Source organism: Ursus maritimus, unplaced genomic scaffold (assembly GCF_017311325.1).
Source record: "Ursus maritimus isolate PB19 unplaced genomic scaffold, ASM1731132v1 scaffold_10, whole genome shotgun sequence".
NCBI lineage: Eukaryota > Metazoa > Chordata > Mammalia > Carnivora > Ursidae > Ursus > Ursus maritimus.
This window is the reverse complement of record NW_024423344.1, coordinates 37,665,380-37,809,558: the sequence shown is the minus strand read 5'-3', so window position 1 is coordinate 37,809,558 and position 144,179 is coordinate 37,665,380. Positions and strand designations below refer to the sequence as shown.

Sequence of the window (144,179 nt, the reverse complement as noted above, 5' to 3'; positions counted from 1 at the left end):
AGAGGGAAAAGCAATATAATTGAGAAGAGACTTCATAGAGGCAATAATGCTTGAATTGTTTTTTAAGGGGCAGGAGGGAATAGCAGCGGCTAAAAGCTAAACCTTGATTTACGTCAGAAGTACTATCATACTGTAGAACATAACTATTTTATGCTCTCTGAATCTTAGTTTCCTCACCAGTAAATGTGGATAATAAGAGCTGCCTCAATGGGTTTTTGAGCATTAAAAACACTGTATGGAAAGTATCTAATACAACATTAGCAAATTGTATGAGGTTTAAGAAGTAGGTATTTTATTAGTAAGGGATTACTTCATGTATAAAATGAAAGAAAAAAAAAAGGAAGAAAGAAAAGAAATAGTTTGCTTGTCATGCCCAAATGCCCTGGTTGTTGCAATGCTGAAATGAGATAGCTGTTACGAAAGACCTTCATAGAATACAAAGTACTATAAATACTAGGTAGAACATATAGTTATAAAATGTTTATGCAAACCTGGTGGTAGTTTAACTCAATTTTTGCAAGCTTTTCTCTTTTCTATGTATATTTTAATATTTATCTTGCAATAAACGTTTTGTACATTTGTATGGCAAAGGCAGACTTGGCAACTTTTTATAAGATTTTGAAATATTTTGTTTTCCATGATAGAATTAATACTTACCCACAGGACCAAATTAATCGTGAATTACTGCTGACTTTGAAAACAAAAAAAAGTTAGATGCTGTTTTAAAATGAATCAACTCAATTCTGTTCTGAAACTGCAGGTTTTTCCAAGTTAACTATCCTGTTTCATAAAACACATCTGTTGAAATATTAATGCTGAACTTCTAAGTTCATTCGTGTTGACAAATAGCAAAGCACAATTCCATTTCACCTAGGAATTTCAGTTAATGAAACACCAGTTGATCTATTTTATGTTTCTATGATGTTTCATAGTCATAAAAATGTAAGAAACATTATATGGCAAATGTTGGATGTTACATATTAGAAAAAAAGTTGAAACTTTTTGTTCTACTTTAGGAAATTAGGTGTTAGATAAAAGCTTTTAAGCAAATACTTTAACCAATGATTTCTATTTAAACAGTTAATAGTCGTACAGGAACAAAATGTACTGTCACAAAAGCATATTTATAAAAAGGCAATACAAGGAGCCATACAAAAGCATTTACTTTTGGATCTTTCTGGCTCACTAGAACTATCAGAGGACCAGAAAGCTGTAGATATTTTTCTATTATCAGATTTATCATGTATACAATGTGAGACACTCTCAGTTAATTTCCTCTCTCCATGCTTCAAATTTTTCCTCTGCAAGAATGATATAATTGAACTGGATGATGTTTATGATTACTTCTTGTTCCAAAAATATACATGTTTGTGAAACATGATATTCAGTTTTGGTTATACTGAAAGACTGTCTACTACTATTTTGGTTTAGAAAACTATCCCTATATTTTTAATAACATAAAAATATAAATGGAATTATAAAATAATAAAAAAGTATAATATCTTACATACCTCTGAATAAAAACAAAAAATAATAAAAACATCTTTTTTAAGAAAAAAAGACTATATGGCAGAGTAATAAATATATTACCAAATCTAGAAAAATACATGTACAAAATCTGAAAACAAATTTGTTTTTCAATTTTATTAGTTTCCTTTCAATAGTGAAAAATAAATAACATCACTATACATTTATATTCTACTGTACTTTACAGTACTAAAGGAAAGATAACTTGAGTATAATGTGAATTTTCACTGTCTTTATCCATTAATGGGATGAAGAGCAAAAATTTGTCAATGGCTCATTAGGAACAGAGATACCTATATCTCATCATGTGGCAGAATAAAGACCTTTCATTTGTTGAGAAAAACTCTTCTAAGTGATTCATGTATCAGTAAATAGAGGGGGGGGGACTTCTACTTCAAAATTTAACTATATCCTCAAACCTGAGGAAAATTTGGTGCATCTAATGAAGAGGTACCCAAATTGTCATTCCTCTATTACCTGCCACCATATATCTACTGTTCATATAAGGGGATACAAATATTTTGAGGAGATTCTTTAAGAAAATCATAGATGTATAAAACAGTAATTTTCTTTCCATCATGGAAGGGATTGTGTACTTCCCCTCACCCTTTTTTTGAACCTAAGCTAGGTAGTCTTAGGAAGCAACTCACAGACAGTGAAGTCGCTGTATGAGAGAAGATTTCATTGCACATCCCCCTAGATACAGCAGAACTGTGACAGTCCACATACGCATTTGATGGGTGCGGAGACCTGGAACTGGAACTTATTTCTCACCTGAGAAAGCGTGACATCTGGAGACCGCTCATGATAGCAAGGCAATACAAGGAGCATAAGCAGTTAGCCAACATGCATCTCTACTATTTAGTAGGTGTAAGGTTCCATCGTAGTTATATAGGAAAAACAATGAATACTGAAGAAGAGGGCCACATTGAAGTCATTATAAAGGCATCTAGGCAGCTGGGGTGGGGGAATACCACCTGAAAGGGGCTATGGTGGAAATTTCAGTGGCGGGAATGAAGAGATGGGTTTTAAGAGGTCTTCTGGAGATTATATCACCTGTCACATTGGTCAAGTAAAAAGAAATTATACTTGTACTTTTCTTCCTTCTCCCTTCTCTAGTCCTGGAGGAGGTGTTTCCTTGGGGAGAGAAGTGGACCAAGGAAATGGAAAGAAGAGATCACGCTACCTCCTGCACCCGCCCTCACAACTGCTAGTCTTCATGCCACTGGCCAGGCTTCAGATCAGCAAATGCGCGGAGCTCGTAGGAGGACCTAAGTAAAGTTCTGATGTAAGGTGTTCGTAGATAAGTCTATTTTTATAGTGCCAGGTACTAAGAAGTTATTGAATTTGCTTGAGACATTATTGAGTCAAAGATTATTGATACAATAAAGTATGTTTAATGTAGTGATAGGGGAAAATACTGCTGTTCCCTGATTATAATCTACCAAATGCAGTATCTAAAATATATATTTAATCATCAAAACAAACCTATCAGAGAAGCATTGCTGTCCTCATTTTCAAATAGTAAAACTCATAGCTACTAACTGTTGGAGCTTCACCCAAACTTAAAATCCATGTTTGCAAATTGTCAAACTCCTTGCCATATTCTACCACTCATTTATTAGTTCCTGTCATCATTTCATCTCATCATTTTAGTTTTGTTTATATATTTTTGACCACATCAAGTGGAAACTCAGAGAACTAACTTTCCACATGTGTTCATTAATGTCAAATCATGTTATTCCAAATGCATTTGAAAGTAATTTCTAACATTCATTCTTGCTTTCCAGCAAGATCACTCTTCTCACTGACTCATACATATGCTTCTATTATTCCTGTCTTTGACTTTGTTTGGCTGTTTCCTTTCCTTTTTTTTTTTTTTTTAAGATTTTATTTATTTATTTGACACAGAAAGAGACAGCCAGCGAGAGAGGGAACACAAGCAGGGAGAGTGGGAGAGGAAGAAGCAGGCTCCCAGCGGAGGAGCCTGATGTGGGGCTCGATCCCAGAATGCTGGGATCACGCCCTGAGCCAAAGGCAGATGCTTAATGACTGCGCCACCCAGGTGCCCCTGCTGTTTCCTTTTCTGATAAGGATTTCACTCTTCCTGTTCTAAGGGTACACAGTTTTAAGAACCAAGTCAGGTCAAGTTTTCCAACCCAACTGGGCTTAGCTTGACCTATTTTTGTCCGTGTTCTAGGTACATTAAGAAGCTAATTTTTGAAAGAAATGTGAAAGAAATATCTAAACCATTATTAAAACATGATCGCATAATCACACATACCCATTTATATCAATTCATTTACTAGACAAACATATTTTATTATTGTTATGTTGTTTTATAGCATAAATTTAGGGTATCTAAGTACAGCAAGAAAGAGAGTTGATCTTGGAAAGATCAAAATGAAAAGATGCTTCATGATTTAAAAATAGAAATATAATTTAAAGCATTAAAAATATTATAAGATACATTGTGTGAAAATTCTAGAAATAGAAATAGGAAACAAAAAAGTATTAGTATTCTTAGAGATAAATAAAAATCGCTAATTATCAGATGGCCACAACAATCATGGAACAATTTTTTACATAAATTTTATTTTATCCAGATCTATAAAATAGAGTACTTTCAGATTATATACATGCATATATATGTGTGTGTATATATATGTATATATATATATATATATAGTAATTCAGAGATAGTGATTAATGAATAATGAGTGCTAATTACTTATTAATAACTGAAAAATGTGGACTATTCACGTGAAAAACACAAAAGTATATACCAAAATAATATTGTGAGAAAAATAGCCTAATTAATGCTGGCAAGTCTTTAGATAGTGGATTGCTTTAACCTTAAATATGCTAGATTTGAAATAAAAACTTTCTCATTAGTTGCTATATATATCTCAGACTTTTAAAAAAACTCAACAAAGTGACTACAGTAATAGATGCATTTATCTCTTAATTTGATTACATGATATTACTAATAAAAGAATGTTCAAGGTAGTCATTATATTATCTTGGTTGTGGATTTAATCTTCAAAAACACTTTATCTAGGTTTCTTTAATTTACTCACCAATAGCACAAAATCCCTGCCCTGAATCTACCACATTATGTTGTTTTCTTGATTTTCCTTGTGCTTTTGGAGGCACGCAGAAACTCCTGCTAAGGTACTAATAAAAGTGCAAAGACAAAAAGAGAGACAGAGACACAGAGAGAGTGCGATCCCAAAAGAAATTAACAGCCCTCTCATTGCTAATTAAAAGCTTTTTGCTTTCTCTCCACATGGCCAGTGCATCTGCTTCACATCCTATCACTGCAAAGGAAACACATAAATTCGAAGACAATATTGAGAGCAGCACCTGGTTCTGGGTGCACCTGCCGTGATGAGAGTATATTTCATACTGTCAGTAAATTAACATTTTCAGGGGCCCCAAAAGATACCTTTTTCCCCCTCATTCAACTTCTTCCACTGTCCCCAGTGGTAAAGAATCAGTAGTTTTGCTTCCATTTTCGATACTAAATATATCATATTGTTGTTTGCTTCACTGATGCAGACACCTGCCTCCTGCAGTAAATGCTGTGTTCCAGCTCTAAAAGATTTCCCCAGGGCTTCCCATTCAAGTATTGGCTTGTAACTATGGCCTAATATCATGTCAAAATCTCTTAAGGAAGATACAGCCTGTCAAGTCATTTCAAGACTGAACCTTCATCTACTGAGATTCTGAAAACGTCCTTTGAGTGTTTGAAGCATGAGCAGACAAATAAAAGGCTAACAAGTCATTTGTAAAGATAATAGCGAACAGCATGTATTCTCCTTTCCCTCCCCCTTTCCATTAAATGTTGATAAAGAAAAAGGGAGCAGACTGCAGGGCCCCAGTCTTCGTTACTTATAAACAGGTCAGAGGAAACTTAAAACTCTAGTGTTTTAGACAAGGAAGGCAAAAAATATCTCCAAAACTCTGTGAGGGTTCAAGCATCTCTGAAACATGGATGAGATGTCAGTTTTCTAAAGGAAATACTTCTACAGGCTCAAGATAAAGGTGTTTCTGCTAAAATGTTTACTTTCTAAAAAAATATTCATTACATCACATGCCCTGAGCACTGGGTGTTATACATAACTGATAAATTATTGAATGCTACATCTGAAACTAATGATATACTATAAGTTGGCTAACTGAATTTCAGTTAAAAGAAAAAATACTCATTATATTAGAAAAAATAAACTACATCTGCTTCTAATTCCATTGTTGACTTGGGGGTAGTTTGGTTTGAGGAGTAGTAGGAAATTCTTTACAAGTGGGGAAGAGTATCACCAAATCTTATGGATTTTGGTAGAAAGAAAGTTCTATATATTTATATACAGGTTCTTCAGTTATACATATTTGAGTTAATTCAGTTTAAAGAAATCACATTAGTGGCAGGGGAGTAATTTTAACCTTTGTCTTTTTTGAAATTCAAAATTTTCAAAATAGAGAATAAAAATCTGGTGCCTATTAATTCAATCATCTCTCATTGCATTGAATCAAAATGTGAAGAACATTTTCAAAATATTTTCGGTGCATACTCAGAAAGGCATTTTAAAAACTGACCTTGCTATTATTTTAAGATTAATCTTCTTCCTCATAAGATACCACCTCACACCTGTCAGGATGGCTAAAATTAACAACACAGGAAACAACAGATGTTGGTGAGGATGCAGAGAAAGGGGAACCCTCTTGCACTGTTGGTGGAAATGCAAACTGGTGCAACCACTCTGGAAAACAGTATGGAGGTTCTTCAAAAAATTGAAAATGTAACTACTCAAGGGTCCAGCAATTGCACTACTACATATTTACCTAAAGAATACAAAAATACTAATTCAAAGGGATACATCCATCCACCCTGAAGTTTATAGCAGCATTATCTACAGCGGCCAAATTATGGAAGCAGCCCAAATGTGTGTGTGTGTGTGTGTGTGTGTGTGTATAGTGTGTATATATACACACACACACATATACATATATATGGATAAAGATGTGGTACATGTATACAACGATATTTGGCCATCAAAAAGAATTAAATCTTGCCATTTTTAATGACATGGGTGGAGCTAGAGAGTATTACTATGCTAAGTGAAATAATTTCAGTCAGAGAAAGATAAATACCATATTATTTCACTTATATGTGGAATTTAGGAAATAAAACAGATGAACATAGGGGAAGGAAGGAAAAATAAAATAATATAAAAACAGAGAGGGAGACAAACCATAAGAGATTCTTAACTGTAGGAAAAAAAACTGAGGGTTTCTGGAGGGGAGGTTGGTGGGGGAATGGGCATACAGAGGGCATACATTGATGTAATGAGCACTGGGTGCTATATGCAACTGATGAATCACTAAATTCTACCCTTGAAACAACTAAATTGAATTTAAATGAAAAAAAAAAGAAGTCCTTGCCAAGCCAATATCCTTCAATTTTCATTTTAAAACTTAATGTGATATCACTTAGATGTGGATTCTAAAAAACAAAACAAATGAACAAACAAAACAAAACAGACTCATAGATACAGGAAACAAACTGTCGGTTACCAGAGGGGGGAGGATTTGTGGGGCAAGCAAAGTAGGTAAAGGGGATTAAGAGGTACAATCTTCCATTTATAAATATATCATGGAGATGTAATGTACAGCATGGGGGGATACAGTCAATAATACTGCAACAACTTTGAATGGTGACAGATGGTAACTAGATTTATCATGGGGATCTTTTAGTAAAGTATAAGAATATTGAATCACTATGATGTACGCCTAAAACTAATGGGACACTGTATGTCAATTATACTTCAATTAAAAAAAAAAACTTAACAGGAATTTCTTCAGTCTTAGATTTGTGAAAGTTGTTTTGAGAGCAATCTCTGCAATCTCCTCTCCCCTCATCTGCTTGCCAGGAGACAGCTACCCGAACCAAAATAAGCACATTGGGTAATTTTGCTCTTGACTGACCAGCAGCAATTTCTCATGGGTTTGTCCACTAATAAACATTTGCCACTTTCTGGAAGAACTCTTGCTTCTATATTATTATTGTTTATTATTATTATTATTATTAATTATGGTGGTGTTTATCTTTCCAAATGGCCTTAACTTTGGACAGTTTCAAATTGCAGTAGCTACTTTGGGGGAACTTTTGACAAGATTGTTCATTTGACAGGTAGATACCTTAGAACAAAAAAGAAACACAGAGAAATTCTATTTCTTACCCAAGTGAAAGTTAGATACTTTAACCTAGTAGACACCCCTCTATTTCCATATTCAGGCAATAATAAGAACCAACATTCTAATACTACACTCTTGAATGAATTGTCAAAGACAAGGTACTTGCTTAAACTATCTCTGTCTTTTGAAATGTTTAAGACCTTTACACATTAAAGCTTTCTCCCCTCATTGCTAAGGGAAGATAATTAGCCTTTTTACAGTGGTAATTACATGTATATTTATATTTATGCAATTGGCTTCCTCTAATTTCTCTTTTTTTCTTTCTCTCACTCTTCTCTGGGAAACTTTAATAATTAATACAAATAAAATTCCTCCCGATATGCTATTTGAAAGTCACATTTTAAAGTGCTCAAGCTAGCTCAATATTGACGAATCCTGAAATTTGTTTAAGCTAATTCATAGAATACAATAGTATATGGTTATCATTAATACACAACATACCCTCTGAATACCTTTGATCTGATTATTGAGTTTGCACATTTTACCTGTTATCGTTTGTTTCATTCCCTTTGGAGGTGATATAAAACTGACAGCCAAGAGGAAGAACCACTGGAATGCCTCGCATTTACTACAAAGACATATGATTTATTTCCAACTTAACTGGTCCTAGATGCATTATCTTAAGCAGAATTCTTATAATGGTTTTAAAATACCCGGGTCTAAGCATGCTACTCTCAGTAGCCTTCAAAATGAGAATTAGATTCATGACAGAAAAGTCTATCAGCTACAACTCACAGAGCAACAGAGCAAGGTTTTCTTATATCGGGAAGTGACGTCTGTCATCAGTACAGTCCCTGAAAAGACCCAGGGTACATTTAGATCAGTCAATTTCCCCTCTCAGGAGAGTAGAGATTTAATAACTTAATCCAAGAATAAAAAATCCTAAGCCTCAATTTGAGGCTCCCTTTTTATAAGGGAAGCATGACACATGAAACTCAATTAAACTGCCCAAGATCAAAGGCTATGCAGTAGGTACTCAACAAATAAATGCTAACGTTCCATAAATATCCTCGGTAAAGTTTCTAAAATTTAAACCTACATTTTCTAAGTTCCAGTCTGTTCCTTGCCCACTACACTTTGTTCAGTTTTAGTTCCAATTTTTGACACTTGCCTGAATGTTCCTTGGTTGAATGGTCACTGAGCAAGAAGAGGCCAAATCCAGTTACAGATCTTAAATTTGATGCTATCTGATACAGGCAACAAAATGTACAAACCCTGTTTCTCTACTGCCTGATTCTATAACTAGTATAGTGTGTATTTGTAACTTAGATTCTATTAGCATATTATTCTTTGCCTGAATGAGTACGGGAAGATAGTGTTTTCTGGGTGTGTGTGTGTGTGTGTGTGTATGTATATTTATCTACTTTTTATTTATATTCACTTTCCTTCTGGAATGAATATATATATAAAAGTTATATTTATGTATACATATTCATATATTATGTATCTATGAATATATACATGTATAAATATATACATATATGTGAAATGCAGATGTATATACATATAGATTATATATACATGTAAAATATATATTTATGTATAAATATATAGTTATCTAAATATATATATTTACATATAAATAAGATGTAGATCCTTAAACAATGCATATTTGATTTAATTGGGTGAAAATTATATAAGGCATGCATTTTAAAATTCACCAAACAGTAGCAGATTATAATACAAACAATAAAGCCTTGATTTGATGTGGTAGTAAATCTTCTCAAGGAAGCTGCATTATCTTAAGCAGACTTCTTATAATGGTTTTAGAATATCCAGGTCTAAACATGGTACTTTGGAGAGAGAACTATGGAATTTGATAAGGCCCCATCTGGTTTTTAATATTTTGGATATTATTTGTCATTGAAGTCAACTTTTGTCTTTTTCATATGTGCTACAAGAGAGGCAGAGAAACAGCATCCTGAGAAAAATTCAGAAAACTAACAGTTATGGGCAAGGAGAAAATACAGAAGAAATGAGATGGAAATGTAACAAATCAAGTTGGTAAGAGACACTCCTGACTTTATTGATTCCTAGATTCTATTCTAGATTGAAAAATATCATTTTCTTTTCTGTAGATCATATTTTATTTAATAAGAGCCTATTGCTTCTTTCCTTCCAATTTTTGCTCACAAGATCTTTTGAAATTTATTATTTCAAAAGAATGTATCTCTTCTCTTCCTTTCCCTCCCTCTAGACAGTGCCTCACATTCCTTTGTAATATTATAGTTTTTGTAAAAGGGAACATAATTATTTTTATCATCCTCCAGCTTCCCTAGTCAATAATGGGGAACTCATAATCCAGTCTGAAATATTCATTCCAGTACTATACATATATGTATGTATGATATTGATATATATATACACACACACACACAAATATATATATATGAGCAATACTGAAATATTCATTCCAGTACTATACATATATGTATGTATGATATATATATATCAAATATGTATATGTATATATATGAACAATACCATAATATTACTGAAGTGAGTATTGAGATAGCGTTTAGTTATCTAATTTATATTTATTTTACTGACAAGGAGGATTCCGTTTTACTTATGACCTACCAGTTAGTGCAAATATCTAAAAATACTGAGATTATTCTCATACTTGATATATCCCCACAGGGATAGGATTTCTGAGTTCTCAAAATCACTATTAGTACATTTCTATTCATATAAATACTGTTTTTAATTATTTTCCCCCAATGAATTCTGTCAACAGAACCTACTTATATTGTAGTTTAGGGCAGAAATCCAATAATCATTGTGTGTACATGGTATTTAGTAGCACTGAGTGTCCATTTACATTCTGTAAAGAAAAATAAAAGGAAACTATATATGTTAGAGCTACATACTATATATAACTTTATATACTTTATATACTATATATACTATATATGTATATACATATATATGTATATATAAATAATCTTTTTATTGGGAACTTTTATATTTCATTCAGATTTTACATTTTAGTTATTATTTATGTTATTTTTTTCTCCTCTAAAATTCCACTTTTAGTTCTATTGACACAACAAAGTTTTGATTATTACTGGCTTTCAGTCACATTATTATTGCTGAAACACTTATCATTTATCACTTAAAATAGTTTATTCTTCAGGGCAGCTGGGTGGCTCAGATGGTTAAGCGGCTGCCTTTGGCTCAGGTCATGATCTCCAGGTCCTGGGATCCAGCCGGAATTAGGCTCCCTGCTCAGCAAGGGAGTCTGCTTCTCCCTCCCCTTCTGCCTTTCCCACCTCAAGCTTGCTTGGTCTCAAATGAATAAATAAGATCTTTTAAAAAATAGTTTATTTTTCATTGAGGTACTTCTAGTAATATTCATAAAGGTTATTTTAAGGAACCTCAGGTGACTGTTGACTTCCCTGGATTTTATTTCTGGAATTAAATAGCTACTTTAATTATAACAGTTCAGGTAGGAAACATTTATCAAAGTACTGCTTGTTGAGATGTAAAGGACAGTTAACAAAGAGCTCAGAACAATTTAAAGGGATTGTCAGTTCACTGTATTCATACCATCTACACTCATCACTCACTCTCCCAATCTACCAGCACACAACTCCACTGGTTTGGGGATGTGGATAATATAGACCCACAACTCTGTACTACCCCAAAATATCTTTTCCTTTAGGTTACCAGTGGTTACTTTTTCTCTGATAAGCTATCACAGTAACCTGTACGATTTTCTCAAAAGTTAGAACTATAAATACAGAACACAAAGTGCTGATTGCCTGAGGGGAGGAGGGTGAAGGGTTAAGCAAAATGGGAGAAGGGGAGTGGGAGATACAGGCATCCAGTTGTAGAATGAGTAAGTCACAGAAATAAAAAGCAGAGCATAAGGAATATAGTCAATGATATTGTTAATAGCAATGTAATAGGACAGATGGTAGCTATACTTGCGGTGAACATAGCCTAATATACAAACTTGTCAAGTCACTAAGTTGTACATTTGAAACTAACGTAACATTGTGTGTCAACTATGCTAATATAAATATAAAGAAAGAAAATAATAAGAAAAAAGACACATAGACCAATGGAACATAATCAAGAGTTCAAAAAAAAAACACACCCATACATGTGTGGCCAACTAATATTTGACTAGACAGTCAAGAATTCTCAGTGGGGAAAGGGCGGTCTCTCCAATAAATGGTGCTGGGAAAACTAGATATACATACGCAAAAGAATGAAATTCCCTACCTTACACAACTCACAAACATTAACTCGAAATGAATAAAAGACTTAAAGGTAACACCCAAAATCATAAAGCTCCTAGAAAAAAACAGGGAAAATGCTTGCTGACATTGGTCTTGGCAATGATTTTTGTGGATATGATACCAAAAATACAAGCATGAAAATAAAAAATTAGTAAGTGGGACTACATCAAACTAACAAGCTTCTGCACAGCGAAAGAAACAATCAACAAAATGAAAAGGCAACATACAGGATGGGAGAAAATATTTGCAAACCATATATCTGATAAAGAGTTAACATACAAAATATTTAAGGAACTTATACAACTCAATAGCAAAAAAATTATCTGACTAAAAACTGGGCAGAGGACTTGAATAGATGTTTTTCCAGAGATGACATACAAATGGCCAAGAAGTAGGTGCTCAACATCACTCATCATCAGGAAAATGCAAATCAAAACCACAATGAGATATCATCTTACACCTGGTAGGACCACTATCATCAAACAGATGAGAGATAACAAATACTGACAAGGATGTAGACAAAAGGGAACCCTGGTACACTGTTGATGGGAATGTAAATTGGTACAGCCACCCTGGAAAAGAGTAAAAAGTTCTTCAAAATATAAACTCGTTCTCCAAAAATAAAACTAGATATCTATACTCCCATGTTCACTGAAGCATTGTTCACAACAGCAAAGACATGGAAACAATTGATGTGGTCATCAATGGATGGATGTATAAAGAAAAGATGATACATGTAAATATATATTATATATATATAAGTCAAGAAGCATGTTTGTGTATGTTTGGGATGGGAAAGGATAACAGAGCTAAAGTCTTGTCGTCCACTGAACAAAGTGAATACATAAGAATAAACTGGAGGGGTACCTAGATGGCTCAGTTGGTTAAGCGTCTGGCTCTTGGATTTGGCTCAGTTATGATCTCAGGGTCGTAGGATCAAGCCCCAGTTAGGCTCTGGGCTCAGCAGGGAGTCTGCTTGAGGATTATCTGTCTCTCTCCCTCTGCCCCTCCCCCACTCACATTCTTGTTCACTCTCTAAAAGAAATCTTTTAAAAAAGGAATAAAATGGAAAAAATTAAAAACAAAAACAGATTTTCTGGTAACATAAAATCTTAATTAGATTTACATGCATACACACATGTGCACACACCTCTCTCTTCATAGGGGGTTCCTATGAGTTCAACAACAGTACCATATTATTGAGAACATACAATTAAAATTGCTAACAGCCACCTAAAAGATTATTAATCATAAATTCTTGTCTGTACTTTCTTTATATTTAAGAAGGCAGAATTGAAAGCACACTGGAAAATTTAACCCCAGGTTTTATAGTTTACCCAAATATTGTGTTTACCAAGAGTCTGTCTTAGTATAAGTTAAACCAGGAGCCATAAGAGTTAGTATTTAAATCCTTATAGAAGACATATATATAAATATAAAGAGGTATGCATACATGTGTTCCATTGTTAAGAAAAATAAGCATATTACATTAACTAGATAGTTTACATTACATATAAAATCCCTTATTTTATTGATACTTTTCTGTAAATAGCCTGGTTTGTATTCAAGCACCTGCCTGCCTGTTAAGGTTAGCATCTCAGTGTCTCTGTGATTCTCTCTGCAACTTTAGTTGTAAAACAAGGTAGGCAATGACTTAGATTCACATGCATATACACATGTGCATGTGACAGTAATGACTAGATAATGACTATGTAAACTTTAACTCTAATATTCTGTTATTTGTGATAAGGTTACATTATTTTGTAAGTTTACATTTTTGTTTATGTTTTTGGCAGCTTCATTAATGTCATGCTGTACTGTTTATGCTATATTTGTTCTTCACGAGCGTATATTTTGTATTCAAAAATAAATAAGAAATTTGAATGTAAGTGCTAATTCCACAGATATTAGATGAAGTTGTTAAACAGAACGCCTCTTTATCTATCTATCTATCTATCTATCTATCTATCTATCATCTATCATAGGCAAATATAAATCTTTTTCTGTTTGTAGCTGAATATAAGCACAAAACATTTCAATTAGAAAATGTATTATGTAAGTTCTTGGTTCATTTTTGTTTTCTTTTCCCTTTATTCTTAGTCATTCTATTATCACTTTTTCTTTGCAAATATTGTTTTAAATATCTGTTCTGACCATATGTGTGGCTTAGCTCCTTCCTGATTGCTAAGCAGAGCGATTCTGCCTTTCTTAAAAATAGCCACTAAAAATGAAACTTTCTAAGTAATTGCCTAATGGTAGTTGTGTTGGTAAAGTTGAAAATGTTATGATAACTTTAAAAGAAAAGTCAGGAAGCTTATACAACAGAGTATATTTTACAGTTGAACTGCTTTCTTGCAAAATCTATTATAAATCCTTAGAGTAAAGGCCAAACTGCCTCTACTTGAATTCAAATGTATTTGAGGTAAAAATGCAAAAAATCCCTCAACAGACAAATATAAAAGTGATTAAAAAATGCCTCACAGAAAAATAAAGTATTTTTATTTTTTTATACTTTATTTACTCAGGTGATTAGAATTTGACACATTTATATATAAGCAAATACTTATTGCCTATGTATCCTTTTAAATAGGCTTTTGGTCATGTTTAACACTACATAACTGGATGCTACCAGCCATGGCAACTAAAGTTGTATAAATTATCCAAATACAGTGTTTTGTTTTGTGTTTTTTTTTTTTTTGCCAATTTAAGGCAAAATGTAAAACACATTCCTGTTGTCTTCAATATTAAATCTACATTCCCCTATCTAATTTTCCAGAAAACTCCAAATCGGTTTACTTTGTCTTTATACCATACTCTGCCTCAATACTGCAACTCAGATCAATCTTGTGTTGTGACCCCTTAAAACTGATATGCTTATTTCAACCTTTTATTCTTGATGAAGAGTTATAGAGAAGATTTCCACTATTGTGGAATTTATAATCTAATAGGGTTGTTCAACCACTACACAAACACATAGGCAGGATAATTTTAGATAATGACAACTTCTGTGAACAAAACTAAGTCAGTGATGTGGTGACGAATTAAATGGGGGGAGGGGTGGTGAGGATTCTTTTTGATAATGGTCTGAACTATCCTTTTAGAAAAGATGCTGAAATGGTATCTACATGATTTCAAGAAGGTGCTCGTATTAAGATCTGAAAGAAAAGCTTTCAAGAGCACAGAAGAGCTCGTCTTATATCTTGTTCAAACTATACTTCCCACGTCGTCAGTGGAAATCTACTGTGATTAAACACAGGAGGTCAGGGGACCCCTATATAAAATGAAGTCAGAGCGCATGAAGGGGCTGGCTCACGTGGAGCCTTCTACCGCATGGTGAAGGCAGCTCACTTTGACGTCCAGAATAAAGAAAAGTCTTAGAGAGTGACCTAATCTGACTTAAGTTTTTATAAAGATTATTCTAGCACCAAAAAAAGAAACAGGGAGGCAGAGAGGAGGGAAGAAATAGAGGATTATAGCAAGTTATGAATGCAAGTAGAAAGAGGAGCAAAAATCTATTAGAGTTTTCCAAGTGGGAAACAACAGTGGCTTGAATTAGATGACAGCAGGGGAGAGAGTGAGGAAGTGAACATGTTATAGATATTCATGTTTAGATGTACGGTTAGAAGAAATTGCTTTAGGACTGCAAGTGATAGAAAAATGGATGGGAGAAAGCCAAGATTTTTGGCTTGAAATATTGGATCAGTGGTTGTACGATTTGCTCACATTTAGAAACATAACTAGAGGTGTTAAAGTTTGAGTATGGGGTTTAACTAGACCCTGGAGATCACTCCATTTTGGAAAATAATATTTGAGAAACCACATACCTGGCATTTATATCCATAGCTCTTTATTAGTTAAGCTAGGAAAGGATTACAGTTAAAGACAGGAACTCAAAGATCAAACTGTGCAGTCCCTTGAGCATCACGTGGCTTTGCTGGAAAGGAGCCAGCAGCTGACACGGAGTTGGGAGGTAAGCCAAAAGAACACGTGAACTAGTTAAAAAAAAATTAAGAAGAATGAAGTGGTGAATTGTAGTAAATGCTTTCATGGAAGCCAGTAAAAGAAAGACTAAAAAGGAATTAATGATTTGAGGCTGCCTTCTTTCTTGGAATAACCCTCTTCTCTATTTTATATCAATTTAAATGATTCATCCTTCAAAACATTGTAAGGTGCACACTGCCTTCATTGACCACTTTGGCTTAATGCAAGGAAAAAGTACTGGAGCTTGTTAAAGAACATCTCACAATCCTTTACCTCATAAATTTGTTGAAGAAAAACTTTTCCTTAGGTTAGAAGTGAATAGGCAAATTTTATTTTTTTACATAAGTATGTAGACAAAAAACCAAGATAGAATTTCTCAATTTATCTGCTTAAAATATGAAGTTGGGCCATTTATATAAGATTCAGTTACCAAAAAAACAAACAAAAAAAAACAAACCAAAACAAAAAAACCGATTAATGAAGTCTTAAGTAGTAAGTTAATTATCACTATACCAGTTTGTTTATTGAAACTTTGGTAATTAATTGAATTGCCTACAAAAAACAATCTAACAAACTGAACTTTTATTAACAATCATACTGTGAGTAAATTCAATTACCAGTAACAATTACATAAAGGAAGCTTTTCAGTAGTTAGAGCCTCAGGACTAAGATTATATGCCATATATGATAAAACAAAACTTTAATAGCTTAAAGGAAAAAATTATTTTTGGCAATATTGCATATATACAGTGTTGAAAATCTTTCAGTAGTCACACCAAGAACAACTGTATAAACTAAAAAACATTTTTTTTAAAGATTTTATTTATTTATTCAACAGAGATAGAGACAGCTAGCGAGAGAGGGAACACAAGCAGGGGGAGTGGGAGAGGAAGAAGCAGGCTCATAGCAGAGGAGCCTGATGTGGGGCTCGATCCCATAACGCCGGGATCATGCCCTGAGCCGAAGGCAGACGCTTAACCGCTGTGCCACCCAGGCACCCCACTAAAAAACATTTTTAATGCACAGTTGAGATTGAAATAATTATTTTTTTATAGTCCAAGAGCTAGGGAGGGGGGGAAGTAGAGAAAGAGGGAGAGAGAGAATGAAACAGAGTAACAATGTTCAGATGATGCCGACTGCATGGCCCTTCATGAAAATGTTTGCTGATTTCAACAGCTAAGAGGCTGAAATTTTATAGTCAAGATGAAAGGAGATCAAGCTTTAGGCGAATGGCAGAGTGTGAGACCTGAGACTATCTGAAGCAAGAACCTGGATCTCTGAAAAACTGTACTTCAGAAAATTATGCAGAAGAAAATATCTCACTAAATGGCAAAAAGAGACAAACATCAAGTTCTTCTGTCTTTCTCAGGGCTTTATTTAAAGAAAAATAAAGACTTTCATGAATTTATACATATATAGTTACACCACCCCACATACCACACACGCAGACACGCAGTCCTGAAACTGACATAGGTTTGTAATTTAAGCTATTCTATCTGCATAGTCTGAAATATTTCAACTTGAGAACTTAATATGATGGGTTTCTGGAATGGAAGAGAGCAAGATACTAAGTTGAAATACCAATATTCTGGGGTGCCTGCCTGGCTAAGTTGCTTAAGTGTTAGACTCTTGGCTTCAGTCAGGTCATGATTTCAGGGGTCACAGGATGGAGCCCATGTCGTGCTCCACACTCAGCCGGGAGTCTGCTTGAAGATTCAATTCCTCTGCCTCTCCCCCTAACTCATGCTTGTTCTCACACACAGTCTCTCTCTCAAATAAATAAATAAGTAAATAAATAAGTAAATAAGTAAATAAATAAATAAATAAATAAATAAATAAATAAATAAATCTTTTAACAAAGAAGAGAGATACCAATATTCCTTGATGGCAAGAACTTAGATTAAAACGCAAGAACTCCTGTAGGTAAAAACTCAGAAAACACTAACTCAAAATCCCAAATTACTGCATACATGAGGAAACAAAAAGTCATCACAAGACGACCTACCAAAACAAGAAAAGAAATATCGGATACTCATATAGATAAAATTAACATGTTAACATAAAATAAACTCATCAGAGTTATAGAGTTTGAAGGTACAGTATTAGTTGGGAAGGGAGTACAAATATTAATTAACTTTAAAGATTAATCTGTAGGCGTACTAGCATTTTAAAGACAACCATTTAAGAATTATTGAATATATAGATACAGATGGATATAGACATTCCCAACAGAAGGATATGAAATTGTATTTAAAAATAAAATTGAACCAAACCAAAACAAGACAATATAGATGAAAATCATTGAAAAATAAGGTAATGAGAATGTAAAAATTACTAGGAAATAAAAATCTAAGCACGTCAGTATCACAGTATAAGAAAATGATATAAACATGCTAAAAATGCGAAACATACCAACAGAAAACATGACCTAGGGCCTATACTTTGGCCATGTTAGACTGCACACTCTTAAAATACAATGAGATCCTTCACTTTTGTTTTTACCCCCAAACTAAGGGAAATTTCTGAAAGTGACTCAGGGAAAGGTACAATGACCTAAAATTAGAACAGAGAACAAAATATTTTTTTAAAGACTTTATTTATTCATTTGACAGAGAGAGAGAGAGAGAGCACAAGTAGGAAGAAACAGGCAGAGGGAGAGGGAGAAGCAGGCTCCCCGCTGAGCAGACAGCCCAACGCAGGGCTCTATCCCAGAACCCTGGGGTCATGACCTGAGCTGAAGGCAGACGCTTAACCGACAGAGCCACTCAGGCGCCCCAGAACAGAAAACAATAAATAGTATATAATGCAAAAGTAGGATAGACTGAAAAGCAAATGATAGTACAAGCACTGACATCTCAAGTCTGGAGTTCAATCTGCTACAAAGTGGAGGGATATGGATCTTAGCACCTAACTTAAATCTTGGATGTTTGGATGGGAATAAGATGGTCTTAGGTCAGCAACAGCCCTTGGTAACCAGCAGAATCCAGTGGAAAATCACCCTGGAGGAAAGCTTCCCCAACTGAAGTCTTCCAAATATTGAAAGAATAAAATATAAAAATATGGCGTTTTAATAAAATATTACAAAACAAGAAACAATACAAGAAATACAAGAAAATAAGCCACATCAGTTGAATTCACAAAGTCAAAATCAACAACAGAAACCAAATAACTCTGACACTGGAAATAAAAGATCCAGAAAACAACTGTTTGAAATGTTTAAAGTAATAAAATGTAGGGAAAAATGAGCAAGAAAAATGAAACTTACCAAAATTGCCAAGCTGACTCAGATCTAAATAGAAATGTTTTAAATGAAGAATAAATTTGTTAAAATTATTAATAGGTAGTCTAAACAGCAGACCCAACACTGCTGAAAGGATATTAGTAAAACAGAAAGCAGATCTGAAGAAATTATCCTACAGGAAGATTTGGTACAAAGGTCAAAACCCTGAAGATCATAATAACATACAGCACAGTTTTAGTCAGTCTCCCAGACCTAGACCTAAAGAAACTGTAGAAAAGGCAATATTTGCAGAAAAATGACTGAAAATGTTCCGTAACTGATGAAGACATGAATTCATAAATACAAAAGGCACAATATATCAAACATGAAATATAAAGAAATCTGCAAATAGATTATTATAGTAAAGTTTGGACGCCTTACAGACAAAAATAAGCTCTTACCACAAGTCAAAGATTTAAAAAAAAGATCTACAAAGTAGTAATATTTTATTCTATAAACAGAATTCTCAAAAGTAACAATGGAAGCTATAAAAGAGAATAATAATACCCTCATGTTTGCTGAAAGGAAACAGACAATCTGGAATCCAAAATTTTCTGTTTACTTAGAAAAACAAACATTTGTGTGTGAAATAAGGACATTTATGTACAAATAGAAACATAAATGATCATTAAGAGGCATTTACTAAGTGAATGTCTAAAAGATGTGCTTACTGAAGAAAAAAATGAACCTACAAATAGTTTTGACTTAAAAGAAAAATTCTGAGCAAAGAAATGAATAAACATGTAAGCAATTCCAAAAGATAAGTGTGCAAAAAAAATCTGTGTACATAAACACCTTATCAATTTATTAGGTTAAAAGAGATATGATATATAAATTGGACAAAAACAATATGCAAATTAATATGTAAATTTAAAGGCATACATTTTCTTAAGACTGCATTTGATTTTGAAATGCTTTTATACTTTTAAAAAGTATTTTACTGGCATATATTTCCTTATTCCTTCTACTTTCAGTAAGTCTGAAAGTAGATATGTAAATTAGGATACAGTTTTTACAGTTCTCCCTTCTTGCATATTCAGGAAAGCATTAAAATATTAATTGATTTCAGACTTTGTTAAAACTACAACATAAAATAAAAAAGTGAATCATTAAAAATAAAATGTGAGAATAACTGGAAATCAGTAGAGAAACAGAATATTAAAAATGAATATAATAAAAAATAATTGAAATAACAGAAACAGAAGGCACAAATTAAGAGACTACAAATAAGTGGAAATTTATTAATTATAATTATTTCTAAAGTGAAAAAAGTCACTCTTCAAAGACAGAGGCAAATAACAACAAAAACTCCATCTGGCTGCAGTTTAAAAGAGACAGAATTAAAGAAAAAGGACCCAGCCAGACTTATTAAAAGTAGGAATGAGGAAATTTATGTGAGTAAAATATACATAAAAAAAATAACAGTGACTTAAAAAAAAAAGGTATTGTTAGGAAAATCATGCTCTTTAAAACATCAAAAGTTTCAATACAACAAAAATAATAGTTATTCTGAATTTGTATGTACTTAGTATGATAATCTCAAAATGTATAAATGTAAATCTACTGGAACCACAGGAAGAAATAGTTAATTCCACCATAATGTAGGAGATTCCAATACACCATTCAAAATTATCAACAGGTAAAATATAAAAATTTACCTTGCATTAAAAAATACACATTCTTATTAATTTCTCTCTCTTTTTTTTTTTTTAAAGTTTTACTTCTTCCTTGCCAAACTGAATGCCCTTTATTTCTTTTTGTTGTTTGATTGCTATGGCTCGGACTTCCACTACCATGTTGAAAAAAAATGAAAGTGGTGAGAGTGGACATCCCTGTCTGGTTCCTGATTGTACAGAAAAAGCTCTCAGTTTTTCCCCACGGAGGATGATCTTAGCTGTGTGTTTTTCATATACGGCTTCTATTATGTTGAGGTATGTTCCTGTAAACCTACTTTTTTGAAGGCTGTTATCATGAATGGATGATGTACTTTATCATTTCCTGCATCTATTGAAATGATCGTATACCACCACCTTATTAATGTGGTGTATCCTGTTGATCGATTTGTGAATATTGAATCACCCTTGCAACCAAGGAATAAATTCCACTTGATTGTGGTGAATGATTTTGTTAATGTGTTGTTGGGTTCAGTTTGCTAGTATTTTATTGAGAATTTTTATATCTATGTTCATTAGAGATATTCACCTATAATTCTCTTTTTTAATGGTATCTTTATCTAGTTTTGGCAGGAGGGTAATCCTGGCATCATAGAATGAAGTTTTCCTTTCTTTTCTATTTCTTGGAATAGTTTGAGGAGAATGGGTACTAACTCTTCTTTAAAATGTTTGGTAGAATTCGCCCGGGCATCAGGGAAATACAAATCAAAACCACAATGAGATACCATCTCACACCAGTTAGAATGGCTAAAATTAACAAAACAGGAAACAACAAGTGTTGGCGAGGATGTACAGAAAAGGGAACCCTCTTAAGGGAATGCAAGCTGGTACAGCCACTCTGGAAAATAGTATGGAGGTTCCTCAAGATGTTAAAAATAGAGCTACCCTACAACCCAGCAATTGCACTACTAGGTATTTACCACAAAGATACAGATGTAGTGAAAAGAAGGGGCACATGTACCCCAATGTTCATAACAGCAATGTCCACAATGGCCAAACTGTGGAAGGAGCAAGATGCCCTTCAACAGATGAATGGATAAAGAAGATGTGGTACATATATACAATGGAATATCTATTCAGCCATCAGAAAGGATGAATACCCACCATTTGCATCGACATGGATGGAATGGAGGGGATTAGGGTAAGGGGGATAAGTAGAGCAGAGAAAGACAATTATCATATGGTTTCACACATAGGTGGAACATAAGGAATAGCACGGAGGACCATAGGTGAAGGGAGAGAAAACTGAGGGGGAGAAATCAGAGAGGGAGATAAATCATGAGAGACTATGGACTCTGGGAAACAAATAGAGGGTTTCAGAGGGGAGGGGGGTGGGGGGATGGAGTAGCCGGGTGATGGGTATTGAGGAGAGCATGTGTTGTGATGAGCCCTGGGGTTAAACACAACTAATGAATCACTGAACATTATCTTAAAAATTAATTCTGTACTTTACAGGACCAAACTGCACATTAAAAAAAAAAGAATTCGCCTGTGAAGCCATCTGGTCCTGGACTTTTGTTTGTTGAGAGTTTTTTGATACTGATTCAATTTTTTTTTTGCTGGTTATTGATATGTTCAAGTTTTCTATTTCTTCTTGTTTCAGTTTTGGTAGTTTATATGTTTCCAGGAATTTATCCACTTCCTCTGGATTGTCCAGTTTGTTGGCATATAGTTTTTCATAATATTCTCTTATCATTGTTTATATTGTCGTGGTATTGTTTCTTATTTGTCCTCTCTTCCATGTGTGATTTTATTTATTTGGGTCCTTTCTCTTTTCTTTTTGATAAGTCTGACTAGAGGTTTATCCATTTCATTAATTGCTTCAAAGAACGAGCTCCTTGTTTCATTAATCTGTTCTATTGTTTTTTTGTGTTTTTTGTTTTGTTTCTTTTTTTAGTTTCAATTTCATTTATTTCTGCTCAATGTTTATTATTTCTGTCTTTCTGCTGGTTTAGGCTTTGTTTTTGTTCTTTTTCTAGCTTCTTTAGGTACAAGATTAGGTTATTTGAGATTTTTCTTTCTTCCTAAGATAGGCCTGTATTGCTATATACTTCCCTCTTAGGACTGCTTTTGCTGAATCCCAAAGGTTTTGGACTGAGTGTTTTCATTCTCATTTGTTTCCATGTATTTTTTTTTTATTTCTTCTTGGATTTCTTAGTTGACCCACTCATTGTTTAATAGCATGTTTTTTAACCTCCATGTATTTGTTGTCTTTCCAGACTTTTTCTTGTGGTTGATTTCTAGTTTCATAGAATTGTGGTCAGAAAGAGTGGAAAGCAAACTGGTGCAGCCACTGTGGAAAACAGTACAGTGTTTACTCCAAAAGTTAAAAATAGAATTAGTGTATAATCCAGTAATTCCACTATTGAATATTTATACAAAGAATACAAAAACACTAATTAAAAAAGATATATGGACCCCTATGTTTACGGCAGCATTGTTACGATATACACACACACACACACACACACACACACACACACACATCTCACCTCTTTATCCATTCATCTATCCATGGACATTACAACTGCTTCCATAATTTGCCTATATATATATATATATATATATATCACACATACATACACACACACAATGGAATATTACTTAGCCATGAAAAAGAATGAAATCTTGCCATTCGCAACAACATGGGTGGATCTAGAGATGCTAAGCAAAATAAGTCAGTCAGAGAAAGATAAATACTACATGATTTCACTCACATGTGGAATTTAAGAAATAAAACAAATGAACAAAGGAAAAAAGAGACAAATCGAAAAACAGATCCTTAACTATAAAGAACAAACTTTCGATTACCAAAGAGGGGGTAGTTGGTGAAATACGTGAAGGGGATTAAAAGTACACTGATCATGATGAGCACTGAGTAATGTATAGAATTACTGAATCACTATATTATATACCTAAAACTAATATAACACTGTATGTTAATTGTAATGTAATCAAAATTTTAAAAAGAAATGCAAAAAGGAGTCATTAAGCAAGGCAAATCCCCACAGCATGAAGACCAATTTGTAACATGAACTTAAAGGGAGAATACAGAATGAATTTTAGGTTTCTAAAAAATTTAGTCAACAAGTTGGTGGAAGAAGTCCTAAAGATGGAAAACAAGAAGAATTACGGGGCTCTAAAAAGCTGCAAATTATTACTGGAAACAGACAAGAAGAATCCAAAGTTGACAACGAGTTTATATGTATAGAATCATCACCAGGAAAACAATGGTTAATACTTGTATAAGGCTTCCATTTTACATAAGATTTTAAAATTCAAGGTCTCCAATAATATAGATTTACCTATTAATATTATAACCATTTTAAAGAGAAGGTTGAAGTTTAGATAACTGTTGAAATTCCACCACCATATGCACTTCCGAAATCTACTAAACAGGCTCAGAAATATATGCAAAATCAAAGATGTTAATTTATAAAACATGCTCCTATATTTCTAAAATTTTAAAGTTTTGATTTCCATGCATATAATTACTTCAGTAAAGTTTTAAACTTTTAAATAGTTATAACTTTAATCTTTTTTTTTATGTGAAAGCCCAGTTCTCCTTATGCTTGGCTACTGTCTATTTTCTCTTTACCACATAATTTTAACAATTCATTTAATATTATCAAAGCTACATTTTCTTTCATTTGTTAATCTTTGACTTGTTTATAGTTACTATTCCCTTACTTTCAGTGTTTCCGTAGTGTGTGTGTGTGTGTGTGTGTGGTGGGTGTGTACGTCTGTGGTATATATTCCCTGGGATGTTACATATTTCAAAAAAAGGCATTGTGGAGGTCATCCAGAGTGGAGGAGACACAGATAAATATAAATATGGTAGCAGTAATATTTTTAAGACTAGGATACTACTAAATTATAAATAAACATAGAAGTATAGTCTTTCATTTTATTTGATATAGCCACCATATTTCAGCAGCAATTATATGAAAATTGGCCAGGTATCTTCCACTTTATTACTAAAATTTTTGCATAAAATAATTATTACATAATTTTTATAGTAATTTGTGATTTCAAATAGTACAGTAGAAATGGCTGATTTATTTTTCTTGGTTTGGGGTTTTCTTTTCTAATGATTGTTATTGAAATGGGGGTATTTTCTGAGATACCTAGCTAATTTTCTAGATTTTATTATTTTAAGGAAAAGGCAGATTTCACTGTACTGACAGCAGTTAAAGTAAGAGCATAATCATTGTATATTGTATATTGACAACCATACAAATATTCAACTACTTTTTCCTTAAAAAATTTCCTTAAAGAGAATTTTTTTAAGTATCTGATTGCTGAGATATAAAATATCCAATGCGTTCTGCAAAAATGTTCAATAATTACTGGTAAAATACTGAATTTTATCTGGATTTCTAGAGTTATGAGGAAAAAACCAGTATAAACTGAAATCAAGCTCTATTTGTGTGGTTTTCTTTTCTTTTCTTTTTTTTTTTTCCAGTTGTATGAAAATTGCTCCAGATACATTTTCTGGGAATGAGTTTTCAAATTGCAATTTTGGACATATTTCCCCACGCATTCTTAAAATGAATTGAATTGTAGTTCCTCTAAGGACCACTAAATAAATGAAGCCAGTTTATAAATTTTTCAGAAACCCCTCAGAGTCCCAAATACACTTTGTCATTTGTTTTGTCTAAGCTTTTTAATTCTCTTTGAAATAAATAGAAAGAGCAGGGACTGCTCTGCCAAATAGCTCTTGCCATTTTAAATCGTGTGTGTGTGGGGCGGGGTGGGGGGGAGGTGTGAACTAGAACAGTTTTTCAAGGGAGTATTTAGAGATAATTAATGAACACTATAATATTTTGAAGAACAAGAATGGAGAAGATTAACAATAAAATGGTATGTGCCAAAACACTGCATAGTAGTACCATAAATATAATCACATAACAGGTTCAAATAATGGAATCCTTTGGTGTACTCTGAGCACTACGCACTTAATTTTCCAACCAATCCAGAGCAGGAGATAGAGGATACTTTGGTTTCAACTTTATTTAAGTATAGGTGGCAATCAAAAACTGAATGATTTTTAAGATGTACAACGTGATGTTTTTATACATGTAAACATTGTGAAATGTTCACCACACACAAGGTAATTAGCATACCCATCACCTCATACAGTTACCATTTTTTGTGTGGGTGGGGAGAACATTTAAGATCTACTCTCAGCAAATTTCAAGTATACAATACAATATTATTAACTATAGTCACACTGTTGTGCATTAGATCTCCAGAACTTACTTATCTTGCTTTACTGAAACTCTACCGCTTTGACCAAAATCTCCCCATTTGCCCATCCCTCAGCCCCTGGCAACCACCGTGCTACTCTCTGATTCTATGCATTTGACATTTTTTATTCTACATATAAATGAGATCATGCAGTACTTGTCTCTCTGCATCTGGCTTATTTTCACTTAGCATAATGTCCTCCAGTTTAATCCATGTTGTCCCCCAAACCAGGATTTCATTCTTTTTCAAGGTTGAATAATATTCCCTTGTGTGTATGTATACATTTTACATATATACGTATATACATATATTTTGTGTGTATATGTATATATACACATTGTGTGTATAAAGAAAAATATGATATAGAGACAAAATGTTTTATATACATATATATAAACATATATGTATATGTTTTCACATCTTGGCTATTGTAAATAATGGGAAAATGAACATGTAAGGGCAGATCTCTTTGAGATTATGATTTCATTTCTTTCGGATGTATACCCAGAAGTGGGTCTGCTGGATCATATAATAGTTGTATTTTTAACTGTTTGAGGAAATCTTCATATTCTTTTCCATAACTATACCAATTTACATTGCCATCAACAGTGTACAAGGGTTTCCTTTCCTTCAGATCTTTGCCAATGCTATTTCTCTCATTTTCTGATGGTAGCAATTCTTACAAGTGTGAGGTAATATCTTTTTGTGGTATTGATTTGCATTTCCCTGATACATCAGTTAAGTTTCATATACCGAGGTTTATCTTTCCACTGCCAGTTTATGGTTACTTTTAACGAAGTTGACAGAAAAGATTACCTTTCTTACCAGTCACTTTTAGGATGTGTAGACTGAGTCTACGGCCATAACACCCTGAACGAGCCCAATCTCATCTGATCTCGGAAGCTAAGCAGGGTCGGGGCTGGTTAGTACTAGAATAGGATGTGTAGACCGAAAATGGAGGAGAAGAAATTCAAAAGTACCACACTGATCCCATATATGGCCTATAGGTACATTCCTCTTATTTTTTGTTAGTCTAGTCATATTAACTCTCTCAAGAAGTTAAAATCTGGTTACTAAGGTAAGATCACTTTTCTTGAAGTGTTATCACAATATTGGAATAAAAACACTTAGTAGAATGTGATATCCTTTAGTATAAATGCAAAATTGGAAGTTTGGATTGAGTCACTAAGATAAGTAGATAAAACGCAAATTTTCATAGAAAATTTTGCAAACTAATTTCACAAATCTAAAATCCCTTCACCTTATTAAAGATATAAAATGGTTAAAAGATTAAATATCAAGAAAGGGCAGAATCAGGGATTTCAAAAGCACTCTTCTCTGAGTACTTCCATTTTGGGTAAGAAGTACCTGACCCAACCTTATAACTAATAAAAGAACCTTCACAGGGATGGCTAAGAAAGCCTGACATATGTCCTCAAGAGTTAGGCAACTGATGTCTAATTTCAAAATGGAAAAGCTAAAAGCAGAGTTGAGTTTACTTTCAGTTTTGTTCATAGAGCAAAGGAGAGTTTGCTGCTCTATTAGAATCAGCCTATACCAGAGAGCTTGGGGGCAAAGTGATTCTTCGCCTTTAGGCTGATACATTCAAGACAGCTGAACCGAAGTCATTTAAAATCATTGGATAGGGCAGCCAGAAGGGCAACAGGACCACTAAACAGAGTCTATGTGGAGTAAGAAGGCCACTGAAAAACAAAGGACCAAGGCGGAAGCTGCATGCCCAAAGAAAATGAGCCATTTAGGTCATGAACATGTAACTGAGAGATTCTCCTCTCCCTCCCCACACAATCACCAATAAAAATATGCCAAGCTTAAAGAGCATAAGACCACATTCACAGTTCTGCTGAATCAAGAACATTCCTGCCAGATTCCCCATTCTCTGTCTTCCCAACATTTTGACCCTGAGTGGGCAAGATGAGAGAGACCTGGGGGAAACACAAGGCAAGTCAGAAGAAAAAGTTAACCGGACCTCTTTCCCAACAGTAGACCACAGCAAGGGGAGAAATGTAGAGCTGTGATTAAAGGAGGAACTCTTGGTTGCTACATGGTTCCAGATGTCTTTAACGTCTTAATCAAGGCTATTTTTATGCTTTAATACAACTGTACACATATTTATTATGAATGAGCAAAAGAGTATGAAATTGTCTTAATCTAAAGGCAAGAGTAGTTAGGAACCTGGAGGTCACACTTGGCTGCGGGATGTGGTATCACCAGAAAGCAGCAGTGAGACACGGCCACAACCCCCCATCTGCATGTACCATTTTTAATATTAATTTCAGCACTTCCTTTTGAAAAGCCACTACACTCTTTGTAACGAATTTTAGTTCACAAACTCCTACAAAATATATAATGATAACTTTCTTGTTATGACAGTTACGTTTGTTTCGCCTAAAGATTATTCGTCAGTTTAGTGAGTTCTTATCCTGAAGCCTTGAGTAAGAATACAAACACTCCCCAATACCTGCAAAAGTAGCTTTGTATCAAAAATTCAATGTAACATACTCTGAGTGTTCTGAGCTAGCTGATTATGGAAAATTGCCTTCTTCTGATGAAGTAATCTGCATCTCGATTTTGTCACCATGGTAAAAACAGCTTCCTCTAAATTGTTTTACAAGGAAATTGGTACTTTGGAAACAATGTCTCTTTTCTTTGGAGAAAAGTACATCTTTGGAAAATGATTTTTTTTCTTTCAAAAAGAACCTGCTGCTCAACATTTCTTAAAATGTATTGTCATTGTTTTTAATTTCCTTTTTCAATTGTTGGTGTGGAAAGATATTTTGGTGTCATAAGGAGTCTATAATGAAAAGAACAGAGCAGATTGTGATCTAAATCAGTAAAAAGTGTTTTTTATATTAAAACACTGATTTTGTATGTTGGAAAGTTTCTGAAAATGAAAAGAATCATTGATTAAGTTGAGTAATAACATATAAAATGTATAATTAAAAAATCTAAATTTTCCTTGTAACAAATATTCACTTTCTTAGCAAGTTTTAGCATTTTTTAGTCTAAAATCATCTGGTAACTTAAGCACCCAAAGAGCTTTTGATTTGGCCAAGGAGGCATAGCCATCTAGGGACAGAATCTGGCCTCCTAAGAAAATGTTGCCTGCTGTTCCCCGTTCCTTGCATCACAATGAGTCCTCTGAGTCATTCTGAGAGTTGAAAGTGAGTGAACAATGAATCTACAAGTAATTTTTAGATCTTACTTTTTAGGCATTTTGCAGCTCAAAATAAGGCAGTATTGTATAGTAAAGAGTTTGGCTTTGAAGTCAGACAGACTTAGACTTGACTATTGGTTCTGCCTCTCACTGACTTTGAGATTTCAGGATTTAATTAACTTTGGGTCTTTGTTTTCTCATAATAGACATTCAGTGAAAGGTACTGACCCAGTAAATGTATAGACAATTGGAATACTGGCATGTGGTTTCTTCTATATGAGAAAAAGAAACACATGTAAAATGTGAAACACAGTGAACAGTGAGATAAAAGCAATATGAAAACAAATATGAAAAGTTAGACAAGACAAGCATAGATTTTTTTAGTGTAGAATGTGACATTTCAAAGAGATTCACAGAGATCACTGAAGTCTTCTGGATTAACTGATACTTGAACTGAATCTTCAACAAACTGAATATTGGAGAAGAGTATCCCAAGTACTTGACTATGCAGCATGCACTGGGCATGGGGTTCAAAGTTTAAATACAATCCCTGTCCTCTAGGGGGGGTTAGGACAGATAAATCAGCAATTATGCTGTAATGAAATGAATCACAGATGTAAGATATGATAAGTGAACAGAGAGGAAACATTGGTTAACTATATGTGTGTGCACGTGTCTGTTGGTGGCAGTGCCTATGTGTAATATAGCAAGAGTGAAGGACTGGTGAATGATGCTGGAGAGCTGAATTAAAATTTATTCTTAGAATCCTATAATTTTTTATAACACTTTTCTTGATTTGTAATTTTATAAGTGTGTAATTGTGTATTTAGCGTCTGTGTTTCCCACTAAAATGTAGGAATCTAATCAGCTCATGTCTGTTACTATTCTGATTTATATTAGCTGAAAACCAATGAAAAGTTTTAAGCCCATCCTTAACTCACCAAACTACTATTAATTTAGTATCACTAAACTATCATTAACTAGCCTGTATTTACATTGAGCAACCATTGGGGAGCTAGGGAAAGAGCTTTTCATCCATGTAGAATGTGCCTGCAGTTCACTCCTTGTGGTAGGACCCTTGGGGAGCCAGCAGAGAGGCACTGATATTTTAACATCTGCCCTCATTTCTCATTCTGAGTTCTCTACTATGCATTTCCCTCAACCTTTATTATCACAGAACCTTCAACCCTGATCTTTTTACGTATCATAGTAGCTGATGATACTGTTAGCCACTTGCTGTATATCGAGGTAGAACTTAACTTCATGTTGTCTCTTTTTTAATGCAAAGTGACCACAAGATATACTGATTGATATTCTGCCCCCTGGGAGAATTTATCTTTTCAATAGGCTTTCAGGAACACTTCTGAGTCCAGCTCAGTAACTCCAGAGCAATTCAATTCTGACTCGTATTAGCATATTAGGAGAGCCATTGGCTGTAACATTTTTCCCTCCTTGGTCATTTCAGAGAACACCCCATGTTGCCATATGTTGAGGGAATAACATTATATAGAAATAGGCCAGTAGAATTCTGAATCATTCGCTTACAAAACTTTCTTCATGTTTTCAGAACACTGGAAACCCTATTTTGGAATACGCCACTTCTAACTGATGAAGTAACGTTGCTGATTGTGCCCAACCGCATGGAATGGTAGTCAGTGTGTATTCATTCCATGATAGGAAGTTCTGCTCACAAGTTTATTTAGTATACCTTGTAGATCAAATCAGGGCAGATATGGAACTTTTTGTCATACAGATAAATAGGAATTTAGAAACCTAGTCATATGTTTTGGTCCTAATCTCTCATGATCTGTTAGCCCCCACCAAAGAATCCTGCCAAAGTGTTTTCATTATCTTTCTCCAGCCTCCACTGGATATTAAGGGCCTTACCTTTGTTTGGGAGAATCAAATACTGATTCTAGGCTGTGCCACCCCAAAATCCCAAAATCTTTCTTGAGTTAAGGTAGCCCATTTCAATAGCACATCATTCACATTATCATCATTGCAGCATTTATAAAATATACTGATGCTCTTTCGCCAATGCATTTATTATTGTTCTTTCATGGAGCAAAATGAGAGAGTTACAGAAGATATATTCCTCTAGTATTTCTAAAAAGTAAGTTTCTACTTAACTTACAATTTGAATTCCAGATTCTTATTCAATGTTCAAGCACAGGTTGCCTGATGCATTTCTAACTGCTTCTTAGTCTCCAGTTTATGACTTTGTGGCTAAACCCTGAAATTAAAAGTTAACCACACTAGGGGCACCTGGGTGGCACAGTCAGTTAGGCGTCAGACTCTTGTTTTCAGGTCAGGTCCTGATCTCAGGGTTGTGAGATTGAGCTCCAGGTCGAGCTCTGCAAAAATGCTTAAGACCCTCTCCCTCTCCCTCTGCCCCCCCATGTACATATACTCTCTTTCTCCCTCTAAAATAAATAAAAAAGAAATCTTAAAACAAAAGTTGACCACACTAAATGAAGATAATATGTTAGAATGTCTTTGTTGCATTTACATTACTGAATGAGAATCTGTAAAACATATCTATGTAATTTTTCTAAATTAAATTTATGGTCTCCTTTATTCATTCTCACCTTAATAAATGACAATATACTGCCCCAGTTTCTCAGACTAGAAGCCTCAGTGTCCTCTACTTTTATCTTACATTCCATTTCATTAGCAAGTCCTGCCGACTCTACCTCCAAAAGTTATCCTAAATCCAATCATCTCTTTCCTTCTTGCTTTTAAAGCAAAAATGGTACGCTCTGAACAGCAGTCGGAAGGATCATTTCATGGTGTTCTTTTAGGATTCACAGCACTCCAGTGATTTCCCATACGTACAGAATAAAATCCAAATTTTTACCACGACCTACAGAGCCCTCCATCAACTGGCTCCTGCCTATCTCTTAAGCCGTATTTCCAGTTTTCCCTGTCTTACAGTCCACTTCAGCAACCTTGCCTTTTGTCTTATTTTTCAAACTTCCCAACATCTTCCCCTTTATCTTCTCCAATCTTTGAGAGCCTATTCATTCACTCATATTTCCTCATCCCTCTGCTCTTTCACATCACTCCAGTCTCTGCTTAAATTTCACTTCAGAAAGGTCTCCCCTGATTATCAATCTGAAAGACCATAGTGATTCTTCCTCACTCTATTCTTACCTATTGCCCTATTTTATTTTTTCCAAGTATTTGTAGCATACCAGTATAATTATTGACTTACTAGTTACAGTTTATTGTGTTCCTCCAGTAGAATGTCCCAAGAGCTCGGATTCCTTTATGTCTATCTCTGCTATATCCTCAGACCGGTGACTGGCACACAGTAGGAGCTCAAGAAAATATCTGTTGAATGACTGAAAAAATGAATGAATAAATAACTATTGTAGTCAAGGACAAATACAAAAAGATTCTGAACCAGGGCAGTGAATATTAGAATGGAAAAGACAGAACACAAAATATTGCACAAAAGGAATTGGTGACTGTGAATGGAAGATATAAAGACAGAGAGAACAATGAAAAATATCTTATATTTTTTACCTATATTTCCAGGAGAGTAATGGTGGCTTTATCCTGGGCATGACAATGTGAGTTATGAATAGATTACCAATTTTCATGTGTGAGATGAAATGGAAGATCTGAGGTTGAAGAAAGATAAAATAGTCAGCTGGGGAGGAAAGAGATTCCTTTCAATAACTCAAAGTTCAGGTAAACCTCTGAAAGCTAATCATTAAAAAAAGCAGGAGAATATTTAATGTGTTCTGTTTACATAAACAACTCAATATATACAGCATGCTCGGTGATAATAACATGTCAAAAGAATGAAACTGTCAATAGAGAAATGGATAGAATAAGAAAAACAGATTTCACAGAAGCAAAACTCAGCAGTATGGGTTCATCACTGCCCAGAAATAAGAAATAATTTGGGGGAATATGAGAAATTTGGCCCCTTGATAGTATTCTCTGCTGTGTGAGGTAGGAATAATTTACTAGGTTTCTTCATGAAATAGATAAAATCTCTCTTGAGGGTATCTGCTTCTCTATTCCTTCATTCCGTGGTCATCAGGCAAGCTTTTGATCAATAATTAATTTTCTTATATAGTTCAAATACCAGGAAGTGAGCTGCTTTAGCTAGAAATGTGATCACTAGAGTAAATTAATATATTGGAAGTTTGATTTATTTATCAATCTCTTGTGAGTTTAGTTAACATCAGCTCAATTTGGGTTGAGAACCTGAAAAATCCAAGTAGTTGAAAATCCAGTTTGTGGACTTTTAAGGATGAATATTTTATCTTGAAAGTTATGAGAGTATTTCTTGAATGCTCAGCCAAGCTATTTAAGTTACTCATACCTAACTTACATTTTCTTCCCTATTTCAACAAATTATCTGACTTTCCACATATTTCAATCATGTAGTAATTGAAGATATTAATTTTGCTTAGAATAATTAATGATTTGTAGAACGACAATGAAAACTCAGATAATGGGTTTTGATAATAGTTTAGAAAGGAAAGGTCATATAATCCAGTAACTTACCATATCCAAGCGAATCTAATTTGATGATATTTAACGATGAACTTTAGTCCTTTTTCTTTTCCCCTTTTCTTTAGTTTTTCCCTGGAAAATAGATGAAAAGGTAAGTGGTTGAATATAATATTAGTATATGCCTAAATTTTCATTATGAATCTTTTGTTCATAGGCTTTCATTATGAACAATGGTTTAGGAATTTTGTCAAAAATCTTTTAGAATTTTGTCTGAAGTGTTATGATTTAAATGCTCATTATACAAATTTATACTTAAAATCTCTAAGTTCCTTAAAATGTATGCTCTATTTATTTTTGAATATCACATAAAAATTAACAAAATATTTAGCACATAACATGTAAAATAATGATTGAATGTTGATGGTGTGAAAACCCTGTGTGTCAAGATTTCTTTGGCTGCAATCAACAGGACCTAACCTTGGCTAACTTAAGCAAAATTAGAAGGATGGGGTTAACTCAATGACTCAAAGGAAAAAACCACAGAGTAAGGAATGAGAAGTAAGTGGAATTGGGCCAGCCTGGCAAACCTCAATATATTTGGCAGCATATTATAAAGGATGTTAAAATAGAGAAATATTGTTAGTTTGCTTTTTATCATCAGTGGTAAATACCTTGGAACATTTCATTTTCAGTCATTTAACCCTATTTTTAAAAATTTTGTTCCTCTGTTAACAATATCTATATTTTAAATCTGTTTATGTTTTGAATAAAATGGTTATAAAAAACAATATCACGTTAAATATGCACCCTATTTGGTCTCGATTACCGGCATTTATGATTTTTAGTTTTTATGTGTTACAAAATGAAATAAATGAGGAGCAAATTACTGTGCAATAGAAAACAGTGATGCAGCTGTGATAAATGTAGGTTGCAGATAGCAGCAATCAATAGTCTAAAGGAGCCATTTATTAACGTGTAGCAGAAGAAAAGTACTGGATTAGGAAAATAAAAACAATAACTTGCCATTTCCCAAATGGGTTGTAATAAGATAAAATATCAAAAGTAAAATCTCAATCATCACTATTGTTTCTTAAGGGTACAGTTATAAGGACACATCCATCAAATAACAATAACTAAAAATTAAATGCATAAACTAAAAATTAATAGCAAGTAAGACTATAAAAATTTCCAAAACACATGACAATATATTTTTTTTCTTTTTTAAAGCTTTAGAAGTCCAGTTACCTTGGAGTTTATTTAAACTAAGAGAAAAAGGTCACAATGTTTTCATACAATACATACTTCATTCTTTAAATTACAATTGTGACAAATAACAGCAAGAATTATGGAATGCTGCTCTTGTGATCCCTACAAAACACCAACATCTTGGATTGTACATAATTTAAAGAAATGTCTTAAACACTTTTTGAAACACTGAACAAGAAAAGCAACATTGAACTTCCATACTGATTTTATAAAACTTCTATATAGTACCCTGACTTAAACCCAAGAGCAAAAGTTAAGACTCTCTTCTATTTTGGGTAAACAACTGCATGGTAAACTGGATGGCTTTTCCCCCTGGATTTTATCTGGAAATGGCCTTTTCAATTTTTTTATTTAAAAGAAGGCAGGTTTGGCACTTTTATACTGATGTCACCAATGTTACTATTTCCTGGGATCTCAGGAACATTCATGTTCTTTATAACTGATACACGTGGGCTGGAGCTCCTACCTCAGACTTCTCCAGTTTATTCTGTGCATCAATTTGTGTAACAATCTCATTCATGTTATACCATTATCCCCCCATCACCATTTCTGCAAGAATGTGAACTTTGTCTACAAGGAAAATTAAATCCAGTTCACCGTAATGTTTCCACAAGTATCTTGAGTTCTAGGGACATTATGAATGATTTTCAGGAGACAGGGAGGGGTGGATTTGGAGGTCAGTTCAGGATACACATGGTGAGAGATCCATGAATCTTGGGCTTCTTGTGTGATTGTATTAGATTTAAAATGCCAAGTTCACTTTCTGAAGGACCCACACAGAAGACAAAATATAATGTTGCATAGTGTCTATAAATCAGTTTGTTGTTATATCTCCTAATTAACAATCCTTTTTCAAGGCAATTACATTTTCATCTCTCTTTCATACCAAGTGGTTCCTCTCCCTGATGATTTGCTATCGTCTCCACTGTAGGGCTCACAGAACTTGGAGAGCGGCAGCTTCACATAGTTGTTGAAGATAGGGATCTCCTTGATCCTGGCTGAGCCAGGCCAACACAGTAGGAGCTGGGCGCCGGGGCGGGGGCGGGGGCGGGAGCCTCGCCTCCGGATCTCTCCTGTGATCCTTCCCCAGGCCACATCCCGCAGGTGCCCATATCTTTAAATGGTTGATTTTTGGTAGAGATTGAACATCTGAAACTTCATTACTGAAAGAGACATTTAAACAACCTCCATGTTGCTGTGGCAATAGTTTATGTAAATAATTAAATGCAACAGCATCATAGATACAGTTTGGCATACATATAGATATAGATATAGATATAATGATATTCAGCCTATAGCTTATTTTGGTGTCATTTCTGTTCTCTTTGATTTAATTTCTCCTCGTTTGGGTCATATCTTCATCCTTCTTTGCTTGTCTGGTAATTTCTGATTGAATGCCAGGTAAAATTCAGTTTTACCTTGTTGAGCACTGAATATTTCTACATACCTAAAAATATTCTTGAGGTTTGATTTCAACCCAGCTGGGTTTACTTGAAGTAGTTCGAACCTTACCTAGGGCCAGAGCAAGTGTTGAGTCTTGGGCTAATCTTATTTCACTACTGAAGAAATACCTTTCTTGGTACTCATTGGCCCAAGATTTGTAACATTTTCTGACCTGTGCGGAACACAAACTACTCATTGCTGTTTGAGCTCTGGAGGTTGTTTTTCTCTAAACGTGTTTCAAGTGGTTCTTTTCCCAGCCTCCCGTATTTTCCTTAAACTCGGGTAGATGAGTACCCACCTGCATACCTGAGAGGGATTCTCTACCTATCTCTGAGACTCTTTTCATGTATAGTTTTCTTTTTACCAGGACTCAGCCCTAAAACTTGAGCTGCCTTGATCTACATAGACGCTCATCTTCTCAACTCAGGGTGACAGGCAGGTCACCCTGGAAGCCTGCTGCATGGCTAACAAACTGGGAAACCCACCTGGATGAGTTCCTGCTCTACAACTTCAGTTTGGTTCACTGCAGACTGATGACCCCGGGGCTCTCAGAAGCACTTCATCCAGGCCGTCTGCTTCTATGAGTGCTCCTTGAACCTGTGACCTTGGAGCCAGCAGGTGGACCCCACTGGGCAGGGAGAGCCAACATCTGGCATGCCACTATGCTGGGAAAATTTGAGTGGTAGTGGGCAAAATGCCGCACAGTTTACACTTGCAGAGCCAACTGGCTGGCAGCTGGGACTGGAGTTGGGGGAAAAAACCACTTCCCTGCCAGGGCCTTCTGCCCTCCCCTCCCCCCCCTTCCCTTTTACTGCCGCTCCCTGCTGACCTGTGTGAGAAGACTGGGAGCAACTCCTTGGAGGCGAACCCCAGGTACCGGAACAGTGGGCAGTGTCTGCGGAAGTGGTTCAGGCCTGCTTAGAGCCATTCAAATGTGGCTGGCCCGGCCCTTCACCAGCCCTGCCCCCTTCTGGGAACTCTCCTACACTCTCATGGTCCTCCCTCTGTTTCTGTGCTTTCTTTCCGGAGAGCTCCTTTGGTTTCCACTTACACTCCTTTACTCCCTCCAGCTATGGGCCAGTCCATGCCTGGCAGACTCCTTCCTACAACTCTTCCTTAAAAGGAACAGCCCAGCCAGGGGTTTGGTTGGACATTGAGTGGTTCCTGAATCTTGCACATTTGGTTTTAGACCCCCTCCGCTGCTCTGCTCTGCTTTGCTTTTCCCAGCCTGGGAGGTGGTGGGGGGTTGGGAGTACCAAGGTGACCTTCCTGCTATGGATGGTGAGGCGATAATGTGGGACTCCAGACCCTTCTCAGCAGGTGTATTCCCCAACCCTATTCCTTCGTAGAACTCATGGTGACAGCCCTGCCCTCCAGTCCCACATGGGACCTGCAGTAAAACGGCAGCTGCCCTTAAACAAAACAAAACTTTAAAAAAATTATATATTAAAAAAATTAATAAAAAATACTTTGGCAAATAAGTATTCGGGCCAAGAAGGACCAAAAGCTATTGTGTTGTTCTATTCAAAAGAAAGTTTCATGGTACTTCATATTCGAAAAATTGGGTGAGACTTAGAACCGTAAGTCTCAGTGTTAATCATGATAAACTCAAAAGAAGCTGTGTCCAACTGCCATTTTATCAGATTTTGCATTCAGTAATTTAATGTTAACAAAATAGACTTATTCCAGTGAATACCGATAATTTTAATATTTGTTTTTCCATTCCTGTTTGTATATAATTATAAAATTTTCTTTGATTTACAGTAATAGAAAAATTTAAATCACAGTAACTTCATACCTAGATTTGTGTGCTTAAAACACAGCAAATGATATAATAATTCAAATAAAAACTTTGGCCTATGCTACTTTATTATTGTTGTTACTATTATTCCTACTAAAGGGGTTATAAAATACTTACGTTTGACAAGTCTGATTCAGTAGGCAACTAATTGGTATCAGGAGTAGTGTTGAAGTTCTATAGGCTTATTGGACTCTATGTCAGAAAGCTTAGTCAGTAGGCTATCTAGGAGAGCATACAGTAGAGCACAGGTTTTTCAAATATTAGTGCTCATGAGAATCACCAGAGCCAATCCCCAGGCTCTCGAGTTTCTCATTTAATAAGTTTAGGGTGAGATTCAAGGATGTATTTTTTAAAATTACCTCCCATGTGATTTTGATGCTGTAGTCTGTGCATTTCATGGCGGCACTCTGGTCTAAAAATCAAGATGAACAGGTAAATGGGAATTTGGACTAGAATTGATTATAGTTATAGAGAAGCAAATAAAAAACACACATAACCCAAATTCAGGGATAAGAAAAGCTTGCATGAAGAGTTAATTTGAAGAATGCTTAAGACGTGGTGAGGCAAAAAGATCAGGGTCTTTGTAGGAAATACCATAGTGATAGAGACGACTGGAGGTAAGGGCAAGCATGACATACTTAGGAAACAACAAATTATTAAATATAACTGGAGATTCGTAAGCTGATTACACACTACGCAAATAGATTGTTAACAAAGAGAGCAATGTATTACAGAGGAATCAATATACTCTTAACCCTGTATTCACCAGTAACGGGTGAGTGTAAATTCCTTACATAAATCTTTTTAATTGTGACCATATCCCTTAATAGATATTTGGATTACAAAAAGAGAATATTCTCTTTTTGCTGTAATCCACAATTACTTGAAACTTTTTTTCATGTACAGATGGAGAGTTTAAGTGCACTCGTCATCTTCTAAAACCAAATATACTTATTTTTTTCTGGCCATTTTCCATAGGTATTGTAACATTTAAGGTTTTCAAAATAGTCTACCCAAATATTTTCCAGTACTTGAGATCATACTCTACATAATTTCTATTTTCATTTAGTCAATTAGAATTGACCAGATTTTGTTATACACTATAGACATGGCAGAGAGATTTTTAAAAGCTTAACACCTATGTATGATACAGTACCATTTTCTATTCTTTCTCCACAGAAAGGACATGTCTAATGCATGGAATTGTGCCTAGAAGCCAATGTTCATTACATTCTGGATTCTATCTGTTCCTAGAGATAACTAGATCTCAGATATGATAAATCAAGCTCTTTCCAACTCAGGCTTCTAGTTATCATTAAGCAACACTTATCACTTAGCCCCATAGGGAGGACATAGTGTTGGCCCTTCATTCCTGGCACAAATGAAAGTAAACCATGAAAAATATAAGTTGTCCTATATACATAGTACCTGAGTTAATAGAAAATTTAAAGACCACACTCCTGAGTAATGTTCTGCTGTAATTTCAGTATACTATTCATATGTTTATAAATGAACAATCTACCATCTGGATCTCTAGCATTTCTGGCTACTTTAAAATATAGATCTCATAAAGGTTAAAGTAGTTATTAGTTCTTCTGGTGAGGGTCCATGTCCTCTCCCAGCATTGTTGGTATCCTATCAACCTGTGTGTTGTCCTATCAACGTGATAACGCAGTCCATTGTACCGTTTTATTTTATTTCCATACCGACCACCAGTCATGACTAGTCTTAGAGCTCCCGTTAATGCACATATTAAGATTAGCAAACTGTTTTCAACACCATGACAGGCCTTTCTTATTTTAATTTTGGTGTGATTCTGAATTTGGTTCCTAATGCTCCTGCTTGGCCTCTTGGAGCTAGTCCTAATTAAACTACCATATATATTTTTGTCAATGGGAATTAAGGGATTGTGTGTAATTTGAAAGTATAAAATGCACCTCAAATTAGGGTTTGCCTTATGAAATTGTCCTTTGGGCAGTGAGGCTGGATATAATCCACTCGTCATTGTGTGCAGCTCTTTGACCTCAAGGAATTCTTCTTAAGCCATCTTCAGGCACTTTATTTCTTGATGATACTAAGTATAATCCTTTAATACAATAACGGTTTGCTGAATTTGATAGCAATATTTCATTGCTTAGCTTACTTTGGATTGCTTGACCACCATTGTGTCACCTATTTCAGCAACACAGGTGTCTGGTACTAATCACCTAAAGTCTCCTTCTGTGCCAACTACTAGGTCTTAATTCTACCTCTAGATTTCCATAAGAATTCCCATAACTAAGTACCCCATACTGGTAATGTCCAATCATCTAAGGTCCATTTGCCAGTTGGTATCTCAAGACATTGGTATCTAGTCCAAAAATCTATAAATAGTCTAGCACTTTCCTGAGGATGTATATCTATACTGCTCAATACTGGGGCACTCAGTTGTACCTATGGTTTAAATTTACAATTTATTCCCACCTTCCTTCATGGGAACTTGGCCAAGTATAGGGCTTACTTTCACTGATTTCTAAACAAGAGCATGATCTCCAATACAGGGACTAACGTAAGTAATCAACAAGCCTTTTTTCCTTTGTTACAAGGAAAAATGTGGCTCAAACCATGAACCAATATAAGCAGGAAGATCTAGGGATCTTCATCACTGACCCTGAAATAACTGAAGCAGGCTTTTCATAAAGGGCATGGACATTTGTCAGATGATCTTGGATCTTGAAGTGCTGCCTCTTCATTCAAATATTTCTCTGATGCTTCACATGACATAATAGGTTTTTCTGTTCTCAGGGTTTTCTGATGTCCTTTTATGTTAAAATAGCCTCTTTGTATGCCCAGTCACAGCTACCAACTGTCTTTCCAAATGACCCTATTGAGTGGCTACGATAGGCGTATTTCAAATCCAAAATTCAATCTTTACTAAGGTGTAATTTTCAATTTCTACCAAGGTTCCATTCTTTACTCTTTAATTTCAGAAACTTTTAAAATTATTATTTTTTTTTAAAGATTTTATTTATTTATTCTACAGAGATAGAGACAGCCAGCGAGAGAGGGAACACAAGCAGGGGGAGTGGGAGAGGAAGAAGCAGGCTCATAGCGGAAGAGCCTGATGTGGGGCTTGATCCCGGATCGCCAGGATCACGCCCTGAGCCGAAGGCAGACGCTTAACCGCTGTGCCACCCAGGCGCCCCATCAGAAACTTTTAAAATTATTTGAGCGTTTGGATCACAAGGCCCTACAAGCAATGTGTAAGCCACAATCCTTTTAAATCTTTTAATAGTTATTCATTTTCAGGCCCCATTCAAATGCAGATTTCATTCATATACAAGTTTCAGGACTTTGTGCATAGGGTCCAGCATTATCACTAAATAAGAGATGTGATTCACCAGAACACAAACTGTCCCATTAGTTTCTGTATTCTTATTCTGTTGTGGGGGTCAGTAAAAAATAGTAATCTATTTCTCATAATTGGGAGGACACTCCAAGCTCATTATAATTCTCCAATATCTCACAGACTCTGCTGGATCTTAAATTTTGTCTGCTTAAATCAACCAGTCTTTATTTGTCACATGGGTGACGTCACTACTGTACTACTGTCCTACCTTCCTGTCTGAGGAAGAATTATCATTACATTTTCAACTCAATGCATCAATTGAGTCTAATGACTCTAAAGCCTAAGTGCTTATGTACTACTTTATGACAGTATGCCAGTGAATTAAATGTTCCTTTGGGAGAAAAATGGGAAAGCGTTCTGAAGTCCGCTCCACATAAATGCAGATAATGTTTGACTACATTACAAAAAAGGGATGGGTAAGAAGGGGCTAGTCAAATCGTTATACTGTATCAATAATCCTTGTCTTGTTGCATTTCTTGTTATATAGGCTTTACCATATCTGTTCCAGACAAATGTCTCAGGGAAATTGTCTCGTTTGGTCCCAATAGCCTTACCGTTTGTCTCCATGAACTGACTGCCTCGTGTATCTACAAGATGGAGTTGTTAAAAAGTTAGTAGAAGTCAACACTCTCATTTCAATTTCTTTCTTAACCGGGGGAATAATCTCTTGTTGTCCTTCTAGAATTCTATATCAGGTAATATTTATTATAGAAGATAGCCAGAGAAATTCCAAAGGTTTCCAAATGCCCAATTTTAATCAGGTCAAGGGTGAATTTGGCTCATCTCCAATTTAAAAATGGTACATTTGGGGGGTGCCTGGGTGGCTTAGTTGTTAAGTGTCTGCCTTCAGCTCAGGGCGTGATCCCGGCAGTCTGGGATCGAGCCCCACATCAGGCTCCTCTGCTGGGAGTCTGCTTCTTCCTCTCCCACTCCCCCTGCTTGTGTTCCCTCTCTCACTGGCTGTCTTTCTCTCTGTCAAATAAATAAATAAAAATCTTTAAAAAAATGGTATATTTGGACCTCTCCTTTTGCACATAATACAATCTCAATTATACTTTAATGTAATGGTGACATAACACAAAATATATTTTCCTGTCACATGCTTCAATTTTCCACCAGAGCATATCCATACTGCCACATTTTGTCTTTGGGCCTTTTCTCTCTATTTCCAGTGGATACTTCACATTTACTGCCTATATCCAGTCATCTCCAATTTCGCATATTCCTCATAAACATTTTTCACATACCATTGTCTAAGACCTTGCCTTGTCCTCTCAGATACTGTGCTGGAAAATCCCTGTCTTTCAGTTACTAGTTCTCAGACTGTTTTCTATTAAACAAGGAGGGGGGGGAATTTAGCCCCTCATCAACTCTTTTGTCTAATTTGTGATTCTCAGAATGGAATTTTAATTAATCCAAGGTAGAATATGTGAAGCAAATCTTATGGCTAGAGTTGAAGCTGGCTTTCAACCACTCAACCATTGATGATATGCCACCAGTTCTTAGTAGCAATGCTGCCAATTTTCTTTCTTTTATTTTTAATCCATTTTCCAATAGCCATCTAAACAATTTCACCTGGTTTTTTAGTCCTTCCTCCTTTTCTTTATTTTCACTTTAATGCCCCCTTTCTAAGAAGGAGGTTGCTGCAGTGGGGATAGTACCAATTTTTACTGATCATCTAAGACATGTATACTGGCTACCCCTGTGTATTTTTTTGCCACACTCAAAGCTAGGCTACATAAGTACCAGAGAACGGCAAACGTGATTTGTATCAATAGTATCAAGTTAGGGATTCTCTTTTCTTTTCTTTCTTTCTTTCTGTCTTTTTTCTTTTTCTTTTTTTTTTTTTTTGAGAGAGAAAGAGTGAGAGAGAGAGCATGAGAGTGTGAGTGGGGTGGGAGTGGCAAAGGGAGAGGAAGGAGAGAATCTTAAGTGGGTGTGGAGTCCTATGCAGGACTTGATCTCACCACTCTTGAGATCTTGATCCAAGCAGAAATCAAGCTGCTTAACTGACAGCCACCTAGCGCCCCAGGAGTCCCTCCTATTATCACATTGTTGATAGAGTTTTGCCTCCGTCCTTAACATTTCCAATGCTACGGAGAGAGTGAGTTATGTTTTTGTTGGAGAAGGAATAGAGAAGTTTGGCTATCTCAGGCTCAATTTGCTAGATTTCCACGGTACCCATTGCAACTAGTTAATTGTAATATAATAAGGATCCCTTTATTAGTTCTTTAAACACTGTTTATGTGTATTTTTAGTTGCACTGTGTAGTAGATCTCATAATTTTTGTTTTTATATTGAAATGAATTTTAAAGTATCTACCCACATTGCTTGTGAATATCAACAGTGTCCAACCACATGCTTCATTAAATTGTCCTTATCAATTGCCCTTGGAATGGCCAACTAGATTTTCTCTCATGCCTCACTACCACAATCTATAATAGTATATACACTCTTATTAACATGCGTAAGAATTTCTCTGGGTATGTTCCAAAAAATAAGATTCCTGGATCATAGTGTTCACATGCTTAATTTGACCAAATACTGCCAGATGGCTTTCCAGAATGATTGCATTAGCCTTTTTCACTGCCAGCAGTGCATGAAGCTTCCATATTCCATACCCTGACAATACTGGCATTATCCAACTTAATAATTTTGCCAATCTGAGAAATGCAAAGTATAGAGCAACATTGTTTTAAAATAGCATTAATTAGTGAATGGGTTTAAGCATATATTTTTGTTTTACATTTTGCCTTTATTATTTTATGAATTAGTTTTTTGTTTTGTTTTGTTTTTGTTTTTTACTTATTCTCTCTTGGCTCCTCCTTTTCTGTGTTGGTTTTAGGAGTTTTAATATAATCTAGATATTAGCCCTTGTTGGTTTTAGATATTGCAAGTATCTTCTCTGTCATTTGTCAATTAACTCTATCTTGCAATCATTGAATAGAAAGCCTTAATTTTCATTTAATCATCTATAAATTGTATTCTTCATGGTTTGTACCCTCAGGTTCTTATTTAAGAAATGATATTTCAAAAGAGTTTAACTTGTATGTTTGTGACTGTTTATCATATAAATATTAAAATAATGTTATGGAGTTCTTTATTTCCAGCTGGAATTTGGATTGAGATTGCACTGAATTTATAAATTTATGTTAGAAAAATTAATAAATTTATGTTAAGTCATCCAAACCAATAAAACAGGAAATATTTTCAAGTCTTCTCCATTACTTTCTGTGTAACTCTTAATATAGTTATTTCTCACTTATTTCTCTTTTTAGATCTTATTTCTTTCATAAGATCCTTTTTAAGTTAATTCCTACGTATCTTAGTTTTTGTTGTTCATGTGTTATTTATATTTTCTAGTTGGCTATTACTGGTTTGACAAACATAATTGGTTTCTGTAATTTGATCTTCTGTCAGCCTTTTTTAACGGTCTTATTTGTTTTCTGGTTTTATCAGTTTTCTTTGTCAAAGATGAGTGGCAAAGGGGGTGTCTGGCTGGCTCAGTCAGTAGAGCACACCGCTCTTGATCTCAGGGTTGTAAGTTCAAGCCCCATGCTGGGTGTAGAGATTACTTAAAAATAAAAACTTAAAAAAAAAAGTTGAGTGGCAATGAACCCCAAGGCTAAGAGCACCAGGCACTCCAGACTATACTCAGCCATGTCTCTGAACAGTATGAACCATAAAGCAAAAAGCACTTAGAAAAATAAAAATAAAAACTAGAAATATTACACTGTAATTCATCAGCTCTCAAGTAAAAGTTAGTTCTTTCCACAGGAGTCTTTTATTCCACCCTGATATTTTCATGCCAACACAAAAATGGGTGTTTTGAGTTTAGGGGAAAGATGTAAGAACAGAACCTAAAGTTTCTTCTCCAAACTATGTCTTCACTGCTGGTCTGGGGGTGCTCTGTCACCAGCTGCCACCATTCCACACAGGTTCTGGACAGTCCTTGATCTACTTTGCAATTTCTCAGTGCTTATATTTAATATTCAGATCCATGCTTCTATCTCACTTCTGTAGTTGACTTAGGACGCTATTGAGGAAAGCAGTCAATAGTTCACGCTAACTTACCATTTATGATGAAGAGGAAGACCTTATGCTTGAACTTTCCACGGATTCTTCATACTTGTGTGAAGATTTAAAAACTGTGAAAGATGAAATGTATTGTTAATATAACTACAAAATGGTCTTAGTTTATTTAATGATTGATTAAAAGTAAGCAAATTTATTGTTAGGTATTTGCAAGCTTAACTATCAGGAAAAAAGTAATGCATGACATTTTGCTTCTCCTTTAAGAAATCTTTCCAGATTTTCAATTCTGGATTAAGCTGCCCCAATAGAATATTATGTTTAGCCTAATTATATGTCTATTGCCTTGGATTCAGATTGCCAATTGTTAAATATTTCAATGTCAATATTTCTTTAGGGCAGTGATTGTATGTGTCTCTGTATACCAAGACCTGAGAACAAAGCCTAGCAGGGAAAGGCATATATGTGCATATGTATATATGCATGTATATATGTTTGTAATGTATGAGTAACATAAACTATGACCACACATTTCCTGATGAGAACAAGAAAAATTCATATTTGGAATATCTTATAAAATGTTACAATGCATTATTACAATGATTAGGAGTGATAAATCTTATTAATTGCATTAGATCCTGGCTCTGCTAGTTACTTAGAAACTACATGATGTGGGTCAATAGAATTCACCTCCCTTTTAGGTTCTTCGTTTATAAAAAGCATAAGGATAACACCTACTTGGTACACTGTGTATGTGCTAACTTATAACAACAACTCAGTATAGATGGGCTTCTGTAAAACAACGCTTCACAAATGTCAATGTCACATAAAAATAACAGCCGAAGAATTTTTCTAGATTTAAAGAAGACTAAAGACCCATGAAAACTTATCACAATTCATGTTTGTTTCTTGTATCCCACATTTTTAAAAATAGTTAAAGAGGACACTTTGAGATTCTGAGGACAACTGAGGAAATTTTAATACTGATTTCCTATTAGAAAATAATTACTATTTAATGATGAATATTGTATTAACCAAGATGATATTTACATTTCCCTCAGTTTGAAGTTTATACAGAGGCTTCTTCCTGCCTCTAGGCCGCTGACCTACCTCATATTCCAGGCCCTTAGAGAATCCAGATGCTCTAACCAAAGAGATCCCTCCCTTCCCTTTCTTTAGAGGATTTACTTTAGAAAACTTGTAATTGCAAATTCTTTTTCTGTTTCTTTGAGATGTAAATCTTTTTAAAACCTCTTGTCAGTTTTACAAACCAGGACTGTCTTTCTCAAGGACCTTGGAGCCATCCCTTTGAAATGTAATCATCAAGGAAGGTAGAGCTCCTATCTCCCAGTCTCTGTGGGGGAGTAGGCAGGCGCCTAACTTTGGTGGGTGTCTTGCTTCAAGCTATAAAACTATGTCCTGTCATGAAGATAAGAGAGTTTACTTTTCCTTTTGGTAAGGCCAATTAGCAAACAGAGAAGGCCTCCCTCAGCTCTTAAAAACTCCAGTTTTTTTTCTTTCAGTGGAGTTGAATTCTGATTGTGTTCTGGTCTCTCTCTACTATTGCAACAACCTTGAATAATTTTTTCTTACCCTCTTTACTTTTGACTGGTGTAATTTTTGCTTTAGTAGTATTAGCATTAAAATTTGAGTTTGGTAATTGTATTTTGACCATGTAGGACAATGTCCTTGTTATTAAGAGATACTTTAAGTCTTTAGGGGCAAAATATCAAATAATATACAACTAACCAGTGGTTTAGTGAAATGGCAGTGTGTATGTATGTGCAGAGGTAAGACCAAAAACAAGAGCCAGGATGAGGGAGGGAGGGAAAGAAGGAGAGAGTTAGAGAGGAAGGGAGGGAGAGAGGAGGGGTAAGGGAGGGAGCAAAGGGGGTAGGGATGGGAAGAGGAGAGGGGGAAGGGGAGAGAGAGGGGAGGGGGAGAGAGAGGGGTTGGTTAATTAATGAGTACAGGGTGAAATAGAGTAGACACAGGCTTTATGAGACCTGTATATAACCTATTACCACATCTGCTATAGTGATTCTTGGGGCATAGTCTGCAAGTGATTAATTATAGGAAAAGCTTTGTTTCTATTTAGGAGTTCACTTTTCATGTTTTTTTTTTCTGATAGAAAAAATAAACTGATCCAACATACGTCTAAGTATTGTAGTATATTATTGTGTTACCTTTAATCTGTACCTCGGGGTGGTTAATTAACATTTGAAATACATTAGTAGGATCAACATAACAGATTTGTTTCCTGGGCACATCAAATACCATCACTGATCTGTACCACAGAGTGTGCCAATTAACCTGAAATATTAGAAAGTTTTCACTGGTGAAATAAATGGTTCAAGAAAAGTGGCTGGGATTCACGGTTCTTGTTTTTATGGGTCTCAGTTTTGTAGGACTCACTCTTATTATATGAATGAGCTATAAGAAACTGGAAAACAGAACATTCTAGTACCTCTGAGTGGGGCTCAGACTCTAAATCCTGTTAGTGCTGGTTTTTCCCCTAGTGCACAGAGGACACTGTCTCTCACTCTGATTTATGCTTCTGGATAAAATGTTGGCCTTTCTATTTGTAGTAGTGATGTCCACAATAGCCAAACTATGGAAAGAGCCCAGATGTCCATCAACAGATGAATGGATAAAGAAGTTGTGGTATACACACACACACACACACACACACACACACACACACAATGGAATATCAGTCATCAAAAAAAAAAAAGAAATCTTAACCATGTCATTTTTGCAATGACATGGATGGAACTGAAGGGTATTATGCTAAGCGAAATAAGTCAATCAGAGAAAGACAATTATCATATGGTTTCACTCATACGTGGAATTGAAGAAACAAAACAGAGGATCACAGGGGAAGGGAGGGAAAAACAAAAGAAGATGAAAGCAGAGAGGGAGACAAACCATAAGAGACTCTTAACTATAGGAAACAGAAGGTTGCTTGAAGGGAGGTAGGTGGGGGGATGGGGTAACTGGGTGATGGGCATTACGGAGGGCACGTGGTGTAATGAGCACTGGTGTTATATGCAACTGATGAATCACTGAACTCTACATCTGAAACTAATAAAAAAAAAGTAATGGCCTTTCATTAAATCTACTAAAATACAGGTGTAATGCATTGTTGGCAGAATTTGGTCTAAGATTTGCTTTTATTATCACAAACTGCATGTTAGTGAAGTTGGGAAATTATCTCCAGATACCCGATCACTACAAGGGACTGATATTTACCAAAACTTGACAACTGTGAGTCAGCACTAGATTGACTTAGATGGTTTAGTTTGCAATGGTTCATAACAGTGTTGTGAGAATTGAAAAAAAATAAATGCTGCTCATAATATTACTTTTTTTTAAGAATTCAATAAATTTCAGATATTATTTTATGCTAACATTAAAGATATTTGCTACTTCATACAAGAAACCTTGATACTTGTGAAAAAATTCAGTCCTTTCACCAAAACAAACTTTTTAGTAATACACTTTATCAGTCATTGTTTCTGCAGAAAGCAGAATTCCCCCGGATGGACCAACAGAAGGGATCATTTACTGATTTGCAGGTAGGGTTAGGAGAAGATTAAAGACATCATGAAATATCCAGAGAAAAGCAACCATGGCATGCTATTCTAACTCCAAGTCTATAGTGCGAAGAGAAGAAAACAGTGTCATAAGAACGTACTAAGAAGTAGACGTGAAGAGCTATACTCCTGGTGGGGAAATAACTACTACCTGAGAGTTTGTGCAGAAACAGAGAGAATAGGGAAGAAATGGCTGCCCTTCCCATCCTCTGAACTCCTGTCAATAACTTCCATAGTCTAAATAAAACAGGAAGCCAGAAGGCAATGGAGCCCAGATGACGTGGCCCATGTGGCTTATTCTCCAGGCCCAACCAGCAAGGCAAGGCAAGATGGATAATATATATACAGCAATTGAAAGATAAGCAGCCACATACTTTTACTGTCATGTGCAAATTATATGAAGTAGGGTCAAAAAAGTCTAAACAGATGGCAAACTATATAAGCTATTTTCTAATATTTTTGTTTTGTTTAACAGTAACACAACTAATATAACACCAGTATGACTGACTGGTAATTAATGTTTTGTGACACATAGGTTAGTTCAAGCCTCACCCCAAACTGTTATGTACCTCACATATTTGTAAATACTGTTTTCATGCACCAAGGCTCTAAATTTCTAGGGCTATATAAATATCTTTATTGATGTGGACATTTTTTTTTCTTTAGTGTCTCGTTTTACAATGTCTGGTATTTCTCTAAAAAAAACGAGTTCTCATTTGACAGGTGGTAAAAATAAATGCTTCATTTGCCGTGACATTAAAATAAGAAAAGTTCTTTGTTGTTATTTTCTGTCACTGTTTCTACATCAGGGCTTTTTTTTTTTTAATCCTAGTCAACATGCCCTGGGAATGTAATAGGTTTTATGGTTCTATTTTCCTAAAATTCAACCTGTGGGAATTAATATTTTATATAGATTTGTATTGGTTACAGAGAAATAGGAGGTAGTACACTTAGGGAAGGCACATTAGCCACAAATAGATAGAGCACCCCACCAAATGGCATATCTGTTCTGTACTGGATCTTGCTAACTGTATTTTTAGAGCATGTTTTAACCATGATAGTGTAATGCACCAGTTTGAGTATGATTGAATGTTAGAAAGGGCAAGGAGAAAAAAAAAAATTCAACATTTAAGGGATGTAAATGCAGTTTTTCACTGTAGACAAGAAAATAAAATGTAGACATTTAAGAAATGGGATTTCTAACCCTGAAATGATTTTTTAAATATGTTTTTGTTTGAATGACAGAGGACTGAAAATTTTACCTTGTTGGGTGATGGATATTTTTGAATTCTTTTAAATATATTAAGCTTTGTACCAAGATGTCATTAAATCATTCTCAAACAGTTTGATCCTTTCTGGCTTGTTTTTAAAATTTGGTAGGCATTACAATAGCAGTGTTGAGTCTATAGCCAATTATTCTCCACTTCTGAGGCAAAACTCTTCTGAACGCTTTTGTGAGGCTCAGTGATTCAAGGTTTGCAGAATGGTTGGTGGGAACAGGCACTATTTTCACTCTTATGTGAATACTGAGTATATTCTTTCCATGCATCAGATCATTAGGGCCTTCCCTATGTGTTCTAGACATTCTTCTGCTGAATATTTGGAAAGGACCATTTGTATGTTTCCAGAACTCCTTCTCCATGCAAGTCTCTCTGGTATGTTGTTCACTGAACTCCTATCACTTCACTGTCCTTGAACATTCAGGCACTCTTCTCAGCTCAGGAAGCTCGATGGACTTCATCTGAATTAACCATCCCTGTTCCACAGCTTGGAAATGCTCATGAGGTAGTAAGTTCTGGCAATAGAAGGACTCACATTATTTGTTTTCTATCAGAGATCATTGTCCTTCGTTGTTTCATGTTTAGTGTCTTGAAAGATGTTGGTTCACATATATTGTCTGTTTTATTATCCTACATGGGAGGATATATATTTTATATCAGTCTGGTCAGAAGCAGAAGTCCCTAAATAGCATATTTAAAATCTATTTTCTGGGGTGCCTGGGTGGCTCAGTGGTTGAGCATCTGCCTTTGGCTCAGGTCATGATCCTGGAATCCTGGGATCGAGCCCCACATCAGGCTCCTCCGCTGGGAGCCTGTTTCTTCCTCTCCTATGCCTCCTGCCTGTGTTGCCTCTCTTGCTGGCTGTCTCTCTCTCTGTCAAATGAATAAATAAAATATTAAAAAAAATAAAATCTATTTTCTAATTGTTTCCTGCTAAAATATGGAAACACAATTTTTTTTTTTTTGGTAGATTGTCCTTGTGTCCTGGGATCTTCCTAAATTCATGTCTAAGTTCTAATATTTGCTTCTGATTTTAGGGGAAAGTTCATTATTTCATCATTTAACAAAACAGTAGCTGTTGTATTTTCACAGTGCTCTTTGCTAGGTTGAGTAAGTTACCTTCTCTCCCTAGTTTTCTGAGAGTTTAATTTGTATCATTAACATTTGGTGTCGTATTATATTGAGTATTTCTCTGAACATTTAAGAAGATCATAAGGTCTTTGTCCTTTAATCTATTATGTTTAATCTATTATTAAGTTACATTAATTGGTTTTCAAACAGTAAACAAATCTCGAATTTCTAGAATACATCCCACTTTTTCAAAATGTATTATCACTTCTGGAAAGGATTCAACTTTCCAATATTTTGTTGGAAGTTTTTATATACATGTTCATGAGAGATATTGGCTGGTTATTTCTCTTTTTGTCCTTTTATTTCTTTTTTCTCTTTGTTTTCTTTTCTTTCCTTTTTTTTTTTTTTTTTTTGAGAGAGAGAGAGAGAGAGTGTGAGCAGAGGGGAGGGGCAGAGGGAGAGGGAAAGAGAATCCCAAGCAGGCTCCACACCCAGCATGTAGCCCAACATTGGGCTAGACCTCATGACCCTGAGTCAGATCATGACCTGAGCTGAAATCGAGTTGGACATTTAACCGACTGAGCCACCCAGGCACCCCTCTCTTCTTGTCCTTTGTAATGTTTATAATTTTGCTAGTCTCATGGATCAAGTTGGGAAGTGTTTCCATTTATATGTTTTAATAAGGATTGCATACTAAAAAGTTATTCCATTTCCCATAAGTTTGCACATCTTTTGATTTAGTTTTCAATGGCAAATTGTAAAACCTGCTAAATTCCTTTTGTTATTGTTGTTTTATAAAGTATAAGTCCCTTGACTAGGGCCTTCATTAGGAAAAGGAGTCGAAATATAATTTTTATATATCATTGCATTTATGAATTTTTATGTTTGCTTGCATTTATAGCAATAGTGATGGATTTTCCTTAATTATTTTAATATAAAATGCATTTGTAATTATATTCATTTAATCATATAAGTAATTTTTTTAATATTAAAGAATAATTATTGAGGATGTCATGAAGAAAAGACACAGTTTGTTAGAGTGGCATGTACCAATAGAAACTTGGGGGGCACCTGGGTGGCTCAGGTGGTTAAGCATCTGCCTTTGGCTCAGGTCATGAGCTTGGGGTCCCAGGATTGAGCCCCATGTCAGGCTCCCTGCTCAGCAGGGAGTCTGGTTCACCCCCTGCCCCTTCCCCCTGCTTATGCACCCTCTCTCTCTCTCTCTCTCTCAATAAATAAATAAAATATTTTTTTAAAAAAAGCACACAATAGAAACTTGGGAAACACTTCATTAGTGCAATGTATCTCTATACTAACTTTCCAAATTAATCATAAGCATTCCAATTTTACTGATGAATAAATGAGAATTAGGATAATTTGTTTAACTTTATAAAGCAAGCGAGTGACAAAGATAAGACTTAAATTTAGTTTCTCCACTCTTTAGAGCTTAACCTGTTAGCTGATATGCTGTTTTTTGCTAAATTATTTTGCTGGAAATTTGTTCTTCCACTTAAGAAAAAAAAAAAGAAAGAAAGAAATTGCATCCATAGCTTTACGATAGACTAAGCTGACCAGGTATTCCCAGAACTAGTGCATTAATACCACATAGACAAAAATGAAGACTTTATTGTTCTTAAGTTGTACTGAATTATGTGTAATAGCAAAATGCTTGTATTATTTGAAGATCATGAAAATCTATTTTGATAGTAATCTGTATTTAAAATTATGTAGTTAGTCACTTATTGTGGCCACATGACTGATGGACACATACCCATGTTTTCTGAAATACCTGTTGAGAAATGAACAAAACTCCTAAAAATGCCATTACAGAAATATATTAAAAGCATATCTTTTTATATCATTCCATTAATATCAGAAATGTATTACTTATCTCTTGATAGGGACATACATTACTATAGCATTTTGCAGGATTTCCACAGTGGCCTAAATAAAAGCTTATCCAGGAAGAAATCTGGCCCCTACCTGGTCTGCTGGTGATGGGTCCTTCAAAGCTGATCTCAAATAGTTGGGCTTTAGCTTCCAGGGCTTCCTCAAATCCTTGCAGAAAAGGCCACCTGTAAGGCAACCTCCAGTCCCAGTTGGATTTTAGTTCTTGGTGATGTCAATCAGGAAAAATTGGAAACATCTGTTGGGGTTAATGTAGAGCATGAAATCAGCCATAATACCTGGCTTGCTAAAATGTAACACAGAGGCCACAGAGGGCAGGGAAAGTTTCGGAGAAGGGCATAGGCCTTGGAATGCTGAGGCCTACGTGACCATTCTGCCGTTGGAAAGCCGTGGGGAGCTGCCTTCCCGAAACTTTCCTAGCCCAAACAGTCACCCTGTGATCTAAGAGACGTAGGCATTGTCCCTTAGGCTCTGTTTAATAGCACACGGCCAAATTAGCATATCGTATCTTCCGAAAACAGATCCTCCCAGTTTCAGTAAAACCCCCTGTCAACATCGTGTGCTTGAGGAACAGTGATAAGGATTTGTGATTATCCTGAAGGACCAATAAAAGTGGGAGCAAAGAAGAGCAAAGGGTCTTCGCCTCTGAGCACTGACCCCCTTGCCTTCTCCTCTCTTTCACGGCAAAGTTTGGAGTAATCTTTCATCCGCTGGTACAGGGATTGCTGGCCATTCCCGGCAAACATCAATTTAGAGGGATGTAGTTCCATTTTAAGGAAACTGGAAGAACTGAAAGTTTGGAAAGGGACTAATAATTTGGACAAGGTAACAGGACCAGTCTAATTTATAGAACAATATCAAAATCTTCCTCAATACCCCATGTTTTCAAAAAGATTGGTTTGTTTTTTTTGTTTATTTAGGGCATGAGCAGGAGGGGAGAGGGAAGGGGAGAGAGAATCTCAAGTAGACTCCGCACTGAGCATAGAGCCCAACACGGGGCTTGATTTCATGACCCTGACATCACAACTGGAGCTGAAACCAAGAGTCAGATGCTTAACCAAATGAGTCACCCAGAATGCCCTATTACCCCACATTTTTATTTAAAAAAAAAAATAACTTCAAAGAAATTCCATTCTTGATCATAAAACTTGTCTCATCACATTTGGCCTGATTATTTACATAGGTGTAGCGAGAATGGTAACTTACCACATTGGCTTCTTTAGTTTTTTATGCTGGAAGTTTTCATAAGAAATCTCAGATAGGACTTGTAAAAGCTTCCTGAGGCTAGGAAGCCAAGCCAACTGCCCACCATGACATTTCACCTGTATTACCTATAAATATAGATGAATTCCTCTCTTCTTGAGGTCCTCAAAATATCTTAAGATTCCTGGGTTTATCAGTAAGTGATTTCCTTAGCTGTAAAACTTAGAATACATAAATCCATGAGCAGCATTTAAGTCAGATATCAGGTCAGTGTTCCCAAAAGGGCTTTGTAAGCATTGACTCCATGAAGTCAAGCTTACTTCCTTAAAAGTGTTTAGTTGTATTAAATGAACATCATTCTCAAATATGACATTCCAGGTATGGCTTTGGATACATATCTGATATTTCTAATCAAGTTCTAGTAATAAGGAGGACAGATGCATACTGAACCCATGAAAACAAGCATATCGCCATGTAAGAATGCTTAACGAGTTCCCAAATCCTGCAGGGATCAGTCACGGAGGAAAACATAAAATGTTTCGTTCCTATCTATGAAATTGTTATAATTTATAGAGAGGTTAAGGAAAAAGAGAAAACGCTTCCTTTTATATTCAGAAAATATAATATTAAAACAGCAATTAATTCAAACAAAACCCATAATCAGTTCATTTAGTCTTATGTCATTACTTCTTGTTCTGCTTCCCTCGGGCTCAGCAGTCTCATGAACCCATTTGCTTCTGGGTTACCGTTCTGGAAAACTTAAATTGGTCCACTAGCATGGTCTTAAAGTTGTTTAAGTGATTCCTTAACACAGAGATGATGTGAAGATGCCTGTACCCAAAACCACATGGCATAACACTTTCACACACAACAAGCACACACCTGTGGTTGATTCCAAGTGCTTTTAGAGAAGTATCAGAGAAAAAAGCTGTAAATGTTCAGAAGTATTTACTGCCAACATACCTAGAATGGCTGTCAGATGGTTTTGTTGATCTTGGATGTACTCCTTGTATGTTGGAGTGGATCAGCTGGCTATCAAGATTTCTAGGCTTCCTAGGCTAAGGCATCCCTGAATATCTGATGAGAAATGAGAGACATGTGGAGTGGAGACAAGTCACCCAATCATCCTCTCGACGGCAGAAACTGCAGAGTCAACCGAGTGATACAGAAGGTTTAGAATGCAGGGCTGGGCGAAGAATTAGAGCCATCAGCGAAATCAATCTATCACAAAGAATATTAAGCAATTCTATACATACAGAGAAATTACAAAATATCCTTGCCTCTTAATATATGTTTAATAAGTGTGTGAAATTTATTCTTTCTTGAACTGTGTGAGAGACATGAAACGCCTCACATTCTTCCCTATACTTCTTTTCTGAGTATTTACAGATTACCAGAAACTGCGCAATGTACTCTGGGGGCTAAAAATGAGTCATATCTATCCTCAAGAAGCATACAATCTTTACGGGTTGCAAATGACTAGAATGCATGGTAACCCATTGTATGAGTGGCATAAAAATCCTGTAGGAGTTCTGAGAATGGAGCAATCCCTGCTGACTGCTGGGAGATGCAGATTGCAAAATGCTTCTTTGCAGGTGACATGTTAGCTGAAGCTTGACAGATAAATAGGATTTCAATAGGTAGAAATGACAGGGTTTAGCTATTGCAGAAAAAATCGAGTGAATAAATGAAGGCAATAAACTATGAAGGCAAGTTGTGGGGAAAATCAATGACTATATGGAACTCAAGATGTAGGTGCAAGAGTTAAATTAGGTCTCTACCAACTTTATATAAAACCCTGGAATTTTTTTTGTGAAGTTGCCGTCATTTTTAGACGCCTGCTGTATTTTTCTCATGAAATTTGAGGACAAATGAAAATACAATATAGTTATTTTAAGATTCTAACTGCTTAAATTCTTGAAAAACTTTGAGTTTATAATGCTTATTTCCCCCCAAGTTTATATTCTATTCTAATGTCAAACACATCATGTGTCATATCTTCATGAATATTTAAAATTATTATATGACCCCAAATTTGCATTGCCAAGAAAGACTAAATCATTGACATTAGAACCATTTTTTTTTAAAAAAATCATGATTCCTGAAAAGGCAGCAAATAGATTACAAAATGTGAAAAGCATAGCTTACATTTTGTTTCAAAGGAGTAGTCAACATTGGGTTAGTATTCTAGAATTGACCAGCCTAATGAACCTTCTGAGGACCACTCAAAAATTAAGAGAAAGATGCTAATGGAAAGTACGAGGACTTTGGAAGGAAAGTATGTTCTTGGTTTTGTGACGCAGAGACACAAAGGTATGCCTTACACAACATCCTTTAAAGACCCTAATTCTCAGCCAAGATTTTAATTATTCTTACCCCAGTAGCTTCACATATAACTCTCTTAAAATTTAGTACTCTTTTAGGCTCTCGGTTTATGCTTGGGCCTGTTTTTATTTTCGTTGTTGTTACTGTATTTATTTTTTTGTTTTCAGAATAAAAGCAAATCTCTTGACTAAGTAAAGGCAGATGTCAGAAATGTGTCAGAAAAGACAAAATTGGTACTTAAAATATATATTTAGGGCTTTGCATTTAATTTAGAAGAGAACATTTTGCTAGCTTTATTTTTATTCTCTTTTATGAACACATGGATTGAATGTCTATTATTGAAATGTTACATTAAACAGGTACATTTTTTTATTCTTTCATGAGAAGGGGAGAGTGCTTATGGTAAAATAGACATTGGATCAAATGGGTGGCATACATTAATTATATGAATCAACAAGGTAGTTTACCACTACATGAAACTTGAATTTAACACCTAGAAAAGAGGCTCTGTCCAGAATTCAACAATAAAGAAGTAATGAAACACATGTGATTCATCCAATGTTTTTTCTTCCCTAGGAGTTACTTTGATTTGATTACAAAATTTTTCTTCTTTTAAGTAGGAGAAATCTGTAATTTTACTTCCCTTTACAGTCACACAGAGCTAAATAAAAGAATGTAGTATCGGTTTTATTTCTCACAGATACTCCAGAAGTGCCCTTTGCTAGTGATCTTCTGGCTATGGAGCTCTAAATCACACTTGATGATAATTATTTTTCTTGCAAATTTATATGCACAAAAGCAATATTGGAGCAACAATGGAAAACTAATTTTCTATGAAAGATAGAAATTATTTATCTGCTCTGAAGTGGGATCAAATACATTTTCAAAATCATGGGGCTAAAATTGAATCCAAACTCTAACAAGATTGTGTGTATGTATCTACTTGAATATGATCTGAGTTTTAAAATGTATGTAAGTGAATTAAAAGATGTAATAACAGAAAATAATTGGCATCCTACATAGTTTAATCATATTACAGAAATTGCAGATAACACATATTAATGGGATTTTCCTTTAGATTATCAGACAACTTTAAAGATTTGAAGCAGAATTGGATTAGTCCTAACCAAAGGGTTATGGACATAGTAATTCACTGGGAGCTGTCCCAGGACAAAATATTGCTGTCTCCTTCCTCATTTAGCAAAACCAAAAAGAAAAAGGAGATGTTCTTCATTTGTAATTAGGTAGTTGGTTTTCCTGTAGTCCAGCCTTAAATGTAAAGTATGTTAAGTTCATTAAAGCTTCAAATAAAAATTATAATTAAATTATCAAATACTCTTCTGCCAGTGAAGACAGCAAAGGAAACAGATTTTAAAAGAAAATTATAAGAAGTAATAAAATGCTAAATATAATTTAAAGTACAAAAGTAAAGCATAACCATAAAATTCCTAATTTTATATGATTTTATTTATTACATTTTGTTTCAGATTTTATATTTGTCCTAAACAGAGAGACAACTAGAATTAGAATGGTGTAGGCCTGTCTGAAATATGTAAATAAAGTAGTGTGTTAATTTTACCACTAAGAAGATCCCCGGACACAGGGCATAACTAATACGTCAAAATGACAATTAAGTAGAAGATACTTTAAGAAGCACATTTATTTGTTTGTTCTTTTAACATACGAGAGTACTAGTTCTATATTTGAATCTGATATGTGTGGATGACACAAACTGTCCTGCGAAAGTGCTTGTCCAGGCAATAGTTCTCAAAGTGGGTACCACCATCATTAGCTCACCCGGAAACTTGTCAGAAATGCAAATTTTCAGTTCCCATCCGGGACTCACTGAATCAGAAATGCTGGAAGCGGAGCCCAGGAATCTGTGTTGTAAAAGCCTACAGGTGATTTTAAGGGAAACTGGTATTTCATTCAATGCCTGGTTCTGTGCTGAATACCATAAATCGATTACTGGAGGTATCAGAACAATCTCCAGAATATATATTGTTCTTCTAATTTTAGAAGTAAAAAACAAAGAACAGCATTCAAGGAGGTTAAGCAATTTATTTTTTGTTATTCCTACAGAAAATATGAAGGGTACTCAGCCTACCATGATAGATAGCTTCCTTTCCATACATCCAACTCTGGCTGCTAGGCTCACTCTTCACATAAATGTGTACTCTCTGGTTTCAGTCCCTTTATCAGAGTCAGCTGCTACCATGGAGAATTATGTAAGATCCACAGGGAGAGAGTTTGTGGCTCTTTTTTCTCTGATTTACCCAAGTGTTCTAACCGATGCCTGGCCTATATCAGGCACTCAACATACATTTGTGGAATGAAAAGCAATGGGGAAAGGGTGAGAAAGTATATTAGCAGGCTTATATGTACAATCTGAACTATTTCCTTACAACACATTTGGAGGATCATTACATACCTGTTTCGAAGGATGAAGTGACTAATATTAAAATGAATAAGTGATTCTTACACACACACAATCAGCAGACATTGCACTGACTGGTCTATTTGATCATAAAATTCATTATTTTTCTCTACGCCATGATAGAGAAGGCCAAATACCCACTCTGAATTAGGTAAATTTTTGAGTCATTCATACATGCATGTAACAAGTTCTTTTTAAAGACTTTATTTATTTATTTACTTGAGAGAGAGAGAGAGAGAGACAGCGAGCACAAGCAGGCGGAGCGGTAGGCAGAGGGAGAGAGAGAGGCAGGCTCCTTGCTGGGTAGGGAGTCTGACCTGGGGCTGGATCCCAGAACCCTGGGATCGTGACCTGAGCTGAAGGCGGAGGCTTAACTGATTGAGCCACCCAGGTGCCCCAAAGAAGCTTCTTTTTATAGTCACTCCAAAGATAAATAATTTGAGGCCGAGAAAGATTTAAAAAACAAAAACAAAACTATAGCAAAAGAAAACAAGCCAATAACTCATAACCCCTATATTGACAGCCAGATATTTATGTATCACAAATGAAACACAGTGAAACAAAGAAATCTTGTAAACTAGTTAAAATGTAAAAAGACTTACCTTGTCAATGAACTAGATTCTACAAAGTTTTACCTTCACATCTGTTTTGCTTCAAATTATGAACGTTGTCTACTCTTACACAAAATAGAGCAAAATATTCTGTTGGAAATAGGGAACATTTAAAAAAAACACATTTCTTATCAGCTTTGAATGATAAAGATTATCTATAGAAATGTTATACTTTAAATGACATTGAAAAATACTAATTTAAGCCCTGTTGAACAGTATTCTTTATGGAAATACATAACATTATTTTAATATGTATTTAGTTTCTTCAAGATGAGATAGCATTCAATATAACTATTTTATCTTTTTGTGAGAGTTATATTACATCTAGCAGAAAATAATACATTGGATAACAATATTTGGTAAAAGCTGATCTTTGTGAATGTCTGATTTGTACCCCACAATATCTATTTTTTAAATCTTGTAAGATAAATTTTCTTTGATGGTGTTATTGTAGGTATGCACTAACAAAATATATTCTAAAAGAGGAACAGAAAGCCTATGAACATATACACAGCTGTAACTAAACCTTGAACAGAGAAGCAGTAACTGACATTCTAGGGATGCAGCCAAAGGAATTTAAAAAAATCACTAATCCATACTTACATCCATTAGTTTTCAAGTTTCTTCCTTTCTTTATATGATGTGACTCTGAAGGGAGGTAAAGGTTCTGTTCTCTAGTCTTTCCATTCCTGGATGCTGTAGGGTAGATATGGGAGGAAAGTAGGTGTTAAAAGTCAACTCCCTAATGCACTCTTTCACTATTAATATCGCCATTTAGGACACTGTCTCAAGTTGGGGGGCTTTTATTTTATTTTTTTCCCACCTTATTCTATTGTTTATTTTTTATTTTTTTATAATAATATTTTTTATTATATAATGTTAGTCACCATACAGTACATCCCTGGTTTCTGATGTAAGGTTCGATGATTCATTAGTTGCATATAACACCCAGTGCACCATGCAATACGTGCCCTCCTTACTACCCATCACCAGCCTATCCCGTTCCCCCATCCACCTCCCCTCTGAAGCCCTCAGTTTGTTTCTCAGAGTCCATAGTCTCTCATGCTTCATTCCCCCTTCTGATTACCCCCCTTTCTATATCCCTTTCTTCTCCTACCGATCTTCTTACTAAGTTGTGGGGCTTTTAACCCTCAAGAAATTTTGGCAATATCTGGAGACAATTTTCACTGTACAAGTGGAAAGGAGGTATTACTGGAAACTTATATGCATTATCTGAATCTAGTAGGTAGAAGCCAGTGAAGTAGCTAAACATCTTATAATGCATGGGACAGTCCCTATCAAGGAATAATTGCCCAAAATGTCAATGGTGAGAAACCTTGACCTAGTATTTAAATTTCAGTCAACACATGTATAAAAGCTGAAATCTAAATAATTAAAATATGTCCAGGTAAGTAGATCTTGATAATAACTTGGGTGGCAGTATTAAGATATAATAAGAAACAAAGAATCGACATAATCTGGTGATCTTGAGCCCTGAAATCACAGAAAAAGGTGTCACAGGAAAACTTAATAGTGCTGATACAAAACTTCAGAATGAAGTTTTAATCAATGAAATTGTGTGCTAACACCCCATTGCCAAGAAATGTCTACTGTAGAGAACAAAGCATTATTTTGGCTTGATGCTATGAAACAATGAATTTTACATATGCCTCTCCTTATTACAATACACCGAGCATCACTTCACTTCATTTTTTTTTCTAAATGATACAAAATGGAGCTGGCCCTATCAATGAGAAAAATCCCTGCTAGCTTGAGGTCGTATTTATTTTTATTCAGTTCCTTCTTGCATAAAACATGCATGTAACACAATATATACATATGGTTTGTAAATGGAGAAACATATCAGTATAATACACAGTTATGTTAGTTCATATGTTGGTATTTTTCCTATACAAAAGAAGCCAAATTATTGAGAGTAGGGGGAAACAAAACAAAACACAAACCAAAGCTTGGCTGTGGCATTGGCAGTGGGAGTTTTTCAACTGCTTTTAAGACAATTAAGAACAGGTATCAGCTCTTGAGTAAAGCACAGTCAGCCCTATCAGTCTCTGAGGGTCTGAACTACAACTCTCTCCTGCCTAATGACAATCCCACAGGAAAATAATTCCTCTTCCATCGGTGCTGTCTCAATGTCTACCAGCAATGTAGTAACTACAGTGATGTAAGTATTTCCGCTCTATTTTTGTTGTTGTTCATTTTAAACATTCATATGACAATCTCCACCCAAGCTGAATTGTCTGCTCTGGCAGCTCAAGCTAGTTCCAATAGTCTAAACTATTGTTTTTGTTAATGCTTTGCAGATATTTAAGGGATGCATATATTGGATTACAGCTAGAATGACTATATTGCCAAAAAAGCAATTCTCATTTTATGGATCAGGTTTGTGAGTGCAATTAAATTAAGATGACTCTGGAGAGATGGATGCATTCCATGAATCCTAATGAAATTACATTTTGAGACTGCTAGTCTTAGATGTACTTTCTTGACTGTGGTAAAATCATCAAGGAAATGGTACCCTATTGACCTCTGGAAGCCAGCCAATTAGGTCTTAACTTGGTGACATTTGCTTTCTTTATTCCATAAATCCTAACTTCCACTTACAAAAAAATGTGGGGTGCCTGGGTGGCTCAGTCGTTAAGTGTCTGCCTTCGGCTCAGGGCTTGATCCCAGAGTCCTGGGATCGAGCCCCACATCAGGCTCCTCCGCTGGGAGCCTGCTTCTTCCTCTCCCACTCCCCCTGCTTGTGTTCCCTCTCTCGATGGCTGTCTTTCTCTCTGTCAAATAAATATATAAAATCTTTAAAACAAAACGGAACAAAACAAAATGTGAAGTTATGGAGATGGTAGGCTTCTCTATGGAAACAATAAGCATCATTCCATAAATAGGTCACTTTGTTTCAAACTGACCAATATATCTTATTATGTTGCTGATTAAAATATTTTTTTAAAATAAATTGAGCTGTTATAAAAATCACAGCTCTATTTATTATTGCTGTAAATATCTTCATTTTAAGTGAGGAATAACTATCTAATGTGTGAACCGGATGTGGCTTTATACATGAAAACACACATGAAAGTAAAAAAAAAAAGAAAGGCAAAAAAAGAAGAAAAACATGTAGGTAAACAATTTTGCTGAAATAAACTATTTTTATTTCACCTTAAGATAAAAAAATATCTTTGGCCCTTGTCATTTCAGAGCCTATGTGCATTCTTAGCCCATTCTTAGCCCCTTTGCTAAATGAATCATATTTGTTTTATCTTCAGATTCATAATTACTCCTAAGTTACTAAAAGGTAGGATCTCTGGTAATCTCAGGTTTTATAACTTTAAAAACACAATATGAAAACACAGAAACAGTAGCATTTTCAGTGAATACAGAACCAGGAAAATGACTTTTTAGGCAATGAGGAAGGTGATTTGATAGTTTTTACAAACTAAATACTGTGTTTCATACATAAGTAAAAACAAGTTAAACTGTAGCATGTTAATATGTACCTAAATATACTAGATTATTAGACGTTTTACTCTTTACTTTTTTTAAAAAAAACTTATTTAAAATCAATTAGTTAACCTATAGTGTCTCATTAGTTTCTAATGCAGAGTTCAGTTATTCGTCCTTTTCATATAACACTCAGGGCTCATTATATTATGTGCCCTCCTTAATGCCCATCACCCAGTTACCCCATCCTCCCACTGTCCCCTCCTGCAACCCTTAGTTTGTTTCCTATAGTTAAAAGTCTCTCATGGTTTGTCTCCCTTTCTGATTTTGTCTTATTTTATTTTCCCTTCCCCTATGATTCGCTGTTTTGTTTCTTTTTTTTTTAATTATTTTTTATTATATTATGTTAGTCACCATACAGTACATCCCCAGTTTCCGATGTAAAGTTTGATGATTCATTAGTTGCGTATAACACCCAGTGCACCATGCAATATGTGCCCTCCTTACTACCCAACACCGGTCTATCCCATTCCCCCACCCCCCTCCCCTGAGGCCCTCAGTTTGTTTCTCATAGTCCATAGTCTCTCGTTTCATTCTTAATCCAGTCATCTGTTGAAGGGCATCTCGGCTCCTTCCACGATTTAGCTATTGTGGACATTGCTGCTATGAACATTGGGGTGCATATGGCCCTTCTCTTCACTACGTCTGTATCTTTGGGGTAAATACCCAGTAGTGCAATGGCTGGATCATAGGGTAGCTCAATTTTTAACTTTTTAAGGGACCTCCACACTGTTTTCCAGAGTGGCTGCACCAACTTTCATTCCCACCAACAATGTAGAAGGGATCCCCTTTCTCCACATCCTCTCCAACAATTGTTGTTTCTTGCCTTGTCTATTTTTGCCATTCTAACTGGCGTAAGGTGGTATCTCAGTGTGGTTTTGATTTGAATTTCCTTGATGGCTAATGATTTTGAACATTTTTTCATGTGTCTGTTAGCCATTTGTATGTCTTCATTGGAAAAGTGTCTGTTCATATCTTCTGCCCATTTTTTGATTTGTTTATTTGTTTCTCGTGTATTGAGTTTGAGAAGTTCTTTGTAGATCTTGGATACCAGTCCTTTATCTGTAGTGTCATTTGCAAATATCTTCTCCCATTCCGTGGGCTGCCTCTTAGTTTTTTTGACTGTTTCCTTGGCTGTGCAGAAACTTTTAATCTTGATGAAGTCCCATAAATTCATTTTATCTTTTGTTTCTCTTGCCTTTGGGGATGTGTCATGAAAAAGGTTGCTTTGGCCGATGTCATAGAGGTTGCTGCCTATGTTCTCCTCTAGAATTTTGATGGATTCCTGTCTCACATAGAGGTCTTTCATCCATTTGGAGTTTATTTTTGTGTATGGTGTGAGAGAGTGGTCAAGTTTCATTCTTTTGCATGTAGCTGTCCAATTTTCCCAGCACCATTTATTGAAGAGACTGTCTTTTTTCCACCGATGTTTTTTTCTTAAATTCCACATGAGTGAAACCATATGATAATTGCCTTTTTGATTTACTTATTTCGCTTAGCATAATACCCTCCAGTTCCAGTCATGATGATGTAAATGGTAAGACTGCATCTTTTTTGATGGCTGAGTAATATTCTACTATATATACACACACACACACACACACACACACACACACACACATACATACACACACCACATCTTCATCCCTTCATCTATCGATGGGCATCTGGGCTCTTTCCATAGTTTGGCTATTGTGGACATTGCTGCTATAAAACCTGGGGTGAAGGTGCCTCTTTGGATCAAAACATTTGTATCTTTTGGGTAAATACCTAGTAGTGCAATTGTTGGATCCTAGGGTAGTTCTATTTTTAAGTTCTTGAGGAAACTCCATACTGTTTTCCAGAGTGGCTGTACCCACCAACAGTGTAAGAGGGTTCCCCTTTTTCCGCATCCTCGCCAATCATTGTTTCCTGACTTGTTAATTTTAGCCATTCTGACTGGTATGAGGTGGTATCTCATTGTGGTTTTGATTTGTATTTCCCTGATGTTGAGTGAAATTGAGCATTTTTTTCATGTCTGTTGGCCATTTGTATATCTTCTTTGGAGAAATGTCTGTTCATGTTTTCTGCCCATTTCTTGACTGGATTATTTGTTTTTTTTGGGTGTTGAGTTTGGTAAGTTCTTTATAGATCTTGGAAAGCAGCCATTTAATAAGATATTGAAAAGATATTCTCCCATTCTGTCAGTTGCCTTTTAGTTTTTGTTGACTGTTTCCTTTGCTGTACAAAAGCTTTTTATCTTGATGAAGTCCCAGTAGTTCATTTTTTGCTTTTGTTTCCCTTGCCTTTGAAGATGTGTTTAGCAAAAAGTTGCTGCGGCCGAGGTCACAGAGGTTGCTGCCTATGTTCTCCTCTAGGATTTTGATGGATTCCTGTCTCACATTTAGGTCTTTCATCCATTTTGAGTTTACCTTTTTGTATGGTGTAAGAGAATGGTCTAGTTTCATTCTTCTGCATTTGGCTGTCCAATTTTCGACACCATTTATTGAAGAGACTATCTTTTTTTTTGAGGGATATTTTTCCTGCTTTGTCAAAGATTAGTTGACCATAAAGTTGGGGGTCCATTTCTAGGTTCTCTATTCTGTTCCATTGATCTATGTGTCTGTTTTTCTGCCAGTACCATACTGTCTTGATGATTACTTATGTAGAAAATAATTCAGCAATGAAAAATATGTGCGCATGTGTGTGTATGTTTATTAAAAATAGTGTTTTCAGGAACACGGCAGTATAACCCAATTCTTTATGTATGGTTGATATCACATTATTCAGTGTTCATGCTGTTGCAGTTGTTGCTGAATATTTTAAATATCACCTTATGCTAATGAAATAAGCCAAACAAACACTGAATGATATAACTTATATGTGGAATCTAAAAAAGAAAAAAAAAGTTGACTCACAGAAAGAGAATAGCATAATGGCTGCTAAGGACTGGAGGGTGGGGAAAATAAGAAGTTGGGAAAAGGTTACAAACTTTCCATTATACAATGAAAAAAGTTTGAGAATGTAACGTATAACATGGGACTATAGTTGATAACACTGTATGGTGTAATTGAAATTGGCTGAGAGAATAGAACTTAAACGTTTTCACCAAAAAAGGAAACAAAAACAGTAAATGTGTGAGGTGCTGGATGTGTTATTTAACTCAATGGGGGGAATCTTTTCACTATGCCTATGCATATCAAATTATCACATTATATTTTTTAAAATATCTTATAATTTTATTTGTTGAGTATACCTCAGTGAAGCTGGGAAAAAATAATAAATATAACCCATGTCTAGAAATAGCTGTATCCCATTTATAGATTACTATGCTCATGGATTTACTTTTTAGGTCTGAGTAAGACATACTAAAAATGTGAATTTAAAAGCTCGCAAATAGATACTAGAGTGAATGCAGATCACCCTGTTAGAAAATATGGGTGTTCCAAAACATAGGACACAAAACCTTTCTGATTAGTTTGCTTCAGTCAATGACTGAGTAACAGAAAGCAAATTTACCTCCCTCCTTTAAACAAGAAAAAAAAAAAAGAAAAGAAAAAGAAAGATTTGTCACACATTGAAAACAGACAGCAAAGAACTGTGATCATGGAAGGAAGAAAAATAAATGGGGTAAAGTCTAAAATTGCATCAACTTACTGTCTGCAGGCAGTGTTCCAGGTCACTGCAAAGACAGACTAAAGACCTAACAAAATCTACATTAAGGAGACAGAGATCAGAGTTCGTGAAGATGAAGGCAGTTAGAATTTGTGGGGAAGAGTACTGGAGAGGAGGTAGCTATACCAAAAAAAAAAAAAAAAAGTAGCTTCAGAGGGCTTGAGAGGGCCTCCCGAGCCTTTGGCTATGTTCCCATCTGTGCATTCATGAGAGGAAACTTATCTGAAGCCAGAAAATAACCATCAGAAGGCAGTAATCTAAAGAGTTTCCAGAGTTCAAAAAAGTAGACAATAGCTCATGCTCCCATGAGTTGGAATGGAAAGGTCTCTCAGTACATAGGACATTGGGAAGAATCTTGAGAAGAGGATTGCCTCAGTAGTTTGGCGAAACTGGAATTGGAGTAAAGCCTGCTCTGAGTCTGGCCTAACAAAGTTTATGAGCTTCTAATGGGTCAAATTGATTCCAAGAAACTTAATTGTTTGCCTACTCAAAGTCAACACTTGTTTAAGAAATATAAGAAAATAAAGCATACTATACTTAAATTAACAATATCTGACATGCAATCAAAAATAATCTGACATTCAAGAAATCAGGAAAATATGATCATAGATATGTGACTCAATATATAGTCCTATCAATTATAGGAAAATGGAATTAAAGACAATATTAGGAAATAATTATCTTCTCATTTGTTTCCTTATATTTCTGCATGTCTTGTAAGATGCACTGATTGCCTTTTCTTTTTGCTATGTTTTCAACAATGTTTGTAAAGGTAACAGTTTTCACAATAGAGACACTTTCTCTCTTCTGAGCAGATGGTAGGCTTTCTTACAGCCTTGAAAGACAGAGATGGTGCCTCCCTCCAGAGCAAAGCACAGCTGTCCTCAGTGCCCAAAATAATAAAGACAATGTCTTCCTGAGAGCAAAGGGAACGGATGGGTACAGCCCATCAAAAAAGATGCATGGTCCAGGGTGCCTGGGTGGCTCAGTCAGTTAAGCATCAGACTCTCGGTTTTGGCTCAGGTCATGATCTCGGGGTCATGAAATCGAATCCCGTGTCCAGCTCCATGCTCAGTGCAGCGTATGCTTGAGATTCTCTCTCTCTCTCTCTCTGCCCCTCCCCACCTTTCTCTCTCTCAAATAAGTAAATAAAATCTTAAAAAAAAAATTTGCATTCCCTAAGTCAGGGTCCCTCTCCTGGAATACAAAACATACTGTGTGCGGGGGCCATCCAACCCTATCTGCACTGCCAGTAGGCACTGGGGCTTAAAGACCCTGTGTGAAAATGCTCGTGTTCTGATCAACAATATCTTTGTGAGTACTAAACTGTCCATTATTTATGCCTTGTATCATGTCTTCTGCAATCATCCATAAAACTGTGGCAGACCAACTTATTAGCTTGTGTAATAAGCAAGTGTGGTAAAATCTCATTTCTTTCAGTTTTGAACACAAGTATATTAAAAATTAATATAAAAATGTTCTATATGTCCAAGAAAGTTAAAGAACACAAAAACAATATGAGGAAAAAATAGAAGATATGAGAAAAAAACCACACACAATTAAAATTAGTAGAGTTAAATCAGTATCTGATATGAAACATACTTTGGATGAGATTAACAGCAGATGAGACACTGGTAGAGAAAACATCAATAAACTTAAAGATACAGCAAGTAGCAACTACCCAAAATGAACCACTGAGAGAAAAACAAAACTGGTAAGAATAAACAAAGCATAAATGAGCCATGGAAAAAATGTCGAGTTGTCTAATATATGTGACATTGGAATCCCTGAAGGAAAAGATGTGAGAAGGAAAAAGAAGAAATAAATTTAATAAATGATGGCCAACTATTATTTAAATTTAAGGAAAACTACAATCTTGCAGATCACAGGTCACTGAAGAATAACATAGAAATAAATCACAAGGTACATCATATCAAATTACTGAAAAACTCTGACAAAGATAAAATCTTCAAAAGATTGTGGAGAGTGGGAGAGATAAGCATATTATAGACCAAGGAAAATATGAATAAAAGAATAAAAACTAATCTTATCAGAAAATATGCAGATAAAAAGAATGAAATGACATATTTCTGTCAAATACTGAAAAAGAAAGTCAATTTATAATTTTATACTTAGTAAAATATCTTTCAAAAACAAAAACTAAGACTTTATTGCCAGGAGAGCTGCACTATCAAGATACAAATAAAAAATGTTAAAGAGCTGTTTTAGACATTAGAGAGATGATACAAAACAGAAATGCAAATCTATAAAATCTATAAAAAGAATGAGGACGGTCTGGAAGGGTAGACACAGTTATGGATAATGCATATTTTCTCTCATATCTTAATTTCTTTAAAAGATAAGGAAATGCTTAAAGAAAAGTAGTAATACTAGTATATTGTGAATTTATAATATAAATAAAAGTAGTATATGTGATAACCACTACAAAATAGAATGGAAAAATGGACGTTTGAAGTTATAAGAGTCCGGAAATGTACATGAGGTGGTATAATATTATTTAAAGGTAGACTGTGGCATACTAAAAATGTATATTACAAATCCTAAAGCAGCAAATAAAAAATACTAGAATTAAAGGGGCTCCTGGGTGGCTCAGTCAGTTAAGTGTTTGCCTTCAGCTCAGGTCATGATCTCAGGGTCCTGGGATCAAGTCCTGTGCCAGGCTCCCTGCTCAGCAGTTAGCCTGCTACTCCCTCTCCCTCTGCCTCTGCCCCCAACTCGTGCCTGCTTTCTCTCTCTCTCTCTCTCTCTCCCCCCGTCTCTCTCAAATAAATAAACTTTTTAAAAATACCAGAATAAGATAAAAATTTAAAAAAATCATCGTGAGCAAATATAAAAAATAAAAGGTAATGATGGAAAATAGAATACTGGAAAATAGCCTAATAATGACAATAATAAAGTGGAAAAAATTAAGACAGAGATTGAAGAACACCTGAGACAACAAATACTTGATGGTAGTTTTAAGCCAGCATTAAAGATGTTGGTAACTGAATTAGATGTAAATGATCTGAAGTTTCAATAAACACATAAATCATCAAATTGAATTAAAAACTATAACCAGCCATACATAGCTACATGAAAATCATTTTAAATATAAAGACAAAAGTCAGGTAATAGCAAAAGGATGGAAAAATACCATTAACATATGCATAAAAAAGCTGCAGCAGCTATTCTACTGTCAGAGAAAATAGGCTTGAGAACAAGGAATATTGCCAGGGATGAGGAGGTGTATTTCATAATAACAAAGGAATCAAATATCAGGAGGACATAACAATCCCAAAGGGGTATTTGCACCCAACAGCAGAGCTTTAGAATAACTGAAACACAGTGATAGAAATAGAGAGAAATATACAAATCCACAATTACTGGTGGAGATGTTAACATTCCTCTCTGAATAATTGATGAACAAATAGAGAAAAAATAAGTAGGGTTCTGAAAAACTGAAACAGTGCTAATAAAAAACTGGTCTTTGTAGATACTTACAGAATGGTCACTTAACAATAACAAAATACACATTTTTTTCTCAAATGTACATAGAATATTCACCAAGGTAGAATATATTCTGGGTGATAAAACACAACTCAATAAATCCAAGATTATTGGAATCATATATATTATGTTCTATGACCAAAAAGAAATTAAACTACAAATCAAAAACAGACACATATATGGAAAATATACAAATATTCAGGAATTAAACAGCACACCTTTAAGTAACCCATAGTTCAGGGAAGCAACACAAGAAAAAAACATGAATTATATGTTTTTATATATATTTTTCCCACTTAATCTGAATGAGTGGAAATTAATCCCAATATAAAATTTATGGGATGCAACTAAACTAGTGCTTAGAAATAAATAAATGTCTCAAATTAATCATCTAAGCTGCTTTCAGCTTTTCAATAGTAGTTATTTGAATAGTTTGGTCCTTTCCTTTCCTTTTCCTTCCCTTTCCTTTCTCTTTCTTTCCTTCCTTCCTTCCTTCCTTCCTTCCTTCCTTCCTTCCGCCTTTCTTTTCTTTTTTCTTTTCTTTTCTTTCTTTCTTTTTCTTTCTTTCTTTCTTTCTTTCTTTCTTTCTTTCTTTCTTCTCTCTCTCTCTCTCTCTCTCTCTCTCTCTCTCTCTCTTTCTTTCTTTCTTGGCTCCATGCCCAATGCTGAGCCCAACACAGTGCTTGAGCTCATGACCCCAAGATCAAGACCTGAGCTGAGATCAAGAGTCAGACGCTTAACCAACTGAGCCACCCAAACGCCCCTGAACAGATTTTTTAAAAAGTTGTATACCTCTAGCCAGACTGATCAGTTAAAAAAAGAAAAAAAGTGAGAAGATACACAATAACAATGTCAGGTGTGTAAGAGGGGACAAATGGCAAATCTGGCAAAGTTTGAAAGGATAAATTGGAATATTATAAATAATTCTATTCCAATAAACTTGGTAAACTAGATCAAAGGAATATTTTTCTTAAAAAATAAAAACTGCCAAAACTCACTCAAGAATATACAGTTCACCCAAAGCACCCTCTTTATATATATTTAATAAATAGAATTTGTCATTAGAAACATTGCCACTGAAAAAGAAAAGACGCCAGAACAAAACAGCTTCAGTGGTAAATTGTATTGAATTGATAAGGACAGAAATCATAAGAATTCTACAGAAGCTCTCAAAATTTTTATAGAAGAGATGAGGGAACATTTTTATCTCATTTTATAGGCCCAGAATACCCTGAAACCAAACCCAGACAAAGGCATTACAAGAAAAGAAAACTGTAAATATAAATGCAAAAATCCTTAACAAAATCTTAGAGAACAAATCCTAAATATGTATTCAAAGGACCATACATTATGATCAAGTGGATTTTATCTGAGACATGCAGTTTATTGACATTTGAAAATCTATCAATGCAACTCACTATAATAATTGACTATATGTGATCATCTTACTATATCCAGAAAAGTCCTTTGCAAAGTAAAATACACATTAGCTATTAGTACTCTTAGCAAACTAGGGACTTAAAGGTACTCACTCAATGTGATAAAGGTTCTTTCTGAAAAATCTCCAGATAACATTACAACAAAGATATCAAGGCCAGGATATCTACTCTTAACCACTGCTATTCAACATTTTACTGGGAGTCTTAGCCAGTGCAGCAAGACAGCAGAAAGAAATAAAGGCATTCAGTGATGAAAAAAGGGAAATAAAATTGTCTTTCTTTATAGGCAATATGATTTTCTATGTAGAAAATCCTGGGGAATCTTCAGAAGAGTTACTAGAATTAGCTGCTGGGTAAGGTTACAGAACACAAGGATAATACACAGTTTCCATATGCTATCAGGAACGATCAAAAACAAGTTAGAACTATCCCTTACAGGGGCGCCTGGGTGGCACAGCGGTTGAGCGTCTGCCTTCGGCTCAGGGCGTGATCCTGGTGTTATGGGATCGAGCCCCACATCAGGCTCCTCCGCTGGGAGCTTGCTTCTTCCTCTCCCACTCCCCCTGCTTGTGTTCCCTCTCTCGCTGGCTGTCTCTATCTCTGTCGAATAAATAAATAAAATCTTAAAAAAAAAAAAGAAAGAAAAAAGAACTATCACTTATAGATGCATCAAAATACATAGGAAAGGTTTAAAAATATGTGCAAAAGAGTACAATAAAAAATACAAAGCATAATAGAGAAATAGTAAAGATGACATCTTGTTGAAGAGAGGTACCATGTTCAGGGATTGAAAAAAATATGGTTAAGGTGTCAATTCTGCCCTGATACACAGAGTCAATGCAATTATATTAAAAACCTAAGTCATCTTATTTTGTAGATATCAAGTTAATTTTAATAAAAATTCTAAGATAATAAAATAATGAAAACAATATTTCAAAGGAAAAACAAAGTTGGATGTCTAAAATATTTGATTTAATATTTTCTATAAAGCTGGGGCACCTGGGTGGCTCAGTTAGTTAAGCGTCAGACTCTTGATTTTGGCTCAGGTCATGATCTCAGCACCATGAGATCAAGCCCTGCGTTTGGCTCTGTACTCAGCGGGGAGTCTGCTTGAGATTCTCTCTCTCCCTCTGCCCCACTCCCCTAAAATAAATAAATAAATCTTAAAAAATATTTTCTATAAAGCTACTGAAATCAAGGGCAGACATTTAGTAAATGGACTTAAAATTCAGAATAGGATTTAAAATTCAGAAACAGACCCACAGGTATATGTTCAATTGGATACAAGGTAATTTAATGGGGAATGAATTGTCTTTTCGACAAACCAAATGAATCAAATTACATTTATCCATAAAAAAGAAGAAAATAAAAAGGACTCAAACCTCATAACCAAAAACAAATTTGAAAAATATCACAGACCAGAGAGACTGGGGAGACATGACAAATAAATTCAGTGTAATACCGTGGTGCTATGGGCTGAACTGTATCCCCTCTCCCCCAATTCATGTTTTGAAACCCTAACTCCTTGTGTTACTATATTTGGGGATAGGGCCGTAAAGAGATAATTAAGGTTAACAGAGGTCATAAGTGGGGGGCCAAATCCACTTGTGGCCTTATAATAAGAGGGAGAGAGAGGTCTCTTTCTCTTTCCACGGATTCACCCAGAAAAGGTCATGTGAGCAAACAGCAAGAAGGCAGCCATCTATAAACCAAGAGAAGAGTACTCTGGACTCAAACTTAATTTGCTGCACCTTGACCTTGAATTTCTAGCCTAAGGAACTGTGAGAAATAAATTTCTGTTATTTAAGCCACCCCGGTTTATGTTACTTTCTATGGCTGCCCAAGAGACTAATACACCTCTATTGGATCCTGGAACAAAAAAAGGGTATTAATGGAAGAACAGGTGGAATTGATAAAGATGTTCTGTATCATGATTTCTCTGGTGGTTATGAGATTATACGTATTTGGCAAAATTCACCAAACTGTGCCCTTAAACTTGAGGAGACACTCTAAGTTATACCTCAATAAAATGGATTTAAAATTTTAAATATCCTTATTGTTTAAAGGACAATGAACACTTTGAGACACTGAGATTCTAGACTTTAAGGGTACCAAAATCAATTAACAGTGGTGAAATGCTTACATAGTAGACTAGTTAATGTTAAATAGATTCTCTAACTTTAAAACTAGTAAGTAGATTGATATGTATTTTTTCCTAACAGCTGAGTTAGCCTTATGGAGACAGGTCAACGATCATATTTCCGTTTGTTTTACAATCAAAGAACGATGTTGCTAGGGGATAATGCCAAGAATACTGTGGATTTGTTTGAGGATAGCAAGTTCGTGTATTCATGTGTCATTATCACAGCTCCTATCAAGGTTTAATTCCCCCCTCTTGTGTTTTACCATGAAAGAGGAAAAGGGAGAACAGTTATGGATAAAGGCTGAAAGCACGAGCTCATGACTGAGGATATGAATCTCTTGTGCCCATGTTCATTGCCTCTTCCCATTCAGCACCTCCAGAGATAAATACACAAATCTATGTATGGGTAAGTGGGTGTGAGTTAAAGCATACTGAACTTGACCTTGTTTAAGGTATCAATACTAACTAATGGGATATATCTGAAATTCATAAGTGATCTTCAAAAAAATCTTCCTTCAAAAAAGCAGTGAAGAGACATGTGATTGCATTTTTACTGAGCAAAATATCACAGAGGGTCTTACAAAACACTAGTTAGGTCATATTCCTGAAATAAGTCAATCCAAAAGCAAGTTTTACTTTGTGGTTAGATTTTGCTGTTCATCAAGATATAAACAGCTTAATAAGTTGTGGAGTATACATGTCAAGAAAAAAATGTAGAGTCAATTGAAACTCAAAAAACATAATGCATATGTAAGCTAAAAATAAACACATGATTCCATATTCACTTTAAGTAGTTCAAAACAAGGGAAAACTAATATACTGTCTACACCTAGTGTATACATAGGGCATAAAATTTTAATAAAACAAATGAACGATGAGCCTAAAATATAAGTGAGGGTTCAACTCTGGTGAGCATGTGAAGTGAATGCAAGGGACAGTCACCCTGGAAGATTCCAGTTTCTAGTCCTTGTTCTCTGACATATTTTTTTTTTTTTTAAGATTTTATTTATTTATTCGACAGAGATAGAGACAGCCAGCGAGAGAGGGAACACAAGCAGGGGGAGTGGGAGAGGAAGAAGCAGGCTCCTAGTGGAGGAGCCCGATGTGGGGCTCGATCCCATAATGCCGGGACCACGCCCTGAGCCGAAGGCAGATGCTTAACCGCTGTGCCACCCAGGCGCCCCTGTTCTCTCACGTATTTTGTCTGTTTTCTACTTGTTTATGATGAGGTGGTTTTCTCAAGGGCTGGAAATGTAAATCTGCATATTTATTTCTAATCTTCATCTTCATGTAGTTTTTTTATTCATAATATTTTCCAAAGGCTATAATCAGAAAATTTTTCCAATTTCAACGTGCCTCATTCTATTGTTTGTATCTTTATTATTTTTTAAAATTATATCTATGTTAGCTACAGAGAATTGAGCTCTGACTCAGCTGAGTTTTCTTTCCTCCCTCACTCCCTCCCTTTCTCTCTTTCTCTTTTCTTTTCTTTCTGCCTGCAGTAATGCATTCTATATTATGGAAGAACAATTGCAACATATTGTAGGAGATGCCTCTCTTTCTCATTTCCAGTGAGCTGTGGTCTGTATATACTCCCTGTAGTCATCAAATCCCTTAAACTAGCCAGGATGAAAATGTTTTCCTCTATTTCTTCTCATTAACATTTTTGCTATAATTCTGATAGAGAGGTTTGCAATCTCCTTTCTTTTTTTGTTGTCACCTTTCCTCCCCATTTCAAATGTACAAGGTAGTTACAATAAGGTAATATATGTTACAATAGTAAAAAAAAAATGCAGAGAACACACTGAAACCAAATAAATTATTAAAAGTCTATTTCTACGGCAGGAAATGATATAATATTCCACCTAACTTTGTCTATAGTAAACTACTAATGTTGTGAAGACAAATCCTATGTGTGACAACCAGATTGGAATCTTTTCCAATGGGACAATGATTTCGGGGTTCCACTGGAGAGCTCCAGTCAGTCCTTAGGATTGTGCCAGGGAACTTCATTGCCATTAAATACTTTTGATGCCCCCGGCAGGAAAGCCATTCACCAGAAAGCTGAAACAACCGAACTCCTGAAGCTTCCCAGTACTCTCCAGCAAAGCAACAGGGCCCTTTGTGTTTCCTGCGTAAGGTTGGAGGGGAGCCCCAGAAAGGAAGTAGGAAGTTGCTGAAGCAGAACTTCCTTCCCAGGCCAGCTGGATCGGAATGTAAGAATTGGTAGAGGAAATGTAGTGAGAAGAAACTTGAAGAACTTATTTGGTTTTGACTATTTTGATCAATGTGTTTTTAATTTTTAATCTGACTTACTCTATTAAATAGTTCTGAACATCAATCAAAATCAGAAAGAGAAGTTCACCATACTGACTCTGAGTCAGAAATGATTTGTCGTCACCCCTCAACACTTATATCACAAGAATAAAAAGTCCACGGTTTTTTCATGTTGCCAAATAATATATACTTTTTTCTAACTCCTTAGAAATTCTTATTTCTTTCTTCTGGATCCACTGCTAATTCTCTGTAGCATGTCCCTCTTTGCTAGGATCAATTAATAGATTGAGAACAGTATTTCAGGGATAGACTGCAGAGCTCTCTTGTGTGTGCAAAACAAAGAAACCAGAACACTTTTAAAAGAAAGGATTTTCCTCAGTGTCTTAGGACCCACAAATAACCTTGAAGACCAGAAAGTTCAGTTTGTCCTATTACAGCTTTTGAATTGCTGAACATATAAAATAAAAAAGTGGGTAAACATTGCCACCCAGTGTTCAATTTGAGGTATTGTACACCTGATAGTGATTTTTCTTTGTGTTATCCATTGAGTTCAAGGTTAAGTCTTTAACTTAATCCCTTACGTCCTAAAAGGCTCTGCTCTCTTCTTCTGAAATCCTACTCTAAGTCAAACGGTTCATTTGTTTATTTCAATCCAATATTCTGTTCAACATTTCGAAGTCCCTATCTCTCAGAGTAGCAAGAACATATTTAATGTTCTCTTCAAAATTTCCAGTTTTACGTAGAACAATGAGAAAAGAGTACGCATACATATGCATCGGTGTACATCCTCCTAGAATATTCTATGTTGTGTCATCTAGAAATATAAATCATTATACAATTTATTTTTAAAGGATAAAACCATTGTTCTTAATTTCCACAGCTTAGTCTGCATCTGTACTCAAGAATTTTGAAAGTAAACTAAGATGCACCGTGTTTATTATATATTTATACAGTGATATATGCACACACACACACAGACACACGCACACACTTTCTCAATGGGGGCTTCAAACAAACTGAACTCATTTCAGATTCTGAAATGTTATCCACGCTTGCTGACCTCATACTAAATTCACACAGCTAAAGAAGTTACACTAAAAATAAATCTTACTTATGACAATTCTTTAATCAGTTTCTTTTGCCTGAAATAATATTCTAATTTTAAAGCTATGTTGTAGGTGTCTATAAAAAGAAGATATGAGTGAAGCAGAGCTGGCAAGGAGACAATTGAATTTTGAAATATTTAGAAAGGAACATGGAGAGAGATATGAGAGGAGGTACATGTCCTTAGGAGAAAAGACTGGTGCAAGGAGAAAGGGCAAAACTATTTCTGAAATTTTAAAAACTGCCTAAATTCCAAATAGAAATCCCCCCTCATTTTCATCTTTTTAAAGCCTAATTAGATTTCAGTATAATTCAACCCATACTTCCTGCATGCTCTACTTTTTTTTTTTAAGGAGCAGTTGAGAAAAGGGGGAGGGGAAAAAAAAAAAACCTCCTACTTCTTTTTATTTCTAGGTAGACGCACTCATTTAAGAGTTTTTTTTTTTTTTTTTTTTTTTTTTTTACAAGTGCTATTTTTGTAAGAGAGGCATGATAATCAGAGAATAGTCTAAGGACTAAGACTGAGACAGCGTCTAGTTATCCAACAAGATGAAGGAATGGAATAATTGGAGAAAGTAGAACACTATAGAGATCTATAGGGAAAACTATTGAGTAAAGAGTAGACCAGGAAAAGAAATAGTGCCACCAGTGTCACCTGAAACAAAGATCACTGACTTCCATAATTTAACTACTTAGATGTAGGTATAAGGAGAGAAGACAACTCTGTTTTGTGCTGTCGTGGGAAGGCGGAAAAAATTGGCAACACTGTGAGCAGGAAGAACCATTGCAAATCTTTAGCCAAAAGAGTTAGAAAATAGAAATACTCTTGAGCAATACCCTTTTCAATACTAGAGAGTTAATGTTTTAACGATGGCTGCTCTATTTTACTTTTTTTCGGTTCTCTCAGTCCAAATAAAGGGTACATTTTTGAGTTCTTAATAGACAAGAGCTAAGCCATAGTATTTCAGTTTTCTTTTTATACATTATATTATCCATTGGCTATGAATTAATACTGCTTTATAGCTAACGGCTTATCAAATATATAATTACCTCTTATCTACGTGAAAGATCAAAGTTGCATAGCAGGTAACTTCAGGGGATCTTCTGTCCTCCCCTCAACACTTCAGCTTGACGTCTTCTCTAAAGGATGGGAAAGGGAAGGCAAAGAACTATTTATGTGCATGATTTTAAAACAAACCCAAAATTTTTAAAAATATATTATTATTTGATAAATAGCTCTCTAGAATCTTCAACAATGAAAGTAGGTATTGATTGAAGATGCTTCATTATCATTAAAGTAAAAACCAATTCATAGTAAACATAAAGAAGCCTGCATATTTGAAGGACTTTCTAAAAGTCAGACTCTCATTTATTTATCAGCCAGAGATTTTTATTTGGAAAATAAATAAATAAATAAACAAACATAGATAAATACAAAGATTTTTATCCTGTAATTACTTTTGTGATTTTTTTAATCTTTTCTATCTGTGAGGAGACAGCATACTTTATGAACTCAAATGGTAAAGAACAATACTGCATTCCTTCCACAGAGCAATACTCCCCATATTTAACCTCTTCCTTTATTTCCCACCTTCTCGTATCAGATATGGGGCCGGAAATGATTATCTTCCATGGCTGTACCCTAGTGGGGAGGGATTACTCACCCAAGAAATTAGCCTTCAAATGAGTAATGCAGAATGAAATTCCTAAACGACTCCCACAGCCAAAGGAATCCCTCTCCCCAAAGCAGAAAATCCTTTATGTTATAAAGCATCTTTTGGTTCTTCGTTCACCTTGAGAGATCCCAGGACCCACCAATTGGGAGGTTGAAAATTAGATACAAATGACCTCTGCAGTTGCCCCCAAAATTAAAGGTGAGGAACAGGAAGATATTATGGTGCGGAGATAGTTTGTTTTTTGTTTTTGTTTTTTGCATCACAAAAACTTCCCTCTCTTTTTATGGTGTAATCTAAACATTTTTAAATTGAAGAATATAAATAGATTCCACTGTCTACACCTAAAGCTGAAAGAGAAAACAGGCTTCAAAAACAGGCTTTTCCTTTTTTCCCTTCTGATAACACATTAAAACAGAAGATGGGAAAGTTTGACATATTTCCAAGTACATCTCAGAGAATACTTGGAGGCTCCTCAGGAAAAAAAACCCAAAAAGGTACAAAAAAATAAATAATTCAAAAAACTTGGTCCATTGCTCTTGTGTTTATAAAGCATGAAACAATGAATTCAGAATGAGAAGGATAAGCTTCATATTCCTAAAAATTAGCTTTTTGAACATGAGGTATACAGTTTTACAAAACAAGGATGGGTTATCTCCTTCATTGGACTAGTTCACCTGTTCTCCTGACATCAGTTTAAACTCTCCTAAGTTTATTTCCTTCTTCTTATCCATTTTTCATAGACTGTCAGCTATTTACATTGTGACCTACCTGGGACCACAAAGGAGAAGGAAACTTCAGAATATGTCAATGACCCATAAAGAACCCTATGGTCTTCTCTAAAATCCACAGAGAACCACTCTACATTCTTGCTATTGACTTTGACCTAATAATGTGGAAACCACTTGCTCTCTCTGCTGGCTTTGTAGACCATCACTGTGGATTGAATGTTGTACAAGGTTTACAGAGTCACCGAGAGGATGTTCAATATTGTAATGTTAGCTGGGAGAGACGAACTACATACTCCTCTGCAACAAAAAGAGTTATTATAAAGCTAGGGAAGCCTAGCTTGGTGTTTTATGAACTCTGGTATGTGTGTTAGTCCTGGGTGTGATGAGTACACAGGCTAATTCCACTATCTCCACCCACATGTTTGGGTATTTTACACAGGTGTAAATTTGAAAAACCTAACGTGTTGGTCTTTGGGATGACAAGTACACATTTGACTCTGGACGTATAGTCTACATGCGTGCAAACTCCACATTTCTGCAGCATGAGGAGTTCCTCCCTGGACATAGGCAACTCTTAGGTATTGGTGGTGATAAGGTGCTGTGGCCACATGGAGAGATGATCCACACGTACACTCTACAGAGTGGATTCAGATTTAGCTTTGCTGTCTGTACTGAGATGACAAGAAGGTCACGAAGTAAGTTAGGTTGTATAGAGTTAGGTATTTGCTTACCTGAGAACAACATTCCACAAAGGGTTTTGTGTGGAATACTATGTCTAGGGGATGTTTAGAGAGGTTATTTGAAAGGTTGTTCTCTGGTCAAGTACACTTTTCGAGAAACCAGGATCGACAAAGCTAAACTGTTTTCTGTTTTCTGCTTTTTACTTCAGGATTGTTCAGACCCCTTGCTTTGTGGGTTGTGACTCTCTGTAAGTGGGACGTAGGAGGCTCCAACTTCCAAAGTTACTTAGTCCTCGACTTCATAGAAGTCTATCAGAACCAGTAAAATGTAAACATTTAGAATCACTGACAGAGAACACCGGAAAGGATTTCTTTTTCTGTTTTGGTATTAATGAAGTATTGCAATATATTGACTATAGGATTTTCCTTTTGTTTTGTGTGAGAGGTCTGTTAACTGACTGACAGGATAATTTGAAAGGAAAATAAGACTTAAATAACCATAAGGCAATGTATGACTGGTGTTTCCGAGAAGCATTCAGACTCATTTTGTTATTCATTGTTCCTCTTAAATGATTGTTATTTGGTACCGCAAATACATGCAAAATATATATATATATATATATATATATATGAATATATGAGTATATGAGTAGGCCGTTTAAGGACTGAATAGTGCTACTTCTTCAAGTACATGTAGGACTAGATGATGTATATTTTGCATTGTAAGCTTTGCACCTAACATAATGGAATGATTTTTAGTCATTTCAAAAACACTTGATTTTCTTCGTAGGTATTTTCTTATTGAATTATAAACACTGTATTCTAAGGATTTTAATGAAACAAAAGCACATTAAAATTCTAATCCATGGTAATTCAATGCAAATCACAATTACTTGACAACTGCTTCTATTACTGAAAAACCTGGCAGTCTATTCTTCACAAGCAGTCTTGCTCCAGCTTCTGCTGTAAACACTGGGCCCCATGGAGCCGCGAGATAAAGGAAACACAAGAATACTGGGGTCTCATATATAAACTCCCCCAGTCCCAACAGAAACACGAGAGAAAAGTGAAAAACACGGCATTTATTTTAGAATGCCCATAGTCTAACTATCCTAGAAACAACGTGGGCACCACAGAACATGGTAGATAACTTAATGTCTACTAACCATTATAAAAAAGGTATTCACCAATGAGAGATTTCTGTTTAATATTAAAGTTAGTCTTGCGAGAGCACCAATGATTAAGTTCAGCATCACACACACACACACACACACACACACACACACACACACAAATGGAATTCTCAATTCTGAGTCTAAAACATGAAGATGCTGTTATCTGAACATCTTCAAGCGCTATGTAATGTAAAAAGCGTTTTAAAAAGTAATGTAAAAGAAGGAGAAAACAAAGATTAACTAGAAGGATATGATAGTAAAACAAATGCGTGGATCACTGGAGACATAGTTTGAACAGATACATGTGATTTTCAGAACCTAAGCACAGCCCCGGTTCCATCTCCGTTAATATTGTTTACTATTCTCTTTTCTGAGCATGCTACATGTATAACTGAGACAAAAGGTTATACTGTATCAACTCACTGAGAGAAATTATTTCAGATTATTTAAGAAATGCAAGAGTAAGTCTCTCAGAAGTATAAATTCCTTACAACTTTCTCTTATGTTCTTGTATAATTAAACATGTAGAACACGTGAAATAATTTGTGTATCGCTACAAACATAAATACTTAATACTCTACTAGGGAAATTGTCAGAAATGTATTTAAAAGGAAAACTAATAACAAAATATGAAAGGATATCATGGAGAATTTTTCTCACAGCTTTTCTCAGTCGAAAGAACTCAATATTGGACATGTTAAATGATTAAAGTGAATTGCAGTTTATATTTATATTAAAACATTTATATTAAATACACAATTAATTTAACTGCCAAGGGCAGAAATGTGCTGAATACATTACACTCTATGAAGGTGATTCATTTGAAAAACCAACAATTACTACGCTATTTAATTTTTCTCTTACTTATTTCTGACTATTACTTAGAGGCATTTTCATTTTACAAAATCAGTGAAAGCCACTAGTAACATATTTTTCTCAGTGACTATACATTGCCTTTCAGATTCTAGCTGGGTGAATTAGTAACCAATTTCTATTTTTTAACTTAATGCATATCATTGCTCACCATTTAGAAAGTTCTAGTTCATAGCATATTTTGTTTTTGTTATTTAAATACATTCAATCCACATGAATTTTGCTTTAAAAATATTTTCATGACATTACTCAAGCATTAACTTTTGAGGTAATAATGATGTTTTCCCAATCACGTGAAATAATACAAGAAATGCTTGTGTTATAATCAGAAATTGATGCATGGATTTTAAGCTGTTAAGATTTAATATTAAACAATATAAATGGTAGTCTTTCTAAACCATCTTTAAGCCTTTTAATGTAACCATTTTAGCAAACAGTCATAGAGTCTGCACAAAATAAACAGCATGTTAATTTGCAACTCCAGATAATTCCAAGTTGCTTATGAGGCCTACAGTTATCACACGGGGGAAAACAGTTGTTATTGTACTTTCTAAATTTGGTAATAATATTTAAACACCAATGCCCTTGGCTGGTGAGTTAATACAATGACTAGAATTCACATCCGTGTGTCACACCTGATGTAATACCCATTGATGACGGCAGAAGTAGAGGAAGAGATTTGTGTCTGTCAAGTCACACACCCGTGAAGGGGATCCACTGGTGAGTGGAGCCAGTTTCTGCTGACTTGTAAAGTTGATTTTTAGCATTTCTTACCAACCTCACATTTGGTAGTTTACAATTGGCCACGGCAGGAGTATTTATACTGTAGAAATTGGCAAATGGTACAACTCAGGGATTTTTTTTCTTTTTCCTATAGAGTCAATTCACCAACACACCACTGATTTGGGCATTACAGAGTAACAATAAAAACAGTGAGGTAAAAAAAATAAAAGACAAAATCAGGATAGTATAGACAAAAGATTGTGATTTTTACCTACTTCACTCTTTTATCAGAACCTATACTTCTCTTATATTTCTATACATTGCTTAATTTTAACAATAGAAATTAATGATAGAAACCTCCCTTACTCTGTCTTAGTCATTGATTTAGGCTCTACTCCACCTAGCTTTGTCTGTAATATGAATTAAAGCAAATTTCATTTGCTTCTTTTCTCTTTCTGCTTTTAGGCTTATCTGCAAATCAAAGAGAAGAATTAGCTGAAAAGTATGAAAGAATAGTATAAAATGCTTCACAAGGGGGGGGGTGCCTGGGTGGCTCAGTCAGTTAAGCATCCAACTCTTGATTTTGGCTCAGGTCATGATCTCAGGGTCCTAGGATTGAGCTTCTGCACTCAGTGTGGAGTCTGTTTGGGATTCTTTCTCCCCCTCTCTCTCAACCCCTCCCCTGCTTGTGCTCTCTCTCTAAAATAAATAAATATTAAAAAAAATGTTTCACTAGGAGATACTTAAACCCCTCTGTATCCTGAGATGCCTAAGGATAGCTTATGTTAGTCATCTTTATATACCAATAAATGGCTTCCAAAGGGTCTGCCACAGTGAGTATTCATCAACTCATTAAATCCAATGTTAAATTTATGATCAATTGGATAATGTTCTAAAGATACTGAACCTACAAGTTTTAGCCACCATTGTGAAATATGTCAAACTTTCCCAGCTGTTGATGTGAATTCTCAAATAGGTACAGTATAAAAACATTTGGCATTGACGCAGCCATTAATATTAGGGGAAAAAAAGCATGTTACCTCTAACCACTAGGGACAAACAAGTACACTTGATTGAATCCAATGTTAAGGGAACTATGCTTCATGTGTTTAAAACAGCATTTTTTTCTACTTATTATGTCTCTTGTTGACTGAGGAGAGTGGGGAAAAAGCACAGTAATTCTGGAAGATGAACAGCAAAGACACTGTGAAAGAAAGAAGAGGACTTCTTAGTGACAGCCTCATAAAAGGAAAGGACAAGGAAGAATAAAGTGACGTTATAACTGCCAGAATAAATTATTGCTTTTTTATGAAATGGTAATTCTTTAACAATTCATTTTGAGAGGTTTTTTTCCCTGAAAAGCATAAATAGATCTTATAGAAAAGAGGCAACTTATGATCAATCACCCCACAAACACTTTCTCAGTCATTTCTGTGCCAAATACTGTGCTGAGTATTATGAGGACGAAAATAAAAGTCTATGACTGAAATAGGTAGTTTTGACTTACTTGAAACTCAGAGTTTAGTGAGAAAAGATAAGCACGTAAAGAAACAATTGTACCACAGTGTTTGATATCCTGAAGAAGATCATATATGTATATAATATATATTATATATATATAATATTTTTAGAAAAGCAGCATTTGAGGAGGGTCTTGAAGGATACATAGGAGTTCACTAGCATATAAAAATGAAGACGGTTCATGTAGATGGAGCATGTAGTGAATCATGGCACTGGAAAAGTACATGCCATATTCGTGGAGCACAAGAATCTGAATGAAATGCACAAGGGAAGAGGTGAGATGGAGCTGAGGGGCATTTTTTATGCATAGTGCTCAGGGCTTTGTGGGTCCTACCTAAGAAATTTATTCTATAAGCAGCAGAACAGCTTCACAGGTTTTAAATGAGAGAAGATGTGGTGCAGACAGACATGTTTTGTGTCTTTAACTACTCTGACTTAAATAGTTCAGGCAAATAAGGAATAGGAATAAAGACAGACCCAAATGACATTTTTTGGTTAGATTTAAGAAGCTTGACTCTCAGTTGTTTCACAGATTGTGGTAGTGAAGTTATCAAGAGTATATGGGTATTGGAGTGATTGGTAGAATTTGGGTGCAATTGATCCGAAAAAAGCGGATGAGGATGGGCAGGTCTGCTCTGAAAAACCAGACAGCAGTATGTCAACTCTCAAGTCTATCGATTTCCTCTCATGTCTATACATCGATACATGTAAATCACAGGTAACAATAATTCCAAATCTTTTGGGGTCGTTGTAGGAACTGAAAGCGTAGATGCACATAAACTTCTGTAAGCAGGCCTGACACTTATTTGGTGGCTACTATTACTATAGAGTTGTCAATAGTGTGTTAAATGCCAGGCAATAGGCATTTGACTTTAAGACTGCTATTTGAACTACTAATGTTTTGTTTTAAGTCCTATAAGAACATTATCCAAAGTGTTATTCAACCTGAGTAGTTTGGAAAAAGGACTTCCAATATTAAATTGAAGTTTCCACCTTTGCACAGTTTTAAGCTAAATCTAACAATGGATTCATTTACAAAATACTAACTTTATGCTTTATGATTAGCATTACCCACCTCCTGCACTAAAATCTTGTTTTTATTTTTTTTAACTCTGATTCTACTTCATTTCTTGGAGTAATGTCACCTCAATTAAGAGCCGTCTTAGTCATTGCCAGTTTCATCACCAATAATGTGGCATTATGCGTAATGGTTTCTCAATTTCTATTACAGGCTGCTGCATCATAGGAATTGTATTTCAACTTCAGGTTAATCATAATCATAGAATCCTAGTGCCTAATTTTACCTAATAATTTATTCTTGTATTTCCTTTCTTTAGTATACATGATTCAAATTGCAGTCTATCTCTCTACCTCTCTGCAATCATTTAAAAATAAAAGTAGAGCTATACTATTTCTTCTGTAAATTTCAGTTGAAGGAAAGCCATGCACCGACAGTGATACCACAAAAAGAAAATCAGAGAAAGAGATAAGGGGGGAATTGAGGAAGTTATTCTTTATACAAAAATGCCAAGTAATAAATGTAGTAAAAATGAAAGACTTATGAAACCACCATTTAGTATTTGATTTAGACAAAGATCATTAATGGATGAGAAAACCATTGATTAAAAAGTTATTGACTCTCAAAGTGTCATCCAAGAGATTCATTTTTTAATTAAAAGAAGAAAGTTACCTTTACAAATGGAGAAATGTGGCAGACATAATTTTAACAAAGGGTCCATGTTAGTTTAGCATCACTAATAATAGGAAAAACTAAGAGTATGTGCTTCCTAAGGTGAGTGATATAATGAGATACACAAAACATTAACAATGAAGTCATTCCTTAGATAAATATCAGATCGTTCTGAACCCCCAAGAAATTGATCTGAGAATTGAGCTGCATGACTGGAAGGGGAGAAGAGGCCACATCATGGAGGGCAGAAGGTGCGCAGATGTGATTTTGAGGAGAAAAGTGTCATGGGTGCTGCAAAGTGGAGGGAGTTCTGGGGGGGGGGTTGGGAGGGAGAGAGAGGAGTGCATAGGGGATCATGCAAGGGAAACTCTTCCAAGCCGCTGACTGGGAAAACGAGAGGGGCTGATTATCTTGAGTGTTTACAACCAGTGGAGCTCAAAGCTTGGAGTTTTAGAGTTCCCTACCATGGCTGGTGTGGAGTCCAGCGAGCACTGCAGTTCTCCTATGGAGAAGGAGGGCAGAAGCCCGGGAACAGGTGGCACTGAGGATCCCCATGGACAAACTGGGAGAGACATTTCCCTCTCCTTGGAGCACATCTGGGAGAGGTGGCTTTGCCTCTCAGGGGACAAAAGAGCTGAAAGTTGCCATGGTGCTTCCCCACTCCTTAAACGGAGGCAGGGGCAGAGACAACTGCTGAGGATGGCCAACCTGGACTCAGGCTTTCTGCTGTGCTTTCCTCTGAACTCCATGCTCCTGCATGTTGGTGTGACTGCCCTTCTGAGACAAACTGGCACCAGCCCCAGCAAGGTGAGACCCTCCCCCGGACAACCACTGTGGGTCCATGCCATGTTGGGTCCCTAAAATTTGAAGTTTTGAAACTCAGCTGGCATGCCTGACATAATAATAAAATAAAAAAGATAATAAAATAATAAAGATTAACATGAAATAAGTGATATAGAAACAAAAAAAAAGTAGATCAATGAAACTAGGAGCTTGTTCTTTGAAAGAATGAATAAGAATTTATAAACTCCTAGCCAGACTTATCAAAAAGAAAAGAGAAAGGAATCAAATAAATCAGGAAAAAGAGAGGAGAGATCACAACAAACACCACATAAATCAAAAAATTATAAGAGAATATTATGAAAAGTTATAGGCCAAAAATTGGGCAATCTGGAAGAAATGGATAAATTCCTAGAAGCATGTAAACAACCAAAATTGAAACAGGAAGAAATAGAAAATTTGAACAGACTGATAACCAGCAAAGAAACTGAATCAGTAATCAAAAATCTTCTGACAAACAAAACATCCAGGGCCAGACAGCTTTCCTGGGGAATTCTACCAAATATTTAAAGAAGAGTTAATACCTATTCCTCTCAAACCGTTCCAAAAAAATAGAAATGGAAAGAAAACTTCCAAATTCATTCAACAAGGCCAGCATTACTTTAATCCCAAAACCAGACAAAGATCCCACTAAAAAGGAGAATTACAGGCCAATATCCTTGATGAACATGGATACAAAAATTCTCAACAAGATACTGGCAAATCAAGTCCAACAGTACATTAAAAGAATTATTCACCATGATCAAGTGGGATTTATTCCTCGGCTGCCAGGGTGCTTAAATATTCGAAAGTCAATTAATGTGACACACCACATTAATTATAGAAAGTATAAGAACCACATGACCTTCTCAGTAGATACAGAAACATCATTTGACAAAATATAGCACCCATTCTTGACAAAAATCCTCAACAAAATAGGGATAGAGAGAACATATCTTAACACCATAAAAGCCATATACGAAGACCCACAGCTCATATCATCCTCAATGGGGAAAAACTGAGAGCTTTTCCTCTACAGTCAGGAACACGGCAGGGATGTCCGCTATCACCGTTGCTGTTCAACATAGTATTAGAAGTCCTGGCCTCAGCAATCAGAAAACAAAAAGAAATAAAAGTCATCCGAATCAGCAAAGAAGTCAAACCCTCACTCTTTGCAGATGACATAATACTCTATGTAAAATCCCAAAAGACTCCACCCAAAATTGCTAGAATTCATACAGGAATTCAGCAAAGTGGCAGGATATAAAACCAATGCACAGAAATCAGTTGCATTTCTATACACTAACCATGAGACAGAAGAAAGAGAAATTAAGAAGTCAATCCCATTTACAACTGCACCAAAACCCATAAGATACCTAGGAATAAACCTAACCGAAGAGGCAAAGGATCTGTACTCAGAAAACTGTAGAAGACTCATGAAAGAAACTGAGGAAGACATAAAGAAATGGGAAAACATTCCGTGCTCATGGATTGGAAGAACAGATACTAATAAAATGTCTACGCTACCTAAAGCAATCCACACATTTAATGCAATCCCTATCAAAGTATTACCAGAATTTTTCACAGAGCCTGAACAAATAATCCCAAAATTTTCATGGAACCACAAAAGACCCAAATAGCAAAAACAGTCTTGAAAAAGGAAAGCAACACTGGAGGCATCACAATTCTGGACTTCAAACTACATTACAAAGCTGTAGTGATCAAGACAGTATGATGCTGGCACAAAAAGACACATAGATCAATGGAACAGGATAGAGAACCCAGAAATGGACCCCCAACTGTATGGTCAACTAATCTTCGACAAAGGAGGAAAGAATATCCAATGGAAAAAAGATAGTTTCTTCAATAAATTGTGCTGAAAAAACTGGACAGCAACATGCAGAAGAATGAAACTGACTACCTTTTTACACCATACAAAAAAATAAATTCAAAATGGATGAAAGATCTCAATGTGAGACAGGAATCTATCAAAATCCTAGATGAGAACACAGCCAGCAACCTCTTTGAATGGGCTGTAGCAGCTTCTTACTAGATATGTCTCCTGAGGCAAGGGAAACAAAAGCAAAAATGAACTATTGGGACTTCATCAAGATAAAAAGCTTCTGCACAGCAGAGGAAACCATCAACAAAACTAAAAGGCAACCTATAGAATCAGAGAAGATATTTGCAAATGACATATCTGATAAAGCATATCCAAAATATATAAAGAACTTATCAAACTCAACACTCAATCGACAAATAATCCAGTAAAGAAATGGACAGAATACATGAATAGACATTTTTCCAAAGAAGACATCCAGATGGCCAACAGACCATGAAAAGATGCTCAGCATCACTCATCATCAGGGAAATGCAAATCAAAAGTACGATGAGATATCACCTGTCAGAATGGCTAAAATTAACAACACATGAAACAACAGGTGTTGACATGCATGTGGAAAAAGGGGAAGCCTCTTAGGCTATTGGTGGGAATATAAATTGGTGCAGCCACTCTGGAACACAGCAGGGAGGTTCCTCAAAGACTTAAAAATAGAATTACCCTAGGTTCCAGCAATTTCACTAAAGACAAATATCATGTTTCACTCATGTGGAATTTATGAAACAAAACAGATGAACATAGGGGGGAAAAAAGAGAGGCAAACCATTGAAGAGACTCAACTATAGAGAACAAACTGATGGTTACCGGAGGGGAGATGGGTGGGAGGATAGGTTAAATGGGTGATGGGTATTAAGGAGGGCACTTGTGATGAGCACTGGGTGTTGTATGTAAGTGATGAATCACTAAATTCTACACCTGAAACTAATATTACACTGTATGTTAACTAACTGGAGTTTAAATAGAAACTTGAAAAAATGGATTAAACACTTCAATGTGAAACCTGAAACCATAAATTCTTAGAAGAAAACATAAGCAGTAAGCTCCTTAACAATATTTGTCTTAGCAATATTTGTTTGAACCAATCTCCTCAGGCAAGGGCAACAAAAGCTAAAATAAATAAATGGGATTAGGTCAACCTGAAAAGCTATTGCACAGGCAAAGAAGATAATCAACAAAACAAAAAGGCAACCTACTGAGTGGGAGAAAATATTATACAATTATACACCTGATGAGGGGTTAATATCCAAAATACATAAAGAATTTATACAACTTAATATCAAAAAAGCAAACAATTGGATTTAAAAATGGGCAGAGGACCAGAATAAACATTTTTCCAAAGAAGACAATCAGATGGCCAACAGGCACACAAAAAGATGCTAATGATCAGGGAAATGCAAACTGAAACTACACAGATACCATCTCACACCTGTCAAATAGCTATTATCTAAAACAAAACAAAACAAAAAATAACAAGTGTTGGTGAAGATGTGACAAAATGGCAACCCTCCTACACTCTCTTTGGGAATGTAAATCAGTGCAGTGACTATGGAAAATGGCATGGAGTTTCCTCAAAAAATTAAGAATAGGACTACTATACAATGCAACAATTCCACTTCTGGGTATTTATTCAAAGAAAATGAAAACACCAATTTGAAGAGATATATGTACTCCTATGCTCATTGCAGCATTATTTACAATAACCAACATATGGAAGCAACATAAGTGTCCACCGATGGAAGAAAGGATAAGGAAAACGTGATACACATTTACAATGGAATACTACTCAGCCATAAAAAGAATGAAATCTTGCCATTTGCAACATGGATGGACCTAGAGAGTAGTATCCTGAATGAAATAAGTCAGGCTGAGGAAGAGAAATGTCATATGATTTCACTTATGCCATATGATTCGTTTATATGTGGGATCTAAAAAAAAAAACCTTTAAAAAAGAAAACCAAATGAACAGAACAGAACCAAGCCATAGATATTGGAAATTATTGGTTACCAGAAGAGGAAAGGGTCACAGGGGCAGGCAAAATACATGAAGAGGATTAAGAGATACAAACTTTCAGTAATAAAATAAGTCATGGGGATGTAATATACAGCATAGAGAATATAGTCAATAATATTTTAACAACTTTGTATGTTGGCAGATGGTAACTGGGCCTATCATGGAGATCATATTGTAATGTTTAAAAATATTGAATCACTATGAGGCACACCTGAAACTAATGGGATATTGTATGTCAATTATACTTCAATAAAAAGAGGAATGTGAAGTTAAAATTTTATTCTGAACTTTTAACTTTTATTCTAGTCAAAGATTTGGGAGGACAATTTAATATTGTGAGAAGAAATAGTATCAAGACATTTTTTATTAGTTATCTGATTTGCACGTAACCCATGTTAAGTGTACTGATGTTTGTTCTATTCTAGGTATTCATTATAATATTTGATGTTATATAGTATGTTATATTTATAATAGGTATATTATGATTACAATAGGGCAAAAGTTCAAAACTACAATTCATGGTCACTTGAGATTTACATGAATAAGTCCAATGTTAGGGATTATAATACATGTTCTCCCTTCTAAAAATATATTTAAAATACTATCTTACCTCAGAATCATGGGAAAAAATATTGAGATTCTTCACTTACTCCCAAAAGAGGTACTTTGTACAAGTGTCCTAAATTGGGTTTTTCTGCAAACCTCTTCATCTCAGGAGAGAGGTTTACACATAAGAACATGAAACTGAAGAGCCACAGGAGCTTTCTGCCCTTTGCATTTACCATCATGGCGCTGCTCCTTTCATATGGATGCGACAACAGGAAAGCTTCCCTCCTCACAACTATCTTCACTTACTTGTTTCCAAGCCTCCTGAAATGCTACCATTAAAGATGCATTATTCAGAGAAATAAGTGCTTTATTTTAAAACAAAATCCTTTGGGAGTGCAACGATATTCCAACTAATTTGGAATTTCCTTCCAAAGCATTTATTTTATTTCAAGGATATGATTCCAGCTTGCCAGGCAAATACTTGTAATTAGTCAAATTCATTCACACTCTTCTAAGAGCTTTTGGATTTTAAAATTATGGGGAGTTGTTGTTATTGTTTTGGTTTGTTTTGTTTCTTTGAGGAGGGATAGCTGAGGACTCTGAATCTCGGAAGCATTTGAACAGACGTCTATTACTGTTGTAGGATCCCTAGGGTGAATGGAACGTGAAATGACAGGAAAATGCCCATTATTTATTACCAAAAGCCTCAATTTCGACCCCAATGTAGAACTCATGTGATGGTAAGGTGGCTTTGACCGGGCAGGACATTGTAGTCCTACCTCTCTGGACCTAAAATATTAATTTTTATTCTGAATGTCTTTTCCTCAGAAACTCCCTCTTTCTACCACCTCCTGTATCTGATCAAGATCAAATACGACAAAGTCCAGCTCTGAAATAGCTGTAACGTGCAGTTGTTGTCACCCCCACTGACACTGTCCTTACCCAAGCATCACACACTCTCATTGGAACATTCAACAACCTCCTACCTGGTCCTACTATTTCCTCTTTTGTCCCCACCTGATCCATTTTCACTGACTTCTTTTAGCTTCTTATTTTGCCATTAGCTTTTTTGGTCACTGTGCTCAACTCTACTCCCTACAAATGCTGCTTCCATGCTGGATTATTCCTCTTTTGTTTACATTTCACTCAGCTCTCATCATGGATGTTAGTGCCTTGAAGCTTTCACTAAAATGCTCTTCTCATGTATTTTATATTAGGTAATCCTACTGTGGCTTACTGCAGCTTTTTCAGCACAGCAGCATACCAATACTCAAATTGTTAGTCCTCACATTTCTGTGTACTGGGTAAGCTCTGTAAACTCACGTCTGTCTTGCTCAAACGTGCACCATCAGTGCCTGGGCGGGGTGACTGGCAAATATACTTAATCGTGGGTGAAAAAATGTTGATGAATAGTGAAGAATGCACAGAAAATTAAAAGGAAAGAGAACTAATGGACAGAAGTAGAAACTGCCCTATGGTTGGAGTTTTAACACTCCCCTCCTCACCCTCACTAAAAATTCCACCTCTATAATATGGCCATGGTGTATCCTTGGTTTTGACCCATACCAGGATTCCTCCTTAGCAGACTTGAACCAATTTTAAAGGAGCACCTGAACCAATTTTAAAAGTTAGATTTGACACGAAATTTAATTAGTAAATTTAGTGATTAAGAAGGGGGTCTCTGTGGTCAAACTATTAGATTCATTACCAAGCAAAAGACTTAAGGCAGATTATTAAACCTCTAAGTGACACAGTTTACTCTTTTATAACATAGAAATAATAACAGTTTCTCATATATGAAATCATTCTGAAGATTAAGTGAGATTATATATACATATAAAATATTTAGACCAGTGCTAGACAAAGAAACTGATATAAATTTGTCAACTATGAGAATCTCCTTGGTGTATTAAATTATGCAGAGTTTGAGAGGTTAAACTGCATTTTAAGTAAGAGTAATGAAGAATAAATAATACATATATGAAAGTTCAAACATATAAATGAAATCTATATAACATATAAATTAAATGCTCATGGGTCGATCATCCACCTTATGAGCTTAAACACTACCAGTAACTTTTAAGAACTGACAACATAATTCCCTGTCTCTGTGTTAAACAAAACTGGGGCACAGAGTTATAATATTTTGTCTCTAAAACACCCTATTACCCATATTGTTTGCCCTTTTTTCTTCTCCTTTGCTTTTAGTTTTCCATGTCATAAAAATTCTTGAAAAGTTAAAGCTCATTATAGCCAAAGCAATCTTCAAAAAGGAAAGCGACGCTGGAGGGATCACAATTCTGGACCTCAAGCTACATTACAAAGCCGTAGTGATCAAGACAGTATGGTACTAGCACCAAAACAGACACACAGGTCAATGGAACAGAACAGAAAAACCAGAAATGAATCCACAACTATACGGTTAACACATCTTCAACAAAGCAGGAAAAAGTCTCTTCAACAAAAGGTGTTGGGAAGACTGGAAAGCCCCATGCAAAAGAATGAAGCTGGACCACGGTCTTATACCATACACAAAAATAAACTCAAAATGGATTAAACACTTACTTTGGGCAGAATGCAACTCATTTTGAGTTTATTTTTGTGTATGGTATAAGAAAGTGTTTCATTCCTTTACGTGGGGCTGTCCAGTCTTCCCCAACACCATTTGTTGAAGAGACTTTTCCTCATTGTACACTCTTGCCTCCTTTGTTGTAGATTAACTGACCATATCTGCGTGGGCTTATTTCTGGGCTCTCTGTTCTATTCACTGATCTATGTGTCTTTTTTATGCTAACCTCACCTTCTTCAAAGAAGGAAAAAGATGAATTTCTCAGTTTTCAATAAAGATGTTTTAAGCTTTCCTCTAGATCTTTTTACTTCAGTAACTAGTATGGCATGTTTTTATCACTGTTTAAAAAGCTCAATACATAAAATGAAAATATTATCCCAACAGAAAACAATTTTTGCAGTTTTTGGTGTTTGTTCTGTTTTGTTTTGTTTTGAATCCTGAAATCCCTGGGGTTACACAGCCAAACCCACTGTTTCATTTTCTGCAGCTATAATGACAGAGTAAAAAACTACAATCCACTCTTAACAGCAAATTTTAAAAATGCATCAAAGCTCCAAAGGGAAAAGTACACTGAGAATTATAAGTTCTATTAGCCGGTGTCCCACTTGTAGGGCAGTGTTTACGTGCACGCCTCCACCGCATTATTCCTCACGAGACACCATGGATTGCTTTAGAGTCAGCAGTGATTCACCCACTAAAACTAGCACCAGGGAAGCATTAATGTTACTTTTTAGAGCCATCTTTCCAGATTTTTAGATTTGACCTTCAAAGGTAGCATGCATTTTCACTACTCTGAGATCTAAAATACAAAAACATAGATACTGTTTGAAAGATTTCATTAACTTCTTAAGGCTCAAATTTCATAAATTTCCCTGTCAGAAATATACCAGATGATTTTAAATTTAGATAAATAGTGAACAGTTTGTATGTCCGACAATTTGTTCATTTGGGGTTTTTATATTTTTCGGTGTCTCTCCCTGTCTCTCTCATTCTGCTCCCGTGAGCTCAGGGTTCCAAATGAGTGAGGCTGAGCCTCCACAGGGGATGTAAAGCACGGCGTTGGAGAAAGGCTGTCTTTTTGGGTCCCGCATCTGCCGACAGGATGATGAAAAGTTAATAGGCCAAATACACTTGCTATTTACAGGTGCATGAGCCTTAATAGTGAATTCTTTTCACAGCTGTCACTTTGTGCCCCAAGATACCCCCATTGTCACAAGCAACCTGTTTGTTAAGGAAGTTTTAACCTCTTCAGAGTCAGAGCTTGAAATTTCAATCAGCAGAGAGCAAGATTTATAAATGACAAGGATTTAACAATGCCACTGGTGGAAATACTTCTATAAGGCGCAAGACAGGACCGACGTATGAGAATCTTGGAGCAGTCTAACGGACTGACTGACCTGTCACCACTCATGTAATTCTCCCACAGATTAGACCCTGTTGGTGTAAACCAATGTTATCAAACTTGTCTAATCGTGAGGATCACCTGCGTGGCTTGTGGTTACGCAAACAGATTCTTGAGTCCCCTGGAGAACAGAATTCAGTAGATATGAAGCGGAATTCGGGAAATTCAATTATTAACAAGTACCCCAGGTGATTTTATCGATTCAGCAAGTGTGAGTAGTACTGATTAGTCCATGCATGCCATCGGCAACCCTCTTCTTTCTACCTGTAGCTTATGTCAGTACACCAGGAAAGTCAGGCTTCTGACAGCTTTAGAAAGGATTCTTCTCCGTGCGGAAACCACATCACTGATGTGCTCCACAAACACCTGTATGACAGTGTCCCTACTCTAATGCAGTCTGCACAGGGCAAACCCTGTGAGCTGCTGCTATGACCTAAGGAACAACCCCTGCTGTCCAAATTCTCACATGCTCACTCCTTCCTTTCACAGAAAATATTATTTTTGGTGAGTTGTTGTTGTTGTTGTTTAGGACAGTGCACTCTGTTTCACTCTTCCCTGTGTAGTAGCCAGACCAGTACCTGTGGTTCTTGGAAGCAAATGCACCATATTTTTCTGGGGTAGCTCTTCTCTAAGTGAAGATGCAGGGGTTCAATCTTCCATTTTGTGTCTTCTCCAATTCAGCCTATGGTTTCCAACTGCATGGAAAGGGAAGGGAAGGGAGAAGGAGCTGTGAATCTCCAAGGATGTTTTAGGACTACAGTTCCCTTAAAGGAACTAGTGATTTATCCCTAACGAAGCTGGAGATACGTTCTTACTGTTTCTACATATACGGCAAGAGGAACGGGACGCACTGAGGATGCTGCCGGGCTGTTCCACTGCCCTATTCAGATGGAGTAATATAACTTCTCTCTTCCAGGCTCACCACACAGACTGATTTGTACCAGATTTTAAATTCTTGAATAAGCCTCTTCATGTGTTTCAATTTTTTTGATTTTCGTTAAAATAAATTAACTGGTAGATATTTCAATCACGTTAAGAGCCCGGAAGGGGAGGTAGTATAACACCAGGGTTTGCTTCTTCCTTTTTGAATAGGAAAGCTTTTGAAGATGCATACTTTAAAAAACACATTTTTATTCTTATTTTGTTTTTGTATTCAAAGGTCTTAGTGTAATTGTTTAAGTAAATACCATTGAGTTTTAATCCTCTGAGAACAAAGAGAGATTATTTGCTCCTTTCACACAGACAGAAAAAGGACCCCATCTTCCCAGCACATACCCACATCGCGGTCGATAAATGAAGTGCACTCAGAAACAAGGCTGTCTACACACCACAGTAATAATATCTGTTTTTCTCTTTAGACCTTTACAAATATAATATGGCTTTTATTTCCCTTTTCCACACCTTAGTTCCAGAGTCTTTTATCCACATCATAATATCCAAGTCAATTATTTCCTTGATTTTTCATTCAGATGAAGTACATTATGGATCGTTATGAAAATACTGTAGAAGTCGTGGGTCTTTTCTCCAAAAACAAACCAGAGACACATATAAATAATACTTATGTATAGTTTTGACAGGTTCAAGTTTCTTTGAAGGCAATCCATAAATCACAGACACCTTAGATATAAGCTCAGTAACTTTTGATTTAAGATGGAAAGCTAAACAATGATAATAATTTTAAAACTTTGTAGAACGCATGAAAACAAAAGGCCACATTTGCAGAAGTAACAGGTGACTGATATGTTCATGCAGTGCTAGCATACATCTATTGTTTGTAATTAGTTTCATTTTTCTATTCCCGCAAATAATTGGGAATGTTCTTCCCACATACAGAACTTGAAAAAAATAAATCATTGCTCCTTGGCTTTCAGAAATATGACCTGGTTTATATCAAAATTTCTCTCCTGTAGCTGTCTGACTTTCCAAATTGTGTGCTTATTTCTACAAATCCTTTTAACAGAAAAAAAAAGTTACAAGTTTTTTGTTTTGCTACATGTTCCCTGACTTGAACAATTTCAACAACCATTTCTTCAGTCAGCTTTAACTTTAATCAATTTTGACATTCTGACTGCCCTGTTCTTGGAGAGGTTGATTACTTCATACTCTTTGACCCAGAAGTGGTATCTTGCTATGTTTTTATACATCCATATCCCAGATTTTCTAAAATTTTCTTGGTGCTATCTTTATTGTTTTGAGCATTTCTGTACCTAGACTGGAAAAAATTAGCATTCTGCAGACCGCATTAATTCATCAGACATTACAATGATTTCTATATTCAGCAAAAATTGGGAACAGAATGTATGTGTAAATTTGGATAAGCATTTTAGTGCAGTGAAATCTAGACTTGTTTATGAAAGTAATGTACATGTATGTGTGTGTGTACAAGTCTGTATTTGTTTCCTATTGCTACAATAACAAATTATCACAAACTCATCGACTTAAAACAATACAAATTTATTAGTTTCCAGATCTGTGGGTCTAATAGTCTTACTTAAGGCTAAAATGAAGGTGTGGGTAGGGCTGTGTTCCTTTCTAGGAGTCTCTAGGTGAGAACCCTCTTCCTTGTCCTTTCCGACCTCTAGAAGCTGCTGGTATTCTCTTTCCTCCATCTTTAAAGCCAGCAGAGTTCCCTATCACTGACCCTTCAGTATTACGTCTTCCTCTGACCACAACTGGGAAAGGTTCCCCGCTCTGAAAGACTCATGAGATTAGATTGGCCCACTCAGATAATCCTGGAAAATCTCCCCATCTCAAAGTTCTTAATCTTAATCACACTCGCTAATTCTTTTTTTTTTTTTTTTTTGGTCATGTAGGTAACTTACAGGTTTTCAGCATTAAGATATGGACATTTTGGTGTTCATTAATCTACCTACCACAATATGATAGTTTATGACATATGACATATCATATTCATGTGTGTGTGTGTGTGTGTGTGTGTATATATATATATATAATGTGTATTACATTTTTATTTTGAAGCATATCATACATAAAAAAAGTATGTGTGCTTATATATGTGTGTGTGCATATATATATATATACATATATATATATGTATATACATAGTTTATATGATAATAATCAAATGAAAACACATATAACTACTACCTAAGCTAAAAAAGAATATTACTGGTAGCTTAGAAGCCTTCCTCCTCTGGTTTGCTCCTCTCCTATATACACACCCCTTCCTTCTTTCCTACCTCTCCCCCTAAACAGCCTGATATTGGATTTTGTGTTAACTGCTCTGATAGACATTAGTAGTGCCCATTAAATCTTTCTGTACCTTTCCTATCTGGACATATACAAGGCAAAATTTTCCACTCCCTCCCCACCCAACAGGTAGGTAAGACTATGTACTACTGAAAAATGAAATATGACTGGAAATGAAATTTCTTACTACTCTCTGAAGCAAAGTAAAGTTCTATGTGGTCCTTGATTTTCTTCGGCCTTTTGCGAGGAACAGTGGTAGGGCACATGATTAAAGCAGCCTGGATTTGTGTCACCACACAGAGGATGCCATCATTTGCACTGAAATTTGCATGAGCAAAAATTAAACCTAAATACTGTAAAGATACTGAGATTTTTTCTTTGGGCAAGTGAAACAGACGTACCTATCTAAGTCATATTATTTAATTTTCTCTATCATTCTCCCAATTCTTCAATAATGCCTAAATAAAAGGTTTCCTTATTTTTCAAATTAATGCATATGGCATAAAATTGTATATATTTTTGTGGTTTGTATCTTTTACTCATTGTTTTAAATATTCTTTTTTTTTTTTTTTAAGATTTTATTTATTTGACAGAGAGAGACAGCCAGCGAGAGAGGGAACACAAGCAGGGAGAGTGGGAGAGGAAGAAGCAGGCTTATAGCAGAGGAGCCTGATGTGGGGCTCGATCCCAGAACACGGGGATCACGCCCTGAGCCGAATGCAGACGCTTAACCGCTGTGCCACCCAGGCGCCCCTAAATATTCTTTTTTTAATTTATTTTTTATTTATTATGGTAGTCACCATACAGTACTTCATTAGTTTCTGATGTAGTCTTCCATGATTCATTGCTTGCGTATAACACCCAGTGCTCATTACAATATGTGACCTCCTTAATCTATGTAAAAATGTGCAACTTTTTTTCCTTAATTTTCACTAATATATATTTTATCAAATTGACATGTTTTAAACTTTGCACTTTGCAATTAAGGGGCATTTGCATTATACTAGAAGTTTTTCTGGTATGAATAATTTTGTATATGTGTTTCTCATAAATATCTCCTGGTGCGTATGTAATATCGTGTCTTTAGTATATAAATAAAAGGGAAATGGTTGAATTGTAGGATTATACACATGTACAACATTTTAGAAACATTTTTTTAACTTCTACAATTTGTAGCTCCACTAGTTTTAGTGAGAGTTGTCATTCCAAATATTGTTGACAATATTTCATATTGAGAAAACTTTGAATTGTTCCTAATTAGGTAGATCTGCTATTTTATGTTATGGCCATTCTAATTTACATTTCTCTATTAGTAATGAGGGTAAGCATCCATTCAAATGTTATGGGTCATTTGGAATAATTCTGCTAATTTCAGTCTTTTGCCCATTTTCCAAATAACTTGTTTCTTACTGATTTATTAGAGCTCTTTCTAGATTCTAAATACAAATCCTTTATCAATTACAAATAATTTGTTCCATTTTCTGGCATACATTTTCATCATTAAAGTGCCTTTTCATTTACAGACCTTAATTTTTTTAAAGAAGATTTTATTTATTTGAGAGAGAGAGTGTGTGTGCATGAGAAGGGGGTAAGGGGCAGAGGGACAAGCAGACAAGCTGTTAAGTGCTGAGCAGAATGCAGGGATCAATTAGGGCCCTAGAATTGACCTGAGCCAAAGTCAGATGTTTAACCTACTGAGCCACCCAGGTGTCCCGAGATTTCTAAATTTTAATGTAATAAAACATACTGATCTTTTCCCACATACTTACCAATTTTTGTGGCTTATTAAAAAAATCCTTGACTACACATACAAAGTCATAAGGATATTCTTCCATATTTTCTCAAAGTATTACAGTCCTGTCTTTCATCCATCTGTAATGTATTTTCAGATGTTGTGCAATGTAGAGAACCAATTTCATTTTTTCTCCTTCTCCGTAACCAAATCCCCTAGCGCTACTGACTGAATAGTTTCTATACATGTATAGATCTCTTTGTGTTTTCTCTAGTCCATTGATTTGTCCTCCTATACTATCCAACTATACAACATCAATTTGCTTTCTCAAAACCCTTTATAGAAATGTCTTCCCTTGGCTAATTTTGGCTTTTAGTTCTCACATACGAATTTTGTTTTATTTTTTTAAAGATTTATTTGTTTGTTTGTTTATTTATGAGAGAGAGCAGGAGAGGGAGAGCACTATCTGAGGCAGGGGCGGAGGGAGAGGAAGAAGTGGACTCTCCACTGAGCAGGGAGTCCAATGTGCTGTGGGGCTCAATCCCAAGGCCCTGGGATCAGGACCTGAGCTGAAGGCAGATGCTTAACCCATTAAGTCATCTAGGCACCCCTCACATATGAATTTTAGAACTATCTTGTTGAATTCCGCATCAAATCTATCTGCTATCCAGGGCTGGCTTTCAAAAATTACTTATGTGCCATCCCCTGAACACTTTCACTGTAGAGCAAACAGCCACAAGGCAATAACTAGCTAGAGAGCAGACTAAATGTTACATCTGGAAAAAAGAGATGATTTATGTAAATAGATAGCCAATTTATGTCACTATACTTTCTTCTGGATACCAAATCTTTATTTTAACGTTCTTCCTACAGATACAACAACATGCTCGTGGCTTCCCCAAGACAGAGTAAGTTCTCATCGAATCATTGCATTCAGCTCAATCATAGGCTCTCCTTCTGATGTATAGTTTTCTCTATTATGTCTGAACCTGATTCCCTTACTCTAGCTACACATGAACTAAAAAGACAAGGTTTCTACCACCCCTTGGCCAATTAAGAGTGGTGAGAGAGTCTAGAAAAACTGTAATAAAGACTCTTACTCATAAAAGGGAAGCATTTCAAACACACAGTAATCACTGGCCACAGTGATTACGCAATCAAGCTAAACAGGTCTTGTGAGATTCTTCTGCTTTGTCACTTCGAGATGCCAATTTCTTCACTCAGCAGCTGGAACAAACGAATCTCACAATCTATAAAGATTTAAATAGCAAAAGACATTAGTTCTTGTTTACATCAAGTCCAAAACATGTTCCTATCTGATGGGTGACTCTTCTCCACATAGACTCCTTCCATCTTGACTTCCGGATTTGCTGTGTTTTCTCAAACAAGAATATAAACAGCGTGGAGGACAGTAAATGGGAGAAATTTATGGGCCTGGCCCTCGAAGGGGACTACATCACTTCTTTCTTTCTTTTTTTTTTTTTTAAGATTTATTTATTTGTTCATTTGAGAGAGAGAGAGAAAGAGAAAGAGGACATGGGCAGAGGGAGAGGGAGAAGGAAAGAAGTAGACTGCCCACTGAGCATGGAGCCAGACACGGGGTTCAATCTCAGGACCCTGAGATCATGACCTGAGCTGAAACCAAGAGTCAGACGTTTAATTAACTGCGCCACCCAGGTACCTGGGACCACATCATTTCTGCTCAATTTCTAGTGAACTAGAACTTGTTCATAAGGCAATTTTGATTTCAGGAGAAGCAGAGGAATTTAGTAAAGCTGTTGCCCAAGAGGAAAAGGAATTTAGTTTCACAAACATCTGCTTATATTTGCCCATATCTGCTTATATTTGTTCATATTATAGAATTTTCCTTGGAAAATAAATTTGGGATTCATGCCAGAAAGAAGTAAAAATAGGAAGACAAAATCATATAATTTAAAAATAATATTAATAATTATACTCTATATTTTATTCAATTGGTGGTCCCTATATGCCAGTAGCTGTGATATTTAAATGTGTAACATTTAATTCTCATGACATCTGAAATAAGTACTTTTGATATTTACATTTACCAATGAAGACACTGAAGTCAGGAGAAAGTTTCTTGCCCAAAGTTACATAGCCATAAATGTGATATTCTGTACCTTAAACTTCGTTTATCTGATTCTGTAACTCTCATGCTAAATAGTCCACAGTATATCCAACAGTCAAATGCAGATGAATCCCCCAGCTGAGTAATAAGGAAGGAGTTATATGGAAGAAAGAACAGAATGTTGTATGTTAGGGGTTGAGGAGGGCCGATATAGACTAAGGTATGCAGATTTAGAAGAAATAACTTTTAAGCTACCAGTGAATGTAAACTTAAGTATTATAATGTGTATGGTGCATCTCCAATAAACATATATTGAGATATAATGTGCTTTTTTTCCTTTTTTCTTTTGGTAAAAAATTCATAACTAAAATTTATCATCTTAACTACCTGAAGTGTACAGTTCAGTAGTGCTAAGTATATTCACAGTGTTGTAAAATAAATCCCTAGAGCTTTTTCATCTTGCAAATCTAAAACTCTATACTCATTAAACTACGACTTCCCTCTTTGCACTCCCGTCAGACACTGATTAACAACTAGTCTACTCAAAATGTGTTTTTAAGATGTTGTAATTTTGGAATTTAAGAGAAATGAAAAGTTCAATAGAGAATGATCTCCAGTTACATATGGAAATCAACTGTCAATCTATTCTCCATCTACATTCAGAGATCTCAGTGTAGCACTGCATATAAGAAAATGCCACTATCCACTTAGGGTAAGAAAAAATATGATATAAAGAAGGATAATACAAGCCCTTGAAAGATGAATACTCTCTTGTCTGGATTGAACTGCAATGACTGACTTAACAGAATCATGTATGGATAGAGGGTCAATAAATTTTTGACATAGGTTGCTGGCAATGTGCCGAAGTAGTGAATGAATATGCAGGAATTCTTTACACAGGCCATGTCACTTAATGGTTAAGAGTATGGATTCTGGGGGAGAGAGGGGTGGGGGATTGGGATAGGTCGGTGATGGGTATTAAGGAGGGCACATATTGCATGGTGCACTGGGTGTTATATGCAAATAATGAATCATGGAACATTGCATCAAAAACTGTTGATGCACTGTATGGTGACTAATATAACAAAAAAAAAGTATAAAAAAAAAGGAGGGCACGTATTGCATGGTGCACTGGGTGTTATATGCAAGTAATGGAACTTTACATCAAAAACTTGGGATGTACTGTATGGTGACTAACATAACATAATAAAAAAATATTATTATAAAAAAAAGAGTATGGATTCTAGAGTTAGCGAGACCTGAGTTCTAATCCAGTTTCTACCATATAACAATGATTTGTCTTTAAAGTTACTTTACCTCTCTGAGCCTCAGTTCCTTATTTAAAAAATGCTGTGTGTAAAAATACCTATCCCAGAGAGTTATTATTAAGATAATCTCCACAATTACTTTCAGCGAAGTTGTTTATTGCTCCCAGGATCTGGTTAGCTGGAGATGCTAGTTATTAGAGGCAGGAGTGGAAGGGGGCCTAGATACACAGTAGAGTAAGGAAGAAAGAAAAATATCAAGTAGCATGAAAGTTGTAATTCACCTTAAGCCTGATTAAATAAGATCTGTTTCCCTGAGGTTCTCACATAATTCTCATTGTGGGACTCGGAAATATCCAGTTCTCCCTACAGAATCCTTCCAAAGAACACTACCTAACCTATATGCAATCCCATCTCATAAGAGTGGATGTTGAAATACAGCAACCCTAAGAAGAAACAGTATAAATCACAGAAATCATAAGATCCTCTATAACTAATTAGAGACAAGACTGTCCAGATAATTTAAGAAATTTACCTTGTCACAAGCTTTTCAATGTTGCCTGTTTTTGTCTTAAAGTAAAATTTTAAGTATTCTATTAAAATGCTATATGTTATATTTATAATTCTTTGGCAAAAATGTTAAAATGGTTTTTGCTTTGAATCTTTGTTCCAAATTTAAGTTAATCTGTCAAATTATTGATTACATACTTCGAAAAAAGAGAGAATTGCGGTCTTGCTTCTAAATATGCTTACCTGTTACTTAAATATGGGAGAGGAAAGAAGGAGAGGTAAGTGTCTATTCAGGAGGAAAATTTTGAAGAACATACAATACATAAATACATTATATAAGGTTTAAAATGAAATTATATTTGTCAATGTGTTAAATATATATGAAATTTTATAATATATAATGTGCTACATAATATGCATATAAAATTATATCTCTGTTAAACATATAGTAATTGTAGAATATATGTTTGCATAGCAAGGTAATTATAGAAACATGCCTAAAGAAATAAATATAACTTCTTTGGCTCAAGCATTACTGAATATATAAATAACACAAATTTGAAGATTTCCTTTGCTGTTTGAGACTATTCTACAGTTAAGCAGCTTTGAAGATATTCTTTCTCCTTCCAAAACCCTCTTTCTCTTCCCTTGATATCTGAGAACTGATTGAACCTACAGCAGCATAGTGCTTACTGTACTGATATGATTCTTTTTCTTATTGGATTATGGAAAAGGCAGAAGTATCTGTGAGGATTTTGTGATAAAATGACTTAGGAGATTTTTTTTCTACAGGGAGATTATACATTTCAGTTTCTTAATAGTGCTTAGGTTCACAGTTACTCACGCTTTAGTTATCTAGGCATGACTTACAGCAAGAATCCCTACCAGATTGAATTTCTGCTGAATAGGGCATTCAGCAATTATTTGAGAAACTTGTGAGCTGTCAAAGATGAAAGCAGAATTAAACCAAATATTCTAACATACTGTTAGGGGAAGAAGTCATCACTGACACTTTAAATATATACTTTGTTTTAAATCAGTTGCTCAGGTTTGACAACTTTAAGGGACCACTAAATATCTTCGCCTAAAATGTACACACTAATCTTTCAGTAAACTCTCTCACTCATTTTTTCACTGTGTGTGTGTGCATTCAATATTAAGAGAGCTGCTGCACCAGTTTCCTCTCCATAATAATAATGTAATGAGATTAGAATGCATAATGAGTAGCACATTATCCAAGAATGACCCAAGAAACTCTTGTTATAGCTCAAAACATTGTTTCTTTGCAGATCTTTCTTAACAACATTGAGTGGACAAATACTTTTTTTTTCCTAAAGTGAATTGGAAACCTCATACCAGATGCCTTGTCTTTAAAGGATTCTAGAGTTATAAATAAGAAAAGAATCACATCATTTCCTATGATAATGAAATTCTGAGCAATGGTCCTTGAGCAATGTGCTCAGAAATTTGGCTGCTGCACGACGCTGAGTCTGGATGGTATGACAAATTCGCAGATAACGAGCGGTCAGAGACCAAGGAGAAGAATGTATAGCAATAACTTCTCAGAAACATGACCAGAGTTGGCGTAAAAACAGGCTGTTGTTGCAACTTACAATTCTGTGGTCTATGACTTCACCGTACTCTTTGAACTCTAGCTAATGGACTGAGCAGCTTTCCTGAAAAACAACCAGCAGGACTTGAGGGGAAAGCATGGGCCTGAGCGGAGCTCCTATAAACTAACCAATCCCGAACCCCAGGGGGTGGACTTGTTTTCACTGAACACTCGGTAGCTTCTGCCTTGAGTTCCACTCTTGCCCTGTGCAGGACTGACTTCCCAGGGGTTGCTCTCCTTTATTATATTTAAATACAAGAAAAGAACCAATTCTTTTAATGATCTTGGGGTTACTCTTCGATGGGTCAGAACCCAGCCCACAAAGCTTGGTTCTTCTGCGTGGAGTCAGGTTTGCCTTGCTTTGCCCAGCAGCACCCTCAGCTTAACGCTCACTGGCTTTCTGTCTCTGTTTATCTATTATTCAAGACTTCTGCATATTGCAAACTACCTCTGAATGCAAGAAAAATCCCAGGAAAGGCACAGTTTATAGAGCTCTAAAAATAGTAGGCCAGTAAGGAATAAACTGAGAGGTAATTTCTAATGTTAAATGAGACATTTTTTTTTTAATGAAGCAGATTGCATTATTACGAGGGTCTTTGGGATGATCACTAGCAGATTCGTGGGTAGACAGATGCAGAAGTGGATGCGGAGATGAACAGTGATGAGGCGATTAAAGGTGAAGCCATTTGGAGCAAAGTGGGGGAAAGGGTAATAAACTCTAGTGATTTAAGGGAGCCATTGCTATTATTGCAATGTGTTTGACATTCCTACAGAAGCTAAACCTGGGCACATCTCTGTCAGGACATGGCTTGGAAGGACTTAGGAAGGATTTATGGTATATTTATGTTTTTGTAATTTGGAAAGGACAGACCCTGGATACAGGGCAGAATATTTTCAGGTGAACTTGACTGAAATTCTCTATGCTTAAAATTGAAAATTTGATCACGTCAAAGTGGCACGGTATTGTGGGTATTGCTGTTTTTCTCATCTTTCTTAGCCCCTGAGCTAGGAGTTAGCCTCTGAGTGATTCCTGAAATTTCTATTTGAAGGGGAAGTTTTCAGAGCTGAAGAAACAGCCTACCTCTTGAGTGCAGAGGAATTGGGGAAGGGAAGAACAGCTGTGCCCAAGCTGAAGAGCCCGGACCTGAGGGACACGGGAATCTCAACTACAAATGCACCATTTTCTCCCTGCTCCCTGACTTTTAATTCATAAAACATGTCATGGCAGCTTTTATGAGCCCCTCTTCTTTAGAATGCACAGAAACTAAAATGTGGAAGTCCAAGAACTTGCCACAGTCAGAGTCTGGTTGTCGACTGAACACTACTTCTAATACACGGCACTGATGGTGTAGGATTTTTTTTTTTTCAATAAAAATAAAAACATTTAAACACCATCAGGAACACAACTTACATATAAGTTCTATCAGCGCATCAGTTTAACTGAATAATGTTTCACTTAAACGCTATCATCTCACCTGATCCTCATAGCAGGAATTATTTTCTGCCTTTTACACACACAATTAGGCAACCTTTGATAAATCACTTAACCTTTCAGTTCCAGCTTCATCGTTTATCAAATAGTGAGACCGCGTGGCTATTTTTTTAGCATTGTTTCTTTATGTTCCATTCCTATAATTTATTTGGCCTCTGGAGTTCTTAAGTTATAAAAACCAAAATGACTAACTCCATAAAGGAAAAATCTAACTTCCCAATTATGTGCAACTATTCTTCTGTCATACACAGGAAACACAACAGAAATGCCTCCCATTTGGAGTCTTACAAATGTGGCAATCCACTTCTCCACTCCATCTAGGGACTGAGATTTTTAAGTTGCTCTATGTTTTAGAGAATTGTTAATAGAACGAATCACTGATTTTTTCTGAGAGTGGGTTCATACTACCTTCTTAATATTCAATGTCCTATCGAGGCATCTACTCAGGATCTGAAATAATAAACTGCAAAATTTTCAAAGTCACAGTCATTGTCCACCAAGTTGGAACACACTCTTCATTTGTCTTGCTTACTGCTCTATTTGTAAGTAGACCTGACATGTAAAAATAGCTCCAGCAGTAAACCTTTGGTCTCAAAGTGGCTACCATTCCCCATGAGTGCTTTTATAACTATAGCTTACTTTGTAGTAAAGTTGTAATGACAGCTGTCATCAAAAGGCTTTCACGAAGCATTTGCTGACCTTTAGATGCTGCATGTAACGAGTGCTGTTGCAAAGTCTTCAGGGTCTTGCTTTGGAGTCTCTTGCTTCAACGCAGTTTTCACATGGTTAACCCTAAATACGCCAAACAAAATCTCATAAGCCAAGTCTTTTATTTCCCTTATGGTTCTCTCATTCCTTATGTATTCACTGAGTTCCTTTTATGGGCCAGAAAATATATTATGTCCTAGACGTATGAAGATGAACAACTTTGTCATGCCCATATCCACATGGAAATTACCACCTAGCAGGATGGCGAGGCAGTAAACAAGCATACACATACATACACATCATTTTATCATGATTCTTGAGTAGCTGGGAGATTCCTTTCTAGTTCCTAACTATCATTATGCTGGTGTGCTTTTATCCATATTTTTCCAAAATTTAGAACTTCTCAAGTACTCAGGACTGATTGGCAACTAATGTCTGCTGAGGGTGGGACAAATCACCTTAAAAGGCAGGGGACCAGTGTTCCTCAAACAGTGGTTACCAAATCCTAAGTGGGGTGAGAGGGAATATATTCTTTTGCGGTCTGTCCATTCCATAAGATCATTATTATATATAAAAATCAACTTTAAATTTATGGTTGTAATCTTTAAAAAAAGAGTTTAAACTTAAAAACCTTCATGTCATAATATAAGCAAGTACAGTAGGAGTCTTTCAAAGTGCATGTTTACATTTTACCTAATGCCTGTATTTTTACACCTACTCAGTGGTATGGTGATCATGTAAAGTGTCAATGTTTACTGTTTTTTCTAGTGGTTTTTTTATTTTTAAGATTTTATGCATTTATTTGAGAGAGAGAGAGAGAGAGAGAGAGAGCACAAGCAGGGGGAGTGGCAGGCAGAGGGAGAGGGAGGAGCAGTCTCCCCGCTGAGCAAGGAGCCCTATGCAGGGCTCGATCCCAGGACCCTGAGATCATGACCTGAGCCGAAGGCAGAAATAACAAAGGCAGTAAAGTGTCAACGTTAAACACTTAATACGATGTTCCTTAAATTAAGATTTCATTATGCATCACTTAGAAGTTGCTAAAAATAGACCATGCTGAGTTTAAAATTTATTTTCAAGTCTTTCCTTCTAATTTCATAGGTATAAAGTAACATATCAAGGATAACCATTGAGGAGGGGACATCCGTTTTCATTCCTTATAAAGTATTTTTTTGTCCCCTGAGAACAGATTTTACCTAGCCACATGAAAAGATTTTTACTGTAAAGAAAATAACTGTAGAAGAAGCAAGCAACTCAGAAAAACCTTACAAAACTCTGTCCAAATTATGCTAGAAAATATAAATGAGGATAACTGTTAACAACCTTATATATGGTTTGCTTGGCCAGCTTTTTAAATGTGCCTCAAAAAAATTCTGACACATGGGAGAAGTTCTATCACCGTGTTTTTAACCTAAAGTAAACTTTATATGGCTCTTTGTTCCTGATTTTTCTAATTCCCTTCACCCCAGCGGCTTAGTCGAGAGTCTCCAGCTCTATTTCAGACTTAATCAGTTCAGCATCTTCCCAGGTCTCGTGTGAACACATATGAAAGACTGGGGAAGTGAAGCTGCTAGATACAATGGGGGCTCATTAACATTGTTTTAACAAGCTTTGGTTTATGCAAGCGGTTGTCTAACATGCAGCTCTAATTTGAAGCCACACTTCTCAGCATGGTAATGAGGGCTCTGCTGAATGCCAGTGTTTGTGCATATACGGGAGCACTCTGCATTTAATTCAATCAAGAAAATAGAAACTTTCAGACTCTAGCTTAATTTGACTTTGCATTGACCATTCTGACGACACTAAAAAGTTCCCTATGAACTCACATACCTGAAAGAAAGATTAAGAGGACATGATGAAAAAGTGTACAACTGGCATTTACTTTAAAAGGAAAAATATCTGAACTTCTACTTTGGGGGGAAGGTCATGTCTCCTGTATCATTACTGCACTAATAATGTTACATGCGCTCAAGTGTGGTTTCAGAGAAAGAGCACAGAGCAAGGTGTGAATCTCAGTTTCACTCCATACAGTCATGTGGCCTCCACAACCTACTCCTGAGTTTTGGCATTTGTAAAATACACCCCCCTACGATATGCTATCTAGGATCAGTAAATAAGATGTACACTGAATGATTAAAATAAACATTCATCTTATTCAGAAACAATCGATGAAATCGCACACACATAAAAACATACATGACAAGGCACTAATATTATACACAATATTTTAAAATACAAATTTGATAAATTAGAAGTCATGGAAATATTCTAATTAAAATAGCTACGATGGAAAAAGTAGGTTTCCGGATATTTTTTTACTAAAATACAAAATAAAACATTTCATCAACTTGAAAATTTGTTGTTTAACAAAAGCAAATATTTTAGTGTATATAGTCTATAATATAATGCATTATATATTATATATAAATATAAGAAATACACAAAAACGTAAATATTTCAGAATATATATATATTTATTCTGAAGTTTTATTTTTCTTACCCATAAAATCTGAAGTTTTTCTATATTTATACTGAAATTTCATCTTTGCCTTCTATCCCTTAATACCGTATAATATATTGTCCAACTATTTGAATGTTTTTCCTTTATTTGCTGGTGAACTTAATTAAGTTTTATTTCATATTCAAAGCCAGATTGAATCAATTAATATATAAAAGGTACATCATTTATTTTCCATAATTCTCCCTTTTGCTTAAAACTTTGCAGTGACTCACCTTTTTATTCAGAATCAAAGATTAAGTTCTTATAATGACCCATGAGGCTCCTACCAGTTACTGTTATTCTCCAGCTACTTCTCTCATCTCATCCTTTATTTTCTTCTTACCCACTTGTTCCATTCAAACTGTCACTGGCTATTTCTTGTGACTTGAAAGTTCTTCCATCAGGTATCTTCATGGCTAATCCCTTCTTCTTCAAGTCTTTGGTCTCATGTCATTTTCCTAATAAAGCCTATTTTGCAATGCCACGTTTGAAATTAAACGCCTCACCACTTGCCTGTACTCTGGTTCCCCTTACCTAGTTTTTCTTTTCTCCTCTTTTTATTTACAGTAATAATTACAATTTAATGTAATTTAGTTATATGTTTAATGAGCATATGTACTTCATATCCCAGTTAGAATGCAATATTAAATACATCACATAATAAACTTAATTTTGCTTATTAAGCTTATTTTTATTTGCTTTATTAAGCTCACTGTTACTAAACTTACTGATTTTGCTTATTAAGCTTCATTGCTAACTACATCCTCCTCAATTTTTCATCTTCCTCCAACCATTGTTCACAATTTTTAAATTATTTTTTGTGGGAGTGATATTTTTTCAAAATCGGGCTCTCAAGTAGTACGTGGATAATATGCTTTCTAAATTATTACATGTCTTTAAGATATCCTCACTTTGGCTGGTTACAGCATTTAAGGATTTTAGTCCTACACTTTCTTTAGTCTGTTTTCTCATATCAAGACTGGAAAAGGAGAAACCCAATGTCAGTCTGACTTTTTTCTCTTTGTATGAAACTTGTACTTTTCTGTCCGGAAGCTTAGTATGATTTTTTTTTTTTTCTTCTGAGATCTGGAGTTTTATCAATATATGCATAGGAACATTTATTTTCTTATAAATCCTGTCTGGAATTTAATGAGATTTCAATCTGCTGAATTGGATTCTTACTAATCTCAAGGAATTTTCTCCTGTCTCTTCTGTAAATACTGACTTCTGTTTCATTTCATTCCATTTTGTTTTCTGAATTTATCATCTTAGTTTCTAGCCATCTCATTTTAGATTTATAGCTCTTTATATTTTGCCCTATGCTTGAAGTGATATTTTCCATTTCATTTTCCAAGCCACTGACATAGGCCCACCTTTCATTTAATACACTTTTGGTTAATTGGGTATTTATGTTTTCTTTTGTTTAGGAGTATGTATGAGTTTTCTTTTTTTTTTTTAACCAAACTGACTACATTAATTACCTCCAACATTGTAGACAGATGATAGAATATGCAGCTAATGCGTTTATTTTGTTTTGCTTCTTGGAATTAGACACAATGATTTGAATTTAATGCTATTAAAATGAAAGCTAACATTCTTCAGCATCTCCAAATTGGCAACCTTCCTGTAATCCAACTTTTAAGATTGTGACCACTTTAAAGCACACACGTAACAATATACATATTTCAAAATATAGTGAGCTCCTTGTTTTTATGAAAAGGGGAGTCACTAACCTTGATTTCCAAAATGAAGTATCTTTTGATGTTCTTCATACTGATGAGTCTAGTGAGGCACATTTAAAAAATGATGCAGCTGTAAGTTTAAGAAAATTTCATAAATTAGAATCACTTGGTTATGCCTAATCAGGAAAGTTCTATGTAATACAAGAAGTACTCCCAGTGAAATCCTGAATATCAAATGTTTCATTGCTATAGTTGTATAAATTTTTTATCCCATCTCACAAGATAAATTTGACATAATATATGATATACCAGTGAAAATTAGATTATATTTTTTCCTTTGAAATTTAAAATTAAAACTGATTACTATTTTGCTGAAAAGAATACAAAGAAAATGTACAGAATATTTGTATCCTCACTGGTTTATTAAAGAAAATGTTTAAACTCTTTATACTGAATGACACTGATAAAAAATTTAAAGAACAAAAGTTAAAAAATGGAACTCATCCATATGGTTGCCTAGCTTATATAAATATAGTGTATTAAATTATTTAAGATATCTTATCCTTATGCATATAATGCTATGGTTCAGTGATGCTTATTGTAAATGATGCAAAAGGCAATAGCAGAAGAAGTCATCACAATTCTTAAAAAAATGGAACTCTTCATCTCCTTAGGTTGAATTAATATTATAATCACTGATGAAGAATAGCAAACATATTTTTTAAGATATTCTATTAACAATAGTTTTAAGCTTTCTTTTTTCTTTTTCTTTATCTCTAGAAGAAGAGTATTAAGAAACAGATTCTTTGTTACCAATTTCACCAACTACAAGACAGCATTGATCAGGGAAAATGTGGATGAGGAAGAATGAAATTTATTAACCTCCTGTGTTTGGAAAACACGTATTTCCCAGACTGTAAAGATATATAATAGATTATATTATCCAATTTTTTAAATATCCATGAAGATGAATAAAAAGTTTGACACCCCCCAAAATAATATGATATCTTAAAAAATTTATTGTATGAGGTACTATTTCACTACCTGATATTCAATTCTTAGGTTTATTTTTTTCAGAAGAAAGTAAAATGCAAATATAAACATTGTTCAGAGACTTCAGATTATATCAAATAGTTTAAACCTAGAACTATTTATATAACAAACATTAATAACTCTATTGTTTATGTAATAAATACTATGACATTGCACTTTTTTCACTTCACCGAAAGTATCAGCAATTTAAAGGGAAGCAACCTACTAAGAAAGGTAATCACATGGAGGAGGACAAGCTGTTCTATATTTCCAATTTGAACTGAGATGTGAAAAGAAGGTAAACTTCCAGTTTTCAGTTAAGCATGAGTATCCAAAGGCATAATACAATAGTTTTCATAGATGTCTTCTTGGAAAATTCAATTAACTTTTATTAAAATAATACTAATTTCTGGCTTTCACTTAGAGTACAGTTTAAACAAATATCATTTCCACCCCACCACCAGCACAACCAACAAACTCTGGATAGCCTTCCAATTCATAACTTCTCTTTAATCCATCAGAGAACCAAGGAGACAGGGCAACCAACTAAACCTTAAACTAAGGAAAGTCAGATACCTCCAAAAGGATATCAAATATAAGTCTTTGCTTACCTGGAGCTAATTCTGCCAGACACTAGTGAAGGTCAGAAATATATATATGGAATGATATATTTTAAAAAGTATTAATAACTTACATAATAATATAAAGATTGAAAAGAAAAAATTCACTGTCTAATCAGAATTATAAGTTCATCAAAAAATCTTTCAAAGTTGAAGATGGGAAAAACTACTAGGCAAAAAATTAAGAGGGTATATTGTCAATAGACCTGTACTATATGATGTTAAAGGAGGTATTTCAGACAGAAGAGTTAATACAAGACAGAAATTTGGACCTACCCAATTAATAATGAGCATTGGAACTTCTATTACTATTTCCATAAGGTAACTGAATGTTTAAAGCAAAGCTAATAGTAATGTATTGTGTTTGTAGCATGTATAAAGAGGAAATGTATAATAACAGTACAAAAAGAACTGAAATAAGAGTGTACTCTTTTGGGAGTCTGGGTGGCTCAATCGGTTCGGCATCTACCTTCGGCTCATGTCATGATCCCAGGGTCCTGGGATTGAGCCTGGCATGGGGCTCCTTGCTCTGCAGGGAGACTGCTTCTCCCTATCCTGTCGCCCTGCTTGTGCTCTCTCTCTCTCTGTGTCAAATAAATAAATAAAATCTTAAAAAAAAAAAAAAAGAGTGTATTCTTTTAAGGTCATTATACTGCATATAAAGCAGACATAATTTTATATAAAGGTAGAAACTCATTAATAGGCGTAGATATTTTCAGCTCCATGGCCATTATTTAAAATGTGTAAAGAGAAGCCAATAGTGAAGATAATCAAAACAATAAAATTATTAATATCAAATAAGGAGAGAAAGGGGGGAAAATAAACAGATGGAACAAACAGAAAACAGCTAGCAAGATAGATTTTAATTGACCCTCAATAATTACATTACGTAAAAAAGTCAATTAAAAGCAGAGACTGTTATATTGGATATTTTATATATATCAAATTATAAGTTGTCTACAAGAAACCCATGTAAATTTATATAGAGAGACTGGCCAAAAGTAAAAGGATGAGAAAACATACCATGGAAGCACAAATTGAAAGAAAGACATAACAGCTATACTAAGTCCTATAAAGTTGACTTCAGAACAAGGAAGTTTATGAATTAAATAATGACATTACAAAATGATAAAGAAGATAATTCCCTAAGAAAATATACAATTCCTAAATGCATATGCATCTCATAACAAAGGAAACATGAAGCAACAACTAATAATGCTAAAAGCAAAGTATACATGTCTACAGTTATAATTGGAGACATTAACATTCCCCTTTCAACAGTTGACTGAACAAAATCTGAACGACAATATCAAAACATTTGGCCTAATTGACATTTATAACCCCTCTTTAGTGAGAACAGAAAAATGCATATTGTTTTCAAGTGCACATGAGAGAATCAAGAAGAAAAGCTGTATTGTGGGTCATAAAACAAAACTTAAAATATTTAGAAGACCAGTCATTATATATTTATTTGACCTTATTGAATCGGAATGAAGTAATAAATGTATTGGAAAATCTGCAAATATTTGGAATTAGCTCCCTTGTAAGTAACGAATGGATGAAAGAGGAAAACAAAAGAAAATTTTTTTAAAAGTTTGAATAGAATGAACATAAAGACACAATATATCAAAAATATGGAATATAGCTAAAGTAATCCTTAAAGAGAAATGTACAGCATTAAATACTTAAATTATAAAAGAAGAAAGTTATCAAATAAATGAACTATGCTTCCACCTCAGGGACTACAGAAAGAACAGCAAATTGATTTCAAAGTAAGCACAGGGAAGGAAATAGAAGACAAGAGCATAAATACACAAAACTGACAAAAGAATAACAAAAAATTAAATTAAGTGAAAAGCCAATCCTTTGAAAAAACAGTTGGTAAATCTGATCAAGCTCTAAAATCCAAGAAATAAAGAAAAAGAGAAAAGACACAAACTACCAATATTAGGAATAAATGATGGGATAATATTACTAACGCCACAAATATTTTTTTAAAGATTTTATTTATTTATTTGACAAAGAGAGAGAGAGAGAGAGCACAAGCAGGGGGAACAGCAGAGGGAGAAGGAGAGGGGGAAGCAGGCTCTCCACTGAGCAAGGAGCCCAATGTGGGACTTTATCCCAGGACCCTGGGATCATAACCTGAGCTGAAGGCAGACACTTAACCACCCAGGTGCCCCCAGACCCTTCAAATATCAAAAATATACTTAAATAATATTACCAAAAAAATCCATGGTCATTATTTTGATAATTTAGGTGAAATACAAATATCTTTGACAAAAACAAATTGTCAAAGCTCACTCAAAAAGAAATTTACTGCAGAGTTCTATATTTCATAAGGAAATTTTACTCCCAGTTAAAAATCTTCCCACATTGGTAGATTCAGGCTCAGATGGCTTCAATGGAGAATTATACTAAACATTTAAGGAGGACATCTTGTCAATCTCATAGATATTCTTTCTAAATAGAGAAGAAACAACACATCTTTTAAGAGGCCATATTAATCTGATACCAAAACTCAATAAAAAGATCTTAGAAAATGAAAACTATAGATCAATATCCCTCATAAACATAAATACAAAAATTCACATCCAAACAGCAAATAGAATCCAGCAATATGTAAATAAGATATTATAACATCACCAAGTGAGTTTCATCTCCAAAAAGAAAAGTCAGTTCAAATTCAAAAATTAATCAAGGTGATTCACCTCATCAGCACATTAAAGATGCAAAACCATATGATCATCTCAGCAGGTAAAGAAACATTTCTTTAACAAAATTCATATGTATTTATCATAAAAATTTATGGAAACTAGAAACGGAAGTGAATTTCCTCAACCCGAAAAAGGGAACTACCATAAGCCTAACATACATATTAGGAAACACATATATTGATGAAAGACTAAGTGTGCCCTCTGCCCCAGACCCCATTGTCAGGAACAAAGCAAATTTGTTTGGTCACCACTTCCACCATTCAGCAACATGCTGGAGGCCTTAGTTTGTTTAATAATGAACAAAGAATAAATAAAAGTCACATCAATAGTACAAGAAGAAATAAAACTTTTTGTTCACAGCTAACACGATGGTCTTCATAAAATCCTAAAAATTCTACAAAAAAACTTGATTAGAACTAAGTGAGCTTAGTAAGGTCTCAGAATACCAAGATACAAAAATCAATTATATTTCTAAAGACTAGAAATGAAAAATTATAAATTAAAAATATCACTACTTACAATAGCACTATAAGTCTTACATACTCATCTAAAAATCTTGCAAAATATGTGCAAGATCTGTATGCTGAAAACTATAATACACTGATCAAAGAAATAAAAAATTCCTAAACAATTTGAGTGGTATTCCACTGTCACAGCTTGAAAGATTCAATATAATTAAATGTGAATTCTCTTTAAACTGCTTTCTAGACTTAATGTAATGTTAATCGAACCCTCAGCAAGCTTTTCCTTAAAGAAATCAACAAATTCTAAAAAAGTAATAATAAATCAACAAGTCTAACTTTCTGTAAATTTAGGTTATAAATTTATATAAAAAGGGTAAGGATCTATCATGGGGAAAACAATTTTAAAAAAGAACAAAGTAAGGAGTGTCTGCATAGCTCAGATGGTTAAGCGTCTGCCTTCGGCTCAGGTCATGATTTCAGGGTCCTGGGATTGAGCCCCAAGTCCAGCTCCCTGCTCAGCAGAGAGTCTGCTCTCCCTCTCCCTCTGCCTCTCCTCCCTCCTCATGTGCTCTCTTTCCCTCAAATGAATAAGTAAAATCTTAAAAAAAAAAAAAAAAGAATAAAGTAAGCTTACTAAAACTACCACTCTCTAGACCTCTTAAATGATACAGTAGTCAAGAGAGCCTGGAATTGGAGAACTATATAGCTCAGTGAAAGTAAAAACAGGGTCCAGGAAAAAAATGCCTAAATAAAAGTTCAATGATACTCAACAAAGGCTTAAAAACAACCCTTAGGAGAAAGGATAGTTTTTTCATAAATAGTGCTAGAACTAAGGGACATATGTTGGCTAAAAGTGAAACTCATCCCATGTCTCTTATGCAAATAAAAACTTAAAATATATCATAGACCTAAATGGAATGTAAAATAACAAACAAACAAACCAAAAATATCTAGTAGAAAACAGAGGGGGAGATCTTACATTAGGCAAAGATTTCTCAGCTTCAGTCCTAAAAACCACTCATAAAATAAAAGAGAGAAGCTGGACTTTACCATAATCAAAATGTTATGCAAGTTGGCAAAGTATATATATTTTTAAAGGAGTGAAAGACAAGTTACAGATTGGGAGAAAATACATTAAAATCACATACTTGTATTCACAAATACAAAGAACTCTCAAAGTTCAATAATAAGAAAAGCAAATATTCCCCAAATTGAACAAAATGTTTGAACAGATACTTCTCCAAAACAGAAATATGGATGGCAAATGAGCGCAAAAGAAGATGCCTAACATCAAATCATTGGGAAAAATAAAATTGAATCATACTGAGACACCAATATATGCTTATTAAATGGCTAAGAAAGTACCAAGTATTGCCAAAAATATGGAGCAACTGGAAGTTACAACATTTTTCTTTGGAATTCAAAATGGTACAGCTATTTTGGAAAATGTTTTGTCAACTTGTTATAATGTTAAAAGGACACTTACTCTATGACCAATTAATCCTATTCCTATCTGTCTACATGAAATATAAGATGTATGTTCACCCAATAACCTATATACTAATATTTATAACAGTTTTATTTGTAATCAACAAAAACTGAAAACAGGCCAATTGTGTTTAACTATGAAAGCAATAAACAAAATGTTTTACATCTGTACAATGGAATACAACTCTGGAATACAAATGAATAAATAGACTAATAACACATGCAATGATACGGAAGATCTCAAATTGGAAAAAGCCAAAATAAAAAAGCTTTATATTGCATGATTCAATTCATTTGGCTTTCTTACGAACACAAATTATTTTGGCTTTCTTACAAACACAAAACTGTAGTGACAGAAAACAAACCAATGGCAATACTGGGGGAGGCAGTGTCTAGGGAGGAAGATGAAGCAATTTTTAAGTGTTGGAGAGGTTCTATATCTAGCTGTCAGTGGTAGTCACAAGACTGAATATATTTAGGAAACTAAAAAGAGTAAATTTTACTATATGCAAATTATACCTAATTAAAAATGAAAAAACATATTTATAATTATGTTTACATACAGCTGATAACTCTCAGTTCCTGCCAGTTTAGTTCAAAACTAATTCTTATTTGACAATAGGAAATAAGTTCCTTTTCTTAGATTATGTACCAAATGACTTTCAATGAGCAAAAAAAATTCTAGCCAATTATTCTAAAAATTTATTTTGCGATTAGCTTTAAATATTTGTAACTGTTGATAGTCAATATTCTTTCTTAAAAAGGAAATTTATAAGCAAATACATGAAATTAGCTTTTTATAAAAGATCATAATAACAATAGCTCTTTTCTTTGAGGATACAATTGTGAATCTTTCCATTGTAACCTTAATAACCTTATAAAGAGTGACTTAATTGGGACACATGTATTTTAGACTACACAGTTTCAGTGTATTACAAAAATTCAGAGCAAGTGTTCAATAGCCTTTTTATTTTTATTTTTCCTTTGTTTTAATTTAAAAAATTTTTTGGCAGCTCTCAGCCTTTATTGGTTACCAGAGGGGAGGTGGGTGGGGAGCTGGAGGAAATAGGGGATGGGGATTAAAGAGCACATGTATCATGATGATAATAAGAAAATAAAATGATAAAAAATAGTTTTTAAGTGATTTAACAGCTCACATCTTGCAAAGTACTTTTTAAAATATATACCGTAATTTAAATAGAAAAAACTCTGGTATGTGAAATTTATACATTAATAGTAACATATTTCAAGACTTACAGTATTTCAAAATAGTATTACAATCGAAGTTTATGATACCTTTACAGTGGGAATAAATTACAGTGGGAATAAGCATTGGGATGAATGGGTATTCTAATATCAGCCCTATCCTTTGGATTTTTACCTTCTGAGGCAAAATTTTCCCATTTTTAACATGAGGGTAGAAAGACAGATGGATAGGAAATAGGTTTGCAAACTGATCAGATCTATGGCTCTAAAAAGTCACATTAACTATAAAGTAAATTCTCAAAGTGGAGAATGGGTTAGAGCTGGGAAAACATGGAAATGGAAAGTGTGTAGGTTGCCTACACTAGGTGGTGTTAACCAGTGAATGCCAGTGGAGATAAAGAAAATCAGACTAAATATATTTATTTTACTAGAAAAGCTAAATAAAGGTAACAGAAAGTAGAATGCAAAATCTGTTGCAGCTGTTCACCTAGACCTTAGTCTAAGAACTCTTTTGTGTAAACTGCTAACAATCACATTTGTCAGCTAAAGGCTCAGGGCTCCACCAAGAAGTAATTTCAAAGGCTGGCAGTAATATTTACTAATATAAGCCCTCAAAAATTGGTGCCTCTGGCTTCCATGTGGGTGACAATTGGGAATTTCCATATTTCATAGAATCTTTCTCCCAACATACTTCCATATTGTGAATTTTCAATAGGTAGTACTAATGCAAAGGGATACATGCACCCTAATGTTTACAGCAGCATTATCTAAAATAGTCAAATTATAGAAACAGCCCAACTGTCCATCGACTGCTGAATGGATAAAGAAGTGGCACACACACACACACACACACACACACACACACACACACAAGGATATTACTTAGCCATAAAAAAGAATGAAAACGTGACATTTGCAATGACGTGGATGGAGCTAGAGAGTACAATGCTAAGTGAAATACCTCAGTCAGAGAAAGGCAAATACCATATGATTTCACTCATATGTGGAATTTAAGAAATGAAACAGATACACAGAGGGGAAGAAAGGAGAGAGAAGCAAACCAAGAAACTTTTTTCAAAAAAATATATTCTACTTATTTATTGGACAGAGAGAGAAACAGCAAAAGAGGGAACACCAGCAGGGGGAGTGGGAGAGGGAGAAGCAGGCTTCCCACTGAGCAGGGAGCCTGATGCGGGGCCCGATCCCAGGATCCCGGGATCATGCCCTGAGCCAAAGGCAGACGCTTAACGACTGAGCCACCCAGGTGCCCCAAGAGACAGATGCTTATCTATGGAGACCAAACTGATGCTTACCAGAGGGGTGGTGGGGGAAGATGGGCTAAATAGGTGATGGGGATTAAGGACGGCGCTTGTTGCGATGAGCACTGGGAGTTGTATGACAGTGCTAAATCACTGTATTGTACACCTAAAACTGATATTACACTGTATGTTAACTAACTGGCATTTAAATAAAAATGTACAAAAAAATAGGTAGTATGATCCCAGGATCCTGGGATACGGCACATACCAGGATAGACTGGGGACCAGAGGGAAATTAGGAGAGTCAGGGATCCTGGCAGCCACATGCAGACAGTGTAGTCCTCCTTGGAAAGCTTAACTGGGGAGATGGTGGGGGAGATTCCAGACTGGGTAGACAGGGAGGAGTGGTGGGTGAAAAACTTTGCTATATAGTGAAGCAGAGATCCAAGGGTTGAGGCAGCTAGAAGGGTTTGGAACAGGGCACTCTTACAGTGGATAAGCAAGGGTGGGTGCTGATGCATGCATGAAGGGTGCCCTGAGAGATAGAAATGGGCAACCAGGTGGATGCTTTCAGGGGTAAGCCCTTGGAAAGGGCCTGGAAGTTAGGAGAGGAGAGCAGGTAGGGGTGAGTGAAGCCTTCTGCAGAAGACTTGAATATCCCTAATCCCAAGATCCCCTCTTAGGGGGGTATGCTTCCACATGTATTTTTCAGAAAAGGACACTGAAGCACAGAGAAGTTAAGTAACTTTCCCAGGCTCACACAGTGTTGAATTTGGAAAGGGAAGCCAGGTTTGGAAGTTGGCTGGCTTAGGAGCTAAGAAGGGAGGAGCAGTGTTTCCTCTGCATTTTCTGTGGTGGTTTTAGTCTAGGAGGAAGTTTAAGGAGAAGGTCCTGCCATTCCCAGGGCCAGCTACCCAGGGAAGTGCAGGGCTGTTGGAGTCCACCCAACCAGTCACTTGCAGGTACAGAATTTCAGAGAAGTTGAGCAGGCCTCAAGGCAGTACAGCACCAAGAAGAACTGAGCTATGAAGCTATAAAGAGACACATCACTAAGGAAGACACCAGTCTGAAAAGGCTACATGCTGTGTAATTCCAACTAGATGACATTCTGGAAAAGGCAAAACTATGGAGACAGGGAGTCCAAGATGGCAGAGGAGTAGGAGACCTTAGTTTCATCTAGTCCCAGGAATTCAGCTAGATAGATATCAAATGATTCTGAACACCTGTGAACTCAACCAGAGATCTAAGAAAAGAATAGCTGTAACTCTACAAATAGGAAAGTGATCACTTCCTGCAAGAATGACAAGATGGAAAAACTCACCTCAAAAAGGAGAACAAGAGGCAGTACTGACCGCCAGGGACCTAAACAGTACAGATATAAATAATCTGTCAAAATTAGAGTTCAGAATAATGATTATAAAGATATTAGCTAGGCTTGAAAAAAGCATAGAAGATACTAGAGAATCCCTTTCTGGAGAAATAAAAGAACTAAAATCTAGATAAGTCCAAATCAAAAAGGCTAACAATGAGATACAATAAAAAATGGAGGCTCCAACTGCTAGGATAAATGAGGCAGAACAGAGAATTAGTGATATACAAGATAAAATAAAGAATAAAGAATAAAGAAGCTTAGAAAAAGAGAAATAAACAACTACTGGATCACGAGGGGAGAATTCAAGAGCTAAGTGACAGCATAAAGTGAGACAATATTAGAATAACTGGGCTCCCAGAAGAAGAGGAAAGGGGTAGGACAGAAGGTATATTGAAGCAAATTATAGCAGTTAACTTCACTAATGTGGGGAAGGAAACTGGCATCTAAGTCCAGGAGGCGCAGAGACACTCCTCAAAATCAACAAAAATAGGTCAATGCCCCTACATATATTAGTGAAACTTACAAATCTCAAGCACATAGAAAAAATACTGAAAACAGCTCAAGGTAAGAGGTCCATAACCTACGAGGGTAGAAACATTAGACTCACAGCAGACCAATCCACAGAGACCTGGCAGGTCAGAAAGAACTGGCAATGATATATTCAAAATGTTAAATGAGAAAAATACACAGCCACGAATACTTTATCCAGCAAAGATATCATTCAAAATAGAGGGATAAAAAGCTTCCAGGACAAAGAGAAATGAAAAGAATTTGTTTTCACTAAACCAGCCCTGCAAAAAATATTAAAGGGGATCCCTGAAGTGAACAGAGAGCTCAAAGGTAACATAGACCAGAAAGGAACAGAGACAATATACAGAAACAGTGACTTTACAGGTAGTATAATGGCATTAAATTCATATCTTTCAATAGTTACTCTGAATGTAAATGCGCTAAGTGCCCCAATCAAAAGACACAGGGTATCAGACTGGATAAAAAAGCAAGACCCATCGATATGCTGTCTTCAAGAGACTCATTTTAGACCCAAAGACACCTCCAGATTTAAAGTGGGGGGGTGGAGAACCATTTATTATGCTAATGAACACCAAAGGAAAGCTGGGGTAGCAATCCTTATATCAGACAAATTAGATTTTAAACTAAAGACCGTAATAAGAGATGAGGAAGGACACCATATCATAAATAAAGGGTCAATCCAACAAGAAGATCTAACAATTGTAAATATTTATGCCCCTAGCATGGGAGCAGCCAATTATATAAACCAATTAATAACAAAATTAAAGAAACACATTGATAATAATACAATAATTGTAGGAGACTTTAACACCCCACTTACTGCAATGGACAGAACATCTAAGCAAAAGATCAACAAGAAAATAAGGGCTTTGAATGACACACTGAACCAAATGGACTTCACAGATATAGTCAGAGCATTTCATCCTAAAGCAACAGAATACACATTCTTCTCGAGTGCGCATGGAACACTCTCTAGAATAGATCATACACTGGGTCACAAATCATGTCTCAACTGGTACCAAAAGACTGGGATCATTGCCTGCATATTTTCAGACCACAGTGCTTTGAAACTTGAACTTAATCAGGAGAGGAAATTTGGAAAAAAACTCAAATACATGGAAGCTAAAGAGCATCTTACTGAAGAATGAATGGGTCAACCAAGAAATTGAAGAAGAATTTAAAAAATGCTTGGAAACAAATGAAAATGAAAACACAATTGTTCAAAATCTTTGGGATGCAGCAAAGGCGGTCCTAGGAAGAAGGTATACAGCAGTACAAGACTTTCTCAAGAAATAAGAAAGGTCTCAAATACACAACCTAACCCTACACCTAAAGGAGCTGGAGAAGAAACAGCAAATAAAACCTAAACCCAGCAGGAGAAGAGAAATAATAAAGATCCGAACAGAAATCAATGAAATAGAAATCAAAAGAACAGTAGAACAGATCAATGAAACTATGAGCTGGTTTCTTGAAAGAATTAATAAGATCAATAAACCCTGGCCAGACTTATCAAAAAGAAAAGAGAAAGGACCCAAGTAAACAAAATCATGAATGAAAGAGGAGAGATCACAACCAACACTGAAGAAATACAAATAATTATAGGAACATATTATGAGCAACTATATGCCAACAATTTAGGCAATCTGGAAGAAATGGATGCATTCCTAGAGACGTATAAACTACCAAAACTGAAACGGGAAGAAAGAGAAAACCTGAACAGACCCATAACCAACAAGGAAATTGAAGCACTAATCAAAAATCTCCCAATAAACAAGAGTCCAGGGTGGGATAGCTTCCCAGGGGAATTCTACCAAACATTTATATAAGAATTCATACCTATTTTTCTGAAGCTGTTTCAAAAAGTAGAAATGGAAGGAGAATTACAAACCAATATCCCCAATGAACATGGATGCAAAAAATCTCACTAAGATACTAGACAATAGGATCCAACAGTACATTAAAAGGATTATTCACCATGATCAAGTGGGATTTCTTCCTGGGCTGCATGCATGGTTCAACATCCGCAAATCAATCAATGTGTTAAACTACATTAATAAAAGAAAGGACAAAAATCATATGATCCTCTCAATTGATACAGAAAAACCATTTGACAAAGTACAGCATCCTTTCTTGATTAAAACTCGTCACAGTGTAGAGATAGAGGGAACATACCTCAGTAGCATAAAAACCATATACGAAAAGCCCACACTGAATATCATTCTCAATGGGGAAAAACTGAAATCTTTCCCCTAGGGTCAGGAACATGGCAGGGATGTCCACTATCACCACTGCTGTTCAACATAGTATTAGAAGTCCTGGCCTCAGCAATCAGACAACAAAAAGAAATAAAAGCCATTCAAATCAGCAAAGAAGTCAAACTCTCACTCTTTGCAGATGACATAATATTCTGTGTGGAAAACCCAAAGGACTCCACCCCAAAATTGCTAGAATTCATACACGAATTCAGCAAAGTGGCAGGATATAAAACCAATGCACAGAATCAGTTGCATTTCTATACACTAACCATGAGACAGAAGAAAGAGAAATTAAGGAGTCGATCCCATTTACAACTGCACCAAAAACCATAAGATACCTAGGAATAAACCTAACCAAAAGAGGCAGAAAACTGTAGAACACTCATGAAAGAAACTGAGGAAGATACAAAGAAATGGAAAAACATTCCATGCTCATGGATTGGAAGAACAAATATTGTTAAAATGTCAATGCTGAAGCAATCTATACATTCAAAGCATTCCCTATCAAAATACATCAAGTTTTTTCACAGAACCTGAACAAATAATCCTAAAATTTGTATGGAACCAGAAAAGACACCAAATAGCCAGAGGACTGTTGAAAAAGAAAAACAAAGCTTGTGGCATCACAATTCCAAACTTCAAGCTCTATTAAAGAGCTGTAATCCTCAAGACAGTATGGTACTTGCACAAAAACAGACACATAGATCAATGGAACAGAACAGAGAACCCAGAAATGGACCCTCAACTGTATGGTCAACTAATCTTTGACAAAGCAGGAAAGAATATGGAATGGAAAAAAGAGAGTCTCTTCAACAAATGGTGTTGGGAAAACTGAACAGCCACATGCAGAAGACTAAAACTGGACCATTTCTTTACAACAAACACAAAAATAGACTCAAAATGAATGAAAGACTAAAACTGGACCATTTCTTTACAACAAACACAAAAATAGACTCAAAATAAATGTGAGATAGGAATCCATCAAAATCCTCTAGAGAACACAGGCAGCAACCTCTGTGACCTCAGCCACAGCAATTTCTTACAAGAGACATCTCCAAAGGCAAGGGAACAAAGGCAAAAATGAACTATTGAGATTACATCAAGATAAAAAGCTTCTGCACAGCAAAGGAAAGAGTTGACAAAACCAAAAGATAACTGACAGAATGGGGGAAGATATTTGAAACTGTCTTATCAGATAAAGGGCTAGTATCCAAAATCTATGAAGAACTTATCAAACTCAACACCCAAAGAATAAGTAATCCAATCAAGAAATGGGTAGAAGACATGAAGAGACATTTCTCCAGAGGACATAAAAATGGCCAACAGACACATGAAAAAATGCTCAACATCACTCAGCATCAGGGAAATACAAATCAAAACCACAATGAGATACCACCTCACACCAGTCAGAATGGCTAAATTAACCACTCAGGAAATGGCAGATGTTGGTGAGGATGTAGAAAAAGGGGAACACTCTTACACTATTGGTAGGAATGCAAGCTGGGGCAGCCACTCGGGAAAACAGTATGAGGTTCCTCAAAAAGTTGAAAATAGAGCTACCCTATGACCCAGCAATTGTACTACTAGGGATTTACCCCAAAGATACAAATGTAGTGATCTGAAGGGGAACCTGCACCCCAACGTTTATAGCAGCAATGTCCACAATAGCCAAACTATGGAAAGAGCCCAGATGTCCATCGACAGATGAATGGATAAAGGAGATGTGGTGTGTGTATGTGTGTTTATACATACACAATGTTATATTACTCAGCCATCAAAAAAAAAAAGGAATCTTGCCATTTGCAGTGACGTGGAAGGACTAGACGATATTACACTAAGTGAAATAAGTCAATCAGAGAAAGACAATTATCATATGATCTCACTCATATGTGGAATTTAGGAAACAAAGCAGGATCATAGTAGGGTAAGAGAGGAAAAAATAAAACAAGTTGAAACCAGAGAGGGAGACAAACCATAAGAGACTCTTAATCATAGGAAACAAACTGAGGGTTGTTGGAGGGGAGAGGGGTAGGGGGACGGGGTAACTGGGTGATGGACATTAAGGAGGGCACATGATGTAATGAGCACTGGGTATTATATAAGACTGATGAATCACTGACGTCTACCTCTGAAACAAATACGTTATATGTTAATTAATTGAATTTAAGTTTAAAAATATACAGATTAAAAATTAAAAATGAACCTTCTTTATTCATTAAATCAGGATGCATTGTTAGAATTAAGAATTAATATTACTGTATTTCTGTAAGGTAATAAAATATTTCTTTAAAACAACAAAACAAAACTATGGAGACAGTAAAATGATCAGTGGTTGCCAGGGGTGAGAGTGAAGAGAGATGATTAGGCTAAGCACAGAGAATTTTTAGCAGTGAAAATATTCTATATGATATTACAATGATGGATGTAAGTCATTGAACTTTTGTTTGAACCCATAGAATATACAACATCAAGAGTGAATCCTAAGGTAAATGATGGGCTTTGGATGATCATATGTCAATGTAAATTCATTATTGGTATCAAAAAGGAAAAAGGATCTTTTTGATGAATGATATTGATAATAGGGAGGTTATGCATATGTAGGGACAAAAGGTATATGAGAAGTACCTGTACCTTCCTCTCAATTTTGTTGAAAACGTAAAACTGCTCTAAAAAATTTAAGTGTTAAGAAAAACCTGTTCATTCCACTGAGTATCCTAATCTCTGGTAGGTAGTAGTTTTAGCCAAGAAAGAATGCATAACTAATACAGAAGTAATAAAAACTATGAAGTTAAACTTGACCTCCCCACAGAGAGTATCTGATTTTTTATCACATTGGAGAGAGACTTTTATTTAAAAATTGGTTGAATATGTAATTTCTAGTTCAAAGTAATCTAAAAAATAATTGCAAAAATAAACACAAAGCAGAACTAAAAAATAAAATCAAAATCATAACAGTCTGGTACTAGCACAGAAAGATCAGTGGAGCAGAATAGAGAGTACAGAAATAAACCCATGTTTATATGGTCAATTAATTCACAATGAAGGAGACAAGAATATACAATGGGGAAAAGACAGTCTCTTTAACAAATGGTGTTGGGAAAACTGGACAGCTACATGCAAAAGAATGAAACTGAGCCACATTCTTACACCATACACAGAAATAATGTCAAAATGGATTAAAGACTTAAATGTGAGACCTAAAACTATAAAACTTCTAGAAGAAATCATAGGCAGTAATTTCTTTGACATCAGGTGTAAGAATGTTTTTCTAGACAGGTCTCCTCAGGCAAGAGAAACAGAAGCAAAATTAAATGATTAGTATACACCAAAATTAATAGCTCTTGTATAGTAAAGGAAACTATTAAGAAAACAAAAAGACAACCTATCAAATGAGAGAAGATATTTGTAAATGATATATCTGATAAGGACTTAATATCTAAAATATATAAAGAACTTACACAACTTCACAGCAAAACAACAAATAATCTGATTAAAAATGGGGAGAGGACCTAAGCAGACGTTTCTCCAAAGAAGACATAAAGATGGCCAACGGATACATGAAAAGATGCTTAACATCCCCAATCACCAGGGAAATGCAAATTAAAACCACAATGAGATATCACTTTATACCTGTCAGAATGGCTAAACTAAAAGAGACAAGAAATAACAAATGTTGGTGAGGATGTGGAGAAAAAGGAACCCCAGTACACTGTTGGTGGGAATGCAAATTAGTGCAGCCACTGTGAAAAACAGTAGGGAAGGTCCTCAAAACATTAAGAATAGAATTACCATATGATCCAATAATTCTACTAATGGGTATTTACCCCCTCAAAACAAAAACACTAATTCTAAAAGATATATGTACCTCTATGTTTATTGTACTATTGTACTATTACTTAAAAAAGCCAAGATACAGAAGAAACCTATGTGTCCATGATAGATATATTATATCTATATCTCTATCTATCTATCTATCTATCTATCTATCTAGATATATCTATATCTAGATATATAATATATCTCACATCTTTATCCATTATCTATCATGGAATTTAAGAAACAAAGCTAACAAACAAATGAAAAGAGAGAGACAGAATCCAGACTCGAATACAGAGAAAAAAACTGGTGGTGCCAGAGAGGAGGTAGGTGAGGGAACGGGTAAAATAAAGTGGGTTAAGAAGATATTTATCTTGATGAGCACTGAGAAATGTATAGAATTCTTGAATCATTATACTGTACACTTGAAACTAACATAACACTGTATGTTAATTATACTTGTAAAAAATATCAAAATCATAAAGATTTTCATTTGAAATAAATAATGTGTATTTTAAATGGACATTAATACACTACCAACAAAATTGGAAGAAAAGTGCATGGGGGCACCTGGGAGGCTCAGTTGGTTGAGCAACTGACTCTTGATTTTGGCTCAGGTCATCATCTCAGGATCAAGCCGCAAGTCAGGCTCTGCACTCAGCAGAGAGTCTGCTTGAGATTCTCTCTCTCCTTCTCCCTCTGCCCCTTCCTGTCCTGCTCCCTCTTTCTTTCTTTTTTTTTTTTTTTTAAAGATTTTATTTATTTATTTAACAGAGATAGCCAGCGAGAGAGGGAACACAAGCAGGGGGAGTGGGAGAGGAAGAAGCAGGCTCACAGCAGAGGAGCCTGACGTGGGGCTCGATCCCATAACGCCAGGATCACGCCCTGAGCCGAAGGCAGGCACCTAACCGCTGTGCCACCCAGGCGCCCCTCCCTCTCTCTAAAATAAATAAATATTTTTTTTTTAAAAAAGTAAATGTAATGGAATTTTATTTTTCCAATTTCATAAGCTTTCAAATCGTATTTGATACTATAGTAATTTTCCAAGTCACATTTTTTTATTGAAATATAATTGACATGTAACATTATGTTAGTTTCAGGTGTATGACATAATGATTTGATACTTGTACACACTGTGAAATGGTCACAATTAAATCACTGACAAAGAATTTCTAGAACTCCCTGTCAGAAAATGCAATGAAACTCTTGAATAGCAGTTGTTCCTGAGAAAATATCTGGATAAAATGCATTAGAGAAACTTTATATAAATTTTATATCATTCAGTAGACCAAGTATCATTTGATGTGTAGCTAGTCTAACTAAAACTGTATTACTTCATATACTGTTTCTATTTCAAATTTAGTGACAGATAAGAACTTAGAAAATGGATAAAAAATTAGAGGAATGTGACCCAGCATGTATCGCAATGTGTAAAAATATTTTTGTTCAACATTGTCCCAACAATTTTGTGTATTAACCTTATAGCCAATTAATTTAATTCCTCTGAGTGGCATATTGGACATATTGGACATGATGCAAAAATTTTTTCATTATCTTGTGAATGTTCTAATTAGCTTTTACACTGTTTTATAAATCATTAGAATGCTAAGCAAGACAAAGATTCTTTATTATTAGACAATATGCTTCATCAAGAATGCAGTTCTCTCTCTGATCACCACCTACCTGCACCCCACGTCACAATCCAAACCACTGCTGGCACTACCCTAGTGCCCTAGACCCTAAAAAGGTCTTTTTATCTTTTTATGTCACTTGCTTCTCTGAATCCCCAGCCTCCCAATTAACTTCTTTTTTTCAGTTAGCTCTTAGTTCTGTCTCAAGTGGCATTATATCCTACACTATATTCTTTCCTCCATGCTGTGTGTGAATATCAAGGCTCATCCACTGAAGATTTTGTCAGCTTAGCCAAATCATTCACTCATTCTACAAGTCATTACTACAAGTTCTCAGCTTTCCTACATGATGAATGCATTCTAAAATCAATCTTTTTGCATATGATTTTTCAATGCCCAATACATGGAATTATATGCTCTACCTCCCCAAATAACTTTGAGTAGCTTTCCAACACATTCCACGGCAAGAAAAGATCAGGCTAGTCTATTTCACAATAACTAATACAGTAATCATGTATTCTGGCTTACACTAATCATTTTTAACTTAGGCACTTAATTTTAATTTCATTAATTTTTACGTCATTTCTCAATGTATGCTGCCTATTTATGAAATGTATTTTTTGCCTGTATTTTATTGTGTTCGTAACCTATTTGTTTAAGGGCTACTTCAGATGATATTTCTTTCATAATCTTGGCCTAATTATTTATAGGCAGTGACATTTTTCCCCCTTTATTTAGTTATTCCTGTTACCATACACGTTAATGTTTTATCCAGAGCACAATGTATATGTTCATTTTTTAACAATTACTCTTACGTGTAATCCTGGTTTGCCCTACTCTCCTTTTATAAAGCCCAATATGATACTTCTTTTGACATGTTTATGTATTTATCTTTTTATTCTTTTGTTTAGAATGTAAGGTCCCAGATGGCTAACACGGAATCGATAGAATTTCTTTTGCATAGCACCTGCAAATAAACTCAGATTTCGGTCTTATTTTCATTTAGTTAATATATAAATGTAAGTAATCTTCGTTATTTTTAATTTTAACCTCTGATTTATACCTTTGAAAAATCCATTATTTTTTACCCTTTTTCAGTAAAAATAGCCCTTCCAATTGTTACTTTTCCATAGGCAATGATGGGTCAAAGGGTTAACTATGCTTATTACTTCAGTACTTTACATGATTCCTAAGCACAAAAATGAGCCCTTATTAAGTATTTGTTATATGCACTAATAAAACAGATTACAAAGACTCCAGGATACCAAGTAAAATTGGTTATATAGAAAGACTTCACCAATTTTATTGAGCTCATTTTTTTCTTCACTGAAAATGACAAGCTTTGTGTTTTTTTCATCCTAGATGTACTAGCAAAGGGCTTTGTCTCAAGTAGGACCAATATGATCTTAAAATATTACCTTTAGAAACATAACTTTTTTTCTGCCTGAAATACAGCACTTATTGAAAGTCTAAATTAAATACAAGTAGAAGGGCTTTTATAAAATTCTATTATGGCTCAAAATTGAAGTCTGATAAGAAAGCCCATCACAGGATACTACTAGATGGTAATTGATGAGCTACTGACATTTCAGGTTTTCATCCTTAATGCATAGGAAACCAATTATTATCCAAATGACAACATATTTTTAAGTCTCTTAAGGCTGAGAACCACATATTCAATCACTCAGCTTTTGACAGTTCTGCGGCTTTCTTTTCATCCCTATTTATTGTTGTACATTTGTGTGTATCTAAACTGTCCTTTGTGCACATGGGACAAACGAATCATTCATTCTTGATTTCTTGTTTTAAGAAATCTACTTGGTTTAAAAAAATAAATCTACTTAGTTTTTTAAAAATGCTAGTTTACCTCCAAATGGTAGTAAGAAAGCAGGAAAATGTTATCTTTTAGAAATGTGAGTCTTAAGCAAAAAATAGGTATGTTTTAAACGACATTTAAAAAATCCATTTATTTGCTATAATAGAGATCTAGAAGAAAAACAAAAATGAATAGCACGGACAGTTTAGAACTGTGTTTTTCAAAATTTACCCAAGGAACTCCTTCCTGAAGTTATTTAAAATGTAGATTTCTGGTCATCATCTCCACTGACTCCTCAGTGTCATTTTCTTAAGACGTGGACTCAATTTATTAACCAATTCTTAAATGAAAGGCTAGAACTACTGATTTATGCCATACCTACGGTTTGTTTTGTTTTGCTTTTTTGTTTTCTCTGTGGCATTTGGAGATAGCGTGCTTAGGAAAATGATTTGCAATACACCCAGTTTTGCAGTATAGACTTAGGAATATTCTGAAGTATTTTTCTACCTGGTATTTTGTACACCTTGGAAAGCTCATAGTCAGTCTATAAAATTACCTGGGAGGGCCATAAAGTTTAGGAAGGCCTCCTAATAATAGAACGGTGCATTTCAATGTTGGTGTCAGGATAATCTGTGTCATTGTGTGACATAAAAAAAAAACAACAAAAAACAAAAAAACACCTCACAAAATTGTCTTTACATTTGTTTACATGGCTGTAAAAGTAAATATTATGTAGCATAAGACAAAGCCACTCCTATAAAGAAAAGCTAAAATTACACATGACTAAAGTGAGATCATAGAGAAAGTTTCCCCAATACCCTATGAATTTTCTGGATATCAAAATATATATGTGTGTGTGTGTACTTAATATGTCAGTGCTGCAGTAGTTTAATAATTAACCTTAAAATAGAGTCAGGTTTTTAAAAAGGTAATGAGGTGTTTGCTAGATTAATTAGGACTCAAGCAGGAAATAGCATAGATTATACAAATATAGCATATGACAAATGGCATAGCACATGGTCTTTTAATGCACTATTAAATTGCAACTGTCCTGGGTAAAAGAAATATACATAAAGACTGTCAGGAGAACTTGAAGTAATATATCATCTTCTCATAAATAATAGTTAGCTGTCAACATGGAATTGCTTTGTGTGCAGTAATTCAAGTTAAAGAGTTGTATTTCGATTGCCTGTGTACACGCACTGTTTCAGTATATATTTTTTGAATTCAGTTTCAGAAGCACTTAAGCCACTACTTATGACTAACAATAAAAGTATACACATGGTTTAGACAGGAAAGTTTAACTATCACATAGTTAAAATAAATTCATATCCCCAGTTTCAAAGCATTCTAGCTAAATATTTTGTGGACACCTGGTAGATACTATGAAAATTAGAATTGAATTACCATTTAATTTTATTTATTCTCACCTTCATGTAATAAGATTGCTTTTATAATATCACCATTTATTAGACACATATAATTCTCACAATGACCTTTATATGAAATTCAGTTTTATGATATGCTACAATGATGTCTATGTTGATGGTAATGATATTTATAAAGGTTCAATAACTTACACAATGTAACAGATCAAATAAATTTCAAAGGGTAGATTCAAACCCATTTCTGTTGCAATCCAAAGGCTTAGATATTTCCAAAAGATTACATATTCCTTTTTGTGTTTCATGTTGAGTGACAAGGTAATAATTATCTATAAGAGTAAGCCTTTTAAAGAATCTGACTGCTATGTCTAACCTACAATTTCAAAAATTATTCTGATTACTTTATTGGTTAAATGAAACCTGGATTAAATAGAAACATGGGATAAATAAGGTTTAGAAACCTCTTGATGTAAATACAAACTAAAAATTACTTTGATGGAAATGTTGAGTAGATATATCTTATCAAATGCATTCTTACCAATCGTAAATTTGTTCCACAAGAGAGTACAATACATATCCTTTATACTGCAATATTAAGTATATATGGGGGGGAGTTTATTATTTCCAATAATAAAGTTATTGGAAATAATTTTAGTATCTACGTTCTCAGGCCACTGATTAAAGAACTGTATTTCCATTGTAATGGACTCTCTGATTTTAATGAGGATGATGAGGTCTCAGAGTACTAGCATAATGTAGCAGCACACAGCAACCAGGGACACACAGGTGTGGTGGTCACAATAAGCAGAGTCAATATGGTCATGAGAATGGTAGAACAATAGGTATATACAATAATGGCCAATTGATCATGGTATCCTAAGACAAAAATAGATATATCATCCATACTGGAATAATAGAAACCTGCCTTCCCAATTTTTTTTTCAGCCAAAAAAATTTTAAAACCAGATACGCAAGATAAACAACAACAAAATCTTTGAGTCATCCCAAAGATTTATGGTCCCTACTAAATTTCCCAATTTTGTGTCAGTTCTCAGACCTGGAAACCCTTGAATGATGGTAAGTATCCTGGAAAAGTGACTCTGCATTTTTAAGCAAAATTTTATAATATAAATCTCTCAGGCATTTTCTGAAAGGACTTGTACAAGGTGCCAGATACCTGACACTTATAACCAGGGTATCTACATCAGGGAAAAGAAATAGCAATAGTTTTAGTAATTAATGATCAAAGCAAATATTGAATTTAGCCTATTTCAATCTTTTAGTGAATCCAGCAATTCTGTAAACACAATCTGTTGTTATTTTTCTAGTTTCTGAATACACAGTTGGAATGGTTTTATAAAGTCACTGGCAGAGCCCTCCTACAAGCTCTCTAGACACAAAAGAATCTTGCTTACCAACACGATCAACCAGAAGAAATGCTTTATCAAAGATTTAAAAGAAGCAGAGATCATGAACTTTTTATCACACCCCCATTTAAATTACCTAACTGAATTATTGTAATCAAATGTGACTCCATTTACAGTGGTTGTTAGAGATGTGGTTTCTGGGGGAAAAAAAGTATTAAAAATATTACTGTCCTAGTATCTTGTATGCCAGCTGTTGGTCTGGATTTTCTGATATTAAATAAGTTATTCAGTAAGCTGAAGATTTTACAATTTATTGATTTTAAGCACTCTCATCATCAGAAATATCTGACCAGAAAGAATGTTCCTCTTTCTCTCTGGCCTATAAAGATTCCGTTTAGGGGTGCCCGTGTGGCACAGTCAGCTAAGTGACTGACTCGGTTTCAGCTCAGGTTGTGATCTCAGGATCCTGAGATTGAGCCCCACATTGGGCTCCACGCTCAGTGTGGAGTCTGCTTAAGATTCTCTCTCCTGGGACACCTGGGTGGCTCAGTCAGTTAAGCATCTACCTTCAGCTCATGTCATGATCCCAGAGTCCTGGGATAAAGTCCCTCATCGGGCTCCTTGCTCAGTGGGGAGCCTGCTTCCCCCTCTGACTGCCACTCCCCCTGCTTGTGCTCTCTCTCTCTCTCTCTCTGAGACAAATAAATAAAGTATTAAAAAAAAAAAAAGATTCTCTCTCCCTCTGCCCCTGCCCTCCACTCTCTCTCTCAAATAAATAAATAAAAATCTTAAAAGAAAATCAGTTTATGCCCCAGATAAAAGATACCACTGGTTGAGTGCAGGGTGCTTCCCTGCAGGATGGTGCCTATGTCATTATCCCCTATGCCATGTACATGTTGAAGTTTCAGCTGTAGCCACTACACCTGAATTCAGGAAACAGGGCAAAGGTAAAAGTGATGCAGCACATATTTCTACCTCACAAAACTAAAAGTACTGCTTCTTGTTCTCTGTGACTTTGTGCTCTGAATTGTATAACCCTTGGTACCTGAGGGAGGAAAGTTTCCATGATGTGTTATTTATCTGTTAAACTGAAATCTGAGTTTTCCTTCTGGCCATTTGGAACTTCTCATGTCACAGATGAAACAGCCAAAATACGTGGCTAATATGCTTCATGAGGGACTGATCTTGATCAGCACAGGAAATGCAAGATTGTGCACAATGGAGTAGAACAGAATGTTTATAGCGGAGCCTCTTGGTTTCTTTTTACACTGTCCTGTTCCATGTAAAAAGAAACTGATTTCATCTCTGAAGTATAGGTTTTTCCTTATTTATTTCACTGAATAAAATATTAAAAAGAAATCTCTATTTTAAGCAAGATACTTTTCCACTGTTACAACTCTAAAGAGCAGCCTAAATTGCTGAAGTACCAGAAACTAAAAGTATCAGAAACTAAACACATGACTTTTCCTTCAAGACACTAAGCTTTGTCGGTGGCTCGTTACACAGCAAGTATGAACTGATACACCATGTGAAAGGCAAATCTTTCACGGCAGTGTCAGCATTACTGGACCTTAGAGAAAGTCAAAAGAGACTCCAGAGAAATTTTTATAATACCATGTGGTGAACAATTTATTTCTTTGTTTTCACTATTTAAATTATTTAAATCAAAATGATTTAAAATAAAATAATAACAATAATAATAATAAAAATTAAATGACTTTAAGTTATTTCACCTCACCTTTGGTGGGAAACATTGTTTAAATTTAAATTCACTCCAAAAACAAATAATACATGAATGTTTTTAAAAACGTATTTAAAAAATCTCAAACCTTAGTCAATTTCTACAGCAAATAGATTAAAAAAGACAGAAGAAAATCTGCTTAAGTTAAAAAAAAATGAATCCTTACCTTATAGAGCAATTTACAGTATGTACTACAGATACTAGAACTGAGACTTCATACTGTTTTAAAGTAAGGGACAAATTATTATTCAGTTTTTAACTTTATTCCATCTCACCTGAGCAAAGTCCTGGATAATATTTTCTTAAATTGGAATGCTAAAATAGAGATATGTTTATGTCATTTATAAATTAATTTAGTAAAGAGGAAAAGTATAATATCCTTATAAAATCTGGAATGACTGAGGTAAACTCTTTTTTAATAATGGTAGAATTAAAATGTTTTGAGAATACCCTCAGTTATGACCATTCTAAGAATCTCAGAAATCTTTATATTATAGAAATTGACAGAGAATAACGTTCTAATTGTATGAGTGTATTGTATGCCATAGAGGATGGGAAATCTAGGGCAGAAATTATAGAAGCCATAGAGAATGTAAAAGGTAATGGCAATGTCCTTGGATTCTAGGATTGGGAAATTATAATTGCCCATGGTGAATCGAATGCCTTTCAAGCAGTTATTAAATGCATATCTAAGGAATACAGGCATAAGTTTTCCAAACTGGCTTTCATTTCTCAAAATCTGTTCAATGATTGTTCAACCAGATAACAAACCTCATGTACTCCTAATTTCTTAGGAAGAATGTCACAATAATACCAATGAATTAATATGCAGCCTCTTCTACATTAAATTTTTCTGGTAATCTGCTATTTTTTTTAGACTTTACACTGCTGGAACATGTAAATTCAGATTCTTGCTTTTTTATAGTTTGCGTGTGTGTGTTTTCTTGTTTTATTTAAAGTATTTTATCTTGATAGTGTATAAATACCTCTATTCCCTGGTCTATGGATATAATATCTATCTTTCTCTTTTTATCATTTTACGTTTTCACAATAGTTTCCAAAATAATAACATGTCATCTGAGACACACAAAACAAAAAACACAGAAATATCAAACACAGGTGATTTCTGTAAATGGCTCTTTAAAACACATTCCTTCCAAATTTTCCAAAAGGGCTTCTACTCTGAAAAGCAGAGAACATGTTTGATTTTCAATAAGCATGGTTGATTTATCTCTTTTTTACCTCTTTTTTTTTTCATTTCTAAACTTCCCCTAAATGTTCAGCATTAATTATTTTCTATACTGACAAAATTCTGTAAATATTTTGAATTTTTTATTTTTTATTATTTTTATTATTGGTATATTTTAAGGTAGTGTTGACTACATTGGAGTATATAATTTGTCATTTTAATTTCATGACAAGTTTCTCTCGCAATAATAGAGATAGGCTCATTTTTAAGGATTTCATTAGAATTGTTATCTTTGCTGTAGGATAACACATTTACACTATTCCTTATACAATTTTTGACAGCAGAGAGCGAAATTATCAGTGTTTAAAAATTAAAACTATTTTGTTCTCCTATCTTTTTTGGATAATCACTGAAGGAGTCCTTCCTTGAGGAGTCCAAGGTTTAATTCATTTTAAATCATATGTATTGCTTTTACATAAGTCTTATCAAGGTTACACAGCTTACTGTTCTTTGAGACATTGTTGCTGCTAAACAAAGTACCCATTAAAATAGCATTTAACTGGTAAGAGAGTGTCAAAAGTGATAACATACTTCCATGTAGGTAACTTTTTAAAATTTACTTTGTCATTTAGGTCACTAATACTATTGTGCAGTTCTAGGGTAAATTTGAAAAAAATATGCATCATTCTTTGCAAGTAGTATGATTCAGGTTCTTTTCATTTCAACTAGAAATTGAAAATAACCTAACATTTCTGGGGAATGAGTATAGAAATTATAGTGTTAGATATACAAATAAATGAAAGTAATTCTGGGAACAATATCTATTAAAATATACTAAGTAATACATCTATACTTAGGATTAAATATGATATCTAGCCTCAAAAAGTACACTTGCTTTTGTAAACAAGTTGACATCAAGACTTACATCATGTGGGAGGGAAAAAGATGGCGGAGGAGTAGGGGACCCCTTTTTCAGCTGATCCCCTGAATCGAGCTGGATATCTACCAGACCATCCTGACACCCACGAAATCAGCCTGAGAAGCAGGAAGATACATCTGGATCTCTACAAATGAACATCTCCAGCGCTGAGTATTGAGGTGGAAGCAGGGAGCCGTGAATCCGAGCACAGATATCGGAAGATAAACGGACGGGGGAGGGAGCCAATGCGCTTGGGCACCAGGAAGTAATCGCCACTTGCTCTGGGGAGCAGGCCGGACTTGCGGACTGGTAGCTGCTGGGAAACCAGACTGAAACCGGGAGTTCCGGAACACGCACGTACTTGAACCAGTCTGAAACTGGGAGCTCGGGAACGTGCAAGTGACCAGACTGAAAACTGCCGATCTGGAGCATGCGCGAACCACACTGAAACAGGGAGCTCGGGAACATGTGCGTGGGAACCGGGGGTGGCTGGCAGTATTAGAAGCACAAAGGACAGAGACATGCTGGCCCTGGAAGCGAGGGCTGGGAGAGTGGCTGTGGGGCTCACAACCTGGGTCGCTGCAGGGTGTTTAGCAGCACCAACAGAAACAGAGTTAAAGGGGCCAAGAGAGCTCAGTGAAGAGCAGACTGTGATCTCTTTCTTCTGAGACAGAGGCTTGGATACGGCCACTGCTGCTGTCTCAGAAGAGCCACAGCAAACTGCCAGGGAAAGCCTCCAGAGAACAAAAGCCCGGAAATACCAGTTCACATTGTGCCCATCCCCCGCCCCCTTGCAGGGGACAGGGAGACTACCCAAACAGGGTTGCCTGAGTATCAGTGCAGCAGGCACCTCCCACAGAAGGCAGGCTAAAAAAATCAAGAAGCCCACATCCCTAAGGTCCCTATAAAACAGTGAGCACTGCCTGGGTCCCGGTCAATAATTTGGGCTCTGGACAACCCCGCAACCTCTCCTCATCAGAATGATGAGAAGAAGAAGTCCCCCCCAGCAAAGAAAAGACAATGAGTCTGTGGCCTCTGCCACAGAACTAATGGATATGGATATAACCAAATTGTCAGAAATGGAGTTCAGAGTAACAATGGTCAAGATGATGTGTAGGCTTGAAAAAATATTAATGAAAATATTAACAAGAATACAGAATCTCTAAGGGCGGAAATGAGAGCGAATCTGGCAGAAATTAAAAATGCTATGAATCAAATGCAGTCTAAACTAGATGCTCTGATGGCCAGGGTAAATGAGGCAGAAGAATGAATTAGTGAATTGGAAGATGGGATGGTAGAAGAGAAGGAAAAAACATAAACCTGGCTCAAAAAAATCCAGTCTCAAGAATGTAGATTACAGGAGATTACTGACTCAATGAAACGTTCTAATGTCGAAATCATTGGCATCCCTGAGGGGGTGGGGAAAGAGAGAGGTCTAGAAGACATATTTGAACAGATTGTAGCTGAGAACTTCCCTAATCTGGCAAAGGAAACAAGCATTCGTGTCCAAGAGGCAGAGAGGACCCCTCCCAAGATCAATGAAAACAGACCTACACCACGTCACATCACAGCGTAATTCACAAATATTAGACCCAAGGATACAATCGTGAAAGCAGCCAGGGGGAAGAGAATCCTCACCTACAGAGGGAGGAACATCAGAATAACGTTAGACCTGTCTACAGAGACCTGGAAAGCCAGGAAAAGCTGGCAAGACATATTCAGAGAACTAAGTGAGAAGACATGCAGCCAAGGATCCTTTATCCAGCAAGGCTGTCATTCAGAATGGATGGAGAAACAAGGACCTGCCAACACTGGCAGAAACTGAAAGAATATGTGACCACCAACCCAGAGCTATAAGAAATACTAAGGGGGGGTTCTATAAAAGTAAAAAGACCCCAAGAGTGATACAGAACAGAAATTTACAATCTATAGAAACAAAGACTTCACAGGCAGCATGACATCATTAAAATCATACCTCTCAATAATCACTCTCAATGTGAATGGCCTAACTGCTCCCATAAAACACCACAGGGTTGCAGATTGCATAAAAAGACATGATCCATCCATTTGCTGTCTACAAGAGACTCATTTTGACCTAAAGGTACATCCAGTGATCCAGAAAGTGAAGGGATGGAAAACCATTTTTCATGCCAATGGACCTCAAAAGAAAGCTGGGGTAGCAATTCTCATATCAGACAGATTAGATTTTAAACTAAAGACTGTATGTAGTTAGAGTTACAGAAGAACACTATATTATTCTTTTTTTTTTTTTAAAGGTTTTATTTACTTATTTGACAGAGAGAGACATCCAGCAAGAGAGGGAACACAAGCAGGGGGAGTGGGAGAGGAAGAAGCAGGCTTCCAGCAGGGGAGCCTGATGTGGGGCTCGATCCCAGAACGCCAGGATCACGCCCTGAGCCGAAGGCAGACGCTTAACGACTGCGCCACCCAGCGCCCCAGGACACTATATTATTCTTAAAGGGGGTATCCAACAAGAGGATCTAACAATTATAAATATCTATGCCCCCAACAGGGGAGCAGCTAGATACACAAGCCAACTCTTAACCAAATAAAGAGACATATAGATAACAATACATTAATAGTAGGGGACCTCAACACTCCACTCTCAGCAATAGACAGATCACCTAAGCAGAAAATCAACAAAGAAACAAGAGCTTTGAATGACATACTGGACCAGATGGACCTCATAGATATATATAGAACACTACACCCTAGAACAACAGAATACTCATTCTTTTCGAATGTACATGGAACTTTCTACAGGATAGACCATATACTAGGTCACAAAACAGTCTCAACCGATACCAAAAGACTGAGATTATTCCCTGCATATTTTCAGATCATAATGTTTTGAAACTGGAACTCAATCACAAGGAAAAATTTGGAAGAAACTCAAACACTTGGAAACTAAGAACCAACCTGTTCAAGAATGACTGGGTAAACCAGGGAATTAAAGAAGAACTTAGGCAATTTATGGAAACCAATGAGAACAAAAACACATTGGTCCAAAACCTACAGGACACTGCAAAGGCGGTCCTAAGGGGAAAATACATAGTCATCCAAGCTTCACTCAAAGGAATAAAACAATCTAAAATGCAGTCTTTATATTCTCACCTTAAGAAGCTGGATCTGGGCCAGAAGAACAGGCCTAACTCACGCATGAGAAGGCAGTTGATCAAGATTACAGCAGAGATAAATGAATTAGAAACAACGAGCACAGTAGAGCAGATCAACAAAACTAGAAGCTGATTCTTTGAAAGAATAAATAAGATCGATAAGACTTATTCAAAAGAATAGAGAAAGGACCCAAATTAATAAAATTATGAATGAAAAGGGAGAGATCACGACCAACATCAAGGAAATAGAAACAATCATTAGAAACTATTATCAACAACTATATGCCAATAAATTGAACAACCTGGAAGAAATGGATCCCTTCCTGAAAACCTATAAACTACCAAGACTGAAACAGGAAGAAACTGATTATCTAAATAGACTGATTAATCATGAAGAGATTGAAGCAGTGATCAAAAACCTTCCAAAAAACAAGAGTCCAGGGCCTGATGGATTCCCCAGGGAATTCTACCAAACATTTAAAGAAGAAATAATACCTATTCTCCTGAGCTGTTTCAAAAAAAATAGAAACAGAAGGAAAACTACCAAACTCATTTTATGAAGCCAGTATTACCTTGATCCTGAAACCAGGCAAACACCCCATCAAAAAGGAGAATTACAGACCGATATCCCTGATGAATATGGATGCCAACATTCTCAACAAGGTCCTAGCTAATAGGATCCAACAGTACATTAAAAGGATTACCCATCAGAAAAAGTGGGTTTCATCCCTTGGATGCAAGGGTGGCTAAACATTCGCAAATCGATCAGTGTGATAGATCACATTAACAAGAGAAGAGACAAGAACCATATGATCCTTTCAATTGATGCAGAAAAAGCATTTGACAAAATATAGCATCCTTTCCTGATTAAAACCCTTTAGAGAGTAGGGATAGAGGGTACATAACTCAATTTCATAAAAACCATCTATGAAAAGCCTACAGTGAATATCATTCTCAATGGGGAAAAGCTGAAAGCCTTTCCCTTAAGATCAGGAACACGACAAGGATGCCCACTCTCACCATTATTGTTTAACATAGTACTAGAAGTCCTAGCAACAGCAATCAGAAAACAAAAAAGAATAAAAGGTATTCAAATTGGCAAAGAAGAAGTCAAACTGTCTCTCTTTGCAGATGACATAATACTTTATATGGAAAACCCAAAAGACTCCACCCCCAAATTATCAGAACTCATAGAACAATTCAGTAATGTGGCAGGATACAAAATCAATGCTCAGAAAACAGTTGCATTTCTATAC

At 35.4% G+C, this 144,179-nt stretch overlaps 1 pseudogene; it reads right to left on the bottom strand.

The window, feature by feature from the left end:
* Positions 1-35,474: 35,474 nt before the first annotated feature.
* On the bottom strand, positions 35,475-140,218 carry LOC103677662 (annotated as a pseudogene).
* Positions 140,219-144,179: the final 3,961 nt, after the last annotated feature.